At 61.3% G+C, this 136,943-nt stretch overlaps 2 protein-coding genes, 1 long non-coding RNA gene and 1 pseudogene across 7 annotated transcripts in view; 2 read left to right on the top strand and 2 right to left on the bottom strand.

The window, feature by feature from the left end:
* Positions 1–3,760, top strand: part of HDAC11 (histone deacetylase 11) — a 15,932-nt gene extending 12,172 nt beyond the window's left edge. For all 4 annotated transcript variants that reach the window (XM_008260301.4, XM_070049989.1, XM_070049990.1 and 1 more), the window contains 5 exons: positions 2–78; positions 504–566; positions 1,372–1,468; positions 2,072–2,250; positions 2,373–3,760. In XM_008260301.4, the coding sequence (XP_008258523.2) occupies positions 2–78; positions 504–566; positions 1,372–1,468; positions 2,072–2,250; positions 2,373–2,588 (632 nt within the window). In that variant the 3' untranslated portion in view covers positions 2,589–3,760. The remainder of the gene's footprint in view (position 1; positions 79–503; positions 567–1,371; positions 1,469–2,071; positions 2,251–2,372) is intronic.
* Positions 3,761–6,289: 2,529 nt separating this feature from the next.
* LOC138843984 (uncharacterized) lies at positions 6,290–10,418 on the bottom strand. The gene is made up of 4 exons (XR_011379274.1): positions 10,233–10,418; positions 9,815–10,030; positions 8,329–8,428; positions 6,290–6,412 (listed from the first exon to the last, which is right to left on the bottom strand). It is a non-coding gene; the product is annotated as an uncharacterized lncRNA (long non-coding RNA).
* Positions 10,419–34,620: 24,202 nt separating this feature from the next.
* FBLN2 (fibulin 2) lies at positions 34,621–100,545 on the top strand. 2 transcript variants are annotated; one of them, XM_008260298.4, is made up of 18 exons: positions 34,621–34,778; positions 52,936–54,207; positions 77,615–77,726; positions 78,389–78,518; positions 81,580–81,760; positions 82,331–82,540; positions 83,031–83,132; positions 83,579–83,680; positions 85,789–85,929; positions 89,341–89,475; positions 91,092–91,229; positions 92,181–92,324; positions 92,462–92,590; positions 92,953–93,078; positions 94,476–94,592; positions 94,736–94,864; positions 98,780–98,903; positions 99,747–100,545. In XM_008260298.4, exons 2-18 carry the CDS (start codon positions 52,950–52,952, stop codon positions 100,102–100,104), a joined length of 3,636 nt encoding a protein of 1,211 aa, XP_008258520.2. In that variant the 5' UTR covers positions 34,621–34,778; positions 52,936–52,949; the 3' UTR covers positions 100,105–100,545. The 2 variants fall into 2 exon arrangements, with proteins under 2 accessions (XP_008258520.2, XP_017199184.2); XM_017343695.3 differs by lacking the exons at positions 34,621–34,778; positions 85,789–85,929.
* A 1,127-nt stretch (positions 100,546–101,672) lies between these two features.
* LOC100355938 (cyclin-A2 pseudogene) lies at positions 101,673–104,387 on the bottom strand (annotated as a pseudogene).
* Positions 104,388–136,943: the final 32,556 nt, after the last annotated feature.

Below are 136,943 nucleotides of genomic sequence, written 5' to 3'. Positions count from 1 at the left end.
GGGGGTGGCTTCCACCACTGCTCCAGTGACCGGGGCGGAGGCTTCTGCGCCTACGCAGACATCACGCTGGCCATCAAGGTGCGCCCATGGCCCCCAGATCTCCCACCCCCTCACATCGACTGTGTTCACCCCACATTCTAGAGCAGGGAACCAAGGCTTGGAGCAGGGCGGGGGCTGGCACCAGCTCCGATCCTTTCTCTCCTTCCCTGTTGCTCAGAAGGGTTGCTTGTGGCCAGCGGGAGCGACGGCAGCCTCCACAGCGCCAGGAGGGCGCAGGGTGCAAAGCAGCAGAAGTCAGTTCCGGGAGGGAGGGCCTGGCTGCACAGGGTCGGGGGAGGCGATGATTACGGCTGTGGCATGCACACATGCCCTACATCCCCCTTTGGCTGTGTCCTGATGCTCCACAGGCGTGTGTGCCCTCAGCTGCGCCCTCACTGTGAGGCCGTGCCAGGGCCGGCCCCTCTGGCCTGTCCCCGCCCTCACGTGTCCTTCCTCCCTGGCAGTTCCTGTTTGACAGAGTGGAGGGCATCTCCAGGGCCACCATCATTGACCTTGATGCCCACCAGGTGAGCACCCGGCAGGGTGGGGCTCGCCCGGGCCCCGGAACCTCTCCGCATGTCCCCAGTGGCCTCTGTGTGCCACACCCCCCTGCACCGTGGGGCTCCCCTCCCTCTAGGGGTCTCCCAGAGCCAGGCCTGTGCCTCCCCCACCCCCATCAGGCCGGGCTCACAACTCCCCCGTGTCTCCAGCTGCAGACTTGTCCCCGTGCCCCGCTCAGCCCGGCCAGAGAGACAGTCCTCCCTCCCTCCTCCCACCTGCCCTTCCCGCAACCCCCTCCTGCCACTCGGCAGATGGCTGATCCTGAAACCCAGTCTGACAGTTCCACCCTCATGCCCCAGCCTTCGCCATGGCTCCCCGCGGCTCCCCCGGTCAGTCTGAGGCACAGCCAATGAGCACTCACGCATTCCAGGTTTCTCAGGGCCCCCGAGGCCACTGCCCACAGCTGGGGCTCCCGGGACTGGTGGCTGTGATCAGAGGCGTGCGGAGACCCCGCCCCACGGCTGTGTGGCCTCCTGCTAGTGGGGGTCCTGCTCCAGGTCCTGCTCTGGGTCCCACAGCATGGCCCCTCATGGAGGCCCCGCCCCACCCCCGGTCCCACCACACCCCACCTGACACCTGCCGCGCTCATGGACAAGGAAATGGGGCTGGGCCTTGCTTAGGGTCGTGGGGCCAAGTTTGAGGGTGAACCCCGGCCCCTGCGCCTCCGCAGCTGGCCCATGGGGGTTTGCTGGGGGTGGGCTGCGGTAGTCCTGGCCTTCCTGGGGAGGTGTATGCGCGCGGCCGTGAGCAGCTCCTGTGTGCTCGCCACAGGGCAACGGCCACGAGCGAGACTTCATGGAGGACAAGCGTGTGTACATCATGGACGTCTACAACCGCCACATCTACCCGGGGGACCGCTTTGCCAAGCGTGAGCCTCCTGTGCTTCCTGCCCCCCCGCCCCCCAGCCCCCCAGCCTTGCCCTCAAGCTGGGCCTAGCAGAGGCGTCCCCGCGTGCCCCGCATCCCTCCAGGTGGAGGTGTTCCCATTTCACGGAGGATGAAACTGAGGCCCCGCCCCATGGCCACGCTGTGGGTCCTTGTAGGAGGGGCAATCACACAGAAATCGAATCTTTTCCCAGGCGTGCGCCCCTAGCGTAGAAAACAGGAAGGGACTTTGAAAACAAAACGGTAAATAGGAAATGCAGAGTAAGGCAGCAGAGAGAAGTTCAGCTGGCACAGTGGTTAAAACCCACGCCCGTGGGCGGGACGTAACCAGCCAAAGCAGAGCCTGGCTGAGCGCGGTTGGAAGGCAGGAGGGGCCGGTGGCTGTGCGGTGGGTTAGGGACCGCCAGCGCGTCTGGGCGACTGTGGGGCCCCCAGGGGTCTCCACAGCCCGGCGCCAGCCCCCCCTCCCCTCGGGCTCCCTTTTTGGGCTTCTCCGCGGCTCTTTGCAGCTGGGTCTTGGGTGGACGGGGAGGCCTGGTTGGCGGCGTTGCCATGGCCCCCGACAGGAGCTCCCTGTCGCCCCCTAGAGGCCATCAGGCGCAAGGTGGAGCTGGAGTGGGGCACAGAGGACGAGGAGTACCTGGGGAAAGTGGAGCAGCACGTGGAGAAGGCCCTGCGGGAGTACCTGCCCGACGTCGTGGTCTACAACGCCGGCACCGACATCCTGGAGGGGGACCGCCTCGGGGGGCTGGCCATCAGCCCAGGGGTACGTCCTGGCCCGGGAGGCAGGGAGGAGGGGCCTTCGGAGGGGCTGGCGGCGGCAGCAGCGCGAAGCTGGGGTACTGCAGCGGGACTCCCTGACAGCGCGGCCTCCCCACCCCCACGCAGGGCATCGTGAAGCGGGACGAACTTGTGTTCCGGGTGGTCCGCGGCCACCAGGTGCCCATCCTCATGGTGACCTCGGGCGGCTACCAGAAGCGCACGGCCCGCATCATCGCCGACTCCATCCTGAACCTGCACAACCTGGGGCTCATCGGGCCCCCGTCCCGCGACGTCTCTGCCCAGAGCTCAGACTCACCGCTGCTGCCCCCCGCCGTGCCCTGACCTCTGCTGCCCCTCCAGCGGCTCGGGCCCACCTCCTGCGCCACTCCCCTTCTGCTTTGTGTTGCCTAACCTGGGGGGTGCTGGCGGCCACTGCCAGTGAGCTCGGAAGAGCAGGTGAGGCAGGGACCGTCCCTCGCTGGGCCGCCTCAGGGGCCTTGCGCTGGCAGCCCTGGGGTCTCCCTGCCTCCCAGGGCATGGTGGAAGACGGAGCCCAGGCCCCAGCCTCCGGAAGGGCCCCCAAGGGGTCCTGGGTGTGGCTTGGCTTGGGGAGGCTGGCAGAGGGACTTGTTAGTCCCTGTGAGCTAGCGGCAGAACCCTGGGTCGGGGTGTTCTGGGTTTTGGAGGTGTGGCTCCCCTCCTCCCTCTGGCCTCTTTTGTCCCTGGTGCCGGGGAGCCCTGGACGCTGTCAGAGCCAGGCCTCTGGCCTCTGATCACCGCCAGGGGTGGCTGTGAGCCTTAGAGAAGGGCTGCAAGGTAGAGGGCTTCTCCCATCTGGGATTCCCCTCAATAAAAGCAAGGTCTGCACCTGCTTTCCCGGAGCCCCTCTGTGGCCCGGGGCCCCCCAGCTCCCTCCTTGGGCAGTGGTCTTGCCGGCCCAGAGAAGAGCAGGTTTGGGGGCAGGGCTCCCATCTCCAGCCATGGGTCGGGGTAGGAGCGACTCAGCAGGTGGAGATCGGGGGGCAGGTAGCCAAGCTAGGTCCCTGCCCCAGCTCAGGGCCTCCTGGCGGGAGAGAGCAGAGGCACTGGCGAACAGGTGCCTGGCTGCAGCCTCTACTCACCTCAACCCAGGTGCTCGGAGCCCATTTCTCTCCCTGTCCAGGGACGCCAAGGTGGGCCTGCCTTGCAGAGAGCTGGCCACGGAGCAGGGAGGAAAAGTGGTCCAGCTGCGATGGCCCCGGCCCCGCCCAGCCCCACCTACGCTGTTCCTTCCTGGCCAGGGGGTGCCCCACGGTCTCCCCCACTCTCCCTCTGCTGGGGGCAGGGGTTTGGGGATCACCACAGGTCACAAGTGCTGCACTCATGGACCAGATGCCCAGGCACTAGCAATGCACTTGCCCTTGGTCTCCGATCACCTGAGATCAAACCAACTGAGGCCTCGGCCTTGGGGTCGGCGACGGACGGGTTTGTCACTGCGGCTTCTGTTCCCAAGAATCATAAAGGCTCTGAAGGGACTTGCTGCTGTGTGTTCTTGAGTCCCTGCCACCCCCATGGGAGTGGTCACCAGCAAACAGCAGCCTGCCACCATCAACCCCCAGGTACCCAAGAACCACCATCAACCCCCCTCCCCGCCCCGGGGCCCCAAAAACCGCCCAAAGCGCAAACATCCATGTTGGAGGTGGAGCCTGCCCCAGCGGTCGCATTCCTGAGCAGGGGTGGAGCCTGGAGCAGGTGGGGGGGGGGAGTGGCTTGGGCAGCAGCTCAGAGCACCAAGCAGCTGCTGTGTGGGTGCAGCCACCTTCCAGGAGACCACGCCTGGCCGGTGGGAAAAGACTGGTGTCTCCAGGCAGCTGTGTTCCCCAGGTGGGGCCGGCAGGGGACTACTCCCCCCTCCCCGCCCCATCAGCTTGGGTCCTGGTGGGCAGCAGAGGCAGAGGAGGAATGGGGGACCCACCCTACCGCTTTGAGTACAAACAGAGGCACTGCTGGCTGGGCCCCTCCCAGCGAGGGGGACACCCGGGCAGCTCTGCCTCTCCTGCTCCTCAGCCACATGTTTGGGGATTAGGGCCAGGAACTCCTCTAAGGGACCCCGCCCTTGAGTTGGTTTCATTCAGCACAGCCGGTGCTGGCAGGGGACACCTGGCTCCAGGCCCTGGGCCACCACGGGGAGGCTCCATGTCACCCTGGGAGTGAGGTGGCCATGTGATCGTTAGGGAGCTGGCAGTGTGCAGCGGTGGCCACTGGGCTCCCGCCCTCTCCAGCAGGGTTCAGGGGCCTGCCCCTCCCCTTGCTAGCTGGGTGATTGCCCAGCTCCATGCCTTAGTTTACCCACCTGGAGAATGGGGATAATGACACCTGCCCTGTAGGTGTCCTGAAACTTCAGTTGACTAATATTTATCAAGCGCTTAAGGCACAGAGAAGGCAGCCAAGCCAGCCGCCATGGCCTCTGAACAGGTGGGGAAGCAGAGGGGTGAAGGGGCATGCCCAAGGCCACACAGCAGGCAACAGAACCCAGTCCTCAGCCTCCGGCCTCCGTCTCGTGAAACCTCCTTCCAGGGAGTGGAGGGAGGGAGGGGGATGGCAGCCTGCACACTGAGCGTCCCCAGAGCCCCACCCCCACCCCCGCATGCCTTGTTCATCCTGAAGGCCTCCCTGGGCAAGACCTGGAGCTCCATTGTACAGATTGGCAAGCTGAGGCTCAGAGGGATCCACAGGCACTCACTCAAGGCCGCAAGTGAGAGTGGTGGGCATCTCTCTGAATTCCCTTGTCTTCACCAAGGCTGAGCCACTGCGGGTAGACTGAACAGAACTATGAGCTCTGCAGGGGCCTGGGTTCGAATCCTGCCTCTGCCACAGGCCTCCTGTGTGACCTCAGGCAGGAGGCTCCCCTTTCTGGGCCTCCTCAACTTCCTCCTCTGGAGGACTTGTGAGATGGGAGTGAGGCTGGCATGCGGCAGGTGCACAGTGCACGTGACCCTGGCCTTGGCTGTCCTCATCTCTTCTACTCAGAAACAGGGCAGATCTAGTTCCTGGGGTGGGATGAGGGGCTGCAGGGTGGGGCTTGCTAAGGAAATCCCCCAGGCTGAGCCTTGCTCTGTCTCCTGGCACTCACTGAGCTCAGGCCTGAGCCCCGCGCCTATAAGCCCCTGCTTCCAAGGGGTTGGCTACTGGCCTGGGAGTCCTCTGGATCCACTCTGCTGAACCTGGGCGGCTCAGCGGGGCCTGCGTCTGGGGTGCAGGGTCCACCAGGGAAGGGCTGGGTGGGGCATGGACTCAGAACAGCTGTATCCCCCAGGGAGCACAGCCTTGGGAGAGGAACAGGTCTGCGTTTGTGTGTGTGTGTGTGTGTGAATTGAGGCTCCCGGGGACTGTGCACAAAGGACTTCACAGCTTTGTGCCTCAGTTTCTCCTCTGCAGATGGGGCAGAGTTAAGGAAGCCAGGGAGTTGACCGGCTGGAACTGCCCAGAGCCCACAGGCCCTGAGATGCTGACCCCCTCTGGGAAGCAGGCTAGTGTGGCAGGTGTGTGTGCTTGTGGGGTCGTGCCTGCTCTGGGCACCAGGCCAGAGCCACTGTGTGTTTTCTTCATATGAAGACTGGGCATGGGGAGGGGCTCCCTGAGGGTCTCCCAGGTGGCATGGCAGAACCCTGGGCCCTTCCCGGACCTGCTCAAGCTGGCCAAACGCAGCTGACACCCAGAGGGGTTAGCCCAGGGGTTGACATGAGGGCCGTCTCCGCCTGCCTCCCATGGAGAGTCTGTCTAAGCCTCAGACGGGTCTCAGGACCCTGGAGAAGGGGTCATGTGTGAGGGGCTCCTGCTGGGACACAGAGGCTGGGCAGGTCCCAGCCAGAGGCGAACTCCCTCCTCAGAGCCCCCAGCGGTGCACCCAGCCCACGGTTGTCTCGGTAACCGATACCCAGGCGCAGACACAGTTTCTCGGGTGTGTGTCTGGAAGGCTATTTTGTCTAATGCGCCAAAGGCCTTTGGAGAGCCCTGCAGCCCATCTGGCCCTGGTTACGCCACAACGCTGCTGTCTCTTCGGCTCGCAGACAACAGAGAACTTTTATTTCTCCTTTCGGAGCTCAGGAATGTGCTCCGACACCCGGCGCCGCCAGCACACGCCCCTCGGGTTCACTGGGTCTGGATCACGTGTCGTGCCGTGGTCCCTGCAAAGGGGAGTCTCCCTCAGCCCCACACAGCCTGGCCCTCCTCCAGAGAGGGCTCGCGGGGCAGGGCAGTTTGGCTGGGAGGGGGCCCGCTGGCTCTGGGATGTGCCCGGCCCCCTGTGCTTCCTCGCCTGTGTCTTGCGGACAGGAGCTCCTGAGCGTGGAACACAGCGTGGCACCTGGGTGAGGAGAGTGGGTTTCCCAAGTGGCGCTAGGAATTTGCTCTCTCCCTGGAGCCAAGTGCCCGCAGCCTGCTCCGTAACCTGTGGCGTAGCAGGTAAAGCCACCGCCTGTAAAGCCAGTGTCCCATATGGGTGCCGGTTCAAGTCCCGGCTGCTCCACTTCCAATCCAGCTCTCTGCTATGGCCTGGGGAAGCGGTAGAAGACAGCCCAAGTGCTTGGGCCTCTTCACCCACAAGGGAGACCCAGAAGAGACTCCTGGCTCCTGGCTTCGGTATGGCCCAACCCTGGCTGTGATAACCATCCAGGGAGTGAACCAGCGGATGGAAGACCATTCTCTCTCTCGCTTTCTCTCTGTAACTATGCCTTTCAAATAAAAAAAAAAATCTTAGAAAAAAATAAGTCAGTGCATGTGGGGTGGGTGTGTGGCACAGCTGGTTACTTGGCCACTCAGGACACTCACATCCCATCTCCGAGTGCCGGTTTGAGTCCCACCGACTCTGAGCCTCCACCTTCCTGCTGTTGTGCCTGGGAGGCAGTGAACTGTGGCCCAAGCACTGGAGTTCCCGCCTCCCAGGTATCGTCCTGAGGAAGTGGAGCTGGCCTCTAAGCTGCACGCATTCACATTGCAAGCCAGCAGCCAGGCCACGTCAAAGCCCTGACCTTAATCTCTGAGTCCCTAGGGCCCTCTCCCTCCCCCCACCACCCTCCCCCCCCCCCCCGTCTCCCTCCCCCGCCCCAGCTTGGCCGGGGCTCAGCCGCGCTTCCTCCGTGGTGGCAAATTCCCTTGTCACCAAGCTCATCTCACAGCACAATCACTGACAGCTCGGTCGCCCAGAAGTTGTATCAGGCGGGTTTTTCACTGGCCAGAGGAAGCTCTAGATGCTTCTAGAGATAATAGCTCAGCAGTGGGAGTGGGAGTGGGAGTGGGAGTGGGAGAGGAGGCAGAGCCCCGCTGCAGGCAGGCCCAAGAGCAAGAGCAGCGAGAACGTAGCGGTTTACGGGAGCAGCCCGAGGGTGTGTGTGGCTCTCATTTTTTTTTTTAATATTTCTAAAATGTGTTTGAAAGGCAGAGTTAGAGAAAGAGGGAGAGAGAGAGAAAGAGATTTTCCATCTGTTGGTTCATTCCCCAGATGGCTGCAACAGCTAGGGCTAGGCCAGGCCGAAGCCAGGAGCTTCTTCTGGGTCTCCCACGTGGGTGCAGGGGCCCAAGCACCTGGGCCATCCTCCGACGCTTTCCCAGGCCATAGCAGGAAGCTGGATCAGAAGTGGAGCGGCTGGGACTTGAACCGGCGCCCATATGGGGTGCCAGAGCTACAGATGGTAGCTGGTTCCTATGGCTCTCTTTATAAAGCCACCGTAGGGCAGCCGGCCACGGGCTCACCCTAACTGCCTACTCCAACCTCATCACTTCCTCAAGGCAATGCTTCAAATCGGATCACGTAAAACGCCGGGATCCAAACCTTTGCCACATGACTCTTTGGAGAACATCCAACATCAAAACTAACATCCAAGCCGCAGCACAGCCTGGGCCCTGACCTCCAGGTGAGCTCGGCTCATTGAACAGCCCCCATTGCCACGATGCCGTCCTCCCTGGGGCCTTCGTCAGAGCCCAGCCATGGCCTCGAACCTGCAGAACTGCGGCTTCGAGGCAGCCAGAGACACGGGCTAACATGGGGACCATTTGTGTGCACGTGCTGTGGTTTGTGGCAGTATGGGGCATCCCCCAGACTCACCCAGCAGCCTTGTATTCATGACACATAGAGAGAGGAGAAACTGAACCCAGCCGTGGTGAGCCCTTTGGGGTCTGCAACGTGATGCAGTCGCGGGGACTTCCTAAGGAGAGATGGACAGACAGGTTCAAGCCCACCCTGCGCCCTCCAGGGGGCTCTGCCTGCAAGACCTTCTCCAGGGGACCAATCAGCGGGGCTTGGCTTCCATCCTGAATCTCAGGAACCCAGAGCCAAAGCAAACCTCTCTTTATAAAGGTAGCGGCCTCAGGCATTTTGTCACGGGGACTGAAAGCTGAGCAACGCGAGGGTGTTCTGGGAAGTTTGTGGAACGGTGGAATTTCAAACATGAGTTCACCTGGATGCAGACTTCTTTTGGTAATACATGGAAAATACACGTTATGAGAAACCTGTGCACGGATTTCAAAGAAGCTCGCAGCAAACTAAATTCATGTCGGCAAGTCCACTTCTCCACGGAAGTCACGGAGTGTGCTCGTGCTGGGCTGACACCCTCTCCTGCCTCCCTGACCTCTGAGCCAGCGAGGTCCCGGCTTTGCTGTGCTGTGGTTTAAAAATGGCTCAGCTCAGCGGCTTTTTTTTTTTTAACACAGAAAAGATATTGTGTAGACTTCGTTTCCTTTTAAAATAGTTAAATTATAACTGTGCCACTGCTTAAAAAGAAAGATGCAAATTCTCCGGAAAGTTGGCATACTGTGTGGCTCAAGCTAGAGACATAAGGGATCATTGTCTAAGGCAGGGACGGTGTCAGGTGAGCTCCGCCCCCGGCCGTCCCCAGTGCAGGAGGGAGGTGGCACCGCCAGCAGGATGAGCGCCGACCCCCACTCTGCCCTGCCCAGGGCAGCCCCTCCCGTGACTCTATCCGGAAGTTTCTAGAAAAAGTTTGGAGTAAGGCTATGAGGAGACAGTCCAGGCCAGGGCCTGGGCCTTTTCCAGCTAAGTGACCCTCGACGTGTGACTGCCCCTCAGAGCCTCAGTTATTGTGTCTCTAATATGGGAACGCTGATGTTAGGCAGGCGCGGAAGCAACCTGGCGCATAATAGGTGCTCAACAAGGAGTGGCTGGCGCGAGGGTGGTGAGCGGGGGCTCTGCCTCTGGGTGCCTCCCTGAGCGCCTGCAGCAGCTCACTCTGCCCCTTGGAAACTCTTCCCACCTGTCCCATGGAGACTCTTGGAGCACTAAGGGGGCAGGGACTGGGCCTGTACCCCCACCCCCCACACTGTCCCCAGAACAGGGCCTGTTGGCACTCAGCAGGTGCTTTGTGAATATCCCATCACACGAATGCAGGAAGCAGGCCCGGCCATGTTAGAGGGCAGGCCAGGCCCTAGCGTCCCCTCTAAACCCATGGGGACCCCATCCAGCTCCTGAGCACCCCCGCCCCACCCCATGTTTCGCAGTCAGGCTGCCTGGCACGGGGAAGGAGCTCCCAGGCCGCCCTGGCCGACCGGGGCCAAAACCACAATTGATTTTCCACCTGGAGCTTCCAAGGAGCAGCTGCGGCAGTCAGACTGGGGTCAGGGGCGAGGCCAGCAGGCGTGGGAGGGGCCCGCTCCAGCCTCTTCCTCCATGGGGGCCCAGTGCTCAGATGACTGGACATCGTGGCTCAGGGGGGCTTTGGGTGACCGACTCAACCTCCCTGGTCTCAACATCTTCATCAGTAGAACAGGCCGAGCGCTGCCTCTGGGGGTCACTGCGGGAATAGAACAGGCAGCCCAGGTGGGGCACGAACGGTCAAGGCTGGTTTTCAGTAAACGCTGCCGACACGAGGGTCACGGTGATCCCCAATAAATGCCGTCTTGGCCTCCGCGCTGTCTCACCCTGGACACCTGCAGCTGTACCGCTCAGCTCGGCCGCTGCCCGCCCCTGAGCCCCCCACACCCGTGTCACCCTACCTGACAACCCCACCCAGAGGCCAACAGGAAGGACAGGTGGGGACAGGTGCATGCACCCTCCCTCCCGTCTTCCAGCCCAAGAGGTGCCCCAGAGGCAGGGCTTGGGCCCCCTGACCTCCGGGGAGACCACCCGGCTGCATCAGACGCAGACACGGTGACCCGTTTCCAATGGCCCAGGCAGAAAACAAGCAGGGACGAGGCCAGCCTCGGTCACCCGATGCAGCTGGAGAGATGTCAGGCCCAGCTAGCCAAGGTGAGGTCAGGCCAGGCTCCCCTGGGCCCCGCCGAGGGAACAAGCTGTCCCGACACTCTGGCTGCTGGTCCTGGCCCTTGTGTGGAACGGGGAGCATCTGCCCAGCCCAGCAGCTCCACCCTCCCCTCAGTTCCATAGCCCCCGGGCCTGGGATGGCCCTGGCTGACCAAGGTCATGTGCTGGGGGCCCCGGGGTCGCCCTGGCCCTCTGTGGGCCTCCCTCCTTTATCCGCAGGAGTGGAAGCAGCTACTGCTCAGGTACTCAGGCCCCAGGGTCATTGCAAATCCAGGGCCCACCTGTGGATGGAAGGGAAGCTGCTGCCTGATCGTGTGAGGCCCAAGCAGGCAGATTGGTCCTGGGTTCCAATCGTGCCTGTGCCACTGCCTGGCTGGGTGACCTTGAGCAAGTCCCTCCTCTTCTCTGCTCTCCATCCACCATCAGCACAGAGCAGTAGTGGCACAACCAGGCTGTCACACCAGTGCCTGGGCCTCTGTCTTCCTCCACTCACCCTTCTCTGCCCGGAGGCCCTGAGGAAGCAGGCACTGGCAGCACTTGCTGCGAGTCCTCAGAAACCTCCAGGCCGGCCCTCGGCACCTCTGCCGAGTGATGCCAGCCCAGCATACACTCTGCCCTGCGGGTCTGCGGTGCAGAGGCTGGGGAGGAGACAGGGCAGCGTGCAGGCCCGGCCAGGGCTCTGCCAAGGCCTCTCGGGCACCACCTGCAGGGGTCATGCCAGGCCCAGAGTAAACAGGGCTCCTGCGCCCCCGGGGCCTGGCTGTGGAGGCCTGGGGAAGCCTGCGGGCGGTGAGGGAGCGAGCAGTTTCCCGAAGGATGCTTGGCACAGTCAGCTCCGGCGGCCCCTGGTGGTGGCTGCATTTACGAGCAGTGTGTGTGCCGGGGAGGCTGGGGCAGAGGGGATGTGACCAGGGCGTCCATCCAGGTTGGCAGTCGGAGGCTGGAGCCAGGGAGCTGTGCCAGGCACCCGGGCCTGAGGCCGAGGCTGTGCTGTAGGGCCCAGAGCTCCATCCGGGGAGGCTGACCTGAGTCATGAGTCATCCACGGGGCTGGTCCGCCCCTCCCGAGGCCAGCCCTGGAGAGGCAGTCTCCCGGGTGGGGAAGCTGGTCACAGGGCCTCAGCTGGCCTTGTCTCTGGTGACTTCAAGCCTCCTGCCATAGCTAGAGCTCCATTGAGGACAGTGCAGGGGGCTCTAGGGTGCTTCAGACATAGTGCCAGCCCAGGAAGGCTTCCTGGAGGAAGAGACATTTGAGCTAAGCCTTGAAGGGATGATAATAATGCATCCCTGTTGGGAGAAGGGCATTCTAGACAGAAGGAGGAGCATGTGCAAAAGTCAAAGGCGTGGTACTGTGTGGAATCAGCAGGTCCTCGGTGCTGGGGCACCTTGGTTTTCTGAGGACTTCTCCCTACTCGGTTTTCTTGCCTTTTGCTCCTCCAGGCCTCAAGTCCCTGCCTCTGATGGGCAGCAGAAAGGGTGTGGGCTGCCCTGTGGCCGTGAGGCTGTCCCTTCTGCTGTCTGCACTTGAGCCTGTCCCCGCCCACGGCTGCTGGGAGGGAAGTGACAGCTGACGCTTGGCTAACGTCTCTCAGGGTCTGGCACGGAGTCGGGGTTCAGACGGGGAAAAACAAAAATCAGACATCAAAACTGCGCGTTTCTTCCCCCCTCCACTTCCCATTGGAGCTTCCGTCCCCAGGAAACTGCATCCCAGGGCCAGGGATGAGCAAGGCCCTGGGGCCTCTCTGTGTGATCCCAAGAGCTTCCTGTCTCAGCCTCCATGTCCTCATCTGTAATATGGGCATTGCCGGGACAGAACAGGAGAGCACCGTCCCCACCCTCTCTGCCCCTCCTCTCAGCTGTGACAGGACAGCTCACAGGGGAGCGGGGAGGAGGTCCCAGCCACTCCTTTGCCGTGTGGTCCCGAACAAGTGCGCAGCTCCTGGGCCCACTGTCCCCGACCCTCGCTCACTCCCGGCTCTTCTTGGCACTGCTCACCGGAGCCAGAGGATCCCGAGGAGGGCGGGTGAGCCGAGGGAGGGCAGTGGGCCAGTGCCGCTGCCTCTGGCAGAGACGGCCTCTCTGGCGCCTCGGGAAGGCATCCATCCAGAGATAACACTGCTTAGTCTGAGGCCGACATCTTCTGGCAGCGTGCTCAGCAACATGTGGGCAGCTGCCCAGCTGGACAAGCACCCTAGCGGGGCTGGGTGCCAGCACCCCTTCAGGACAGCCCACGGGACGTGGGGCTCTCGGGCCGGAAGCCCCATTGCCTAGGGGAGCAGCCAGGGAGCTGCTGGGCCACGGCTGACTGGTCCCAGGCTGGGCTCTGTGCAGGCCTTGTGCGGGCACAGGTGGCAGGGCGAGGGGGGGGCACTGTGCCGTGCCCTCCACTTGCGCTGGAAACTTTGCATCTTAAGATCGTATCCGGAGACCGGCGCTATGGGGCATTAGATAAAGCTGCCGCCTGCAGTGCCGGCATCCTATATGGGCACCGGTTCGACTCCCAGCTGTTCCACTTCCGATCCAGCTCTGCTGTGGCCTGGGAAAGCAGTGGAAGATGGCCCAAGTCCTTGGGCCCCAGCATCCATGTGGGAGACCCAGAAGAAGCTCCTGGCTCCTGGCTTTGGATGGGAGCATCTCTGGCCATTGCGACCATCTGGGGAGTGAGCCAGTGGATGGAAGACCACTCTCTGTCTCCCTGCCTCTCCTTCTCTTTCTGTGTAACTCTGACTTTCAAGTAAATAAATAAATCTTTTAAAAAAAAAAAGTATCGGACGATTCAAGAACCCCAAGGCATTGCTGCTGCGGCATGAAACCTCCCGCCCGGGGCTGCAGTTCCTGGCTATTTGATTGACAGCTGTCGCGAAGGAGTCATCTGCCCACATGGGCATTGACGAGGCTTGCAGGATCCATGTGTGCCAGGAGGTGGAGCAGCCCGACATCCGTGGTCTGCAGAGTGCACGGGCAGGTGTGCCACGTCCGTGCAGCGCCGTAGTGCTCGGGGGTGGAGGGAAGCGGGGACACAGGCCGCCGAGCCTCCCGGGACCGGGCAGAGTGCGGAGGGCCAGACAAGGGTCAGGCCGCTGCTTGCCAGGCTGGCGTTCCACCTGGGTGCCGATCTGAGTCCTGGCTGCTCTCCTTCCGACCCAGTTTGCTGCCGTCCTGGGAAGGCAGCTGAAGATGGCGCCAGGACTCGGACCCTGCATCCATGTGGGAGACCCGGATGGAGTTGCTGGTTCCGGTGTGGTTCTGCCCGGGCTGTTGCAGGCACATGGTGGGTTACAAGCAGGCAGGCGATCTACGCCTGCCCCTCCCGCTCTGACTTTGTACCTCCAAAACAAAACAAAAACCAAGCACACACAGCAGTGACCGATGCGTCTGTTCTACTTCGGGCTTAGCGCTCCTGGAGACATCACTTCGCTGCCTCTCTCCTCTCCCTGGCACGGGCACGGGCTCCGCAGGGCCTCAGTCAGCGCCCAGCCCTTCGCCCGTGCCCCTGAGCTGTCTTCACTGTGCTAGATAAGAACTGGGGATTGCCCACTCGAGCCGGAAGCCGAGTGTTCCCGCCTCAGGGCCTTGGATTTCCTTTCCCTAAATATCCTCGTGGCTGGCGGGCACATTTTGTGTCTTTCCTGAAATGTCTCGGCCTCCTCAGCCACGCCTGACGGGACTCCCGTTTGCGGGGCGCCCTGTTCTCGGTTTCTGCTCTGCTGGCTCCTTGGCTGCTTCTCCCGCTCAGCTGCGGGCACCGTGGCGGTGGAGGAGCTGTGGGTCTTGTTGACCGCTGGGTCCCGGGACCTGGAGCAAGCCCGTGCAAATGAATGCTCTTTATTTCCTGGAGGGGCAGACACGTGCACTGACACCCACGGGGGAATCAGCTGGAAGCACACGCACCCCTTGCCCAGGCACTCTCGGAGCAGGTGTGAGATGTGGGGCTCTACAGGGCAGACCCTATGCCACACTCAGGTTCTCCGGGTATGGGCTGCGGTCTCCCGGCCATGCCAGGTGTCTCTCGGACAATTTGCAACTTCAAAGCTGTTGCCGTGGCGAGCCTACTTCAGTCTGCACCCTTCCTCTCCTTGCTGTTTGCATGAGTCGCGCCCAGGGCACCGGAGCTGTCATTGGAGACTTCATTGCCAGGCACTGGCGACATGTCCTTGCTAAAGCCTGAAAATTAGGAGTTGTGTTGCTCCCGACCCTTGAACGCACTCTTGAGTATTCCACACACATAAATCGTGCCCAAGTAGGATGGGCCTTCCAGGGAAAACACCTGTGTCGTTCGAGTCGCCAGCTCAACTAGCGAGCCGTGCCTCCTCGGCCTTGGTATTCACACACAGCAGCGAGGAAGGGAGGGAGGCATAAGATCCTGCAGTCATGTCCGTGCTGGCAGGGACACCGGCTTGTGTCGTGGAATGAGGTGAAAAGTTCATGGTCATGGAATGAGGTGAAAAGTTCATGCCAAGATGGCCACTGACAACAGAAACTGCCTGGCAACAGGCCGTGATTGGTTGGCTTCGGAAACCACATGACAACAGAGGAAACCACATGACAACAGAGCCTGACTGACGGCAGGCCGTGATTGGATGGTTTCAGAAACAGCCTGGCTACAAGAGCCTGATTGGCAACAGACTGTGATTGGATGGCTTTGGAAACTGCCTGGCAACAGGCTGTGATTGGTTGGGGCATAGACAGCCCCTTGACTGGACTGGCTGGTCTTGGCTATATAAGCTGTTGTACTAACTCAAATAAACGAGTCTGCGGGCTGCTGGCCTCAGGCCTGCTTTTACCTGACTCCTGGGGTCTGTGTGGTTACTCCTGCCTCCACCACACTCCTCCTCTCAGAAAAGAATCCACTGCAACATTGTTGAGAAATCAACTGCAACAGCTTGGACACATTTGATGGCAGCTGTGTCTCGCTCACCAGGAACACGATGGGGATTGCTGTCAGCGATTGAATTCCAGAGTTCAAGTGGAAATTTGAATGTTGCAAAGCTGGTATCAGCTCTGAGAGTCACTGTGTCACGGCTTTTCCAGTGAGATCAGCAGTGGTGTCCGTGCACGTGGCGTTCAGTTATTGAATACTGAAACGTGTGTTACGATGTTCCCGAAGTTGTATTTATGCAATGCATGCAAAGAAATTTTAAAAAATACAAAAATAAATGAAGTGTGTCAACATTTGGAAGATCGGTGAACAAATATTCTTCACATGACCAGTGCATGTTGTCATGCAATCTTGCATGCGTAGGTGAGCCAGTAAAGCACAGGACATCTAACTATGAATGAGAAGCTCATTCATATCTTTGCAGATGCCACCTAGCAACTCAAGTTTAAGAAATTAACCACTGGAGCCGCCGCTGTTGTGTAGCAGGTTAAGCCTCTGCCTTCGTTGTTGGCATCCCAATGGGTGCTGGTTTGTGTCCCAGCTGCTCCACTTCCGATCCAGCTCTCTGCTATGGCCTGGGAAAGCTGTGGATAATGGCCCAAGTGCTTGGGCCCTGCACCCACATGGGAGACCTGGAAGAAGCTCCTGGCTCCTGGCTTCAGATCAGCACAGCTCCAGCTGTTGCGGCCATTTGAGGAGTGAACCAGTGGGCGGAAGACCTCTCTCTCTGCCTCTCTCTCTCTAACTCTGCCTCTCAAATAAAGAAATAAACCTTACAAAAAATAAATTAACCACTTGTTGGGGAGACAGTTGGCAGTGAAGCCACCTTGGGATGCCGGCATCACCTATCAGAGGCCTGAGTTCGAGTCCTGATGCTGCTCTGCGTTCCAGCTTCCTGCTTACGTGCATCCTGGGAAGCAGCGATTAACGGCTTGAGTACTTGGGTCCCTGCCGCCCACGTGGGAGAATGGGTTGACTTCCCAATTTGGGAAATGAAGCAATGAATAGAACATCTCTGTCTCTGTCTCTCTTCTCTGCCTTCCAAAAATAAATTAATTAATTAATTAAGAAGGAAGAGAAGCATTGTTGGGTTTCAGTGTGATAGCAAAGAAAAACATTCATAATTACCTGAAAAAATTCCTAAAATGCTCCTACTTTTTTTTTTTAATTTATTTGACAGATAGAGTTAGACAGTGAGAGAGAGAGACAGAGAGAAAGGTCTTTCTTCCATTGGTTCACTCCCCAAGTGGCCGCAACAGCCGGCGCTGCACTGATCCGAAGGCAGGAGCCAGGTGCTTCCTCCTGGTCTCCCATGCGGGTGCAGGGCCCAAGCACCTGGGCCATCCTCCACTGCCTTCCCAGGCCACAGCAGAGAGCTGGACTGAAAGAGGGGCAACCGGGACAGAATCCAGCGCCCCGACCAGGACTAGAACCTGGGGTGCCGGCGCCGCAGGCGGAGGATTAGCCTAGTGAGCCGTAGCGCCGGCGGTCCCTTTTCTTTTTTTAAAAAAGATTTATTTATTTGAAAGTCAGAGTTACAGAGAGAGAAAGGAAGAGATCTTCCATTCACTGGTTCACTTCCTAGATGGCCACGACAGCTGGGGCTGGGCCAGCTGAAGCCAGGAGCTTCTTCCAGGTCTCCTACATGGTGGCAGGAGTCCAGTCACTTGCGCCACCCTCCACTGCCTTTCCAAGGTCATTGGCAGGGAGCTGGATCAGAAGTGGAGCAGCCAGGATGAAAACTGGCACCCATATGGGATGCTGGGATGCTGGCACTGCAGACACCGGCTTAACCCGTTGCACGGCAGAGCCGGCCCCTCTCTTCCCTTCTCTACCTAGCTGTGTGCGGCCAGATTCCCTGTACACAAGTCAACGAAGGCTACAGGTCTTTACAGAGCAGACGAAGCGGTGGTGAGGAAAACCCAGCTGTTTCCAATTAAGCCTGACACTAAAGAGATCTTCAAAGACGAAAAACAAAACCGCTCTCCTCCCTGAATTTTTTTTGTGGTTTTGAGAAAAAAGGAGCTGTTGTTTGTGAAAATGTGTTATCTATGTGGTCACGTCATGTCTAATATTTTAAAAAACAAGCTGGTAAATATGCAGCACTTTAGTTTCTAGCACGGTAAATATCAGAATTTTAACCCCAGGGAGCAAAGCTCAGTGAGGTTATCAACAGTGGGGAAGGCAGGCTTGCAGATGAAATACAAATGTATCCAGTGCAGTATTTGGGTGTACTTACACTGAGAACCGCGGGAGGGCGCTGTGGTGCGGTGGGTTAAACGGCAGCTGTGATGCTGGTATCCGCATTCGCTGGTGCTGGTTTGAGACCTCCGTGCTCCACTTTTGATCCAGCTCTCTGCTAATGAACCGTGGGAAGGCAGTGGAGGACAGCCAGAGTACCTGTGTCCCTACTATCCGTATGGGAGACCCGGATGGAGCTCCTGGCTTCAGCCTCGCTCAGACCTGGCTGTTGTAGCCATTTGGGGAGTGAACCAGGGGCTGCAAGAGCACTCTCTCTCTCTCTCTCTCTCTCTCGCTCTCGCTCTCACTCTCTCGCTCTCGCTCTCACTCTCTCGCTCTCTCCTCTCCCCCCTCCCCCACCCCAGCATTTTGCATGTTTATCTATGTACCAAATCTGGCAACTCCAGGGGAGAGACCCTGAGAGCAAAATATCTGAGATGGAGACATTTGTCTATGCTATCAGCTTGGGAGGAAAAGCAGATCAAGTTAAAGGGCAAGGGGTCTGCTCCTTTGCTCTGTGCCGCCAGAGCCATGGTGGTGTCAGAGGGAGCCACGCTGCACAGGGGGGCTTGGTGAGGCCCCTGGCGTCTGCAGTGGGCCTGGGGTATTGGAGAGATGGCAAGGACCACGCTTACATCTGTCTGGCATCTCCAGGTTTAGCAGGGGACTCCCAGAGGGACGGGAAGAAGCCCAGAGGGCTGCCGTGGGTGCGTGGCAGCAGCAGCCACCCCTGAACTTGACCCCAAAGCCCCGCCGGTCTCTTCTCAGCTGCGGGAGGGACACAGGCAGCCTGGCGCGGGCCTGGTAGGGTAGATGCTTAACAGGAAGCTTTCTTCCTCCTCCCGCTGGCGGGTGGCAGGGCAGAGAGCAGCAGAACAAAAGCCCTTTGTGGGGCCTTAGCTGCTGGGACACATCTCTGGGAGGCTCCCAGCCACCAGGTCCTCCTGGGTAAACAGGCGGAGCTAGAGAAGGCCTCCCCCTCCCCAGCTCCCTCCTGGGGCTGATCTAGGCTGGGGGACCAGGGCCGTGGGACAAAGTCTCCAGCCACAGCCACTGTCTGGCCATCCGAGGGCTAGGCCTGGGGCGGCAGGAGGGTCCCTTCCTCCCCCGTGATGGGATGGCAGGGCCATGGCAGTCTGAGGGTGGCAGGTGGCAAGGGTCAGTCCCCGAGGGGCTCACGGGCTGTACATGCTTTGAGTCTGGGCTGGACCCCCAAGCCAGACTGCTTTGTAGTAACACCATGCTTCCTAGAACGCAAAAAAGGGGTCAAGGATACACCACCTCTCCCCCAGCCACGCCGGCACCGTGGTTAAGTTTTGGTGACACATATGCACGCCTCGCGTTGGCGTCTTCTGAGGACTACGCTTCCATAAACATGTTTAACTGGAGGACACCCAGTTACGTGGGAGGCACCTGACGAATGCATATTCAACTATAGGCTTACAATAGAGGAGACAGAATGCTTAGAAAGTTCATGGAGGGGTAGGCAGTCAGCCCAGCAGCTAGGATCCCTGTGTCCCACAGTGGAAGGTCTGGGTTCGAGTACCAGCTCCGGCTCCTGACTCCAGCTTCCTGGTAATGAAGACCCTGGGAGGCTGCAGTGATGGGAGCAGTCACCACATTTCTCTCTGAGCAAGCGGCCCCCAGGCACAGTCAAGTTTTCTTTTCTTTTTCAAGATTTATTTTTATTTGTTGAAAGGCAGAGTTAGAGTTAGAGAGAGAGAGAGACAGAGAGAGACTGAGAGAGAGAGACTGACTTATCTTCCAATCGCAATGGTCAGGGCTGTGCTAGGCCAAAGCCAGGAGCCTGGAGCTTCTTCCTGGTCTCCCACGTGGGGGCAGGGGCCTAAGCACTTGGCCCACCCCCTGCTGCTTTCCTGGGAGCATCAGCAGGGAGCTGGATCAGAAGAGGAGACGCCAGATGTGGAACCTGAGCCCAGTTGGCATGCTGGTGTCACAGGTGATGGCTTAACTTGGTATACCATAGCACCAGCCCCCACAGTCAAGTTTTCACTCAGTCTGTTGTGTAGCCCAAGAGCCCTGGGTTCAAATCCTGGCATAGCTGCTTCCTGACCTCTCTGCCTTAATATCCTTGGCAGTAGGAGGGGGCGATTTTGCCGTCCCCAGCTGCTCCTAGGGGGCCAGGGAGGGAGGGAGCCTGAGCCTAGGGCACAGACGTCTGCAGAGAGCTGCAGACTACAGCAGACCCAGGTCCCGCGTCTCAATGACCCAGGCCAAACCAGAGCCCTTGACTTTTCAAGCCAGAAAAACAAGTTCTTGAACTGTCCTGAATTTTAAAATATTCTGGGCAAGTAAAATGCACTGAGGTCCGGATCTGGGTTGCTGCGAAGGTCACAAGGCCGTGTGTTAGCACAACGTCCCCTTCCTGTCCCCTCTGGGCTCGACCAGCCCCCTCAGCCACGCTCCTTGTCCTGAGAACAAGCCTCGGGCTTCGGCTGCCACTCTCTCGCCCTGATCCCAGCCTGAGCCAGGTGGCCAGGGGCCAGCGGTCCTCCGGTTGGAGGCTGTGTCTCTGCCTGCCCCATGGGACTGCAAGCAGCGACCAGAGCTTCGCCTCGCCCTCCCGCGTTCACGGCGGCGTTCCTCCCCACGGCCACACAGCGGGGGCAGCCCAGGTCCCCCAGGTGTGCACCGATGGCTAAAGGGGCAAACAATGGAGCATTACTCAGCCTTGAAACGAAGGGAAGCCTGGCCCACGCACCCACACGCACTGGCCTTGGGCACTCGGCGCTAATGGAACAAGCCCGTCACAAAGGCCACACGTACTGAATGCCTCACCTGGGCGAGGGCCCCGGTGCAGTTAGATTCTCAGAGATGCAGAGGAGGGGGTGGCTGCCAGGCACTGGGGGAGGGGGGCTGGTGTTTGCATCTGGAAGTGGAGAAAGTTCCTGAGATGGATGTGGTGAGCCGAGCTGCACCCTGGCCAATGGCTGGCCTGGTTTGGGCGAGGTTAGGAGCTTGCTCCCTACTGACATGACTGTGTGGCTTTGGCCTTCTATTTGCTGCTGGGAGGGGACGAACAGCTCGCCCTCTCAGGGCCAAGGCCAGCTCAGCTTCCTGCACAAGTCTCGCTCGCACACAAGCCAGCATCTCCTCCGAGCGGGCTGGGTTTGGTGCGTTCCTGTTTGTATAGTTTTGCCTCCGGGTCTCTGGGTGACGCTGGTCTTCCTTTTGCTCAATCACTCCCCCTGGCCCGGGTGCGCTCACCAGCTCAGCCGTCCAAGCTGGATGGGGCTGGGCCGGGACGCAGAGCACGCTGGGCCCTGGGCGAGCACGAGTTGGGGGGCTTTGGGGGAGGGAGAGTTGATGAGGCTCGCGGACACAGGCGATGCCCCTGAAGGGGTGGAGACTCCCACACATCTGGTTGGGCTGCCCTGGTTACATGGGCAGGGAGAAGCCACAGCCTAAAGCCCCGGTTCTGCTGACCACGCTGGTCCCCACCATCGTATCCGGGAGGTAGCAGACCCTCAGCTATGAAGAGCCTGGTTCAGGCCACTGTCACCTGCCACCCCCTCCCCGATCAAGGGTTGGGATCAACCTGTGGTGCTGGGGACAGGGAGGGGAGGGGTGAGCTGTCTTTCCTGGGCCAGGAGGGCAGGGCCAAGGCAAACTCACGCCGCAGGCTCCCTCTGTCTCTGCCGCCTGCCCTGCCCCACCTGCCCGCAAGTGGACACCTGCAATTTTCCCAAAAGCAGAGGGACCTGAGTTGGTGCATTTGACTGGAGTGAGGCTGACCCCACCAGCTCAGTTGCTGCGCCCATAGGGCCCCCCGCTGTGGCGGTGCCACCCCCTGGGGTCAGGTGTCCCTCCAGGGTGGGCAGCCCCCAAGGTAACCCAGGCCAAGCCCATGAGGCGACCACTCTTTCTTGCTCTGCTCTCCCCCCCGCGCAGACAGGGCCAGGGCTGCCGGGTCTGAGTTGGCCTCTCAGAAGAGGGGTGCCCCTCCCCCTCCTTGCAGGCCCATTCCATCTCCTGGACTTGGCTCTGGGGGCTTTTCTCTGACCTTTGTTAGTGGGGGGAGGGGAGCGCAGACTCTTGGCCCATAAGCAAGGGCTCCCAGCCCAGGAGGCGCGCCAGCCCCTTCTTGTCCCCTACGATGATGTATCTAGCTGGTGCCGTGGGGCGAGGAGTGGTTCCCGGGGTGACCAGGGTTGCGGGCTGGATGTGGCTCCCCATGCCTCTGGCTGTCTTTAGCATGTGGACTTTGGGATGCTTCTTTGTCCTGAGCTACGGGTCTTGGCCACGGATTCCTGCAGAAGAAGCCATAGGTGCCAGTGGCTCCGATGAGGCCTATGACTTACCCATGGCCTCAGACGCAGCCTGATGGCTATGGTCAGCGTGGGACTGGCCCAGCCCGGCCTCCTGATCCCCCAGTCATTCCGCCTGTGCCAGCATTCGGGGACCGCAAGGGAGGGTAAGGATGTGGGAGAGGTCGCTGAGCTGGAGGGAGGGGTCCCAGAGGGCACAGAGAGGGTGTGGGACAGAGTAAGGGGGAAGGCAGCAAAGGGGGCGTGCATGAGGTCCCCACCCAGGGCGCACCTCGCGGGAGCCAGCAGGGGGCCAGGGTGCAAGGGAGGGGTCCCCTGAGTCTCGTTGCCCAAGGGCTGCTCTCGGAGGTGTTAACTCCACGCAAGCACAGGTGCCAGGTGAACCCTTGCACCAGGGGTGTGGCTGAGACCCCAGCTGTGTGGGCCTGGGCCGGTCACTGGCTGGAGGGTGCCGGCAGGGGGCTTGTCTGCATTCGACCGCTCGCACCTCACTTTGGAGGCAGACAGTGAAAACAGACCTGGGAAGAGCATTCTGCAGCCCCGGCTTTCACCATCGCCCTCTGCCTGTATCACAAACCCCATCCCCACGGATCAGCGCCGCTGGAGCTCAGATCAAGGAACCAGCGCCCAGCCCCTGGCCCCCTTGTGCCTCCTTGCAGGCTCAGCACGGAGGGTGCCCACTCCTGACATCTAGTAGCATGGATGAGCCTGTTCTAGAACACTCTCAGCTGCGTTCACATCCGAGAGTGATGGCGAGCGACACCCGCGCCGGCGCCAGGTGGCTGCGGATGTATTTCACCACCACAGACGGATCCACGGTGGGTACCGATCCATCACCCCCTGCCCGTGGGAGCTGGGGCGTTCCAAGTGGGGCAGACCCTGGGCATCCTGGCGGCCACAGTGAGATTTCTGGGCCCGGCACACTCCGGCCGTCCTATGACACTCCCGCCAGCCCGACAGCTGGCCCCAGGCCCTTTGCTTCTGGGATCGTCTCGCCCGTCCGCCGTCCTAGCCTTGAGGCTGCATCGGCTCCACTTCGGCGGTTTGTTCTCTTCTTGCGCCTAGGCGCGCCGCAGAGAGGACGGCGGAGGCGCACAGAGGGAAGTCCCTTGACTCCTGTCCCTCAGCTGGTGGGCGGCAGGGCGGGGCCTTGAGCCAGGGTTCTCCCCAGGGGGCCTGCTGCTGGCGGGGCAGCAGAGGGAGCTGCGGGGGCGCTGGGCAGACCCCGGATGTGAATCTGGAGTGAGGCTGCGTTCCCCGGGGCCGTTGTCTCGCGGGCAGGATAATGGCAGCGGCCCGTGCCTGGTCTCTGACTCGCCCAGGGAAGCCACGCAGCCCCCAGTCTTCACAAGGGAACACCGAGGACTGGGTGGGGCGCACCGTGGGCCAGGACATGGCGCCTCCTAGCGGTGGGCGGAGCAGTGCAGTTGGGCTGCCCCTGTATGGCCCCGGCCCCGGAGACCTCCAAGCCTCCCTTTCGTCTCATCTGTAAAATGGGCCGGGTGGCAACGCCTGCAGGGAGGGCTGGTGTGAGCTCTGCAGGAGGCCGGAGGGGGCGATGCTGGGACTCAGCGAGGCCCTAGTGCCGGTTGGGCCCGGGGGTGGGATTGGGAAGGGAAGCTGCCCAGGGAGGCGCGTGGAATTCTGGGCGGGGGCCCAGACTCTGAGAGGGGCGCTGGGATGCTGCCCGCCACCCGCCTGCTCCTCCCCCACGTTGGCATCTGGTTTTGTTCAGCTGCAGCCAAGAGGCGGGGGGGAGACTCTGCCAAAGAGCTGGGGAACAAGGCCCCTTTTGTCTGGTCTGGGGTCTGCCTGTTCCCTGGGCCTGGAACTGGGGGTCAGAGCTCAGGCCGGCCGCGGCGGGGCACTCCCCGGGATGGGAAGGGGGCCCAGGGTGCTCTCTGATAGCTGAGGTGAGGCGGAGAGGACGCGGGACTTGGCAGGGAGCTGGGAGTGCCACCGGCAGAGGCAGGACAAGACCCCAGCTGCCTGCCTCCTCCACCCTGACGCCGGTTCCCCGGGGGTCCTGGTGCTCTCCCCCGGGGGCCGAGTCCCTGTGACCACTCTTTGACATCTCCACACTTCTCCCTCCTGCCTGCTCTTCCATGGACGGTCTTGGAGAGCTGGCTGCGTGTTGCCTGGCTCCCACAACCGGGAATACACACAAGAGCAAAACACCCACGGTCTGGCCTTCGGAAACTTGCTGCCCAGCGACACAGCCGGACGAGCCCACCGGCACTTAAGGCTCAGAGAAGGTGCCAAGAGCCAGGCCTGTGCTTAGACCATCTGGGAGGTGGAAGTAGACAGAAGCCAGGAGGGCTGCGTGGAGGAAGTGATGTTGTCGCCGAATCGGAAGGCTGAGAGAGAGGCAGCAAGGCAAGGGTGTGGGCCCCCGGGGGAGGGGAGGGGCTCCTGGCAGCTGGCAGGCACCGGCAGGAGCTGGAGCCTGCAGATAGCAGGGTGTGGGCACGTGGAGGAAGCCCTGCAGGGGAGGGAAGAATGTGTGAGGAAAGAGGCAGGAAACAGCTCCTATCGAGAACGGAGTCGCAGGCCCGAGCCAAACCACCGCAGGGCCTTACCGGCCAGGCTGCTGGGCGGCGGCTTTCCTCCAGGCCCGCGGGGAGGCCCGCGGCCAGACTGGGCTTGAGCAGCCAGCGGCTGCAAAAATGCAAACAATGTTTTCAGAAGCAAAGGACACGAGCAGAGACTTCCCCGCAGAGGCCGTGCCGACGGCTGTCACACAGATGGCGGGAGGCTGGAGCGTCGTCGTGACAGGGGCCGTGCAAATCGGAAGCACCCGAGACGCCACTTCACACCTGCTCCACGGGCAAGTGCTGGCGAGTGTCGTGCCTCGGAGGTGGGGTGCTGGGCAGCAGCCGGCAGGGTGCACGTGGGGCTGAATGCCCCGAACCGCCCATCTGGCATGAGCTGGTCAGCCTTCCTCATGACCCAGCACTTGCTCTCCTGGATACCCGGCCTTGTGTCACAGAGAGACTGGCACGGAGACAGCCGTGGTGATGTTATGTGGAACAAGTGAAAAGAGCCCCAGAGAACAAGCCGAATGCCCAGAGACACAAGACTGCTTCGCTGGGTGGGAGCTGGTTCCGGAGAGTGCTGGCCAGCCCAGAGAGGAAAGCCAGCTGTGGGCACCAAGGGGCCGGCGTCGCCTGTCATCAACGCCCTGAGAGGCACTTGGGGTGTGAGTCTCTTCATACCAAGTTCAACGACTTGGCCCCGGGAGCCCCTGGACCCCTGTCGCGCTGTCTCCTGCCGGCTAACATTTTTGCAATGGGTGTAACCTGCTTATTGTGTTATTAGTCACCGACCGCAGACAACTTTTTTCCCATCAGATGCAGGATGCTTCCACCGTGGTGTGCCTGGCTTCTGGTACCCGGCCTAGTGCGAGCCAATGACTGCGAGAGCTAGGAATCTCTGGGCTCTGATTGGTTGGATTAGCTGGAGCAGTGGAAGGGGGAGACCTTCTACGACTGACAGCCAATCACCGATGAGCTTGCTGAAGCACCCTGTGCCTGCTGGGGATTGTCAGAGAACATAGTTGAAGTAAGTATTTGACAGTGTCTGTGTTTAATGTAGGATTGACCTCAAACCCAAGGTTGCCAGTTCACCCGCCCTACAGAGACCATTCATGGATCCTCCTCCCCTCCCTGCCTCCCGCCCCCCCCCCCCCAATCTGGCAACAGTCCAGTTTCTGCATAGCGCCTCCTCCCATCCCCCTGGTTTGGGGGTGAGTCCATGGCCCGGGCTGAGCCAATCAGCACAGCCCACCCCTCCTCTGCCTGCAGTGATTGGCTCAGGCCCCGGCCCCTGACTTGAGGCCATCCAACTGGAGACAGCCTGAAGACCCATAGCTCATTGCTCTGATTCGCTGGACTTGAGGGTGTGGGCGGGGACTGTTGGACAGTTTTGGTCACCAGCAGAGATGGCCCTGGTGGAAAATGGAGCAGAGGGGAGTGAGCCTGAGGGAGAAGGCGGGAGAAACCCTCGCCGGCGTCCTGCAGTGCTTAAAGCCCACCCATCCACTTTCTTAGGACGGAAGTCTGTGTCTCCCTTCGTGGCTTCAGCCTGTTGGGGACAAAGCTGTGGTAACTCGCAGTGTGAAGTGCAGGCGGCGCCTTTTCCCAACTCCACAGCGATACCCCCTGAGCCGGGAATGGGGGTGGGAGATGGGGGAGGATGTGCCATCCCTGCCCCTACCCCCCGGCTCTCCACACCAGCCTAGGGGGTGTAAAATCTCCCTCCTCCACATGTCTCTGAGCCTACGGCTTCCCCAGGACCCCACGCCGTCCTAACACCACCGTCTCTCCCCAGAATTCTCCAATCGGCTTCCTCCTGAGGCTGCCGCTGCTTCAGAATCAACACGACACTTCCCAAGGGTGAGCACAGGTTCCCATGACGGCCTGGCCCCGCCACGGGCTCTCCTCCAGGGTTCCTCAGCTTCCTTCTCTCTTCCTGGGAGTCCAACTCCACTTGCTGTGAGCCCCTCCTGTGCACCAAGCCCTGCTGTTAGCTATGCAGCAGGAGATGAGGCTGTAGCTGCCCTGAGTGAGCCGTATCCCACAGCAGGGCGGTCTGGATCCAGCACCCCCCCCCCCCCACCAACAGCGCCTCTTCCTGTGTGTGCAAAGTGGTTGGATGGCTGTCTGTCTCCCCCTGCCCTCTGGGATGTGCAGGGCCCATACCTAGCAGGTGTCCAGGGAAGGTTCCCAGAGTGAGATCAGTGAGTGCTTATTGAGCACTTACTGCGTGCCAGCCGCTTTCTGAGTGCTTGCTACACACTGGCTCGCTTGGCCCTGAGAACAGCACTGGACAGGAAGTTCTTACATAGCTGGACACACGAGGCTGAGTTTCTGCAGGAGTCTGGGGCAGTGGGCGGGTGTGGGCCCAAGACGCCCGGAGGCCGGGGCTGGCTAGGCCCACCTCCACGGGGACTTCTCTGCTTCCAGGGGCCGCAGCCAGCATGGGCCAGAGGGTGTGGTTCCCCCCTCGCCTTGTGCTTTGTCACAGTCGTGTTGGGGAGAGCAGAAGGAGGAAGGGGCTGGAGCAGGGCTGCGAGGAGCAGGGCTGTGAGCACCCCAACCGTGAAAATGAATGGGGACTCAGCGAGGTCTTCCAGGTCATGGAAAACGCGTGCTTATGAGAAACCGTGTGGTTTCACAATGTTTGTACCCAAAGAAGCTCATCTTTGAATTACATTTTTCCCACAAGCTTTTTGAAATACCCTTGTGGTATGGTTTGTATAATAGTCTGGGTGTCCCCTAAAAGGCTACATAGGGGGACTTGGTCCCCAAAGTCAAGCCAGTGATGAATAGATGAATGCTAGTGGTTGATGGTCGAAGGGAGGAGAGTTGATTAATTCTGGCCTCCAGGAGGAGGGCCCAGTGGGTGGGGTTTTTGTGTTGGGTGTGTTCCCCAGAGGATGGGATGGCAGAGCTGGGTGTGGCCCAGCTTCTTCCTCTGCTGCCTGCCTGTCTTCGCATCCCTCCACCCACATTCGACCGTGGACTGTGAACCTCTGAAACTGTGGAAGCCGTCTTCCTGCCGCCGTTGTTTTAGGGATCGACATGGGCCAATCACCTGCAGTTCTCAGAAGACGTTCAAATGGCTGCCAGCTTCCTCCGTGAGGCCTCGCCTGCCCCTAACAGACTGACTGAAAGCCAGGGAGACGGATGAAACCCAGCGGGGTGAGTCTGCGAGGAGCCGGCCTCCTCAGTCACCTGTGGGAGGAAACGTGGACATCTTTCTGGGGGACCTTTGGCAACAGGTACCAGAGGTGTCTAAAAACCCACACGCAACTTCTTGGAGGTGGGCATGCGCCCCAAAATAGAGACTCAGGGTGCTTCTTAGAATCACTTTTTATAATAAAAAAATTCGGTGATGATCACAGAGGAAGAGATCGTAGACTGTGTTTCCAAGACGGTGGAATAAGATGTGGGTTGTTGATGCAGAAAAATGGCCACAGCGCACCACGTGGGAAAGTGGAGCAGGGGAAGGGCCCCTCGCAAGGTGACTGGGGACAGTCGTGCGGACATACGTTGAAACACACGTGCGTGCACACGCTCACACGTACGTGTTAGACAAATGGGGCTGGAAGAGACTCTCTTGGAAGACAGACTGGCTGGTGTTGAAGGCTGTTCTTTCTTTTAATGGTGGAAAAAGCCCGCGTTTAGACCTAGGCAGCGGGACTCGGCGAAGGAGAGCCCCGTTTTGTTGGCAGCATCCGGAGCGCGGTGCTCAGGAGCCAGCTGAACACCGCCGACTCTTTCCTTCGGGCCTGCTCGGGCTGCGCGCCTCGGCCTCGTGCGTGTCCCAGAGCCTCTTTGCAGCCTGCCGGGTCCGGAGCCGGTGAACATGAGTGCGGTATCATCTTCTGTTCTCTGCACAGCGGCTCTGGGGTTCTGGGAGGTGAGGACGGTGCCAAGGTCAAGCTTGTCCCCGCTGGGGGGCGCTCTTCTGAAGGGGCTGAGCTGCCTCTGGAGCCGCAGTGCCCGGAGCCGCCAGCAGGTGGCTGCAGACGCCTCTCCCGGCTGCCTTCTCTGCCTTCGGGGCCCTTGCTCTGGTTTGGGCTTTGGAAGGTACCATCTTGGTGCATCTTGAGTGCTTGATTTGTGTCTTCTAACTCATCTCTCGAAGTCAGAGCCAGTCCTTCCATTTCATGGGTGGGAAAACCAAGGCTCAGAACGGGCAACAGGCCTGCCAGGACCAGGCCTGCCCCTGGGTGGCCCCTTTTGGGTCCCTTGGGTTTTTACTGTGTGGCCTTAGGCAAGTCCCTTCCCTCTCCAGACTGCGTCCATGGAGAGGCAGCTCTGAGATCCTACTGCAGAACCTCCCAGCTCACAGAGGGAGGTCCCTGTCTCTGAGCTCAGCACTCCTGCCCCTGCCAGGAGAGCTGGCCCGAACAGCCAGGCTGGGCCAAGTCCCGTCCAGGGTGACCAGAACCTCTGAGAAGTGCCAGAAGTTTCATCACAGCAGGCAGAAGGCCGGGCCGGAGTGAGTCACAGTGAGCTGGCCCCAGGAGGTAGGGGCTGGCCATTCCCAGAGGGGAGGCGGCAGGCTGGGCAGCTTTCCTGGAATAAGCAGTGAGCTTGGGAAATTGTAGAGAAACCCAGAGTACGAGAGCAACTGGGCTGGCTCCCTCCACTCCTGGTCACCCTGGCAAGGGGTCCCGTGCTCACATACCCCTGGTGATGGGGAACCCACTGTCTCCCTGCAGTATTCATAGGCAAAAGGGTGCCGGCTCTGGAGTTGAGCTGCTCTGGGCGGGAGCCCTAGCTTTGCCACGGAGCCTCAGTTTATTCGCCTGTAAAATGGGGTAATAATATCTAGCACCTCCAGGACTGCTGAGAGCATTGGGTAAAGCCCTTTATGGGAAGCACTTTTTGTGTGGTTCACCGGATAGGAGTTTATTTTTCATCCCGAACGTTGTCCCCTGGTTCGAGGCCAACCACCCTCGGAGAGAGCCTGGACTTTGTAAAGTATGAGTCCCAAAATATGGGTGCTGAACTTGGTAGGTACTGTGGCCTCAGTGACACCAGGTCTGATAGCCTCGGGTCTCGGGTAACAGAATTTTAGTACAAGGAACTCCGGCTCCAGTGGGTTGAAGCTTCAGAGCACATTTAGTGCCCAAGCAGCTGCAGCACACAGGGGTGTGGTGGCTACAGGCTGAGCTGTGGTCAGACACTCTGGTGTTCTGCTCTCAGAACTCTCCCCTCCACCTCTCAGTCCCGCTCCCGTCCGAGCTGCTTTCCCTCAGCGGGTCCCCCCAGCAAGTGGTCCCTTGGCTTCAGGCTCCCCGCCAGGGCTGAGCGATGTGGCTCGCGGAGGGCCCCAGACGGGCGCAGTCTGTCTTGACTGCAGAGGCCCCTCGCCCGTGGAGCCACCGCCAGGGCTGGGGGCCGTGGGGGCGGGGGAGGGGAGCTATTCCAGTGGCCAGGTGCCCACCCAGGAATGGAGGATGTGCTCCATCTGAGTGACCCACAGGGACCCAGCAGAGAAGGGACTGGCGGCTGCAGCTGTGGACGGGGCTGGGCTGCAGGCTCTGAGCTGTCGTGGGACGCGGCGCTCGCTCAGTGGAGCACTTGAGCCTGCTGTTGGAGCAGGGGGGTGGCTTGTGAGGCAGAGGTTAGGCCCCGGCCCCCTGGTGATGGGAGGCGGCTGCTCCTCCCCCTCCTCCCCTAGCAGGAAGCGACAGGCAAGGGAGGGCTCCCGTATTCCTTCAGGGCAGCGCTGGACGTTTGGTGCATCCCTTCTGCTCCCGCCTACTGGGCCATGGTCAGGGTCCTCGCTAGGGGCCAGGGAGGCTGGCAAGGCGGCCTTTAGCTGGTCAGCCCACGTCTGGTGCAGTTCCCGTTGCTGTGGTCCACTTGGCTTCTCCCTGGCTGCAGTGCTGTCTGGGATGTGAGGGCGGGGTGGAGGCCTGAGAGGCAGCTGGGGTCCAGACCAGGCAGGGTCTGAACTTGGCCTCCAGGATGGACCGTGTGCCCTGCGGTCCATGCTCCATTCATGCCCCTGTCAGCAGCAGTGGCCCTAGGCCTCCCTTGGGCCTGCGGTATGGAGACTGGTGGTACAGCCCAGTCCAGGGACAAGGACAAAGGGAAGGGACTTGCTGAAGTCTCGGGGCTTGGGGCACAGCGTGTAGGGTGTCCTGGGCACTTGTCTGGAAGGGCCTGCGGGAGGCCCCAGCAGCTCCTGGTGAAACATCCCTTTGTTCTCATGCACTCCTCACCCCCCCCCCCCCACCACCACCACCAAAGCTCAGACAGAGGCCAGAGCGAGGCCTCCGAACTGTGTTTTTGAAGTTTGGTAGCCCGGCCCCCGTCTCTGGCGCCTGGGGTCTGATGACTCTGGAACCGAGTCGTCAAACTTGGTGTTCAAACAAGAGACGCCCCAGGTGGTTCTTACTCCCTGGGAGGTTCCGGAAGCCCCACTGTGCAGTGTGGGTCTGGAGTCTGGCTGCCATGGGGCTTGCGGGACAGGACAGCAGGCAGTGCCAGCCCCTGGGCAAGGTGGCCTGTGTCTGAAAGCCACTGGCTGTTCCCTCTGTTGTTCTTGGGCCCGTGGGATTCCCCGCTGGTTGTCTTGGTGCCTAGCTGTTGACTTTGCCCGTCTGCTTTGCAGCTAGGGGCAGGTGTTGGAAGGGTATCAAGAGAGATGATGGGGTGGGCCCAGCCCAGAAACCCACTGTTGGGGCAGGGGGTGACACACCAGCCTCGAGAGGTGACAGCAGCAGTTCGGTGGGGAGCCCCAGAGCCCCCTGCTACAGCACTCATGTGGTTGCCCCTCTAAGTTTGATTCCTGGAGACCCTCCCATCATTAATCCCTTTCCCTTTCCCAGTAGCTCAAGGTGGCTGAGGTTGTTTGCAACTAGCGATGCTGCACGGTGAATGGAGGACTTACCACACTGCTGCGGCCCGGGGTATCTTAACTTCAAGGCAACCCTAGGAGACAGGTGCGGCTTTGTAGACAGGGCCACCTGCTGAATGTCACATGCCGGGGACGCTCGGCCCCAGGCTCCTAAGCCTGTGTGCTTGCGAGGGGTCGTTATGAGTGTTGCTTTCATTTCGCCCATGGTACTAGGACTGAGGCTGGGAGAAGAGCAGCGGCCTCCCCAAGGCTCCCCAGGGAGACCGCAGCCCCACGAGGCCCAGCAGGCCTTCTCCTCCTGTCCAGCAGCCTGGTGGGGCAGGTGAGCCCGCGCTGCAGGCCCTGGCGCCTCCGTGCCCAAGGAGCTGGCGAGGTGGTTGCTGATACACACAGCGCCGCTGCCCACTGTGGCCATTCTCCCCCCGCCTTATCAGCCCGGAACTTCCTCCAACTGTGTCTGGGCCAGGCCCTGGGCCCGAAATTCCTGGTGGGTGATGCGCGCTCTGTGTGCGATAACGGCTTTGGCGGCGCTCCAGGGGGGAACTGCCGGCCGCCTTGGCTACACCTCCGGCTCAGATAACGGTGGGGCGGGAGACACATCTCCTCTGTATCTTGGGCTGCGGGCTGCAGGGTGAGCTTGAATCTCAGCTAGCTGCCCCTGGCCTGGGAAGCAGCCTGGGTGGAAAGTAGGGGACTGGCGGGCAGCTGGCACCTGCCGGGGCCCCAGCCACCTCCCTCCCTCAGACAGAAGGAAGGATCCAGTCCATTCTCACTCCTCAGACACACCGAGCGCTCCCTTTGGGTCAGGTTCATTCAGAGGACATATACATTTGAATTCATTTGATCTTGCCAACAACCCCACACCGTAGACCCTGATGTTGTTATGCATGTTTTACGGTGGAGGAAATAAGGCCCAGAGAGGGACAGTGACTTGCTTGGGGTCACACAGCTGGTGCACATGCCAGGCTCTCCTCCCTGGAGTCGGCTGTCAGTGAATTAAGAAAAGCCCGGGCCGGTGACCAGCACTCTAAGGAGAGGGCAGGGGAGTAACAGGGAGGATATGGGAGGGGCCGCCTCTGCTGGGGTCTCAAGGAGGAGAAGCTTCCTCGGGTGTGGCCGCATCTCAAGGCAGGGTCGGGCCAGCCATGGCCACCTGGGGAAGAACACCCTGGGCAGAGGGAACAGTGCCTGCCCGGTATGAGCTGGTGACCACTGGGCCGTCTGTCCCTGGACAGGGGAGGCAGGTGGTTCCGAGCCTCAGATCCTAGATAATGTGACACCAGACGGAGAGAGACAGAGAGGTGAGGAGATGCAGAGCCCGAGAGACAGAGTGAGACGGAGACCGACTGACGTTCAAGCAGAGATGAAGGGGCTGGCGTAGCGATGCACTGGGTTCAGCCGCTGCTTGCGACACTGGCATCCCATATTGGGGCGCGAGTTCGAGTCCCAGGTGCTCCACTTCTGGTCCAGTTTCCTGCTAGTGCACTTGGGAAGGCAGCAGATGATGGCCCAAGTGCTTGGGCCCCTGCACCCACATGGGAGACGCAGGTGGAGTTTCGGGCTCCTGGCTTCAGCTTGGCTCAGATCCGGGTGTTGTGGCATTCTGGGGAGTAAATCAGCAGATGGAAGATCTCTCTCTCTTTCTCTCTTGCTCTGCCTTTCAAAAAACAGATAAATCTTAAAAAAGAGTATTAGAGAACATTATTAAAAAATTGAGATGGAAAGACAGGGTGAGGGGAGAAAGAGAGACACCTTGAGAGAGAGGGAGAGAGAGAGGCAGGCATGGGTCATCTGAGACGTCAAAGGCTAGCGAGGTTGAGTGACAGACACAAAGCTGGAGTGACCAACGCTAAGAGAGCATTATGGACATTGTAAATCCCACTGCATCACACCCTTTCCGATGGTTAAAGCTCTCAATGTTATGCTATGTGGGTTTACTAGAGAGAGAGAGAGAGAGAAGCAGAGAGACAGACACACATGGAAAGCGGAATTCCGGAACCTTTCTGAGCCTGGCCGCACTTTGGGACACTAAGTGGGTACTGGGAAAGGACTGGGGTTGCTACTTCCTGTGCTGGAGTCCAGGCTGCAGCCCCGGGGCTCTGGGTCAGCCCTCTGGAATCCAGGCTGCAGCCTGGGGGGCTCTGGGTCAGGCCTCTGGAATCCAGGCTGCACCCCCAGGGGCTCTGGGTCAGCCCCCTGGAGTCCAGGCTGCAGCCCGGGGGGCTCTGGGTCAGCACCCTGGAATCCAGGCTGCACCCCTGGGGGCTCTGGGTCAGCCCCCTGGAGTCCAGGCTGCAGCCCGGGGGCTCTGGGTCAGCCCTCTGGAGTCCAGGCTGCAGCCTGGGGGCTCTGGGTCAGCCCCCTGGAATCCAGGCTGCACCCCCGGGGGCTCTGGGTCAGCCCCCTGGAGTCCAGGCTGCAGCCCCGGGGGCTCTGGGTCAGCCCTCTGGAGTCCAGGCTTCAGCCTAGGGGCTCTGGGTCAGCCCTCTGGAGTCCAGATTGCAGCCCTGGGGGCTCTGGGTCAGCCCCCTGGAGTCCAGGCTGCACCCGGGGGCTCTGGGTCACCCTCCTGCCACCTGGCTGTTCTCCCCTGGCACTGCCTGGAGTTTGCTTGTGTGGGTTTTGGGGGTAGGGTTTGGAGTCCTGGACTAGGAGGGAGGACCTGGGAGGTAGCTCCGTTTCTTAGGGGCCTCTCACCATACTTAGTCTGGGGGGGGGGTCTGCAGATGGTGGCAGTAGGGAGTGGGGGTAGGGGTGCTGACAGCCGATGGTGGGGGCCAGGCCCCATGATCAGCTTCTGAGTCCACAGCTTGCAGAGCGCTCAGGGCCTGTTGATGCTGTGCTGGCCGCAGGACTGGGCACCCGGTATCTGCCCATCAATGGGTTAACCCATTCCAGAGAGAGACTGGCCTCAGAGAGAGGTCCGGGCCGGCGGATACCACACGGGGCCACAGGCAGCAGAGCTGGGCAGAGAAAAGGCCGAACCTAGGCTGCCCCAAAGCTGGGTCCTAGGACCATCTACCCAACGCATGGCAGTGAACGGGACTGGAGGCAGCCGGGGTCGGGGCGCGGGGGCTGAGCCTCCAGCTGGCCCAAGGCTTCTAAGTCCATCTTCCGTTCCGGGTGGGGACACTGAGGCTCAGGCCGGCTGAGGGCCAGATCCAGAACTCCGAGCTCAGCGCGCCTGCGGGCAGGAGCCCTGGAGCACCGGGGCTCAGCAGAGAACTCCGGGCGCTGCCTGGGGGTCCCAGGTGCAGGGAGCGAGCAGCGCGCGCGCGCGCAGGGTCCCCTCCCAGGCAGGCGGGCGAGACCCCGCCCCGGAGGCGGAGGCAGGGGAGGGGGCCCGGGCCGGCTCGTCCCGCCCCCGCGCCTGCGCCCCGCCCCGCGCCGCACACAGCCGAGGGGCGCCAGCACTCTCGACGCGCCGACGGCGGGGTGAGCGGACGGACCGGCGGACGGGCGGACGGACGCCGGGCACGGCTCCCCGCGGTGAGTGCGCGCGGGCCCCTCGCGCGGGGGCTCCACCTCCCCGGCCTGCACCGCTTAAGGCGCGGGGCCTCTCGGACGCCCGACGGCTCCGCGGAGCAGGGGTCGCGCCCCGCGGGCTGCGCACGCCGCCCGCAGCGCCGCCAGCCGGCCCGGGCCTCACGCTTTGCGTCAGAGCGCGGCGAATGGGACCCCATTGTACAGATGCACGCACTGAGGCCGGCGCGGGATTAGGGCTCCGGGGTTAGTGGCCCACGCTGCTCGGCCTTGGCCGGCTGGTCCCCCTGAGGCACCCTCCCACAGAGTAGGAATGGCGGGCTCCAGCGTCCGGCGCCGCTCCTGGCCCCCTCCCCGCAGGCACATCGACCCTTGGAAGTTCCTGAACAGTGAGTTGGCGCGGCCATGCCCCTCACCCCATCCCCAGCCTGCAGCCCAGCCCCAGGCAACTTCCCCCCATCTCTTCCACAAGCTGGGGGCTCCCCATCCTTGTCCGTTCCTGTCTGCGCGCGCAGGCTGCGTGTGCACGTGCCGGGCACACGGGTGTCGCTCAAACGCGCCTGCTCCACCAGCAGGCAGCTGTGTCTAATTTATGTGCTGCGTATACGCCTGTGCACGAGGGTATCTGTTCCACGCGTGTCCATCACGTGTGCCACAGGAGGCTCTCGCATACCCCAAGTGGCAGGCTCCAGGTGCCTCCCACACACGCACACCGCCACACCTGGGAAGAGCTCCCCAGGGGACACAGCCCTCACTACCCTGGTGCAGTGGGAGCCCAGCCCCGGGTGACGGAGACAGCCGGTGAGGGGACCTGGTGGTGAGTTTGAGAGGCTTAGCTGGCAGGCGGTGGGGGTGGGGTGGGGTGGTCCTGACTCCTCCCCAGCCACTGTGCATCCCCCCCCCCCGGCCTAGTCTTCTAGGTAGGGGTGCCCCCTCTCTCTCTGCTTTGCCATCACAGGTCTTGCCCCAACTCAGCTTTGTGGGGGCCTCTGGGGTTTTCTGGGATGGACGGGGCCAGCAGGTGTCCTGTGGCAGGCCAGAGAAGGAGAAGGGAAGGTGGGCGGTGTGGGGATTCCTGGTGGCCCAGGGCCCCTGAGAAAGGGTGCCGGGGTTGGGGACCCTGCCAGAGGGAGCCCCAATGAGTCTGGTGGCAGCCAGGGAAGTGGTTCCTCGCCCTGACACCGAGTGGGGTCCTGGTGTGTTCGCAGCTGAACTGTTGGGGGCTCTGAGTATCGCTTCCCCCATGTGCAAAGTGGGGTTGAGATCCCCCCAGGAGGGAGGGGTGGCTAGCGGTCCCTTGCCCTCAGGTGCTCCCTTGATCGCTTGCATCCAGCGCTGTACCACGGGGAGGGGTGGGCTGGGATGAAGTCAGAGAATCTTATCCGGAGGCACAAAGCTGCCAGCCCCGGCTGCGGCCGGCCCTGCGTGTTTGGTTTGGCTCTCACCGTGTTATTATTATTTTTTAAAATTTAATTAGCTGCCAGCATTTACAAATTGGCGGGTTTCGCGTTCAAGTCTGGATTTCCGTCTTTTCTGGAAGAGTCACCGGGTCTGGCGGTGCAGGGTCTGTTGGGGCATCCGCTGGGTGGTGCTGTCCGCCTGCCGCCCCTGGGGATGGGGCGGGACAGCTGTGCGGCCGCAGTCCCCGCTTGGCCCTCTTGCTCTTTCTGGACTCCTGCCTGGCCCTGCACGCTGGGCCCGGTTCTGGCCGTGGCTGCCGCTGATTTTGCGGTGTCGTGCGGTTCACAGGCAGTCCCGACAGCCGTGCTGAGAAGCCATCGTGAGCCTCACCCCAGTGGTTGGGGCGGCGAGGGCTGTCCAGGGCTGGACCCCTGGGCCGCTCTGCCAGGCCGTGTGGGCGGTGGCCTGGGGTCCGCGTGGGGAGGCGGCAGGGACTCGTGCCAGGCATGCTTGAACTCTGCTTTCCCTCCGCATCCTGTTCTGCTCACCCCTGTGACAGATGGGGAAAGGCGCGAGAGCAGGAATTCAGCCCAGGCCTTTGTGACCCTGCCCCGCGAGGGCCCACTTGTTCCTGCGAGGGCCCACTTGTTCCTGCTGCTGAGGCACATGTCCTGGGCCCGGGTCACACCTGACACACAATAGGTGCTTAATAGCTGCTGCTGGCAGAACTGAGATAACGCGGTACAGAGCCAGTGTGGAGGGACGTTGGGGGCCCGCGGTGAGGTTGGCGAGGCTCGCACGATGTGTCAGGATCACGTCCCGACACTGCTGGGTGTGTCGCGTGCGTTTTCTGCCGCACCGGCTGTGGTGCTGCATGGCGTTTAGGGGCCATGGGGTACACACATGCTGTCTCTCTCCCTGGACCCTGCGTTGGCCTTGACCCAGAGGTGGCTGCTGCCCGGGTGCTGCCCTGGTGCCGGTGACCTGCCCTGTGGTTTGCCGGCTGTGAGTGGCGGAGTTCTACTTGTCCCGGGGTGCGTGGCGTGACTGGGGAGCAGGCCTGCGCACAGGATGTAGGATGCCCGGTGGTGGCCAGCCCTGACCTCTTCCTGGTGCCTCCTGCAGGGGGCAGTGCTAGCTGCTCTGCTTGCTTTCCTGCAAGGGGACGGAGCCGTGTGGCCTGGGCCTGGGCTGCTGGGGGCTGTGCGCCCCTGGGCCTGCACCTCCCTCTCTGGCCTCAGCCTTCTGTGATGCTGTGCCTCTGATGGCTTCCCAGTGCCTGAGGTCCTGCTGTGGAATTTGGCGGGGAGCAGCGGGTCCAGTGTGCCTCGCTGGCTTCCTGCACGCCAAGGGCCTTTCCCAGCCTGGGACAGGATCATCGGGCACGTGCTCCATGAGGGACTCCTGGTGGCTCTGCTGGGCTGCAGTGGGGAAGGGGGGAGTCACTTGCCTGTCCTGGACCAGCCACAGTGCAGGTGGGTAGCTTTTGGAGTCCCACGCGGATGCCGTGTTGGCTCCCATGCGGGTTCTGTTCTGTGAGTGAGGGAGACAACGGATAATGGAGGGAGATGCATTCAGACGGCGGCGGCTGATGCTACCGGAGAGAGAGGGTGGGCCCCCTTTGAAGAGCAGATTTCTGAGCTGAGCTGGGAGTGGTCCGGGGCCACAGCTAGTGCAGAGGACCTGGGTGGGGCCCCACTTGGCATGGGTGAGGGACAGGGGAGCAAGGGAGGGGGCGAGCAGGGCTGGAGGCAGAGAGGGTGGGGCAGGGAGTTTAAAATGTACTGAGAAGCTTAGAGCCAGGGAGCGAGGAGATCCAATTTCCGTTTCCAGACACCCTGCTCGCTGTAGGAGCAGGAGGCTCTCTAGCTCTGGGAGAGGATGTTGGCAGATGCCACAAAGCGTGACAAAGACACCATGCTGGGGGACCCCCGGGGCAGGTGGGCGCGGGGCGCCTGCTGGTTACAGGACCCTGAGGAATTTCCCCACGGACATGCGCCCCGTGTGAAATAAGAACACGAACTCACCTTGGCTCGCAGGCGCATGGAGTAAGCTGAGTGCGAGCAGCAGGAGCCGGGCTGAGGGGCCAGGAGGGCCGGAGACCTGCCGCTGTGCGTCTCGCTGCGTGTTCCGGGTCTCGAACCCTGCCACTCCGGGCTGTGTTCAGAACACCGAGTGAAGCCGTTGGTGGGTGGGTGGGTGTTCACGTGCAAGGCTGGCGTGGCAGTCTTCAGGGTGAGTCTTTGAAGTCCCTGTGTGACCCTCGTCGTGGGGCGAGCCGGCGTGCCGTGTGGAACTTTCCCCTGTGATGGTCACGGCCTCCACACAGCCTGGCTAATGGACAGGTGCAGGCTCCCTTCCCGGTTTTCCGCGGGTGTTCTTCCTCCTGGGGATTTTTTTTAGTGATTTTTTTTTTTTTGACAGGCAGAGTGGACAGTGAGAGAGAGAGACAGAGAGAAAGGTCTTCCTTTGCCGTTGGTTCACCCTCCAATGGCCACCACGGCCGGCGCGCAGCGGCTGGCTCACTGCGCTGATCCAAGGCGGAGCCAGGTGCTTCTCCTGGTCTCCCATGGGGTGCAGGGCCCAAGTACTTGGGCCATCCTCCACTGCACTCCTGGGCCACAGCAGAGAGCTGGCCTGGAAGAGGGGCAACCAGGACAGAATCTGGTGCCCCGACCGGGACTAGAACCTGGTGTGCCGGCGCTGCAAGGCAGAGGATTAGCCTAGTGAGCCACGGCACTGGCCCCCTCCTGGGGATTTGACTGCAACCTCTTCCTGGGTGTCCTTGCTCTGCCCCACTGGACCCCAGCTTGGAGACAGCGCCGGGCCAGGAGCAGCCAGACGCAGGGGAGGCCCCACCTGGGCGTCCTGTGAGGCTCACAGCCGCTCCTTGGGGACCCTCAGTTTCCGTCCTGTAGAATGGGTGTGTGCAGCTCTCAGGGCTGTTGGAAGCAGGAGATGAGGGTGTTTATTCCTTCACGCGGCAGGTGTCTATTGCATACCTCTGGGGGTACAGCAGTGACTGAGATGTCACCCCCTTGCCCTCCAGAGCACACTCCTGGTAGGAGACACAGAGGGAGGGACATCTGTGTACACCGTGGGGGTTCTGGGCTGGCCATGTGCAGGAGGAAGGAGGGGGAGGCTGAGCCAGGACAGGGACTGGGGCTGAGGCTGTTTTTGGTGGAACATCTGTGGGCATAGGGACTCAGCCTTGGGCGTGGCAGGGAGGGACCATTAAGACAGAAGGCACAGCAGGGGCAGCTGTGACAGCAAGCAGCTGGAGGACAGGACCCACCAGGGGTGAGGCTGGGAGGCGGAGCGTGAGACGAGGGGCTACCGGAGGACCCCGGCCCTGGGAGGGGGAGAGCTGGTGGAGAGCTCTAAAAGCCGCCCTGGCTGCTGAGGGGCGGAGGAAGGTGGCAGCAGGCGCCCGGGCCGCTGCTGCAGTGGGTGTTTGCATGGTGGGGGTGGTCGTGCTGCAGACTGCAAGGTCAGGTTCTGGTTTGTTTTAACGGATCTGTTTGTTTGAAAGGCAGAGACAGAGAGAGAAGGAGACGCGGTGGACGGTGGGTTCATTCCCCAAATGACCGCCGCAGTCAGGGCAGAAGCCAGCAGCCTGGCGCTCCATCCTGGTTTCCTGCCTGGGTGCAGGGGTCCAAGCACTGGGGCCGTCTTCCGCTGCTCTCCCAGGCGCACCAGCAGGGAGCTGGCTGGGAAGCTGAGCAGCCGGGGCTGCAGCCTGTGCTCCATAATGGGATGTGGGTGTTCTGAGCTGCAGCTCCAGCCCTGCCTGCCTTTCTTGGTGGATTGAAAGTGGAGGGAGAGAAAGCAAGGCAGGGGGGTGGGGTGGCCGCATGTCGTGGCCCTGACACCTCATGTCACTTCTGGCCCCCGCAGCCCTCCACGATCCCTTTCCTCCTCCCCAGAGGCTGGGGCCGAGTGGCTGTGGGCAGCTCCGCCTCTCCGGGCTCATCTGTCCCCTGGTAAACCCCTGTTAGTTCAGCTGATCTGACCCTGGCAGAGACGGATTCGGGGGCCGCAGGCAGGGTGAGGATGGGAGCAGGGGGTCTGTGGCTTCATTCTGGAGAGCAGGGAGCCTGGGTTTGGTGTTTTGTGGGAGAAGCCAGGAGTTGGGGTTCCTGGGTTGGCAGCACCCTGACCTTCTGTGCCAGGAAGCGTGCCCAGGGCCTTCCTTTACCACAAAGCCTGCGGTAGCCTCTGGTGTGGACCCAGGAGCTGCCCCGAGGGCCCGAGGTGTCTCCATGGGCACTTCTGCCTGTGCTGTGGTTGAGACATCCAGCTGGGCCTGCTGTAGCCAGGGAGGGCTTCCTGGCAGAGGTGATGCTGGCTCTGTGATGGGGGCAGGGGGAAGCCTGGCTGGTCTTGGTAGGGGGCCTGTAGGAGAGGTGGGAGGTGACACTGGGCGGTGGACAGGACCCTGAAGACGGAGGACGCCCGTCCTGGCCTAGGTGGCGCCCAGCTGTGGGCGAGGGGCGAGGAGCAGGTGGCAGGGCAGGGAACGGGAGGGCCAGAGAAGTGCCTGCCTGCAGTCTGCCAGCGAGCGAGGGCCGAGAGCTGAGCTGGGGCCAGCCCCGGCTACCTCCAGGGCCTGCCCGGCTGGGGCTCGCCCGTGCCACCATTCACCTCCTCCGGGCGCGTCCTTCCCTGGGCCCCTCGGGGGGTCAAGCCGTGCGTCACGTTGCACCATTGTCCTTAATGTTACTGGAATTTGGAAACGTTGCAAAAATGCCTCTCTGTTCTCATATATGGAGATTGTTGGGAAGAAAGGGCTGCCTTGGGAAAGGTTATTTCCTTCCTCAGGGTGGGGAGCAGGCTGTTGTGAGAGGGGCTGTATCGTTGGCAGACGCAGCGTCCTGCCCGGGGCTCCGTGCTGGCGAGGAAGTGGCTGGGTCGGGGAAGGCGGGAACCTCAGCCAGGCTGAGCTGGACGGCGGCCAGCAAGCACCTGGGTGCTGCAGCCGCTCCATGCCTGTGCCCGAGGTCATCTCGTCTCATCAGGCCTCAGTTTCCCCATGTGTGAATCAGATCAGCCCTCCTGGTTCTGCTGGCCCAGGGATGGCCTGAATGTGGGGCGCGGCTTCTGCGGCGTGGCAAGGCCATCGAGGTGTGGGAGGCACCCACCCGGCACATGGAGCAGAGCCACGGGACCCTGGAGAGCAGAGGTTTTAGTTTCTGCAAAATGGGCCTGGGTGGTGTGCAGCCTGAGGATGGAGGGTGAGTAGGCAGCACAGCTGGTTCTGTGAACGTGGTGTCCCTTTCTCATCTCACTCCCCCACCATCAGATCCTGAGACACCACCGTCTGGTGCTGTGGTTGCAGTGCTGGGGTTTCATAAGCCCCCCGGAATTCTTCCCTCCTCAGCCCGAGACCCCTGTCCTAGCCCTGAGTCCCCAGCCCTGTCCTTGGGCTCTGGTGAGCTGGCTTCCAGGCCATCCAGAAAGTTCTGTTCTTAGAGTCTGCAGCAGAGAACTCGGGGGACCTGGGAGCAACCGCCCGCCCCTGGGGGCGTGGCCTGTGCCTGAGCGATGGGGGTGGAGGGTGTGAGCCTGGGGCCCTGCAGCCTGGAGGGGAGGCTGTGCTGGGCCTCCCCAGCATGGGGCCTCCAGGATGGGGGTCTGGACGGTGCTGACCCCTCAGAGGCACAGCCTCGGTGCTCTCATTTGGCTTGTGACTCCCCCCACCCCAACTTGACAAACACAGAGAGAGACAGAGACACAGACACAGAAAGACACACACAGTCACACACATATAGAGACACACTCAGACACAGACACAGAGACAGAGATACAGGTACACAGACACATAGACACAGAGATATAGACACATACATACACAGACACACACAGGGGTACGTACAAACACAGAGACGCAGACACACACAGACATGGAGACACACAGATACAGACACACACACGGTCACTGGGATACAGTGACACACAGACACACACAGATGCACAGGTAGACAGACACACAGACATGGAGACACACAGACACACAGATACAGAGATACGCAGACACACACACACAGATACACATGGAGATGTGGAGACACACAGATACAGACACACACACAGACACAAGGTTACAGAGATGCACAGACACACAGGAAGACAGACACACAGACATACGTAGACACACACAGGCATGGAGACACACAGACAGTCACAGGGATACAATGACACACAGACACACAGGGAGACAGACACACACAGACATGGAGACACACAGATACAGACACACAGACAGATACAGGGATACAGAGACATACAGACACAGATACACATGGAGACAGACACACAGACAGACACAGATACAGAGATACACAGACACACACAGATATACATGGAGACGCAGATACATACAGACATGGAGACACACAGATACAGACACACACACAGACACAAGGATACAGAGATACACAGACACACAGGGAGACAGACACACAGACATACATAGACACACACAGACATGGAGACACAGACAGTCACAGGGATACAATGACACACAGACACAAAGGGAGACAGACACACACAGACATGGAGACACACACACAGGCATGGAGACACACAGATACAGACACACAGACAGACACAGGGATACAGAGACATACAGACACAGATACACATGGAGACAGACACACAGACACAGATATAGAGATACGCAGACACACACACAGATACACGTGGAGACGCAGATACACACAGACATGGAGACACACAGATACAGACACACACACAGACACAGGGATACAGTGACACACAGACACACACAGATGCACAGGGAGACAGACACACAGACACACACAGATACACATGGAGACACAGATGCATACAGACATACAGACACACAGATACAGAGACACAAACTGGAGACCCCTCTCGTCACTGCGTGTCCTAGTCCATGACCCTGGTCACTGCGGGAGAGATGGGGGCTGCCCTCGGGGTGGGTGGGGAGCGGGCATCTCGGGGTGTTCCCCTGTGTGTCATTCCACGCCCGTGTCTTTTTTTTTTTTTTTTTTTTGACAGGCAGAGTGGACAGTGAGAGAGAGAGACAGAGGGAAAGGTCTTCCTTTTTGCCGTTGGTTCACCCTCCAATGGCCGCCGCGGCCAGCGCGCTGCGGCCGGCGCACCGCGCTGATCCGATGGCAGGAGCCAGGAGCCAGGTGCTTTTCCTGGTCTCCCATGGGATGCAGGGCCCAAGCACCCGGGCCATCCTCCACTGCACTCCCTGGCCACAGCAGAGGGCTGGCCTGGAAGAGGGGCAACCGGGACAGAATCCGGCGCCCCGACTGGGACTAGAACCCGGTGTGCCGGCGCCGCTAGGTGGAGGATTAGCCTAGTGAGCCGCGGCGCCGGCCCACGCCCGTGTCTTGACCTGCACCCCTCCTGGTGAGGAAACTGTGGGTGTGGGCTTCCCCCTCCTTTGATCGCCTCGCCATCACGTTTCGGGCCGTGTCCCTCCTAGCTCTGCCTTAACCTTACACTTCATATATTTAAAAAGTCCTTCCTCTGTTGCGGGTACGCCTACTTGGAAAGGAAACCTTTGATCACAACTGCGGATAGGAGTCGGGTTGCTTGCCCGAGACGCACATTGCTCCTGAAGACTAAGGCCGCGGAGCAAGGCGGGACCTGCCGTCCCCGCCACTTCCCTCCCCGGGTGCGCGAGCCCTGCTCTGTCTGCGCTCGCAGGGCTGCTGGCCGGCTCTGGGACGTGGAAGGCACTGCAGGGCTGCATGGAGATGCCCACTAGTGTTCCCGTGAGTCAGATGAACTTGGAGAGGGAGATCACCGCTCACTGCAGGAGCGCCGCTGTGCCTGGTGCCCGGCCTCGAGGTCAGACAGACATGGTCACCTCGGTCCTGGCTGTTTTCTGGGGTCTCCTGCGCACCCCCAGGAGAGGGGGCCCCAGTGCCTCCAGCAGGGGTGACCCAGGCAGGTGCTGGAGCTTTGGCGTGGGCCTGTGAGCCGGGTCATGCGGTTGTCCCTAGCACTTACCTTGGTGGGGAGGGAGACCTGTCACGGCTGTCCAGCGGCCCAGGGACACTGAGGGTTGAGTCGAGGGTGGAGACCAGGTGCTTTTAGCAAGTTGAGGCGTGGGGCTACCCATCAGAAGCCAGCACATTCGTTTTGTGTCCCACAGGGGACGGGATATTGAGCTGGATCTTCAGGGATGCACAGGAGTTTGCTAAGGGGGAGGAAAGGTGTGTGTGGCAGGGGAACCATCCCTGCAATGGAGCGGGCAGGCTGCGGAGCTGGGAGAGGGGTCAGCACAGGCACAGCCAGGAGGTTTGTATATCAAGCATTTATTGAGTGTTTGTTGTTTGCGAGGCACGGTGCTGGGATCTTGACGTGGTCTCCGCGTGCAGCAGAGGCCCGGTTTGCAGATGGAAGCCCAGGGCTCAGGTGTTTCCAGCAGGGGTTGAGTGCGGGTGGGTTGCAGCCTCCCCTGGGGGAGTACAGAGCATGGTCGCGCTTACTTCCCCCCCTTTAATGTTACTGTCTCGGGGCAGGGGGAGCTTCCTGGGCCTGACGGTCCCACTACAGCCTGGCCAGCCCCTGCCGTGTGCTGCACACGAGCTGCCTGCCTGGAAGCCCTGAGAAATTCCACGTGAATCGGGCGCTGGCACAGCCAGGGCCCCAGGGAGTCGAGGGGAGGCCAGGCCGCCTGCTCCCCTGCTGGCGCCTCCTCCCAGAGGCTGCGGCGGCGGCCCAGGGGCCCCGTGCACTGTGGGACAGCACCACCTGTGTGTCTCCAGCTCTGTCTGTCTGTCTGCTGGGCTTTCGGTGCGGCCTCTGTGTCTCTCTTACTGTCTTCTGCCTGTCTTTGTCGGTGTCAGACTCTGTGTCTCTGTCTCCGTCCGTCCTTGTCTGTCTGTCCCTGGGCCCGCATCCCTCAGCCTTCCAGGCTAAAAGGAAGACACAGGGTGCTTCTGGATAGAGAGTGGCCATGCACCTTGTTGCACGGCATAAGGCTCCCTGCCGAGCCAGCGGCCTGCCAGGTGGCCTGCCTGAGCCCTCCTGGGGTGTGTAACTCAGCACATGCCCTGGGCCAGCACTGGTTATCAGCTCCTCTGTCTCCACTCACCCACTCACCAGCCCACCCACACTCACCATCCATCCGTCCAAAAATCCATTCACCCCTCTGTGTACCCACCCCTGCATCCCCACCTACAAGCTCATCACCCACCCGCCCACCCACTCATCTATACACACATCCACCTGTCCATCCATCAGTCCGTCCGTCCATCCCTCCATCCACCTTTTTTTTTCTGACAGGCAGAGTGGACAGTGTGAGAGAGAGAGACAGAGAGAAAGGGCTTCCTTTTGCTGTTGGTTCACCCTCCAATGGCTGCCGCAGCTGGCGCACCACGCTGATCCGATGGCAGGAGCCAGGTACTTATCCTGGTCTCCCATGGGGTGCAGGGCCCAAGCACTTGGGCCATCCTCCACTGCACTCCCGGGCCACAGCAGAGAGCTGGCCTGGAAGAGGGGCAACCGGGACAGAATCCGGCGCCCCGACTGGGACTAGAACCCGGTGTTCCGGCGCCGCAAGGCGGAGGATTAGCCTATTGAGTCACAGCACCGGCTGGCCTTCATTTTATTATTTATTTTTTGGGCTGTCTCCAGCCTCAGTGTCCACCTGAGGACAAGAGGGCCTCAAGGCCCTGACGTTCAGTCTCCTTGTCTCCCGCTGTGGGGAACAGAGAGGCCGTGCACCTGGGATCTCAGAGGAGTAGGGTTTTGTGGGCTCCAGCTGGCCTGGCGGCTGTCCCCGAGTCGAGCAGGCTGCGAGGGGCATGGAGGCGCTGACTGGAGTGGGGGATGCAGGCCGCGGACTCCTGTGTGCAGAGCGGGTGACTGTGACCCGGGAGGCAGGCAACTGCCCGCCTCGCCCGGAGCTGTGCTGCCGGTCTCTGTCTTTTGGTGGCGGCGGGGGTGAAATGTTTGCTGCTTTCCTCCGATCCACAAAAGAGTGGCCGGGGTGGGGAGGGAAGGCTCCAGGCTTCAGCTTCAGAACAGGCGGGGAGGGGGCGTTAGGCAGAGCCATAGGTAGGGTGTGGGGCAGCTGATGGGATGGGAGGTGGGGGCATGCGGGACCAGGTGAGGAGGGGGGAGCGTGGTGGGAGGGTTTCCTCTCGCCAGAGGGGTGACTCGCGGGAAGGAAAATACCAGCTCCCTCCAGTGCCAAGAGCAACATTTTCTTTTCCTAGAGGTTGATTGAGAGGCACGGACATTAATCTTTGTAATTTCTCACCTGCTGATGTGGGTAATGAGATCAGCGGGCAGAGCTGGGGTCAGCTCTCGCCCGAGAGGGGAGGAGCTTCTTGTTCTTGACTTTTTCAGGGGGCGAGGGGTTATTTTCCCATGAGTGCGCCCCACTGAAGGAAGGCCACGGGGCTCCCTGCACCCTGAGTCTCACCTGGGGCTGCTCCTTGGTCCCAACTTTGAACCCAGGGCCTGCTCGGGCCCGATGCTGCTCTTCTCCATGGGGATCTCAGCGACCCGCCTGTGCCTGCAGCCTGGCCCGCCCCGGCCTGTGCCAGCAGCCCTGTGTTCCCTGGCTTTGGCAGCTCGAGTCGTCCGCCCACAGGGGATGAAGGGCGTGGGGGCCGCACCTGGCCGATCGCGCGCCCTCCTCGCCGGCTTTCGTTCGCCTGTGGACTCCTGCAGTCAGCCCTTATTGCTTCCCTGTGAAACGTCTCTTCTATGGTGGAAAAGCACCCGTGCAAAAATGTCCCTACAAGTGCACGTGCAGAGGCAGACCTCGCCCTGGGGCCACCGCCACCCTGCTCCCTGCTGGTGCCCCCCGCCCTCCCCCAGGTCCCTCGCCCCAGGGCTGCAGCCCTGCTCCTGTCCTGGGCTTCCTGCTTCTGCCCGGAGTGATGCTTTCTAGCTTGAGGGGCTGGAGCCTGACTTCCCGAGAGGGCACCTGCGGGAATTCCCAGCATGCTCTGGTCTTGCCGCGGCCCCTGGAACCACACTGTTGGAGCAGCGGCTGTGGAATGCACCTGTGGTTTCCCAGGGTTCCCTGGGCCCTTGGGCTCTCTCCTTCCGGGATGTTCTCCTGCTTCCCAGCCAGTGCGCTGCTCGCTGTCACTGCCCCGCGGTCCCTGTCTGCCTCTCACCCTGCATGCCCACCGCCACCTGCCGGGCTAGCTCAGGTCCTCGCACATCTGGGTGCCCTGCCTGGGATGCCATTCCCCTGGCACGTGTTTAACCGCCTCCTAGGCCTGCCCTGACCACCGCTGCCGAGGGGTGTCCCGCCCATCTCTGTCACAGCGCCCGCCCTGCCCGTCCCTTCCTGATGCTGGAGTGTTGGCCGCCACGGGGGAGGGCTTTGGTTGGTCTTGTTGGGTGGAGATCCCAGCCCCTGTAAAGGCCTGGCAGGCCGCTGGTGCTGAAGGACCCTGGCTGTCCTGTGTGGATCAGACAGACTGGGTTCAAATCCTGCTGCCACCTTTTACTGACGATGTGAGGTTGGCTGGGCCTCAGTTTCCCCTGTAGAGCATTGGTCGGGTAAAGTAAACATCGCTGGAAACGCGCAGTGCAGGGTTTGACGCGGTGTCGGTGCTGAGGAAGTGATAAACACAGGCCTGCATGGCTCAGACCCCGCTCGTGCTGGTGCCCAGAGCACGTTTATTTTTCCTGGTGAACTAGATGACTTCCTCCTATCAGGCGAGGAGCACCGGGTCACCCTCTAATTTCCTTTTGGCGTCGGCTGCCGGGGAAGCTTATACTGAGGGGTGGCTCAGGAGCAACCCTCGCTTCCCGACTTCCTGTCAGCTCTTCAGTGCCGCTCTTTCTTCCCCCTCCTCTCTCTGCAGTTTGATTTTCACTTTTGAAATGCAGAGAGAGAGAGAGACAGATGCAGAGAGATCTTCCATCCGCTGGTTCACTCTCCAGGTCCAGCCATCCAGGGCCAAGGGCCAGGGCAGGCTGAAGCCAGGAGCCAGGAAGTCAGCCCGGGTCTCCCTTGTGGGTAGCAGGGATCCACGTAGTTGAGCCATCACTGGCTGTACATTAGCAGGAAGTGGAATCAGAAGCAGCGTAGCCAGAGTTCGAACCAGGCACTCTGACAAGGGATATGGGTGTGTTGGGTAAGTTAAACCCAATACGCAACTCCCACCCCCCGCCTCTAGCCCCTGCTAGCCACCATTCCACTTCTTGTCTCTATGAATTAGATTATTCTGGGTATCGCTTGTAAGTGGCAGGTAGAGTTACAGGCAGTTAGAGTTACAGACAGTGAGAGGACGAGACAGAGAGAGAGGTCTTCCATCCAATGGTTCACTCCCTAAACGGCAGCAATGGCTGGAGTTGTGCTGATCCAAAGCCAGGAGCCAGGAGCTTCCTCCAGGTCTACCATGAGGGTGCAGAGGCCTAAGGACTTGGGCTATGTTCTACTGCTTTTCCAGGCCATCAGCAGAGAGCTGGATCAGAAGAGGAGCAGCTGGGACTAGAACCGGTGCCCATATGGGATGCTGGCGCCGCAGGTGGAGGATTAACCTCCTGCGCCACAGCGCCAGCCCCTGACATTCGCGGCTTTGTGCCTGGCTGATTTCACATAGCATGGTGTCCTTGAGGCTCATCATCTGTAGCATGTGTCGGGGTCCCCGCCTGGCCCAGGCTGATGACATTTCCTGGAGTGGAGGGGTCACATCTTATTGTCCACCTATGCGCTGATGTCCACCTGCGTGCCTTCCCCTTTGTCTGTTGTGAACGTGGGTGCCTGACTCCAGCTTTCAGTGTGTGACTTTGTTCCCTTTCAGAGCCCTGGGTGGTGCCAGGCCGGGTGATAAATGAAAGGTAGCATTTCAGACGGTCTCTAGGGCCAAGGCGTTGTGCCTGCTCTTGCCTGGGTCTGTGCCTGTGTGTCTGTGAGTCTGTGTGGTCCCTCAGTGCCCCGTCCAGTTCCTTCTCACCTGGAGCGCCACGTGTCTCACAGCTGCTGCAGGTGTGCACTGCCAATGACTCACACCTGGGGCTTCTCCGGCTCTGCCCCAGGCTGCAGGTGTGCGCCCCGTGTTGTCTGGAGGTAGTCCACCTGGTCCTTGGCCAGTGTCTGACTAAGGAGCCTGGGGGTGGGCTGCGTCCTGGGTTGGCCCTCTGCCTACAGAGCCCCTGGGGGCCAGGCCGACGCTGGGCTGAAGCCGAGAGCCCGGCTTTCCCCAGCTCGGCCCTTCCTCTGCTTGCTGCCTTTTCCCCCTGCTCCTAGAAGCCCCTGTACCTTACTAAACCACCTGTACCCCAGCCTTGTGGCAGGCTCTGCTTCTGGGGAGGCCTGTCACAGGTGTTGTGAACTTGCCTACGAGGGGACATCGGCATGTTCGTGGGAAAATGGGATTAAAAATAAGTTTATTTCAGTGCCTTGCGGTGTTTTCATAATACACATTTTCCATGAACTTTGTGAAGGCTCATCTTTGCGTGGATGTGGTCTCAGATAAAACTGTCTTTTGTTCCCTTTTTTGCTATTTGAGAGGCAGAGAGAGAGAAAGACAGAGACAGACAGAGCTTCTATCTGCTAGTTCATTTCTCAAATGCTGGCATTGGCTGGGGCTGGGCTGGGCCAAAGCTGGGAGCCAAGAATGCAATCCAAGTCTCCCATGCAGGTGGCAGGAAACAGCCGCTGGAGCCACCCCTGTTGCCTCCCTGGGCTTGTATGAGCCGGAAGCAGGAGACAGAGGCTGGAGCCAGGAATCACAGCCAGCCACTCCGCCATGGGATGCAGGCATCTGAGCTGGCATCGTACCCACTCAGCCTCATGTTCTCTTCCATGAACTCGATCGAGTACCCTTAGAGTCCTCCTGCCGTGGTGGGTCTTGCTAAGCCGGGGTGTTGGGTTGAGTTCTGATGCGGTGGCATCCCGAGGCTGCAAGGGGTCTCCTGGGAAGGGGGTAGGCGTCCCCAGGGTCTTCCACGGGCAGACATGGCAGGTGCTAACCTGGGACACCAGGCTGGGGTGGGAGAGCTGTACCTTCCCCCTCATCCGGGCCTCTGCCCCCTGGGTGTGCACTGCCAACAGACGGAGTATGTCCTGGGTGTGGGTGGGCTTGGTGGCTGCCCCCTGGCTGGGCCCGGCGGGCCAGGTGGATGCGACTCCCTGAGGTGTGGCTGGCAGGTCTGTGTGTCCCTTTCCTGGCTGTCTTCCCCAGCTGTTTGCAAGTCCTAGTGTTTGGTGGCAGCTGCCAGTTGTTTAAAAGACTGAACCCCTGTGAGTCTTTGGAACGTTCTGAGGCCATCCCAGCGCCAGCCTGAGACTTCGTTCTCGTCTCAGCTTGCCTGGTCAGGCTGCCCAGTGCAGTTGGGGTTCCAGATATGCCTCCAATAGGTGTGTCCCAGACCCCCGCGTCTTGTTTCAGTGCGTGGGCTCGCGTCCTGGCCCTGCATTCGCTTCCGGCTTCCTGCTAACACACACGCTGAGAGGCAGCAGGCGTCCACTCGAGTAGCTGGCGGCTGTCACACAGGTGGGACACCTGAACGGAGCTCTGGGCGCCTGGCTCAGCCCGACAAGACTCCGGCCATTGCGGCCATCTGGGGAATAAGCCAGTCGATGGAAGATCTCTGTCTCTCTTTCTCTGTCTGCCCTAAAAATAAATTTTGGAAAATTATTTATTGAAAAATCACAAGGTCACCTTGTAGCTCATAGATACGTCCAGCTGTAATTTGTCAATATACAATAATAACAGCTCCCAGGGAGGTGCCAGGCTACTGGGCCTGAAGGGGCAGGAGCAGGAGCACCCCCCACCGTGCTCACGTCCGCACGGCTGCTCCAGATGTGGTGGGGGGGGCAGGGGAGGGCAGTGGTCTCAGCTGCACCAGGGAAACCTCCCTCCAAGTCTTGGAAAGAGAGAGCGAGCTCCTGTACCTGGAGAGACCGAAGCGGGCCTGGGGACGCTTGTGCAGGCGAGAAGTGGGACGCTGGCTTTGCATCCCTGGGTCACAGATTCATACGGGCCCCTCTGGGGGCTCCAGCTGCCTTTTCCCAGAGCCCCTGTGGCAGGTGCCTCCTACATGTCTGCTTCTGCAGACAGCAGCCCCCCCGCCCCATCACCTGGACAGAGGAGGCCCTCAGTGAGGAAAACAGGAAGGGGGCCTGGCCCATGGGCTGGGGGAGCCGCAGCAGCCTGGACCCACACACAGAGCACTGACTGGCACAAAGCAGTGACTGGCTTGAGGGCGGGAGCGCGAGCTGCCGGGCTGCAGCGCACTGCGCTGAGTGAGACCCCTGCCTCTCCACGGAGGGACCGGAACCAGGAAAATGCAGAGTAAAGCACCCCAGGTCCCCCTGTTGCACCCCTTGGAAAGGAGGCCATCTGGGGCTAACGTGCGGGTCCTGTTAAATCAGCAGCATTGGTTTCAGTCCCAGCTGCTCTGCTTCCCATCCAGCTCCCCACTAAGGCACCTGGGAAAGCAGTGGAGGATGGGCCAAGTGTTTGAGCCCCTGCATCCACGTGGGAGACCTGGAAGAAGCTCCGGGCTTTGGCCTGGCCCGGCCCTGGCCCTTGTGGCCATTTGGGGAGTGAACCAGCAGATGGAGGACCTCCCTTTCCTCTCTCTCCCTCACTCCCTCCCTCTCTGTAACTCTGCTTTTCACATAAATCTCAAAAAGGAAGGCAGTACGGACAGCAGGCAGGCAGACGTCTGAGTGACAGGAAGACGCGGTGGGACAAGCTCAGGGGTCACCGAATCACTGCCCCCTGGGCTCAGGCCATGCACGGGGTTCCAGGTGGGCGGCCTACGGCGGCTGGCTCTGCATCATGTCTTCCCTTTGGCAGACGCTTCTGAAAAATGTCTCTTTTTTTAAGCTTGACATACCCAGCACTTCAAGTACTAAAGATGTCACTTCATTGTCCCTTTTTAATGACAGTTTAGCAAGGTCACTGCCAGCATTAATGCTGTGTCAGGGCTGGGAGTGGGTGAGGCGCCCTTGGCTGTGACTTCAGGGTGAGCAGGTGGCCTGGGCCTGGCCATGAGCCCTGGGGGGGGGGGGCTGTGGGACCTTGACTCTTGGGGGGGGGTGTGGACTGGTGAGAAGGTGGCATTTGAGTGGCTTTTGGAGGCTGATGAGCAGGGGTGGGGAGAGGAGAGCCCTGGGAGTGTTCAGGCCCCTGGGAGGGTCTGTGGAGGTGACTTCTACCGGGCCAGGGGTCAGGCCTAGTGAGGCTCCCCTTCCTGAGCCGGCTACTCTCCGATCCTGCTGGGGTCCCAGGGAAAGAGGAGGGCAGGACGGGGGGAGAGGGCAGAACTTGGGGTGTGTGTTGGGGCTCAGGAACAATGAGGCAGCCACGATGCATTTGCTGGTGCTGCGGGGGCTGAGTGTACGGCTTCCTCTGGGGCTCAGTTGCAGTTCCGGGGTCTCCGGGGTGTCCTGAGCCTCCTGGGATCCGAGTGGTGGGCTGCAGCATGGGCTCGTTCCTGCCCAACATGCCCACTCACCATGGCCTCTGGGCCTCTGGGCCTCGGGAGAACAGTCGGGTCGCTGGGTGTGTGCAGGTGTGGATGTGGGTGTGGGGGAGACTGTGTGTATGTGTATGGGGGGGCTGTGCACAGAGGACTGTGGGACATTGTGTGAGATGCCAAGCACCTAGCTCACTGGACGCGGGCTCCTGTGAGTGACAGAGTCAGGATGCAGTGGCGTGTGTGTGTGGGTACCAGGGCCCCACCCGGAGGGCCTGTGTCAGGATACAGAGGGCCTGGGTCCCGTGGGCGTTCCTGGCACTGATGGGCCTCTTTTCTCGTTCCCCAGGACCTTGCAGGACCATGGCGCTGCTCTGGGAGCCCGCAGGAGCCTGGCTGGCTCTGGCCTTGACACTCGCCCTGGGCCCGGGCCAAGGAGGGGCGGTCCCATGGCAGGACTGCACGGGGGTCGAGTGCCCGCCACTGGAGAACTGCATTGAGGAGGCGCTGGAGCCGGGCGCCTGCTGTGCCACGTGCGTGCAGCAGGGCTGTGCCTGCGAGGGCTACCAGTACTACGACTGCGTGCAGGGCGGCTTCATGGACGGCCGGGTACCTGCCGGCCGGTCCTACTTCGTGGACTTCGGCAGCACCGAGTGCTCCTGCCCGCCGGGGGGCGGCAAGATCAGCTGCCAGTTCATGCTGTGCCCTGAGCTGCCGCCCAACTGCATTGAGGCTGTGGTGGCGGCTGACAGCTGCCCACAGTGCGGCCAGGTGGGCTGCGTGCACGCGGGCCGCAAGTACACCGCCGGCCACACCGTGCACCTGCCGCCCTGCGGGGCCTGCCACTGCCCGGATGCTGGTGGCGAGCTCATCTGCTACCAGCTCCCAGGTTGCCAGGGCAACGTGTCCGATGCGGAGGAGGGTGACCCTGAGCGGCACTACGAAGACCCCTACAGCTACGATCAGGAGGTGGCAGAGGCAGAAGCAGCAGTGGCCCTGGGCGGTGAGGTCCAGGCAGGGCCAGGGGGCCCCCCGGCTGCTCTGGGAGGCGGGAGTCAACCGCTGTCCACCATGCAGGCCCCGCCTTGGCCAGCCGCCCTCCCCAGGCCCACAGCAGCCGCTGCCCTGGGGCCCCCGGCCCCTGTGCAGGCCAAAGCCAGGAGAGTGATAGAGGACAGCAAGGAAGATGAGGAGGAACTGGCCGTCACGGAGGAGCAGCCGGCGGCGGGTGGAGAGCAGGAACTGGATGTGCTGCCTACCACAGCCCCAGCAGAACCCCGTCTCCCGGACCGGGAGGAGGCGGCAGAAGCCAGGGCGGGGCCTGAAGAGAACCTCATCCCAGAGGCCGAGGCCACCCCGCACAGTGCCAGGCCCCAGGGTGCTGCGTCCCTGCCCGCTTCCAGCACGGCCGAACGTGTCCCCTCACTGGCCGAGCCCAGCTCTCCCGGGGACCCAGTGCAGCCCAGCAGCCACCCTGTGCCGTCCACGACACCAGCTGGCGCAGCCCAGGTGCCCCCCACCCCGGAGGTGCGCAGGCCCGTGCAGGGTCTGCCCCGTTCCCGGGCCATGGAGGACACAGACCCCAACTCGGTGCATTCTGTCCCAAGAGGCGGCCCTGAAGGTAAGCCTTGTCCCCCAGCTCGGTCGCCAGGGCTGCAGACCCGGGCTGGGGGCCAGCGGGGGAGGCTCCTGTGGTGGGGGGCGCTCTTCCTCGGAGCTCGCGAGGTTGCAGACTTGGTGCCTCCAGGCACGGCTGCACGCTTGCCTCTCGGGTGGCGGCAGACGGGGGTGCATTCCCTCCCGAGAGCCTTGTGCCAGCTCTGCCACTCTCTGCAGCCAAGGATCTGCTAACACACCCGGCAGTCCTTGCCAGCCACCACTCAGCACCCTCCTGTGGCTGCCAGCTCCCAGCAGAGGCCAGAGACCACCTGGCGGCCGTGGGCCCCGCACGGCCTGTCCTGTGACTTCCTGCAGCTCTCCTGCCGCACACCCTCTCCTTCCTGCCCCAGGGCTTTTGCACTTGCCTAGGTGCCCCTGTGGCTCATTCTTCCCCTCCACTCAGCTCTCTGCTCAAGCCACCTCCCCGTGGTCCCTAAATCCCACCCCCTTTCCTCTGATGCTTTAGTTTCTCTTAGCTGTACGTAACCGTGTAGTACATAGTCGCCGTGTCCTCGTCACCGTCCTCTCCAGTGGGACATCCGTGCCGTGCAGGCAGCGACTGCTCCTGGCAGAGTCTCTGCTGAGTCCGAGGGCGTCGTGCAAGGCCTGCACACAGAACCCTGTGCACGCTGGGCGACTCAGTGGGGCTCTCTGCCCCCCAGAACACTGCATATTGGGTGACTCAGTGCGGTCTCTTACGCGCCCCCCATTGTCCCTTCTGCCCCTCATTTCCTGTCTTCTTCTGGGCACCCCACACCATGTCCTCTCTGTTCCAAGTGTTCGGTCACACTGCTCGGGGCACCTCCTCCAGGAGCTCCACCCTGAATCCTTTGTGTCTTGTCACAGGCGCCCCCCCCACCCCTGTTTTCTCCCTGCCTCCCATCTGAGGCGCCCTGGGGCCTGGAGCTGATCCCCCACAGCCTGGAGCCTGCGTCTTGTCCGGTCCCACGTCACTCAGCCTGCTGACCTTTGTCAGGTGTCACCTGTGAGCCCTGGGATGGCGGGGACGGGCTAATGGGTCTGCACCCGGTCCTCAGGCCAGGGGCCATGAGAGAGGCTATCTGGGAAGGCTTCCTGGAAGTGAGGCCTTCCACGTTGTGCCCAGCTTCCCGTCCTGCTGCCTGTGGCTCGGTGGCCTCGGGCAGCTCCCTTAACCAGTCCTGGCTCCGACAGCACTTGCTGGGCGTGGCCTGTGTGTGCATCCTGTAGACGTGCAATGAGGGTGAACCCTGGGGGCTGGGTGGCTCCCTCAGACCCACAGGCCCCCACTTGCTGCCCACTGCGCCCAGCAGCGCAGGGTCTGAGGGGCGTGACCGCTGACTTGGGGGCACGTGGCAAGAGGCGGCTGCCCCGCCCCTCCTGCCCTGTGTAATGAGAAGCACGTGTGCAGGGGTGGGGGCGGGGGGCTGCAGCCTGGCTGGGGAGCGTGCGCCTGCTGGTGGTTTCCAAAACAGGCGCAGCCCCTGCCCTCGCCCCCGCCCCTTGCTGCCAGAGGCCGCGCTGGGGTTCGGGGCCTTGGAATCCTGGGGACTTCTTTGTTCTTGGGGACTCTGGTCTCTCTTATTTTCTCTGCCCTGAGCTTTCTCAGGTTTCAGGGTGTGGCTTTGGGTAAAGGCTGCTGGGGGCTGGTGCCACCCCTCTCCCCATCGAGTGCCTCCTGCCTCAGAGCCCCTCACCCCATCCAAGGGCTGTCCTGTCCGGGGTACGGCACAGGCAAAGGCTCAGAGACCTGAATTCACAGGGCGCGGCAAGACAGTTGTAGCTTTTGGTGTGCCGAGAATGGAGGGTAGGGGTGGGCTCAAAGGGGACCCTGGAGCAGGGCCTGGCCAGGTAAACACCCACTGCTCAGCGGCTGCCGTCACCCACCGCTGCATGGGCTCTGGGCTCATGACTCGTGCGCCTGGGGCCGTTACTGTTTTGTGCCTCAGTTTCTCCATCTGCCAGCAGCAGGAAGTCGCTGCTCCCTGGGGCCGTGGTGAGGATTCCGTGAGCCCCTCTGTGTCGGATGCTGGGCCTGAGCTGGGCGCTTGCTCGGTGGTGGCGAGGGTCAGTGGTGACCGTCCCCTTGCCCTGCAGCCTACTGCTCTCTTCTTCACCAGTTCGCAAGGGGCCCGTCTGTGCCCATGAACATGGTGGCACGGCGCTGCCCTGCTGGGGTCTGCGGGGAGAGGGGCGCTAACCGGGGGATGCACGCAGGGATCTGGGCCCTCATGGCCGAGGGCTGGTGAGCGAGGTGTTAGGGTGAAGGGTTGCACGTCCCAGAGGAAGTGGGATTTGGGCCCTGAGCCACTTGGCTGCTGTTCTTGGGGGAGGCCTGGGGAGACCCTAGTGTTGCAGGGGCCTTTGGTGGGGAGAAGCCAGAGAGGCCACTTTGCCCAGCTCAGCCCCCGCATCCTGCTGAGACACAGGCGATGGGCCTGGAGATGCCCCCCTTCCCACCCCCGCCCTCGCGGTGCTGTGGCAACCTGGAGCCTGGACCAGGAGGATTCCAGCGCCATCGCCCCAGTCTCGGCCGAGGCGGCGGTCCTGTCTTGGAGCCGGAGCTGTGCCAGGGATCCAGGCTGCCTCGGCTGGGCCCTCCCTGCCTCTGAGCACGTCCAGATGTGGCCTAATGGAAGCCACATGCCCGGCTCCCTGGGCCGGGGGGAGGGGCTGGGCGTCTGTTGTGGCTCAGGGGCTCTGCAGGGGCGGCTTTTCCCCTGGGCTGGCGCTGGAGCGGAGGGGACGCTGGGGCGGGGCAGCTCCTGGGGGCTTGGGGGTTCCTGGAGAAGCTGGAGGCAGGTCCTGACCAGGGGGAGGCCCCGCCACAACCCCTGCGGGTCCCAGGAATGCGTGGAGGAAAGGGGCCCCGTGCTCGGGATGTCACGTGGCAGACCCCATGGGGCAGGGGTCTCTGACGCCGAGGCATTCAGCTGATGGGGGAGCTCATTAAAACTGAATGTCCCTTGCCAACGCCGCACTTGTGACTTGTGCCGGGCGCTGCTGTAAGTGTGCTTCCATCTGAACAAAGCCCCCAGTGGCCAGTGTGTGCCTGGCTGGGGCAGAGGCTGGGCGAACTGGAGCAAAACCGTGCCCAGACCCCACCCTGGGGGACCAGGAGCTTGGTGGGACAGGTAAGCCGGTCAGTCGTTGCACAGGCGTGAACTGCCTAGCTGTCTGTGGACTGAGAAGTGCATGATCCCTGGGGATCAGGGAGGGCTTCCTGGAGGAGGTGATGTGGAGCTACAGTGTGCAGGATGAGACAGTGGGTGGGAGTGGAGAGAAGAGGGTGCTGCAGGCCAGGGCACTGGCAGGTACAAAGGTCCTGCATCTAGAGGGGATTGGGTTGGAGTGAAAGGAGAGGTGTAGGGCAGGGTCCAGACCCAGGGTGATGGATGAGCCTCTGTGCTAGGGGCAGTGGGGAGCCAGTGAAGGCCCCAGGCAGGGGGTGGCACGATGTGGTTTGTTTTGGAGGTGCAGGAGCAGAGCCCTGCCCCCTCCCCTGTGGTCCCAGGAGCCAGCACTGGAGACAGGGGCCCTCCAGGCTCTGTCTCCAGGGAGCAGCGGTGAGTGACAGGTGGAGACCCGCCCTGCTTCCCAGAAGCCTCCTGGCCACCGTCCTCTCTGGTCTGGGCCGCCCCGTGGGAGAGTCCTAGGAGTCCTCCAGGCCAGCCCAGGATCCTGGACACCTGTGGGCTGTGTTACAGAGTCGCCTGGGGCAGGTGCTCCAGGCCGCTGGAGTGAGCCAGGGAGGGCTCCCTGGGGGGCTTCACCCCCAGCCCGCGGGGCCTGCGGAGGGGCCGTCTGCCTGCCGGGACAGAGCGTCTGTGGGTGGTCGCCACCTCTGCGCATGTCTGGGCGGGTCAGGTGGCTCTGAGGGCACCGCTGGCCCTCGCTGGCCCAGGGCTTCCCTTGCGCAGATGTTGCCAGCCGGTGATTGACAGGAGCCAGGGAAGGCGGTTGCTTCATTTTTCCTTGAGTCACCGCCTGGCAGCTGCTTCCCAGGTGCGGTGCGGGCTTGTGGGCGCTGGGGACGAGTAGCTCCCACGCTGGTCCATAGCAGGGGCTTGAGTATCCCTGGACGTGGGCTCCTGCAGAGGGCAGGGCTGCTGAGAATACAGGGGACAGCCATGTGACCTGGGGCCTGCAGTGCCACCCCCTGCCTCCTGGGGGACGCAGCATCGTGGGAGCGCAGGGGCTGCGGTGAGCACTGCTGGGTGCCGCCCCCCCAGGCCGGGGCAGGCCTCGCGCTGGGAGGTGTGGGTTGTGCCACAGGCGCTGGGAGGTGGGGCGACCTCCCGAGGAGTGTCCCCAGGGCTGGCATTGGGTGAGGGGTGGGCAGATGCGGCCACCCCAGGAGCTCGGAGCTGCCCTCAGGCTGATGGGCGCAGTGTGCCTGCAGCCCGCCCCTCGGGTCAGCGCCCCTGGGTTTCACCGCTGGCCTGACTCCACTTGGCAGCCGGGCACAGGTCCTGGAACCCCGAGGGAGGCTTGAGTTGTGAAAACATCAAACCCTCGTTTAAGAAAACTCCATCACGCCAAAAAGAAACCTTGTGCCTCTGTTGCAGCCGTCTACTGCCCCCTCCTCTCCAGCAGCCGGGAATCTGCTGCAGAGTCTGGACTGAGTCTGGACTGGGGGGCCCGGCTGCTCCTGGGACAGCTGGGAGCCGCACCGGGGGCCCCTTGTACGTGACTGCCTTCTCTCACCCCGCGTGGCTTTCTCCAGGCGTGGCCGTGCCGCAGTGTGTGTCTGCACTCGGTCCCTTCCCGTGGCTGCGTACTGTTTCCACGTGCCCACACCATGCTCTTCAATCTACGCATCCGCAGATGGACGCTGGGTTGGAGTGACATTGGCATCATGTGCACTTTGTGCTGTGGACGGTGGGACCCCCGTTTTCATCTCTCCTGGCAGCGAGAGCAGTTCCAGAGCAGAATCGTGGGGTGCTGTGGAGACTCAGTGTAGCTGTCAGATGACCGCCACACTGCCCTGCAGGTGCAGCACGGTTGGGCTAAGTCCCTGCCAGCAGTGCACGTGGGCTCCGCCGCCTCCACTTCCCGGCCAGCACCCGTGTCACCGCCCCGCCCGTGAGGGTGAGCTAGGGGCTCGTTGTGGTTTTGGTGCACGTCTCCCTGACAGCTGACCCCGCCAAGCATGTTTTTGGGAGATCACTTTAGAAAATTCTAGAAAACACAACATCCAGCACGTGTTCCTATCCAAGTGGTGATGCCATCACGGTGTCGCGTAGTCCCGGAGAACTGGGAGGAGGTGTGAAGAAGGCAGCCAGGGTCTCCGTGTCTCCGCGAGCATCGTTTAGACCTTGTGGGCTCCTCAGAGGGTCTTGGGGACCCGCTAGGGCGGGAGCACTCCTGAGGGCCACCAGCTGCCACCGCTGCGGGCGCGCACCTAGGTGCACTCTGTTCTGCTGTGGGATTTTGTCGGTTACCTGTCACTACGTGGCAGGTGTCTGTCCTGCCCACTTCCTGGAGCAGTGCTAGGTTAGAAGTGTGTTTTGGCTCAGGGTTCTTGCTGCAGAGTCCCAGGTGGTGCAGGGCCACCTTCATGCCCTGCTCCTGTGTGGGGCCATGGGCTCATGGTTTGCGTGCAGCACCCGCCCACCCACCGGCACCTCCTCCAGGCTGGACCCAGCTTGCATAGCCTCTGAGTGCTCTGTCCGGCAGCATCTGGGCTTCCAGGGAGGCTTCTGGCTAGCTGGGGTCAGCGCCGCCTGGGCTGGGCTCTGCTGGGCCCTCCTCCCCCTGGTTGGCCCCCAGGGCTCCATGATGGGAAGCCGGGCTCAGCCCAGTCCTCCGAGGATGCAGTCTTGCCTCTGCTGCCCCCGCTGTGTGACCTCAGGCGAGCGACTCGCCTTCTCTAAGCCCCTGTCTCTGCCTCTGTGTGGTGGGGGTGGGGGGTGGGGCGGCCCTCTCAGGCTTGCTGAGAGAGCAGGTGAGGGTGACAGATGGCTGCCCCGGACTGTGAGTCCCCCTCCTTCCCCTGCTCCGGGACGGGGACGGGGAGTGAACTTGGGTCGTTTGTTTAGGTGAACAGATCGGTGTCTTTTGGTTGGCCAGAAGCTGTCCCCTCCGTGGAATGAGCCAAGGGCCAGGCCTGCTGGGGCTGGGTGGGGGTGTTCAGCTGCTCACTTCCTGCCCCCCACCCACATGTTTGTCATCCAGCTGCCTCCAGATGTGCAGCCCAGCACTCCTTGCTGCCTGTTCCCGCCCCCGGCTGCACTGAGTCGGCACAGCCTGGCTGTGAGGCCCACACCCCAGAAACAAGCCCAGGGCCCGCTCGGCCACCGAGGCTGTAGGCCAGCCCTGCCTGTCCATCACCTGTGTGAGGTTAGCTGGTGTGCGTGGAGAGAGTGCTTGTCCTGAGCGTGCACCAGCCCACTAAGCTTCATGACACCCCGGGGAGGGTGCGTGGTGTGCTGTCATTATGTCCATTTGACAGATGAGGCTGCCGAGGCCTGTCCAAGTTAAGCGCATTGTCCAAGCACCCCGAAGCTGATGAAGCAGAGGTTTGCAAACCACTGCCTGGGCCCTTTGTTGCAGGCGCTTCCCAGGCCCTGCCCGCCGCATCCCTGAGTTTGCCCTGCTGCCCTGTGCAGGCAAATGCGTCCCTGTTGCGCAGACCGAGGCTCCGGGACTGTTCTGATTGCTGGCCCTTGAAGGTCAGAGCAGGGCTTGGGGCAGGGCTGGCAGCCACAGGTCCTGCACCTGTCCCCTGCCCGAGGCCTCCTGCCTGCAGTGTGGGGGCGGCTGGGCAGGCTCTGGCCCCAGGGAGCAGGAGGGGTAGGAGTGCCCTGCTTGCCTCCAGTTCCAGCCCCTTTGAGGGCAGCACACTCTAACCAGGCTCTGCTGGCAACCAGAGAGGCCATGCCCCCTGGCTGGGGATGCACACGGCTAGGAGAGTGAACATGACCGAGTACACAGCCTGGGTCGCTGGAAGTGGTGGGAGCCGGAGGCCGGTGCCTGAAACCCAGGGGCAGCTGCTGCCCAGCCCAGGTGCCACAGATGCCCTGCGTGGCCCACGGCTTCAGGTCTTTTAACAGGAGCCTGGAACACGGGGAAGCCCCTGCTTAGCAACTATTGGCAATTCAATCAAATGTTTTAAAGCACCAACCAAGTGTGTGGTGCCTTTACACCACACCCTGGGCTCACAGATTGGTGATTCCTGCCTGTGGGGATGCGATCAGGAACCCCATAGAGGCTCGGGACTGGGAGAGGACCTCAGAGGCTTGATGCGCTCAGAGATGGGGCCCAGAAGCCCTGATGCCCAGCCCGGCGCTCTCCACGCCGACCTCCCGTTTTGGAATGGGGTGGTATCTCGAAGGGCTTCATACACTGGGACGGGCACAGTGTGGTGCATGGGCCGGCAGCGTCTGAGCCTGGGGAAAGCTTGGTGAAGTGTGGGGAGGTGTGGCAGGTGCATCCTGAGACGGCAGCCTCAGGCCTGGGGCGGGGCCCTGGCAGCTCTCACACTGGAAGTGTCAGAGTGAGCGGCTTGTGCCACATCAGCCCTGGGGAAAACGAGCCTGGGGCTCAGGGCACGGGCCAGGGCCAGTGGTGGAAACCAATCAGAGGTCCACTGTGTGGCCGCCCCTTCCTCACCAAGCTGGCAACTTCCCGTTTGCAAGGGAAAGGTGTTGGGAGTTTGGTTTGGGAAGAACACGCTGGGGACGCAGCCCTAGCCCCCAGACTCACCCCCAAGACCCCTCGCTGGTGCGGCCCTGGCCCTTGGGTCTGGACAGGGGTCTGACTCAACACCTCCCTGGCCAGCGCGCTCACCTGGCACTTTATAGAAAGCTGTGCTGGACAGCGTGGGTGCCCACTTCCTGTCTGCCCAAGAGGAGAAAGCTCTTTTTTCCACGTGCTGTCTGAAGTCCCCTCGTGTTAAGCTGTCTGCAGGCAGGAGGAATTAGGAATTGCGTTGCACCAGAAAGAGTAATGAATAGAATTAAGTCATTTGCAAGATTCATCTATATTTTTTTGTTTGTTTGTTTGTTTGTTTGTTTTTGACAGGCAGAGTGGACAGTGAGAGAGAGAGACAGAGAGAAAGGTCTTCCTTTGCCGTTGGTTCACCCTCCAATGGCCGCCGCGGCCGGCGCACTGCGCTGATCCGATGGCAGGAGCCAGGAGCCAGGTGCTTTTCCTGGTCTCCCATGGGGTGCAGGGCCCAAGCACCTGGGGCCATCCTCCACTGCACTCCCAGGCCATAGCAGAGAGCTGGCCTGGAAGAGGGGCAACCGGGACAGAATCCGGCGCCCCGACTGGGACTAGAACCCGGTGTGCCGGCGCCGCTAGGCGGAGGATTAGCCTAGTGAGCCGCGGCGCCGGCCCAAGATTCATCTATAAATAGCTCTTCCACTCTCTCAAGATCCGGGGTCCAGCAGGCTTCCGTGTGAGCAGGACCGCAGGCAGCAGGGAGCAATGGCTCCGAGTAACGCGGGAGAGAGCGTTCGCAGTTCTCCTGGGAGAGGGAACCTGGCTGCCCCGCGTGGCTGCCCCGCGCGTCTGGCCAGCCCTGCGCAATCCTTTGAGGTGGGGCTCAGCTCACGACAATTTCTGACCTCTTCCTAATCGCGACTTTTAGAACTTCCTGTTTGGTGTACTGTGTGGCCAGGAAGACACAGGTGCCTTAGAACAGCTTCGTGAGTCTGTGCCCGCAACACCAAGTTGTCTACCCCAACACCAGGCGCTCACCACCAAGATAGAAGGCATTCCCAGCTCTCCGGAATGTGCTTGGTGCCTCTTCCCAGATTCTTTTTTTAAAGGTTTATTTATTTATTTGAGAGGCCAAGTTCAGACATAGAGAGGGAGAGACAGAAAGAGAGAGACAGAGAGGTCTTCCATCCACTGGTTCATTCTCCAAATGGCTGCAATGGCCAGAGCTGCGCCGATCCAAAGCCAGGAGCCAGGAGCTTCTTCCGGTTTCCCACATGGATACAGGGGCCCAAGCACTTGGGCCAACATACACTGCTTTCCCAGGCCATCAGCCAGGGGCTGGATTGGAAGAGAAGCAGCTGGGACTTGAACCTGTGCCCCCGTGGGGTGCTGGCGCCGCAGGTGGAGGTTTAGCCGGCTGCACCACAGCTCTGGCCCCTCTTGGCCTGTTCTGGAGGTTGTCTTGGGTCACGGGGACCGTACATCGTGATCTTGCTTGTGCTTGGCTTCTGTAGCACAGGATAAGCGCTGGGGGCTCAACCTGTCGTCTTGTGCCCGTGGTCCATCCAGAACCGTCGCTCTTTTTTTTTTTATTCCATTGACAGAAGCAGTCATGGTTTGCTCCACTCTTCTGGAGTTGATGGACATCTGGTGGTTCTGGGGCGTGATGTGTGCAGTGGCTGTGAGCGGTGCTCATGTCTGTGGGGACAGGATCACCGTAAAGTGGGGGTGGGCATTGTGGTGCAGTGGGTTGAGCTACTGCCTGTGACACCCGCATCCCCGGCTGCTGCACTTCTGATCCAGCTCCCAGCTAATGCGCCAGGGCAGTCTTCAGAGGATGGCTGGAGTGCCTGGGCCCCTGCACCCACGTGGGAGACCTGGATAAAGCTCCTGGCTCCTACCTTTGCTGTGGCCCAGCCTGGACTCTCTTTCTCCATCTGTTACTCTGCCTTTCAAGTAAGTAAATATACTTTTTTTTTTTTAACAGGCGGTGGTGTTGGCTGATGCCCGCTCATGGTTTTCCAGAGCACGTGGCCAGGTCAGCTGCCCGCTGCCCTTCCTCGCCAGCGCTGGCTGTCGCCCTCTGGGCTTGCGGCCAGTGTGCTGCGTGGGTCCAGGTGTCTGGAGGTGGCTTTCACTCCTGTTCCCTCCGCAGCTGTCATGGTGGGCAGCTTTGTCTCACTGTGGGCTGTCTTGTTGCTGTCCGCCTGGGTCTGAAGTGCCTTTCTTTGTCCTGATTGGTCCCTTACACGGCTCGTCCCACCCGGTGACCTGCCCCTTCCTCTCCCTAGTGATGTTTTCTGTGTCGAGGGGCGCGGGTCCCGTCCCTGGGATGCTCCTTGCTTTTGTGTCCCGAGTAATCTGTGTCTGCCCCGACGACGTAAAGACCCTGTCCCTTGTCACATCCTAGATGTCTCATTGTCCGGCGTTTCACGTTCAGGTCCCCCTGGGATCTGTTTCTGCCTGCGCTGCAGGCACTGCTGGCGTTCGGTGGCCGACCCGGCGCGGGGGCCCGGGAGCGCTCCCTGCCCATCTGTGGCCCCTCGCTGGCTGTCTAGGGACACGCCGAGCACCTCGCCTGGCTCTGCTCCGTCCCACCGCCCCCTGTCTTCACACCAGTGCCACTCTCTTGCTCCCTGCAGCCCTAGAGGGACTCTGAGGATCTGCTAATGCGAGTGCGCCAGCTTTCTTCTTTCCCCAAGTTTATTTTGTCTACCCCAAGTCTTCTGCATTTCCAAATAAATCTAAAATCAGCTTGCTAATATCCTTTCCTTTTTTTTTTTTTTTTAAATTTTAAGATGTTTATTTTTTCTTATTTGAAGGGCCAGGATATGGGGTGGAGGGAGGGATATCTTTCATATCTTTCCACTGGTTCACTCTCAAAATGCCAAGACTGGACCAGGCTGAAATGAGGAGGCTGGGACGCCATCCTGGTCTCCCATGTGGGTGGCAGGGACCCAAGTCCTTGAGCCCTCACCCGCTGCCTCCCAGGTGCATCAGCAGGGAGCTGGAATGGGGAGTGGAGCCCGGTCTGGAGTGCAGGCACGCCAGCACGGGACCACTGCACCAGACGCCTTCCCTCAGCCCATCAGTTTCTATTTTTAAAAAGCTGCTAGCAGGGCTGGCCTTGTGGGGTAGCAGGGAAAGCCACCACTGGTTCGTGTCCCAGCAGTTCTACTGATCCAGCTCTGTGTCGGTGGCCTCAGGAAGCAGCAGAAGGCAAGCACGTGGGTCCCTGCACCCATTTGGAAGACCTGGCGTAAACTGGCTTTTTCACGCAATCTGGGGAGTGAACCAGCAGATGGAAGACCTCTTTCTCTGTCTCTCCCTCTCTCTTTCTGTATAACTCCTGCAAATGAAGAAAGAAATCTTTAAAAAAAAAAAAAATCCTGCGGGGATTTTGATTGTTGCTGTGTAGAATCCAGAGCTCAGTTGTGAGGGCACTGACAGGTGAACAGCACTGTTTTTTGATCTCATGAATGTGATCCATTCCTCCACTTATTTACATCGCTCTTGTTTATTTCCTAAAAAGATGTATTTATTTATTTTGAAAGGCAGTTACAGAGAGAAGAGAGAGAGAAATCTTCCATCTACTTCTTCCTTTCCCAAATGGCTGCAACAGCCAGGCCGAAGCCAGGAGCCAGGACCTTCATCCCGGTCTCCCACGAGGGTGGCAGGGTACTAAATACTCGGGTCATCTTCCGCTGCTTTCCCAGGGACAGTATCAGGGGGCTGGATCGGAAGTGGAACAGCCAGGACTTGAACCTGCGCCCATATGGGATGTCAGTGTCACAGCAGCGGCTTAACCCATCACACCACAGTGCTGGCTCGGGCTCTCTTCTCTCACAGCATTGTTTTGTGGTTTTTCTGTAGTCTTAGATGTCTTTACTTAGATCCATTCCTAACTAGCTGATGGTTGATACTGTGTCAGTTGTGTTGCTCTTAACCTTTTGAGGGCCATAATAAGTAGTATTAGTTACCTTTTCCATCCCCGTATTTGGGTCACGATCCTGTGGACTCTGCTGACGTGGGCCCGGCGTGGCTGATGTCTGTGGTTGGCCAGTGGCCAGCCTGGCGTCTGGCTGGTCTAATAGGGCCTCTGCTGGGGTGGTGGTCTCTCGTCCATGGACCCAACTCATTCACATGGCGCATGGCAGGGCTCCAGGAGAGAGGGCAGATGCTGCTCTGTGGCCTCTCCAGGTTGTATATGTACCACGTCGTGATGTCCACAGTAGCAAGGTGGGAGAACAGACGCCCCCTCTCCAAGAATGGGGCAGGGTGGGGAGGGGCTGCACAGAACTCTGACTGTTCTGGGATGTCACTGATGGAATGGAAATATTCAAATTGAATTCAGCAGCTGCTGGGCTGTGTTGGATTCTCCTTAAAGTCCTGCGGATGTTAAGGGTCCATGGGTTAGCGTCAGCCTGCACGCTCACCGTGGGATCCAGAACACGAGTCAGCATCTTTGGGCCTCGGGGCCAGGCAGAGCTGCCTTCTGATCTTGGTTCCATGCTGAACTCATCTTCCAGAACAAAATCATTCTCCCTGACACCAGACTTGTCGGGAGCATCACTCAGAAGTCCCAGGGAGGACTGGCTGGTGTGGCCCTTCCCCTCTCGCCATCCCCACCCCGCCACGAAAGCAGCCCCAGCTTCAAAGCAGCTGCCCCAGGACCTGTGCTGTGGCTCCAGTCCCGGCTGCTCCACTTCCCATCCAGCTCTCTGCTCCTGTGCCCGGGGACCTGGGCCCCTGCCACCCATGTGGGAGACCCAGGTGGAGTTCCAGGCTCATGGTCTTGGCCTGGCCCAGCCCTGGGTGTCGTAGCAGTTTGGGGAGTGACCCAGCGGATGGAAGATCTTTGTCTCTCCCTCTCTGTCACTCTGCCTTTCAAATCAATTGGTCACTCGATCAGTCATTTTCTGAAGCAACTCTGCCCCCACCTCCCATCATTGCCAAGTTCTTGGTGCCCAGGTTCCTTCGGTGCTGAACTGGGCTGCGCTGGACCGGGGAGGTGGGGCTGGGGAATCTCTTGTGACATCTGTAGATCTTAAGTGAACGTCTTTGTGTTTCTATTTGGTGGCTTCTTTTTGGTGTTTGGAGCTGTGCTGTTTTCCCCCTGAGACCGCCACAAACATGTTTGGAGACCCTTGGGAAAGTCTTGGGCTCCAGGTGGGTGTGTGGGAGGCTGGAGATGGCTGTTAAGCCACGCCCCATAGGTGTTCAGATGCTGTGGTTGGAGGCCTCTGCTGCCCAGGGCTCCTGGGGCCTGGCGGGCATCTCGTCCACCCCGTGGTGTGCTTGTGTCTGCTCAGAACCTTTGCTCACCGCTCCTGGGCGCAGCAGCAGCCCTGCCACCCAGAGGCCCCTGGGCTGAGGGCCGCCTCACAAATGACCATGGCCACCCCATAGCCTTGGGCGTGGCTCTCTGCTCCTCTGGGCCCGGGTTCTGCCAGCTGGGGTGGTGGTTCTGCAGGTTCTTTGGGAAGAGCGGTCCACAGCTGGGCCAGGAAACAGCTGGGCAGCTCCACCTGGCAGAGCCGGGTGGGCAGGTTTGGCTCCAGGCGGCCTTCGTGGAGGAGGCAGGGGGCCCAGAGCTTGGCCCCTGACTCCCAGCCCCGTGCAGATGGAGTGATGGCTGAGAGCCCATGCTGGGGGTGGGCCTGGCCAGGACGGCTGTGACCTCCCCTGACCTCCATCCTGCCTTCCTCTCTCCTCATTTCATTCCTTCAAGCTCTGTCCAAGAGCTGCTGGCTGGAGCCACAGCCTGAGTTCGAATCCCGTGGCTGCCCTCGGCTTGGGTGTGTGGTCTGGGGCAAGCTGTGTCTCCTTTCTCAGCTATGGAGTGGGTGTGGGGTACAGTTAGGGCCCCACAGGAGCATGCCCACTCCTCCCCGGGCCGGGCTGCAGTGGACGGCAGGTGCAGTGGACGAGGTGGCCACTGTGTATGGGGTGCAGGCTGTCCACGCCCTGCCCAAGAGCATGGTGTTTGGGAGGTGCCAGCAGGAGCTGTGGGCACGTGGGAGCAGGTGAGGGAGTGTGGGTGCAGCTGCCCAGCCAGTGTGGTCCAGGGCGCATCTCTCAGGCCAGATTCACGGGGTACAGGCGGAGCCCTCTGCCCAGCGGCTCCTGTTGGCTTCAGCCTTGCCCTGCCGTTTCTGTGGTCTTGGGCACTGGAAGACAGAGAGGAGCTTGTGAACCCTTTTTGCTTGTCCACTTTGCAGACTCATAAAAAGACTCAAGGCATTGAGGGTGGTCAGGAAAGACCTTCCCAGGGCCCGCAGGGGTAGCCCCTGCCCCCACCCACAGAGCAGCCAGGCTGCTGAGAGCAAGGGGCGGCCCGGTCCGCCCTGCGCTGTTTGCACAGGCCCCGCAAACATCCTGTCCACACAGGTGGCCCCCGCACCCCCCGCCAGGTGAAGACCTTTCTCTGTAGCATTTCCCAAGCCAGAATTCTTGAGGGCTTTAAAGGCGGGGAGAGGGGCCTGTCCAGAGGGGTCGTGACCTCTGCCCTGGGTTGTTCTGGGCACCCATTGTGCTGGCGATCAAAGGAAGTACAGGATGTGTGAGTCCCCACAATCTGAATCCTTTTCTCACAGAAGTTTCTGGAACGTGTGGGACCTGGCTAGGATCACAATCAAATGCCACACATCCGTTTCTCTCCTCTCCGGCTTGGGGTCTCCCCAGGACCGCCCCCACTCTTGCCAGCCAGTGTCTTGGGGCTTCTTTCAAAAAGACTCCCTGTAAAACGGCAGATGGTGGCACAGTCAGCTTTGACTCTTGACACTGCTATTCAGAGACATTCAGAGATTGTTCTGGATCCCCGCATGCAGATCTGAGTCTGGTGAACACCTGCAGAGGGATGTGTGGATGGGGCATCAGCGGCTTCATCACAGGGACGAGCGTTGTTTCCCGAAGGTTTGCTGCCGCTGTGCACCTGCGGCGAGCGTCTCCCCCCACCCCCTTGTTCAAGGGGGCGCCTGGCTGCAGGTGAGATTCCCAGAGGGCAAGTGCTGGGGCCCCGTGTTCTCGCACTGCAGTGCGTTGATCACGGAGCAGGACTTTCCCAGTCTCTGAGTGTGCAGCTCGGTGGCATTAAGCTGTCTGTCTCTAGAACGCTCTCATCTTCCTAAACTGAAACTCTGTCCCCAGGAAACAGCAGCTCCCCACCCCCCTCCCCAGCCCCCAGCGCCCGCCCTCCTGCCTTCTGTCCCTGGGAATCTGAGCTCCCTGGGGCTCTCACGCCAGTGGGATCACAGTGTTTGTCCTCGTGGGTCTGGCGCAGGGCACTGAGCTGGCTCCTGCGTTTCAGGCTCGAGTCTTTAGCTTATCTTAGTCTCAGAATCCTCCTGCCTTCCCCAGCGAGGCTTCTCGTGGGGGGCTGGGCGAGCCGGTGCTGTGGTGCCGCACGCAGCAGGCTGAGGGCCGGGAATCGCATTCCCTCCCCACCCCACTGTCACCAGTTTCCTCTGACTTTTGCCACCAGAACAGCCTTGCCTGGCTTTGTCCAACCTTGGCCCTCAGGTGCACAGTCGTGTGCTGGTGTGTGGGTGCGGCAAGTCCTTGGATCCCGTGGCCCCGCCCCCATGTACAGGACCCCTGTCTCTCAGCAGGAAGTCGCAGGACTGGGGTCTGCACATCTTCCATGACCGGGAGCAGGTGGTGGCTTCCCAGGAGGGGCTGCTGCCTGGGTCTTCGTCACGCCGTCCTGGCTGCCCTGGCTGTCCGTCCCTGGAGCCCCAATGCTGGGCACTGAGCGTGGCCGGGTGCTGGCCACACCGCTGGGAGTCCCGAGTGGCCGGGGTGTGCTGTCACATCAGGACATTGCCCGCACGCCTCCCCAGGCTGCTTGGGGACCACATCCTGCAGGGCAGGACCACATCCTGCAGGGCAGCCTGGTGGTGGCAGCCGTGGCTGGGGGTGGGGGCACTGAGCAAAGTCCAGGAAGGCAGGAAAGGCAGGGTGGGCGCTGCTGCTGTTGTCCACATTTGCGGCGCTTTTGTGAGTGAGCTGATTCATCCAGAAAAGAGTCACAGGCACCCTGTGTCGGGGGCCTGGGCGGCTGCCTTACCTGAGGCCTGGCTTTGTGGAGGGCCGGCGGGGAGGGGCAGTCTGCCCATTTCACAGGTGAGGAAGTAGCGGCTCAGTGGATGGGCGAGTAGTGGGCCCAGCTGGACACCTGTGCGTGCAGGGTGGCAGTAGCACACCTGTCCTCAGCTTGGTGACCCGAGATGGAAACTTCCTGTGTGGAGGCGAGGCGGCAGGTGAAGCCTTGAATTCTTGCTGGTTACTTCCGAAGCCGCGGGCTGTGTGCCGTAAACCCGCGGTGTGTGGGGAAGGGAGGAGGCCGCTGGCGTCGTGTTGTTGGTGGGATGGTGCACACACAGTGCACAGTGGCCTGTGCCGCTCCATGCAGCCCACATCTGCCCCGGCCCGCGCCTCTGCCACACCCCCAGCGGGCGCTTGGAACCCTGCGGTGTCTCAGCCTGATACTTGGCCTGTTTGCCCTCCCTCTGGTGGCTGGGGCAAGCGTGTCCCCTGGTGGCGACATCTGGTGTGACTGTGAGGGAACCCCGGAGGGGGCTGCTGGCTGGAGCCCAGCAGACAGGGAGGCGGGGTCAGCCTGGCACGGTGGCCCAGGGGTTAAGCTGTTGCTCACCACATGGTTCCAGTGCCTGCTAAGACACTGGGAAATCAGTGGAAGGTGGCCCGAGTGCTTGGATCCCTGCACCCATGCGGGAGGCCCAGATGGAGTTCCAGGCTCCTGGCTTCAGCTTGGCCCAGCCCTGGCTGTTGTGGGCATTTGGGGAGTAAACCAGTGTATGGAAGAGCCCTATCTCTTCCTCTCTCTATCATTCTGCCTTTCAAATAAGTGCATCTTAAAAAGGGCAGGGACCACATCTCTGTGGGTTCTTGAGGGATGTGTAGTTGGACAGGGTAGAGGGAGGGTGGCCCCAATGTGGCACAGCCTGTCTGTGTAGCAGGGAAAGGTGTGTGTGGCTGGGTGCAAGGGGAGAGCGGGGGCGTGCTGCATGGACCCTGGCTGTCACGCCAGGGAGACGCGCTTTGTCCTGAGGGCAGCAGTTCTCCAGCGGGTGGCATAGCAAGTGAAAAGGTCCCAGGGCGAGCATGAGCCTGAGACCGAGTGAGAAGGGTCAGAGAAGGGGGCTCGGGAGTTTGTGAGCCATCAATCAGTGGGGCGCCATCTGCAAGATGAGGCAGAGGTGGGCGCAGGGAGGAGGTGGGGTGGAGCCAGGGGAGAGGTGGTCCTCGGGCGATGGGTTGGAAAGGGAAGGGAAGGGAACACCCACCCTTCATTGATAAGGGAAGACCTGGGGAGCGTGGAGACCCCAGGAAGAGGGCAGTTGCGCACCCATGTGGGAGGGGACAAGGTGGGGGTGGAGGGGGTGGAGCTGACCTCGAGGCTGGACCTCAGGAGCTTGCAAAACAGCAAGGGTGGACGCTAGGGACAGGGAGGGGACTGGGGTGGGGCAGGGGCCCCGGGGCTTGACCCCTGCTCCAAGTGGGTGGCCCTCCCAGTGTGGAGCTCTCAGCCTCAAGTTCCTTTGTTTGCGAGGGAGGGAAGCCAGGGTGAGGAAGGCAGCAGAGAAGGGCAGAGGGCCAGGCACAGGCTGAACCTGGCCACAGCCACGGAGCGGCAGGGGATGGCACTCTGTCCCCAGGAAGGTTGGGCTGCCCTTGGGCTGCTGCAGGTTGGAGGCAGAGGGGGCCTGCAGGGTGGGCTGTATCCAGTCGCCTGTGGGTGCACATGGGGCGGCCAAGTGTTCACAAGCCGGGGCTGGGCCTGGCTGGTGGCCGGCGCTCATCTGTCGGAGCTGTCACTGTTCTCCCCGGCGCACGCCCATCTCCAGTCCTCTGGCCAAGACCCAGGATCTGTTGCAATCTCCTAATCCGTGTAAGGCCATCTTGGAAAAGGCCTAAGGAGGAAGGAGTCCGTCCCATAACAGAAGGAATGTTGTGAGTTTGAGCTGTGCAGACAAGGGACAGGCTGTGGGGAGAGTGAGCTCCCTGTTGCCAGAAGTATTCAAGCAAAGGGAGACTCCTGCATGGGCAGACGGTAACGAGAGGGGCTGAAGCAGTGGGCGGTGCTGTGCTTCTCGGCGGCTGCACGGTCTTGACCTTGTCTGTGGCCTTGGAGCAGGTGGCTGCAGGGCCCTACCTGGCCCCCAGGCTGCCTGAGTCCTGGGCCTGGGCTGTGCTTTGTGCACACGGTCAGCGCCGCCCCTGCCCTGCGACGCAGTGGCTCCCGTCTGCTCGGGGGTCTGATCCGTTCCACCAGGTGCTGTGCCAGGGGCTGGGATGTGCCCTGGACAGACTGATAAGAGCCACTTGGAGCCGGCCCTGCTGCAGCGGGGGAATGACGGGGAAAGGAAACTCGAGGGTCCCCGGGAGGCAGAGCGGTAAAGGCGGAGGGCAGAGGCAGGGCAGGGCAGGGCATCCAGGCGCCCGCGCTGTTGGGGCTCCCTGTGTGCTTTTGGGTTTTGTTTCTGAAGAAGGAGCTCTTGACCCTGACATCGTTTTCTAACCCTGTCTTGTTAGATTGGGAGCAGGAGCCTCCCCCCGAGGCGTGTGTGAGGTGTGCTGAGTTCGGATCCCGCCTTCGTGGGAGCCCAGATTCCTGTGGGCCCGCCCTCCTTCCTGCACTGGGCTCTGTCCTCCTCTCCTCGCCTGTCTGTTTTGCATTTTGGAACTTTGAAGTGAATTCTGACTCTGGCCAAGCGAAGCCTTTTTTCTTCTTCTTCTTCTTCTTCTTTTTTTTTTTTTTTTTTTGCCTTCTTTTTCAGAAAAATCCTTGGGTATCTCTAAGCATTTCTTTTTAGATAAGTTTTCACATCAGCTTGACAGATTTGGTGCCAGTTGGAGTGGGACGTCGGGCTTCCATTGAGGGAGATTGTATCTTTTTTTTTTTTTTAAAGGATTTTATTTATTTATTTGAGAGGTAGAGTTACAGACAGTGAGAGAGAGAGAGAGAGAGAGAGAGAGAGAGAGAGAGAGAGGTCTTCCATCCGCTGGTTCACTCCCCAGATGGCCGCAATGGCTGGAGCTGAGCTGATCTGAAGCTAGGAGCCAGGAGCTTCCTCCTGGTCTTCCATGTGGGTGCAGGGGCCCAAGGACTTGGCCATCTTCCACTGCTTTCCCAGGCCACAGCAGAGAGCTGGACTGGAAGAGGAACAGCCGGGACTAGAACCGGCACCAATATGGGATGCTGGCGCCGCAGGCGGAGGATTAACCTACTGCGCCATGGTGCTGGCCCCAGGAGATTGTATCTTAAAAAAGATTTATTTGGCCGGCGCCGCGACTCACTAGGCTAATCCCCCACCTTGCGGCGCCGGCACCCGGGTTCTAGTCCTGGTTGGGGCGCCGGATTCTGTCCCGGTTGGCCCTCTTCCAGGCCAGCTCTCTGCTGTGGCCAGGGAGTGCAGTGGAGGATGGCCCAATACTTGGGCCCTGCACCCCATGGGAGACCAGGAGAAGCACCTGGCTCCTGCCATCGCATCAGCGTGGTGCGCCGGCCGCAGCGCGCCGGCCGTGGCGGCCATTGGAGGGTGAACCAACGGCAAAGGAAGACCTTTCTCTCTGTCTCTCTCACTGTCCACTCTGCCTGTCAAAAAAAAAAAAAAAAAAGATTTATTTTATGTAATTGGAAAGCAGAGTGAGAGAGAAAGCGAGACAAAGAAAGAGATCTTCATCGGCTGGTTCACTCCCCAGGTGGCCGCAATGGCTGGAGCTGGGCTGATCTGAAGCCAGGGGCCGGGAGCTCCTTCCAGGTCTCCCACGTGGGTGGCAGGAGTCTGAGGAATGGGGCCATCCTCTGCTGCTTTTCCAAGTGCATTAGCAGGGAGCTGGATCAGAAGAAGAGCAGCCGGACTGGAAGGGGCGCTCACAGGGGATACTGGAGCCACCGGCGGTGGCTCATCCCGCTGAGGAAGTAGAAAAGTACTGACATCCTAAGGTGCTGACTGAGTAGAGCCCTGTGCTGCCTCCACCCGCCCACACTTTCTTGCCTCATTAGCCTGTGCCCGCTGCCGAGTCATCGAGTCATTGCTAGTTTGTTTCTCTTTTCTGTGTCCTGGTGCTAACACAGTCACTAATGGGAGTATGTGGATTTTGTGTTTGGCCACGTTATCATAAAAATCAGTGTTGATTAGTGTTTTTTCCTTTTCTTTTTTTTTTTTTTTAACAATTTATGTATTTATTTGAGAGGCAGAGTTACAGACGAGAGAGGGAGAGACAGACAGTGAGGTCCTCCATCCACTGGTTCACCTCCAAATGGCTGCAACAGCTGGAGCTGGGCTGATCTGAAGCCAGAGCTGGTTTCCTCTGTGGCTGCAGGGGCCCAAGCATTTGGGCCGTCTTCCACTGTGTTCCCAGGCCACAGCAGGAGGCTGGATCAGAGAGGAGCACCTGGGACCTGAACTGGAGCCCCTGCGGGATTCCGTTGCTGCAGGTGGATGCTAAAGTCTACGCCACAGCGCAGGCCCCTGATTACTGTTTGTCTACTGCTTTGTGAGTTGTGTTTGCTGTGGATTTTCTGGGAAGGCGAAACAGCATCTGCAAGTGATGACGCGGTCCCCGGTGTGATTCCTGTGCCCTTTTCACACTTCCGTGTTATTTCAGACCTTTGCTATTTAAGAACTTCATTAACAGGTGCGCGCAGTTCACTTTTTTTTTTTTTTGGGGGGGAAATTAAGTTGTAACATTTTCTTACAGATTAGAAGTGACATGCTTGAACATTTCCACTTGGTCAACTTGGAGTGGTTTTCAGTATCAAGGAAAACCAGGCTTTGAAGCAGAGCAGGTGTCCTGACCGAAAAGACACATCTTGGGGTAAAAATGATACAATACTGGCCAGTGCCGCGGCTCACTAGGCTAATCCTCCGCCTTGCGGCGCCGGCACAGCGGGTTCTAGTCCCGGTCGGGGCGCCGGATTCTGTCCCGGTTGGCCCTCTTCCAGTCCAGCTCTCTGCTGTGGCCAGGGAGTGCAGTGGAGGATGGCCCAAGTGCTTGGGCCCTGCACCCCATGTGAGACCAGGAGAAGCACCTGGCTCCTGCCTTCAGATCAGCGTGATGCGCCGGCCACAGCACGCTGGCAGCAGTGGCCATTGGAGGGTGAACCAACGGCAAAAGGAAGACCTTTCTCTCTCTCTCTCTCTCTCACTGTCCACTCTGCCTGTCAAAAAAAAAAAAAAAAAAAAAAAAAAAGATACAATCCTGTGCAGCCACGGGTAATGTGGGTGGATCGGGTTGTGGTCGCAAGGCAGAAAGCAGGCTCTTAGAGTCATCCTGTCGTTTCGTTTCTTTTCTCTCTCTCTCTCTCTCTCTTTTAAAGATATATTTATTTGAGAGGCAGAGTTACAGATGGAGAGAGGGAGAGACAAAGAGAGAGGTCTTCCATCTGCTGGTTCACTCCCCCAGTGGCTGCAACACCCAGAGCTGCACCAACCTGAGGCCAGGAGTCAGGAGCTTCTTCCGGGTCTCCCACGCAGGTGCAGGGGCCCAAGCACTTGGCTTATCTTCTACTGGTTTCCCAGGCCATAGCAGAGAGCTGGATCGGAAGTGGAGCAGCCGGGACTTAAACCAGTACCCACATGGGATGCTGGCGCTGCTGATGGCAGCTTAGCCCACTGTTCCACAGCGCCAGCCCCTCCAGTTTCTTACTGCTGTTTGCATCTGGCTGCTGGGATGTCCAAGCTCATTTCTTCCTGGACGGCTGAGCCTGAGCGTGGTGCAGTCAGCCCCGCCCTGTGCATCCCCGGGCACAAGCACTCTGAGCAGGTGCAGCGGCCGCCGCTGGCTCTGCCTCTGGTCCGGGGGCTTCTGGGCATCCATAGGGGATTGACGTTGCCTTCATCTCTCGTCTCCTGGGCTTGCCTCTTCTCTTCCTCGCCTCGTTCTTGGCTGTCTCTGGCGAGGAGGGGTTGTGGAATCACGGTCTGGACCCTGGGCTCTCTGTATCTTGCGTCTGGCTGGTCCTCCTGCACCCTGACTGTCAGTGCCCCTGTCACTTAGCCCACTCTGGAGGGCTGGAGCGCTGGGCTGGGCACCCTGGGATCCCTCCCCGGCCATGGGGCTGGCATGGTCGGGCCTGGCCTGTACGAGCACTCGCTATTCCTTGTCCCCACCCTCTGACTGTCCTGGGGTCTCTGGTCACTGCGTGGAGAGCCCTGAAATGTGGAGACTCGCCTGCTGTGTCTCCTGCTGGCACGGGAGCCCCACCCGGGCCTGTGATGTCAGGGGCCCCTGCACCTTTTCTGCCTGGGGGTCTTCTTGGGGGCTGCCCGGCCCACATCCGTCTGCCTCAGTGTCCTTCCTGCGGGTAAAACCATCTCCCTTCCTCACACTGAGCCACTTGACTGTCCCCAAACCCTCCACACGATGGCTTTCTTGTCCCTGCTGGCAAGTACCTCCTGGCCACCGCTCCCTGCCGCTGCCCGTGGAGCTGAGCTTGGTGTCCTGAGGGCGGGGCAGTGAGCTGGGGTGGGCCGCTGCTGGGTCTCAGCCTCGCTGCGCCGGGTCAAGGTGGCGGTGACTGGGGCCGGCTGGGGCAGCTGGAGCTCCTCCTGGTGGCTGCAGCGGGCCTCTGCGGACACGCCGAGGTCTGCCATCTGCCCCTGTGACTGATTTCTTTCCTGCTTTACTGCGTTGCTGGTATTGCTGTCGGTGGCAGTTCCGTCACAGCACCGACTTCGGGGGGTGGGGTGGGGTGTGGGGGGGTGCTCGGTATGGAGTTTGTGGCCCGTCTCAGACGGACTTCGGTGATGAGGGGCTCTAGTGGAGCAGTCGCGGTTGCCGGTGAGGCTCTTTGTCCCCGTGTTACTGAGGGGGCTGGAAGCCCGGGTCGGTGCAGAGACTCGCTGTGTGGCCGAGCAGACAGGCGGATGGCGCGGGGGCGGGCCCTCGCTCTCGCCGCTGCCTTTCCCTGGGCACCTGTTCCTCCGCCTCTCGGACTGTGTGGAGCCTCCGCACCTGTGTGGCTGTGCCGTCCCCACACGCGGGACGCTGAGTCCTTAGGGGGAACGGTCCCCGTGGGCAGTGCTGGAATGGACCCTGCCCATACAGCTCGGAGGGACTGGGTGCATTCCTGTTGTCCCTCCCCGTGTGTTCCACCTGAGCCTGGCCCACGTGTCACTGCTGTCGGCCCCCAGGGCCGGCTGCCGTGTCCTCCTTTCCCAACAACCCCTCCTCGTCTTATCTCTGTGTGTGTGATTCCCTTTGATCCAGCTCCCTCCATCCACCCCCACAGCCCCACCACGGGTGACAGCACCTGTGTGTTGTTCTCAGGACTTCGGCGTAGTGTGCGTGGTTGGCTTGGGCTCAGTGTTTCTAATCTGTCTTCTGGTACATCTCCAGTTTCTCCCCTGCGGTGTGGTGTTCTGTGTCCCGTGTCCTTGCTGGGTGCCCCTCGGGTCTGTTGCTCGTGGTTACAGGGTCCTCCACGTGGGACCTCCCCGAGTTTCACTCATGCACTCTGCCCCTGCGAGGGACAGCCAGGCTGCTCCGACCCCTCCCTCAAATAGCGCGGTGTGGGCCTGGAGGAGGACTTCCAAGGAGCGCCTGCCCGGAGCAGACTCTGAACGTACCTGCCAGGGTGGGCCGCGCCTATCACCCCTCCCACCTCAGGCACCAGTGTCCCCGCTGCATGGGCCCTGGCAGCACCTGCCATACCTGGTGGCCCCCACCGCCTCGCTGTGTCACCCCCGCAGGCTCCACCAAGGACCTGATTGAGACGTGCTGTGCGGCTGGACAGCAGTGGGCCATCGACAATGACGAGTGCCTGGACATCCCGGAGGGCGGCCTGGAGGGTGACGTCTGCAGGTAGGGAGCCCACGCCCGGTCACCTGCTCCGCGTCCCTGCCCGCCTTGGACCCCCCGCTTCCAGGTGTGCAAGGGTGGGGGTGGGGGTGCTGCGGCCACAGTGGGCCACCCGGCCAGGCGCTCGGCAGGCATGGAGAGCTGAGACTGGTCCTCTGCTGGGCCCTGGGGGGCTCTTGGCAGCCATTGCTGTGATACCACCTCTGCTAGATGAGAGGGGCGAGGGTGCGAATGAGGGCGGGATTCACCCCCGGGCTCGGAGCTCGCTGGCGGCCTGGCCTCCGGAGGGCCTCGTGGTGTCTGGCATCCGGCCTCTGCTGTCTCCTTTGGAGCACGTGGCGCTCAAACTGTGTCCCTCTCCATTCCCCGCTGCTGTCCCCATGTGCACCATGCAGGGCCCTGGAGTGCGCTTGTCTACCTCTCGGGATGGGGAACTCACCCCTTCCTGTGGGCTGCTCTCCCCAGGGTGCCCCTCCCCCCAGCCTTCCTGGGATGGGGTCTCCTTGTCCTTCTTGGTGGGGGTCTCTCAGTGCCATCGCCTCTTCCTCGGTGGTCAGGGACCCACAGCCATGAGGGCCCCAGGACTGGGGCTGGCCCTGGCTTCCTGCAGGCTTGGCCGGGTGCCTGTCCTCTCTGGGCGTGGCTTAGCATCCCCTGTGTTGCAGGACAGCCCAGAAGCACTGCTGTGTCTCCTACCTCAAGGAGAAGAGCTGTGTGGCTGGCGTCATGGCGGCCAAGGAAGGCGCAGCATGCGGGGCCGAGGACAGCGACACCTGCGGCGTGGTCCTCTACAAGGCAAGCCTGGCCCGGGGTCCACTGGGTGGCACAGGGACCTCACGCCTGGGGTAGGGGCTCTTTGTGTACACAGGAAACAGAGTGATGATTCTAACAGTTAATGGCCATAGCCACCCACGTGGGCTGGGCCTGTTGCAGGCCAAGGGTGCGGCCATGAGTAACAGTGGCAGTCGCTTCCCCCTTGCTTTCCGGTCAGAGGGATGGAGACAGAGATGAGCACATTCCTGCGTGGTGTGTTAGGAGGTGCAGGGACAAGCACGGGGCTGGGGACGGCCCCACTGGGAGGGGGCCATTTGCAGAAACCCTGGAGGAGGAGCGGAGTGAGCCATTGGGGTATCTGCAGGTTTTTTTCCACACAGTAGGAAGCACTAGTGCAAACGCCCTGGGGCAGGAGCCTGGCTAGCCGGTCCCTGGAGGGTGGGTCGGCCTGCATGGCTGGAGCAGAGCCAGTGGGGAGGTCACAGGACAGGTCGCAGCCTGTCTGTCATCAAAAAGCCTCCGGTTTTACCTGAGTGAGCTGAGTGCCATGGGTGGACTTGAAGGCTGGATCCTGGGTCCTCTCTGGCAGTTGTGGGGACTGGGCATGGAGGGAGGGTGTCCCAGGTGGACAGTGGTGCTGGGGTGGGCAGTGGGGCAGAGACAAGGGGCAGGCACCTTGGCCAGAGGGAACAGCGTGAGCTGAGGCCCGGAGGCAGGAAAGTGCAGGAGGCAGGCGGGCGGCCCAGCGGCTCTCGCTGCAGGAGAGACAGGCTGCTCGGAGCTCTCGGGCTGGGGCCTCAAGGGGACGGTCCCGGGGCTCTGGGAGGGTTTGTAGGAGGAGCTCATCGTGTCTCAGAGCCCACGCTGGCCCTGGGTGGCAGGGCCTGCCCATCTGTTTGGCTCCAAGTAATGGAGAGCTCCTGACAGCACTGGTTTCTGTCGCACATGCTGGGACAGGGCTGAGCAGAGGAGCAAGTGGCTCTGGTCATCGGGCACAGGAACGCAGGCGCCTGCCATCCGTGGCTCTGCCAGCGTCACCCTTCGGCCTTGTGGTCTGGGGTGGCTGCTCAGACTCCAGACAGAGGCAGGAGGAGGGGGCAAGTGGCCTGCTTCTTTCAGTTCATTTATATTATTACCATTTTTAAAAAAAGATTTTATTAATTTAAGAGGCCGGGTTACAGAGAGAGAGAGGGAGAGATAGAAAGAGAGGTCTTCCATCCACTGGTTCACTCCCCAAATGGCCATAACGGCCGGAGCCGGGATGATCTGAAGCCAGGAGCCAGGAGCTTCCTCCAGGTCTCCCTCGCGGGTGCAGGGGCCCAAGCACTTGGGTCATCTTCTGCTGCTTTCCCAGGAGCATTAGCAGAGAGCTGGGTTGGAAGAGGAGCCTCTGGGACACGAACCGGCGCCCATATGGGATGCCGGTGGTGCAGGCAGAGGCTTAGCCTACTATGCCACAGCACTGGCCCCTATTATTACTATTTTAAATTTTATTTATTTATTTATTATTTATTTGAAAGGCAGAGTGACAGAGAGAGGAATAAAGAGAGCGACAGAGAGAGCGAGAGATCGTCCAGCCCCGAATAGCTTAGGCGGGGCCAGCTGAAGCCAGGAGTCAGAGCTCCATCCAAGTCTCCCACGTGGGTGGCAGGGGCCCAAGCACTGAGGCTGTCTTGTGCAGCCTTTCCCAAGTGCGTTAACAGGGAGCTGGATTGTAAGTGGCACAGCCAGGACTTGAACCGGCGCTCCCAAGTGGGATGCTGGCGTAAAGAGCAGAGGCTTAACCTGCTGTGCCGCCGCGTCAGCCCCCAGGTTGTTTTGGATTGTGGTGAGCTGCGGGTAGAGTGGACCACGTCGGCCACCTCAGTGCCTGCAGTGCCGCGGCATTGAGCGTGCTCACTGTGTCGCAGCCACGACACGCCCTGCCCTCTCAGCCTTTGTCACCCTCCCCCACTGCCCCCCCCCCAGCCCCTCTCCCTGACTGTGACGCCACCCCTCTGGGGGCCTCATCGAGGTGGAGCCAGGCAGCGTGTCTTTGTGCCTGGTTTACTTGACTTCACGTAACGCCCTAGGTTCCTCCACGTAGTAGCTGGCATCGGGATTTCCCTGTTCGAGGCTGATCTCGTTTTTCCGCACACGTTCACCCACGCGTCGAAGGAAGCTCCAGTGGCTCCTGCCGCTGGGTGTTGTGAGTGAGGCTGCCAGGGCGCTGCGTGGAAGAGGACTCTTTACTGCGGGCAGGCACCCCGCGGGCTGGAACTCAGTCCCCGGGCCACACCCAGCTGCAAGGGAGGCTGGGAAATGTAGTCTGTACTCTGAGGCGGTCGGGTGCTACGCTGAAGATGAACAAGAAGGGAAGACAGATGCTGGGGAGGGGGAGCCGGCCGACTGAGGGTGAGGGCGAATCGAGCAGTGGGGCGGTCCTGGGAGGCATCACGGATGGGGCCCCATGCTGACCGGGAGAGGAGGGCACGGGTTACAAAGACTTGGTATCCGAATCTTGGTGGTGGTGAGAGAGGTCTCTCGGGGAGGGCAGCACTCCAGAGTGTTTGGTCGTCCTTGGCTTGTCGCCTCCATCTTCAAGGTCATTGCATGTCCCAACGTGGCTGCCCGATCTCCAGCCATCTTGTATTTGTCCTGTAAAAGAGGAGAGGGGAGAGCAAAAAGGATGCACTTTCAAGTGGAGTCAGCCTCAGTTAAAAGCATGCTCGAGCTCCACCTAGTGGAGATGTCTCTCCCTACAAGAGCCCCTGGGAGGCACTATCTTCGAGCTGGCCTGCGTAGACCTGGGGTCTGTTGGTCAAGATGGGGGGACTGAGAGTGGATCTCAGTTCTTCCCACAAAAGGATGTTTTTGTTTATTTATTTACACAAGCTCGCACCAGCCCTGTCCTGTGGCAGACCTGGGCAGTGGAGGCAGGGGCACCTCCGTCCTGCAAGACGGCTGGGGGTGCCAAAGATGGTGCTCATCCGTTCCCCGGCACCCGGCTCTGGGCTGTGTCCTGGGGCCCTGTGTGGACAGTCTGGGCTGCTGGGCTGCGAGGGCCCGGGCCAGGCAGTGAGGGCCGTGCCTCCCCCTGCAGCAATGCTGCGACTGCTGTGGCCTGGGACTGCGCGTGCGGGCCGAGGGCGAGGCTTGCGAGTCCAACCCCAACCTGGGCTACCCCTGCAACCACGTCATGCTGTCCTGCTGCGAGGGCGAGGACCCGCTCATGGTGCCTGAGGTCCGCCGGCCCCCGGAGCCCGCAGTGGCACCACGGAGAGGTGGGTGCCGCCCTGCCCTGGCTGGGGCGCCGGGGCATTTGGGCGAGGAGGGGGAGAGAACTGTGGGGCCTTCGGTGGGCACGCACGGTCCCTCATGAGCTGGGATGGGAGGCGCACCTCGCTGTTCTGCACAGGGTCCTTGGTCCTGCACCTGCTGCCCTTTTGTTTCTCCGATGGCCTTCTTTCTGTTCTGTGTGCTGCCCACTGCCCTGGCTATCGCCAGCTTCCACCAGTGCCTTCCACTGTCCTCTCCCCGCCTTCCCAGCTCTCTGCTCATCTGCACACCTGTCCATCTGCCTCCCCATGCAGTCAGCAGCCCATGCTTACCCATCCACCCACCTACACACCTGCCCATCCTCTCACCCAGCCCCCACCCAATCCCCCATTCTCATCCCTCACCCCTCCCTCCACCCGTTGTCCATCTGTCCATCTGTTCATCCATCCACTGCCTCATTCGTCCCGCCCGCTGGCACACGCAGGTCCTCCTGAGGACCTGGACACGGTTCCCGGGGCCCGTGTTCTCAGCCGCACGTGCAGGCCAGGCTGCCTGAGTGCTGCTTCCCGCTGCAGTGTCGGAGGCGGAGGTGGCAAGCCGGGAGGCCCTTTCGCTGGGCACAGAGGCGGAGCTGCCCAACAGCCTGCCAGGCGATGACCAGGACGAGTGCCTGCTGCTCCCTGGGGAGCTGTGCCAGCACCTGTGCATCAACACCGTGGGCTCCTACCGCTGTGCCTGCTTTCCCGGCTTCTCGCTGCAGGATGACGGCCGCACCTGTCGCCCAGGTGAGAGACTGGGCAGGGGGCTGGAGTTCCTGGGTTGGGGCCCTGGGGTACCTTGTTCCCACCACCGCACACGTAGGTTCAGCAGGAGCAATGGGGGAAGACAGAGACTTCCCTGCAGGGCTGGGCCCAGAGCCGCGACCCGGGTTCAAGCTCAGGGGCCAGCTCAGGTGGGCTCTCAGCAAACCCCGCTGTGTCCCCAGCACTGGCCTGGTGCACAGCTGGGTGCAGATGGCTCTCTGCCCACCAGCCGCCCAGGGCTGGACTGGGTTCCCGTCCTGGTGCCTGTTCCCTCCCCCCGAGCTGGCCCGAGGTGCTCCTGCACCCAGAGCAACCCCAGTTTCCTCTCCTGTGAGACAGGGACGCGAGATAAAGATAAGAGGTGGTTGGTCGGGGTCTGTGTGGTGCCCGGGCAGAGGGGCTGGTGCCTGCTGGTCCTTGAGGCCTGGGAAAGACCTGAGCCTCCTGCTTCCTCCTGCTCTGCCTGGGACAGACGGTGATGCCCTGCGGCCGGAGTCTGCGCTGAAGACAGAGTCTGCCCAAGAGGCCCCTAACACCATCCCGCTGCCCCTGCCGCAGCCCAACACCTGCAAAGGTGAGCACAGGGGCCATGGGGGGCCACGGCCACGTGCTGGGGGGGGTGCATGGCCACAGGGGCCGCACGGCCATGTGCTGGAGGTGGGTGCATGGCCACAGGGGCCCACGGCCATGTGCTGGGGGTGGGTGCATGGCCACAGGGGCCACGGCCATGTGCTGGGAGTGGGTGTATGACCACAGGGGGCCATGGCCATGTGCTGGGGGTGGGTGTATGACCACAGGGGGCGCACAGCCACGTGCTGGGGGTGGGCGGTGGCCCTCGTCGAAGGCTTTCCCTGTGTTTTGTTCCCCTTCCTTTCTCTGGTCTCTCTGCCTTATGAATCCACTGCCGTCCCCTCCCCCCTCCTCTCCCCTTCTGCCAGCCCAGGCCTGTGTTTCTGCCAGGGGTGGGGAGGGCCAGGGCCCCCGCCGGCCGGCCGCTGATGTCTGTTCTGTTTGCTGCAGACAATGGGCCCTGCAGGCAGGTGTGCCGCGTCGTCGGCGGCTCAGCCATGTGCTCCTGCTTCCCCGGCTATGCCATCATGGCGGACGGCGTCTCCTGTGAGGGTGAGTAGCCGAGCCATCCCTGCCGGTGAACACCCAATGGGTGTGATGGGGTGGGGCCTCGCTGTGCTCCTGAGGACACAGATTTGGCTGCTGGGACAAAGAGTCCCCCTAGAGCAGCCACGCCAGCCCCCGTCTGCTGTCGCCGAGCAGAGCCTAGTGCACTCCAGGCGGCAGAGACCTGTGTCCTCTGGCACCTGTGGCCTCCAAGCTCACATGCATGGTTTACATCCTGGCTGCCCTGCCCCCAGGGTTTCTGGATCTGGCTGGATTGAGCCAGCCCCCTGCTCCCTCCCCCGAGGGATGCTGAGAACAGCCACAGTGCTCCAAGGCCAGGTGCCTCGCTCCGTCCTCCCGCGGCTCTGCCATCTCCGGGAGCAGTGCTCTCTCCAGGAATCCTGATGAGCCGGCCCGGGGCGGGGCCTGAGGATTTGTGTCTGTAACAAGGGTCTGGGGAAGCGGATGCCGCAGGTCTAGAGGCCCCATGTCCACCTGCCCTGGGCTTGTGAGTGGGCCTTGTGTGCGTGGCTGACGTCGGTCTGTGGTCCCCAAGTCTGGGTGATGCCCATTGTTTTAAGGGTGGCCCGAAGAAGCAGCTTCCCCACACCTCCCCCACATTCCTCCAGCGGGCAGTGGGGCGGGGCGGGGGCGGGAGTCCCTGGCCAGGCTCCACTGCTGCAGCCGAGGAGGGGGAAGTGGACGCGGATGACGGGGCTCTGCCATCCCAGTGGGGCTGGAAGTGCCCCGGGGCCCATTGCTGTCCCCCAGCAGTGCCACTGGGCTCCGTGGTGGGCTCCGTTTGGCTCCGTGTGCCTCTGTGGGCCAGGACCTCCCAGTTGGATGGTGAGGGCACGGGACCCAGCGCCTGCACCTTCAGTTTCCACAGTCCCTGTGTCCGGCCTGAGAGGTCTTTTTTTTTTTTTTTTTAAAGATTTATTTATTTATTTGAAAGTCAGAGTTACAGAGAGAAGGAGAGGCAGAGAGAGAAAGAGAGAGAGAGAGAAAGGGAGGGAGGGACAGGTCTTCCATCCACTGATTCACTCTCCAAATGGCTGCAACGGCCAGAGCTGTGCCGATCCAAAGCCAGGAGCCAAGAGCTTCTTCCGGGTCTCCCACGTGGGTGCAGGGGCCCAAGGACTTGGGCCATCTTCTACTGCTTTCCCGGGACATAGCAAAGAGCTGGATCGGAAGTGGAGCAACTGGGACTTGAACCAGCACCCCTATGGGATGCGGGCACTGCAGGCGGCTTTACCCGCTACCCCACAGTGCCGGCCCCAGCCTGAGAGATCGTGAGGGCCCAGCAGGACAGATGTGGAGCCACAGCCCAGGGAATGTGTTGGTTCAGGTTCAGGAGATGCAGCCAGTGGGCGTCCGGGCATAGCAGAGTCAAGTCAGTCCCGGAAGATACCTACTGCCTTTCCTGTGGTGCAAGTCCCACACCCAGCCCGAGCCGAGACATTCTGATGGGGACAGCAGTGGTCCTGGGGGCCCAGCCAGGGCAGCAGACTTGCTCTGCAGCCCCCGCCCCAACCCCATCCCCTGCAGGGTCTCTGGCAGTAAAAGCCACAGGGTCCAGGCCAGAAGCTGCAGCGTGCACTCTGTGGGTGCGCACAGCCTGCGCCAGGGCGCGGTCCCACTCGGCTCCCCTCCATGGAACACATGCCCCAAGTAACCAGCCGGGGCCCACGCTGCAGCTCCCGAACCACTTCCAGGTCTGGGGGTGCTCTTGGAAGTTGCTGAACTCTGCCCAGAAGGGGTCCATGGAGCTGCCCCTGGCCTCCCCAGCCCTCGAGTCTGCAGCCCTTCTGCTGGGTGCTCCTTGTGGACGTGGGGTGGGTCCAGATCCTGGGTGGGAGGCAGTGTGGGGCACCGGCCTGCTGTGTTCCAGTGGGCAGGCTGCTCACCCTCTCTGCGTCTCATCTCCCTCTGCTCTCCCTGGACCAGACTGAGCCGTGGACCCAAGGCCCAGCCGGACCACAAGCAGCTGGGGAGGCCCTGGCGGCTCCCTGCCTATCTTGGGGTCTCGGTTTTCCTGGCTGCCACTGGAGGCACTGGGTCGGGCCAGGCCCCTCTAACGGCCCCTTCTGTTTTCCTCCCGCGGCGGCCGCCAGACCAAGACGAGTGCTTGCTGGGTGCTCACGATTGTAGCCGGCGACAGTTCTGTGTGAACACCCTGGGATCCTTCTACTGTGTCAACCACACAGTGCTCTGTGCCGAGGGCTTTATCCTCAACGCGCACAGGAAGTGCGTGGGTAAGCGAGGGCCCCGCCCGCCGCCCACCGCCATGGCCTCTGCTCCACGCCAGCCCGCGCCACCGCGGCCACGTGCAAAGGGTCTGCCCTTTGCATGGCAGCTTCCACACGGCCGGCTCCCTGTGCTGCCTCCGTGTCACGCCCTGTCGTCCTGGTGTCCTGTCCCGCTTGTCCGCCCGCTCCAGTGGGGGCTGCTTCCCCCAGGGACGGGCGTGCGAGTCACATGTGTGTCCTGCAGGGCAGTGTGCTGGGGTCTGGGGTCTGCAGGCAGGGAGGCCTGGGTTCCCACCAGGATGACGGTAGCCCTGTGGCCTTGGCAAACAAGTCGCCTTGCGCCGGCCAGGGTGTCTGCACCTGTCAGTCTCCTGTGACGGTTATGGGGCTCGTGCAGAGGGTGGCACAGACCTGGGGCCTGGTGAGCTATATTACAGCATCCACCTGCATAGGTTCTCCTTGGATGGGTCCGGAGTTGAAGGGACAGTTGCTGGGGGCCAGTGGACCCGGCACTGCTCCCTGGGGGCCTGGCATTCCTCTGCCACGTGCCCCCAAATGCAGAGCTATCCTTTTGAGTCCCCCCGCCCCGATTCCTCCCCTCTAATCACGGGGCTGGGGGACTGAGCGAGCCCTCCTGCCCTGCACGTGGCTGGGGTCAGGGCTGGTTAACGGCTCTTCCCTCCAGGGACTGGGGCAGCCGGGAGGGCGTCTGGGCCATCTCCTGTTTGCAGAGAGGAGACATCGGCCCTTGCCCTTGTTTCAAGGTCATGAGTAGAGATAGACCTGAGGTCTCAGGCACTGGGGCAGACGGTGGTGGCTGCAGGAACAGAGCCGGGCCCGGGAGAGGTCTTCCCCGCTGGGGGCACTTGGGCGCACTTGGTGGAGAACGTGTAGCTGGCACCAGTTTCTGAGTCAGGGAGGGCACGCGGTGGGTGCAGCACCAGGAATAGCACAGCGGGTGCCCAGGGCGTGTTTGTCATCTCTGTGGTCTAGTACTATGTCCAGCCTGGCCACGTGCCCTCCTTCACGCTCTCCTGGCTGCGTGGGCGGGCCTGTGGCATTGGGGCGCGCAACCCCCACTCACCTGTTGCACCAGGCGCAGCACGTGGTGCCTCCCACACCTGCTTGCCCACGTCTGGGCAGCACACGCTGTCTGGGTTGGGTCCCCATAGTGTCTTGGAGAGAAGCCCGTGTGCGGAAGGAAGCGGGAGGCTGGTTCTGGGAAGGAAAAAGCCAGGGTCTGTTGCATTCAGCGAGATGTAGGAGCCCACACCCACAGTCTGCCTGCCCCTGCCCCTGGCCTGCACCACCCCCTGGCGCCTCCCCTTGGTCCTGCTCTGTGTCTTCCATGTTCCCTTCCCGCTCCTGCTCCTCCTCCTGCCCCTCTGCCTTCCCCTGCCATCCCGAGGGCATCTGGCCATGCTGCTGGCCTCTCCTCTGGTTCCTTGGTTTGCTTCACACGTGTTTATGCACCCATGCAGGTGACAGGGTGAAGCGTGTGATGTCACAGCCGCATGGTGGCTGTGCCACGTGCTAGTCCCCAGGACTCGGCTGGGTCAGGCAGCCCTTGGGAGCCCCCTTTGCTCGTCTGTGGGTGAGGAGGTAGCAGGCAGCTCAGGGGGCCGCTGTGTGGGTGGGGTGAGTGGGTGCCTGGGGAGGACTCACTTAGGTCATTCCCATTCCACGAGTATGTTTTACTGATGCAGCCTGCAGAGGGAGTGAGCTCCCCGTGACTGGGGGTATGTAAACCTGAGTGGGGCAGCATGGGGCCTGACCTCTGCCAGGGACTCCCCAGTGCTTTACCATTTGCAGGAAAAGTTCCCCAGGTGGACTGGGCTGTGGGGGGATGGGAGGGGAGCCGCCGCTCCCCAGGGCCGACCCTGCAGCAGGGATTGTACGGTGGCTCAAGGGCACGGCTTGGGGCCCAGCGCTCTGCCTTCTGTTCTTGCTGTTGCCACGTGCAGGCCACGGGACTGTGGTCCCGAAACCTCACTTCTGGGAGACCTGCTTTCTCATCCGGGCCCTAGGGAGCCTCAGTGAGGGTGGCTCTGAGTATTCCCACAATTCCTGCAGGCTGTGGGAGGCGTCGGGCATGGGGGTGGTGGTGGCTCTGGGAACGCGTCTCCCTCTGCCCACCCAGCCGATAAGCCAGACACCTAATCTTGCCCTGCCAAGTCTGCCTTGGCAGCCGCTGGCCTGGAACTCTCCATTTCCTGCCCCCTCCCATCTCCATTGGACTCCACCTGCTGGGCCTGTGCTCTGTTAGGTCCTCCTGGGTAGGACCACAGGCCTCAGCCGTGCCCCTGACTGCTCCACAGGGTTCCCTAGCTGTCCCAGGAGCCGTCTCCACCGCTGAGAAGCAACTGGGGTTCAGGACGAGAGCGGGCCGTGCCCTGGGACCGTGTATTCCTCACCCAGGGTCTCCGCTGCCCATCCTGTCTACTGCTGGACTGGCCAGGCTTTGAGGGCTGGGGCCGACACACCTGGCTGGCTGCGGGGGACAGGTGCTAGCATGTGTCCAGGGACTGGATGGATGAGCAGATGGGGCTGCTCCCCTGCCAGGTGCAGCGAGCCGGAGGCAGGAAGCGGGACCTTCCTGTGGCACCCTTGGTCCCGCCCGGCCCTGCGGGTGGCCTCTGTGGTTCACTTCGGTCTCCCTGGTGCTTTCGGTCTCCTTTGCTGGCCTGGCCCCTCCCCAGATGCTTATCCTTGGAGCGTCCCAAGAGTCGGTCCCTGGCCTCTTCTCTCTGACCTCAGCCACGTGGTTCCCCGCTGGACTCTGCCCGTGAGCTTGGACATGCGTCTTGGCTGCTTCTAGGCTCAGACTCTGCCTGATATGTCCTGTGCTCAGCCGAGGACCGCGTCACCTCTCAGCTCCTGCTTTCTCCCTTCATCTCATCCACTGGTGGCTCCCTTGGGTTCTGCCTTCCCTATCTTTCCAGAATCCCACTGCCTCTGTCTGCTTCCACGAAAGGCCCGCCTGGACCCTTCTGACAGCCTCCGTCTCACCCCAGCTGGGGCGCCGGAGCCCTCTGGCCCACCTTCTTCCATCTCCCCGCCTGTAGCCGCACCCGCCTCCTGGCTGTCCCTCTGGTGGCTCTTTCTGTGTCAGAGCCACTCTTAGCCTTCCTCCTCGCAACACAGCCCCGCCCCGCCCCCATCACGGTGTCTGTCTCGTGTCTCCGCTCCTGAGTGTGGCTCTGCAGGGCCAGCCGCTCCTGTTCTGGGCACCGGTGCACAGCGTGCTCAGCCTTTGTTGAACAGGGGATGCATGGGTAAGGGGACCTGACTTGCTTGCAGTCCCTGGATGGTGAGTTCTTGGAGGGCAGGGCCCGGCTCTCCCTCCTTCCTGCTGGCCGCCCTCCACCACCATCCTGGAGCACCCGGCAGCCTCTGACAGCCTTGTTCTCCCTGCAGACATCAACGAGTGCGTGACAGAGCTGCACACGTGCAGCCGGGGCGAGCACTGCGTGAACACGGTGGGCTCCTTCCGCTGCTACAAGGCGCTCACCTGTGAGCCAGGCTACGTGCTGGAGGACGGCGAGTGTGTGGGTGAGAGGGGCAGCCGGAAGCCCTACCCCTACCCCCACCCCTGCCCCTGGCCTGGCCCCGCCCCTGGCCTTCCCCTCACCTGCCTTCTTGCCAGCTCCAGCCCCTATGTGTGCTGCCTCTGGGGAGACCCCACTCATGATGTTTGTGGTAGAGGGAGCGGGCTGAGGCTGGGGTGGGGCTGGGGGTGGCAGAAACAGGGTACGATGCTGGCGTTGCTGCTGCTTGCCGCTGTGAGGTGCCCGATACTCCCCCCACGCCCCCCCCCCCCCGGCTGTATTTTGTGCTGGAGACCTGTGGAAGGATCAGTTCTGTCCCATGTACTGGGAAGTTCTGGCTTTCTAAGACAGGGAGAATTTTTGTCTAGTCTTCTTTTTAACAACCACAAATAATTCCCTTATGCAGCCCTTATATTCTGGGTGCCGGGGTGCAGGTGAGGTTCAAGGTTCCAGGTGAGGTTCAGAGATACAGGTGGAGACACAGGGGTGCAGGTGAGGTTCAGGAGTCCAGGGGAGGTACAGGAGTACAGGGGCCCAGGTGGAGATGCTGACTGGGTGACGGTGGCGGGGACAGGGTGCACACGAGCTCCCGGGGAGATGGCAGAGGCTGTGGGCAGGTGCTGCCTCAGGCAGAATCCAAGGAGGCCCTAGTGGCGCTGATGCTGTAGCCGGGGCTGGAGTGTTCCCGGGAAGGAGCAGCCAGTGCTGCCGCCCTAGGGTGTGTTCAGCAAACAGCCTCAGGGTCTGGAGCCTTTGTGCCATCGCCACACCTCCTACAGAGTGTGGACCCCCGACCTGTGCCCCTGGTGCCACCTCCCACAAGGTGTGGATCCCCGACCCGTGCCCCTGGTGCCACCTCCCACAAGGTGTGGGTTCCCGACCTGTGCCTCTGGTGCCACCTCCCACAAAGTGTGGACCCCCGACCCGTGCCCCTGGTGCCACCTCCCACAAGGTGTGGACCCCCGACCTGTGCCCCTGGTGCCACCTCCCACAAGGTGTGGGTTCCCGACCTGTGCCTCTGGTGCCACCTCCCACAAAGTGTGGACCCCCGACCCGTGCCCCTGGTGCCACCTCCCACAAGGTGTGGACCCCCGACCCGTGCCCCTGGTGCCTCCTCCCACAAAGTGTGGACCCCCGACCCGTGCCCCTGCTGCTACCTCCCACTAAGTGCAGCCACCGGGCTTAGGATGCAGCGTTTGTCCCCACTCCTGTCACCCCCAGCAGGTGTGGGGCAGTGGCTAAGGGCACAGGCTGAGAACCATCTCCCAGGGTCCTGGTCCCACCCAAGACTCCCTCGCTGTGGAACCTCATCCCTCTTTGGGAGATGGGGCTGATCTCAGTGCCCGGTTCCTAGCGCTGTTAGCACTTCACAGTTTCCTGGAAGCCGGCGTGTGCTTCGACATCCATGCGTGTTTTCTTATTTCACAACATGCAGTTTCCAGGAACTTCTTGAAGACCTCGTGTGCTACATGGTGGTGGGGGGGGGATGGGGAGGGACAGGCCTCTCTGGCTTCTGGGGGATGCAAACGGGCCTCATGGCGCCCTGAGGCTGAGGGTGTGTGGGCAGGTGGCCGGGTGTGAGGGCTCAGCTGGCCCTGACGCCTGGCCTCTGTGTGGTAGACGTGGACGAGTGTGCAAGGGGCACACACACCTGCCAGGCGGGCTTCTCGTGCCAGAACACCAAGGGCTCCTTCTACTGCCAGGCCCGGCAGCGCTGCATGCAGGGCTTCCTACAGGACCCCGAGGGCAACTGTGTGGGTGAGCAGGGGCTGGGGGGGGGGGCGGGGTGCCCCACCCACGGGCTCCCCGAGACGTCCTGGCAGCTTCCCGGGCCCCACCGAGCTGCCCTTTCCTTCTCCCAGCCTCAGTGTCCCTGCCTGCGAGTGGGCGGGGTCGTGTGCCCGGCCCCAGAAGGCCCTTGCAAGATGGTAGCCTCTGTCTTCGCCCTGAGCTGTGTCCCGTGGCCTCAGTTTGCACATGCGTGTGTGGTGGGGCTGGGTGGGGCTGGATGGATGTGCACTAAAACACATGCAATCCAGCCAACAGCAAGAGCTGTGTGTTGGTGACAGCTGGAGCTGGGACCCACAAGGGCCCTTCAGAAAGATCATGGGAAATGCAATTCAATGATAAGTTTATTTTGGAGCGGAAAATGTTGAAAACCACATATGCGTATCCAGAGACAACTGGGGCACGCATTTCCCAAAACAGTTTGCCAAGGCGTGGAAAATTCATGCCAGTTTCCTTTTTGAGAGGCTGCTACTGAGGCCTTCTAGAATGATCCATGCTGTGCCTCCGGGCAGAGGCCTGCACATTGACTGAGGTGGGCCTGGTGGTTGTCTCCGAGGGTCCCCTCCAGGGGCACAGCTGAAAAGCAGGAAGAAACCCCCTCTTCAGAGGCTCCAATCCCAACCCACCTCAAGGCAGGGCCCTGGCAGCCCCGGCAGGGGTTGGGACACGGACGCATGAGGTCCTTGGGGGTGGACCATGCAGAGGGAGAGGCGGAAGAGCCGGTCTGTGTGAGGCCACGCAGTAGGGGTGGATAGGATGAGGGATGCTGGGATACAATGCCAGCTTCCGGGGGGGGTGGGTACAGGAGGGGACAGGTCTGGCCCTGACACCCTTCCCGGGGCTTGCCTGAGGCCAGCACTGGCCACCTGCCAGTCTGGCCTGGGCACAGGGAGGGGCTGTCACTCACACCCGCCTCTGCAGACATCAACGAGTGCACCTCACTCCCGGAGCCCTGCCGGCCCGGCTTCAGCTGCATCAACACCGTGGGCTCCTACACGTGCCAGAGGAACCCGCTGGTGTGCGGCCGTGGCTACCACGCCAGCGAGGATGGGACCAAGTGTGTGGGTAAGGCTGGCTGTCTCCTGGCCCATCTTCCCCCCAACCGTGGTCGGCCTACATGCCCGTGCCTGAGGCTGGGAGGGCCCTGTGGAGTGAGTTCCCCAGGCCTCAGGGTGCCCTGCTCCCCCCCCCCCACCACACAGATGTGAACGAGTGTGAGACGGGCGTGCACCGCTGTGGCGAGGGCCAGCTGTGCCACAACCTCCCAGGCTCCTACCGCTGTGACTGCAAAGCCGGCTTCCAGCGCGACGCCTTTGGCCGGGCCTGCATCGGTGGGTGGGGCTGGGGCCTGGACCCACAGCGAGGCCTGGTTCCAGCATCCACACTGCATGGGCGATGCCCGCCTGCCCCACACCCCTTCCCCTCCCCGCCCAGGCTCTTGCCCTCCCTCCTGCCTCTCTCCATCTCCGTCTCTGTCCCCCCCTTTTCTTGCCTTTCTGTCCCCCTGTCCTCCAGGCCTGCCTCTCGTCTCCCTCCCAGTCTTGCTGTCTCTACCACTCCCGCCCATCTTCCCTTGTGGGCCCCCCTCCTACCCAGCCCTCTCTTCTGCCCTGGGTGGTCCCCTGGGTTGGGGGGCGGGGGCTGGCTCCCCTGTGCGCCACCCACCCCGTGCCTGCCACCCACGCGCCCGCAGACGTGAACGAGTGCTGGGCCTCCCCTGGCCGCCTGTGCCAGCACACGTGCGAGAACACGGCCGGCTCCTACCGCTGCTCCTGCGCCTCCGGCTTCCTGCTGGCGGCCGACGGCAAGCATTGCGAAGGTACCACTGGCCCCGACACTGGCCCCAGTGAGGGTACCGCTGGCCCCGACCCTGGCCTTGAGTGCCCGCAGCCTGGCCCCCGCCGCGGGCAGCCAGCATAGGACGCATCCACAGGGATGGGGACCACATGGAACCCATGGGCAGCTGCCACCACACACGCAGGGTGGTCCCATCTTGGCTTTCCTGAAGCCACAAATCTTTGGTGCAAAATCTGCTGGCTTCCACCCGCTTCTGGTGTGTCTGAATTCTGAATGAGCACAGGTTCTGTTCAGTGAGGCCGACGTGCAGGCTGTGTGGGAGGTCTGTGCCCAGCTGTGTGGGGCGTAGGTCCTCCCAGGGCTGTTGGAGGGGCCATCATGCTGTCCCCACTCGTTTTGGTTGTGTGGCCAGGCCAGGCTGGCAGGGACCAATGTGGAGGGAGGCCACAGGACTGCCCAGTGAGGGGCGAGGGCCGAACCAGGGGACCTGGGGGTCTTTGGCCCCATTTATCAGGCACTGTGGCCCTGCCTCCCTCCCCAGCCAGGAGGCCCTTTCTCACTGCCTGCTGATGAGGTGGGCTCTGTTCAGCCCCTTGGGGAGGCCGGGGGCTCTTCCTGGTCACCTGAGGCCCCCTGGGTCAGGGCCAGTCCAGGCCCGGCTGTGACGTCATCAGTGCCACCTGCTCTGGCTATGTGGCTGCGGCTCCGCCCTTGGGCCTCATGTAGTCAGAGGTCACTCTCACCTCCCGGCCTTTAGCTGGCTGCATGTCAGGGGCTCTGGAGCCGCACAATATCCCGGAGCACAGCCATGCACACATGTATGTGTTCAGTGCAGCATCCCACGTGGATGCATGCCCTGTGGGGTGCGAGGCCCTGGGGGTCAGACAGGGTCCCCCCACGAGATGTGAGCTCACCTCTTCTCACCCTCGCTTCACTCCGTCTGCCTTGGATCACACCAGGGACCTCCTTGCTGGTCTTTGAGTGCACCAAACACACTCTGACCTCAGGGCCTTAGCATGTGCTGTGCCTTCCACTTTGCACACCCTTCCCCCCAGCTGTTCACCTGGCCCCATCCCGCTTAGCAGTTTGTTCCCTGGTAATTCTCTTCAGAACTGCAGCTGGCACTCGCACCCCCCCATGCTATTCTCTGCGTGCTTTTCCTTTGGAGCATGTGCGCCCTTTTGATGTCCTGTGTCTCGGTCCCTGCTTCTCCACGCGCATGTCAGCCCCCTCTCCCTGCCCCCGAGGAGCTCCGTCATGTTCACAGCCATGTCCCCGGGCCTGGCCTAGGGGATGAGAGGCGAGCCCTGCCCCTGCCTGTTTCTGGGCCCCCAAGGGTGGCTGGAATGAGTGGTCTCTCAGGACAGGGCTCCGGGGAGCCGGAGACCCTGCCATGACCCCCCGCCACTGTCCCTGCAGACGTGAACGAGTGCGAGGCCCAGCGCTGCAGCCAGGAGTGTGCCAACATCTACGGCTCCTACCAGTGCTACTGTCGCCAGGGCTACCAGCTGGCCGAGGACGGGCACACCTGCATAGGTGAGGCACCGGTGCCCTGCCCAGGGCCCCCTCCGGAGAAGCATCCTCCTTTGTCAAGAGGGCCCCAAAGCTGGCCGAGATGCCCCCGCGGCTGGGCCCTGCGGGCGGCCGGGGCTCACAGGGACCCACCCTGTCTCTCATAGACATTGATGAGTGTGCCCAGGGCGCCGGCATCCTCTGCACCTTCCGCTGCCTCAACGTGCCGGGAAGCTACCAGTGCGCGTGCCCGGAGCGCGGCTATACCATGACCGCCAATGGGAGGTCCTGCAAGGGTGAGTGCAGGGGCCCCACCCCGCCGGCACCTCGGAAGGGCCTCCCACTGCCCGTACGTGGCACGCTCTGACAGCTGGTGCACCAGTGGCTGAATTGACTGAGGCCCGTGTCTGGGGTGAGGAAGGTGATGGTCTTTCCTTGGTCTGCTCCCACTTAGACTCGCTCAGCTCTGACCCTGCTCCAGGAATGCAGTAGGGATGCGGGGGGTGGGGTGGCAGGGAGACTCCTAAGGTGATGGGAGATCTGCCCCGTGGGGACACAGGCGGAGCAGTCATGGGGGTCCCAGTGGCTGTGCCTCCTCTCTGCAGTGCTCTCCAGGGACCTGGGGGCAGGAAGTCGGGGTGTGGACCAGAGGGCAGGGTGGGACCCAGGAGCAGGGATGGGAGTCACGGGGGGCTGAACCCAAGGCAGTGCAGAAGGACGTGCTGTCCATCATAGCCGTGCAGGATGGATAAGGGCAGCCCGGGCTGGGGTGGAGGGCTCACTGCTGGGACATGCAAGCCGGGGTGGGCCAGTCACCTGTCCAGTTTGCAGTAGGGGGGACCCTACCCCGGCTGGGACCAGCGTCCCTTCCAAGATCCGTGTCATTGACTGCCACATTCTGGGCCTGGTTAAAACAGGGTGTGTGCTGTCGGCAATGTCCTCATTTGTCAGGAGCGTCCTCTGGGCTCTTCAGGAACCCTCAGCTCTCTTCTGGGGACTGCCTTACATAGTGTTCCTCTCTGTGTGTTTTATTCACTTTGAGAGACGAGAGAGAGTGCCAATATGAGGGTTCACTCCCCAAAGGCCCACAAACAGCCAGGGCTGGGCCAGGTCAAAGTCAGGAACTGGGAGCTCCATCTGGGTCCCGCCTGGGTGGCAGGAGCCCAACTGCCTGAGCCATCCCTGCCTCCCAGCGCAAAGCTGGATCGAGAGCAGAGCTGCGATGGGGCACACGGGTGCCCCACCTGGGCTTGGCCACTGCAGCCAGTGCCCATGCCCGCTCACCACAGCAAGTGCCCACGCCCACCTGGGCTTAGCCACCGCAGCCAGTGCCCATGCCCGCTCACCACAGCAAGTGCCCACGCCCACCTGGGCTTGGCCACCGCAGCCAGTGCCCATGCCCGCTCACCACAGCAAGTGCCCACGCCCACCTGGGCTTGGCCACCGCAGCCAGTGCCCATGCCCGCTCACCACAGCAAGTGCCCACGCCCACCTGGGCTTAGCCACCGCAGCCAGTGCCCATGCCCGCTCACCACAGCAAGTGCCCACGCCCACCTGGGCTTGGCCACCGCAGCCAATGCCCACCCTGCCTCTGTTGGTCGTTTCATCCTCCACCTCTGCACAGTCGAGCGGCGGCTCACGCCTGTCACTGCTGTGGTTCTGGTGACCACTCGGGTCCTGCCCCCTCACTGGCCTGGGCTCCACAGGAGAGGCTGCTGGGCCACCAGGGCCCGGCGGGCCCCTGGCCCTCGTACAATTTCCTGGGAGCTCAGTGAGGCCAGGCTGCAGCAGTGGGGGGGCCTCGTGGCCTCCCCCACCCACTGCTGGGCAACCTCCGTTCCCCGCCGCCCTGCCCCGCACTTTGAGGCCAGCAGCATGGGCGGCCCGGGGCATGGATCACATTACGAGTGGTCAGCAGAGCCCAGCCTGGCCCCACCCTGTTCTGGTGCGGGTCATGTTTTCCCCAGTCTGCCTCTGTCCCAGCCCCACCCCCCCCACCCAGGGAAGGTGCCATCCTGCCCCATTTTATAGATGAGGAAAGTGAGGCCTGGAGAGTGAATGGCTGTGACCTGGTCCCTGTGCAAGAGCCTGTGGCCACATGCCCGAGGCTGAAGCAGGCCCTGGGTGGGGGTGTGGTACCAAGCCCTCGCCCTGTCCTGTGTGGCTGTGGGGCCACGGGCACATCTGTGGATTTTGGGGGCCATTAGTGCCAGCTTCTAGGGGTCTTGTGAGTGCAGATACCTGAGCAGTGTAGGGGTGTCAGCTGGCAAACTCGGCGTGCAGGTTGGTTATGTGACTGCTATTATTACTATTATTACTGTTTCATTGTTGTGAGGGGCCAGCTTGGTGGCCAATCCTGAAATTTTTTTTAAAGATTTGTTTATTTATTAGAAAGGCAGAGTTAGAGACAGAGAGAGGTCTTTCATCTGTTGGTTCACTCCCCAAATGGCAGCAACAGCCAGAGCTGGGCCAATCCAAAGCTAGGACCCAGCAGCTTCTTCCAGGTCTCCTACGCAGGTGCAGGGGCCCAAGCACTTGGGCCGTCTTCCGCTGCTTTCCCAGGCACATTAGCAGAGAGCTGGATCAGAAGTGGAGCAGCCAGGACTTGAACCAGTGCTGGCATCACAGTGCTGGACCCTGGGTCCCTAATTTCTTAAAAAAAAAAAAAAGTATTTGTTCATTTTATTTGAATGGCAAAGATGGAAGGGGGGGCGGAATCTTCATCTACTGGTTCACTCCCGGATGTCCCTAACAGCAAGGTAGGGCCAGGCTGGAGTCAGGAACTAGAACTGCATGGAGGTCTCCCACTGGAGTGGCAGGAACCCAAGTGCTCGGGCCATCAACTCTGCCTCCCACAGTGTGCGTCAGCAGGGAGCTGGGCTGCCAGTGTGGGATCCAGGATCAGACCAGGCACTCTGATACGGGGTGTGGTGTCTCAGGAGGCCACGGAACAATCCCAGGTCCCAAATTCTGGCTTCGAGCAGACCTGGCTTCCCTGCTGAGCGGTGTGTGACCTTGAGCGAAGCTGGGCCCTTCTGTGAGTCTCTGTTCTCTCATCGCGGGCGGTCAGGGGTGCTCACGTCCCAGGGCGCAGGATGCAGTGAGGAGAAGCCCCTCGCTGTCGAGGATGGGAAAGCAAAAACTGAAGCCCTCCAGGGGTGTCCCCCAAAGACCCCCTGCACAGCCCCCGAGGCCTCCGGAGGCTGCCTTCTCTGAGCAGAGAGCTGCTCCCTCTACAAAGGGTCCCTGGACCCACTCATTTCCCATTTGTCTTACAGGTCCCGTGGGTCTGTCTGTCTGTCTGACACACTGTCTCTCTCTCTCTCTCTCTCTCTCTCTCACACACACACACACACACACACACACACACACACCTGGACCCACAGGCCTGCTTCTCTGAGCTTTTGTCAGGGGTGTCTGTCCATGTGTCTCTCCACACGTGTGTGTATGTGTGTGTGTGTGTGTGTGTGTGTGTGTCTCCTGGCCCTGAGCAGGTCCTGCATGTGTTTCTGTGCTTGTGTGTGCGGCCTGCGGGAGGTTGCACCCACGTTTCCGTGATGGAGTGTACCGGAAGCGTGAACACGTCCTTGTAGCTCTCAGGGGGCCTGTGCGCTGCGCACCTGGGCGGGAAGAGGTTTGCGAGCGCTGGCTCTTGCATTGCCATGCATGATACAGCACATTGACACCCGCTCTGGGCAGGTGCCCTGCTGGGTGCCGGGCACCCTAAGGGAGAGAGACCAGCAAACCCCTGTCCTCCTGGAGCCCATGGTGAGGAGCAGGACATGGGAATGGAACAGCGGCACAAAAGCAGCGGAGGATGCTAAGAGGGGCTGGGATGGAGGGTAAAGAGGGAGAGGGACCACTGTGGTGGTCAGAGAGGCCATCCTGGAGGAGGTGACCCAGGCAGGACCTGCAAGAGGAGAGAAAGCTGGCCGCGGAAAGGTTCGGGGCAAGTGTTCCTGTGGTGACAGTGGGCCTGGCGTGGGCTGGGGTCAGGCTGTGGGGGCAGCCCATGTGGAAGGGGAGGGGCTCAGGGAGGGACTTGGGAGAAGCTCTCAGAGGCCGGGAGGCGTTAAAGCAAGGCTCCTGCTGCTGGGCAGAGCAGGCAGGGGGGCCTGTGCAGCGGGGGTGGCCCGGGGGCTGTGTTCTCGCGGGCAGGCCCAGGCCTCCAGCGCAGGCTCCCACTGCCCTCTCCCCTCCCCACCCCCCAGACCTGGACGAGTGTGCGCTGGGCACGCACAACTGCTCCGAGACCGAGACCTGCCACAACATCCAGGGCAGCTTCCGGTGCCTGCGCTTCCAGTGCCCTCCCAACTATGTCCGCGTCTCCGAAACGTGAGTGCCCGCCCCAGCCGTGGCCCCTGCCCGCCCTCACGCCCCCGACTGCTGGATCTGGGGGTGCATGGACTGAAGGCTGTCAAAGCACCGTACTGAAAGCTCAGTGTGGAGAATGAAGCAGGAAGACAGGCAGGCTCCCCCTCCCTGCCCTGTCCTCCACTGCGGGCAGAGATGGGATCTGAGTCGCCCGCTGGGTGGCCAGTTGCCCCAGCATTTGCCACCCTGGTCCAGTGAGCTGTGAATCTCACACCCTGTCCAGGGTCTCAGGAGCCCGGGGGCAGCTTAGCTGGGTGTTCCTGGCCCAGGGTCTCTGCAGGCGGCTTGGGCTGTGTCACCCAGGGGCTCAACCGGGCCTACAGGATCCACCTGCTCTTGTCCTCACGGGGCCTCTCCTTGGGGCTGCTTGTGGTCAGCAGGAGTGAGTGACAGTCCTTTAGCTCAACCTGGGAGGGGACAGCCCAGCACCACAGCTGGCAGGAGCGGGTGCCCCAGGAGGGGAATGGGCAAGGTGTGGCTGCACAGAGAGAGGGAGGAAGGACTGAGTGGGGGAGAGATAGTGAGGGAGGTGGTGGCAGGGAGGGGCGTGTGGGTGAGTAGGAGCCCAGCCAGGCTCTGCGAACCACAGCCTGGTTCATAAACTCACCCCGTGCCCCGCCCCCCACGAAGCCATGAGGCTGTTACCAGCCCCATTGCACAGATGAGCAAACAGAGACCTGGAGATGGATGGGAGCTCCCCACTGGGGCTGCTCGGCTCCTCTGGGTCAGCCGCCTGCCGCCACGCCCTGCATGGGTGGGAGCGAGCCCCGGCCCCGCTGACCGTGTGCCCCCGCTGCCCGGCAGGAAATGTGAGCGCACCACGTGCCACGACTTCATGGAGTGCCAGAACTCGCCGGCGCGCATCACGCACTACCGGCTCAACTTCCAGACGGGGCTGCTGGTGCCCGCCCACATCTTCCGCATCGGCCCGGCGCCGGCCTTCACGGGGGACACCATCTCCCTGACCATCGTCAAGGGCAATGAGGAGGGCTTCTTCGGCACGAGCAGGCTGAACGCCTACACGGGCGTGGTGTCCCTGCAGCGCGCCGTGCTGGAGCCCCGGGACTTCGCTCTGGACGTGGAGATGAAGCTGTGGCGGCAGGGCTCCGTCACCACCTTCCTGGCCAAGATGCACATCTTCTTCACCGCCTTTGCCCTCTGAGCCCGCTCCGCCCGCCCGGCAGGTGCACCTCGTGTGCGTGGGGCCGGCTTTCTCACTCTCACTCTGTAAATTAACTTAATTTCCCTGACTTGACTCTCCTGGACCCTGGGGGAGGGAGGCTGGCGGCAGGGGGTGGGGGTCTGTTCTTCCATGGGCACCGGGTGGGAGCTTCCGGGGCACCTCGAGGTGGCTGTGGGTGCCTGCAGGGGAGGAACCAGGACTGGAGCCATGGCGCCCACGTTGCTTGGGGCTTTTGGACTCTCCTGATGACCCGTCCCTGAAGCCGACGTTCCGTTTCCTGTTCCACTGTGATCAGTTCCTCACTTTTTTTTTTAAATCATTTTTTACATTTTTTTAATTAAAAGTAGTCCATGTATGTTGTATAAAAAAAAAGTTTCAAGTCGTCCAGAAAGGGCTATGAAATTAAAAACATAAAACACAGCCTGGTCCCTTCCATTTTGTGGCGTGTCTGAGTTTGGCAGTCGCGTCTGCGTGTCTCGGGTAGGCTGGGGGCTGTCATTGGTCCCTGGCTCTTCTAAGCTGGGGCACAGGTGCCAGGGAGACTGAGGCCCTGAGAGGCGGGGTGAGGCTGAGGTCCGCTGTGGGGGGTCAGCAGGCCACATGCACACGCACCCATCTGCCGTGGCCTCCTTGAGCCGCCACGTTCCTTCAGTGCTCGGTGACTGTGGGTCGGGGGCTCAGTGTGGGAGATGACACAGGACAGAAGGACAGGGTCCACGGCTGGGCCACCAGCAGCAGCAGTGTGTGAGTGTACACATACGTGTGTTCACGTGTCTGTGTGTGTTCACATGTGTGTGTACCCACTCGTGGGCTCACCAGTCCAGCTAACACCATGGAGGTCGGTGGCCTGTTGGGGCCTGTGGCCGGGGCCCCATCATCTCTGCCGTCCGGGTGCCCAGCCTCCACGCCAGTGCGTGGAGCAGTTTGCTTCTTCAGAGCTCACAACCTTAGAAATATCTATTATTTATTTGAAAAGCAAAGCAACAAAGAGAGAGATTCTATTGTTCATTCTTCAGAGGGCCACAACAGCTTGGCCTGAGCCAGGCCCAAGCCAGGAGCTTCATGTGGGCCTCCCTTGTGGGTGCAGGGGCCCAAGCACTTGGGCCGTCCTCCGCTGCTTTCCCAGGCGTGGTAGCAGGGAGCTGGGTCAGAAGTGGAGCAGCCGGGACTCTAAGCACATTCCGGCATGTGATGCCTGCACAGCAAACGGGCTGAACCTGCTGCACCCCGGTGCCAGCTCTCATCAGAGCTTTTAATTTTTATTTTTTTATTTTTAAAATTTCCAAATAAATGTATTAATTCTTAATATCCTGACAGCTGGTATCATTAATACTTTTAACAAAACCACTTAAAATTAGCCAAATATCTATGATAGCTACATTTGCAAAAGATATACAAATTAAAACCACTGAAAGAGTAAGAGATACCATAATTTGTTCTTGTCTGTAACTTCTGTATTCAGAAATGATTGTAACATTCAACACCCAAGATAAAAGCAGCACACAATATACTGAGTGATTTACACCTTAGAAAACAAGCACAGTCTTTCACTGTTGGACATTTCGTGTCTCTGCTGGGTTGAGGAGGGAAGCACCATGCTGCTTTGGATTTTTGTGCTTTTACTGATTGTTGTGCGTGCTGTGGTGCGTTGAGGTAGGTCTGGTGAAGGTCCATGAGACAAGGCTTGAGAGCCTGCAGAGTGCATCCAGTCTTTCGTACTGGTGACTCAGGCCAGCTTTGTCCCATGACTGTGCAGTGCTAACTGAAATGCAGCTCCGGCTATAGCTGACGGCAGATACTTTAGGTATGGGCCAGCATCCGTCAGACTTAATTCTCCCAAAAACGTTGCTAAACTTTCGACTTTGCAGTTTGCAGGCTGCTGATGCAGAAAGCATTGGGTAAGAAACTGATTTACCATTGGTGCAGCTAGGTGGACAGCAAAGACTTTCACAAGTAGAGGCGCCGTTCTCAGAACTTGTTTCTTTGTATAGGGATCATCTGGAGTGTATCCAAACTGCTACTTCTGGCGGGTTCATCCTTCAGGTTTGAGGCCAGCGCATGGCAGCAGTGCCCACAAGCTGAAGCTTTCCTCTCTGTGAACACAGACACTGAAGAAAGGAACCTATCAGTCTAGTTCACTGCCAAGTGCAGAGGCTCATGCTGTCGTTCATATTCCTCTCCTTCTTCAAGTAACCAGTCCACGAGGACAGCCCTCATACTGTTAGTGATGTCAGGCTTCGTGTGACCCACTTGAGGTTCACATGTAACCTCCATTTCCCTAAGATACGTGTGAATATCCTCGTGGTAGTCTGGGACTTCATTAACACTCCCTGGCTTTTCATCTTCTAATACAGTTGACATGTCCATAGGACGTGGTGACTCGAAGCTACCATCCATTTGATAATCTAGAGGTACCGGTGGTTTTCTGTGTCCAGATAGAGTGATAGCTGAATTGAAAGCCAGGACATCTTCAGGCTCATCTTTTTAGATTCAGTGGGCCTCTTGGGAGGCTCTTCTGCTTCACCCACATGAATGGTGAGTGCAGGCTGTTTGCTGTTTACTGTTTGCTGTGCAGGGAGGAAAAGAGACCTGCTCATCATTTGTAGGAAGATTTTTTTTTTTTTTTGACAGAGTTATAGACAGTGAGAGAGAGAGAGAGAGAGAGAGAAAGGTCTTCCTTCCATTGGTTCACTCCCCAAATGGCAGCTATGGCCGGCGCTGCGCTGATCTGAAGCCAGGAGCCAGGTGCTTCTTCCTGGTCTCCCTTGCGGGTGCAGGGCCCAAGCACCTGGGCCATCCTCCACTGCCTTCCCGGGCCACAGCAGAGAGGTGGCCTGGAAGAGGGGCAACTGGGACTAGAACCCGGTGCCCATATGGGATGCCGGCACTGCAGGTGGAGGATTAACCAAGTGAGCCACGGCGCCGGGCCCTACAGGAAGATCCTTAAGAGGTGCAACCCGTCGCGTCTTGGGCCTCTGTTGTGGAACTGGACCCCGGGAGTTCCCAGCCTTCAGTTCCGCCAGAGCGGCTTGGGCCACCGCTGCTGGCGTGCACCGCCTTCTCCGGGTTGATGATCTCCTGGTCCTCTAGGAGTGCCATCGACTGCAATGTTAGCAGCACCGAGCCCTGCGTGGGCCGTGCACTTCAGCACACTGTTGCCCAACATCATTGCTCCAGGGGGTGGGCGGCGGGATCAGTCTGCCGAGCCAAGCAGTGTGCTGGGCTGTGCCCAGTCGACCAGCAAACAGCGGAGGAATGCTCCAGCCATAGCCCCCCCACCGCAGCCCGGGCCAGTCTGCCAGCCCCTCCCACTCGCTCCCGTGTCTCCGGACCCCATAGGATCCAGGAGGTTGTGAGAGGTGGAGGCAAACACCATCAGAGCTTTCTAAAAGCACGCACAAGTCTGTCCTCAGCTGCGGTGGGCGGCCACTGTCTGGGGCGTTTATCCACTCCCCGTGCGTCACACTGTTTTGTCCCCAAGAATGTGTGGCAGGAGCCAGGAGGTGTGGCAGGAGCCAGGACGTGTGGCAGGAGCCAGAAGGTGTGGCAGGAGCCCAATGCTCCCCAGTCCTGCTTCTCTGCTTTTCAGGAAAACTGGGGCTGGTGACGGTTGTGCAGGCTGCTGCCAGCCCCCGTGGGACAGCGAGGGACCTTCCTTCAGGGTGGACGCTGCGGGAGGGGACACGCAGCTCCCGTCCCTGCTCCTGCAAAGTCCGGGGCCTCCCTCAGTTCCTGTGTCACTGGGCAGGTGACTTCTTCCCGGCCTTCATTCGCGTCCTTCCTGTCCAGGGCTGCACACAGACCGCCAGTGGGTGCCTGGCACACCCCATGTTCTTGGCCAACGACCGTTCTCCCCTGACCTTGGACTTCCCAAGGCCCCGTGGGTCTGATTCCACACCTGCAAGGTACATGACTTCCCCAAACCTGCCCTCCTGTCCAACCACCTGGCTATAAATTTGGGGGCTCCTGTCCGCCCGGTGACAGGAAGGCACCGTCCTTAACAGCTTCATTGGGGTGACAGCAGTGATAGGACATAAATCAAAATCAAGGACAATGATGCACTGGGCAGAGCCCTGGAGGGGCCAAAGGCAGAGCTTCCAGGTCCTGGGGATGCGGGAGCCCATGGTGTGAACGTGGCCTGGATGGGTGACTTTCCAGGCAGAGTGCCAGCAGCCAGGGGCCTTCCAGTCAAGCGTCTGTCGGAGCCTGACCTTGGTGTGCAGCCCCTCCTGGAGGTTGGAGCCCATGGGACGCACCCCCATGCCCCCAGGGATGCCGCTGTATTTTGCACAGTGTCGTGAGCATTTGTACATACCGCCTGCTCCACCAAGCCCGGTCCAGAGCCAGGGTGTGCCCCTGCCAGGGCTTGCTTTGGCATCCTGGGATCCATGTCCAGTGCCTGTCGCCAACCAAGGGCAGGGCCTTCCCCGGTCGGGGAGGAGGGCGAGTCCAGCTCCAGTCATGCGCAGATCATCTCTCGCTAGCAGCCGCAACAGCTCTGGTCGACCTTCGTGCTCCCCAGGGTGCAGGAGGAGGACGAGGCGCAGCTGCGCTTTTGCCTTGCTGAGCCCCTCTGGGGCCATGCGTTTCATGGCCCCAGGTGGGCATCCCAAGCGAGCACGCCAAGGTCCCCACTGCAGGTCCCAGTCTTCTGATAAGCACTCCCAGCTGACTTTACGCAGCTCTCACCCTCCCAGGGTGACTTCCACAGGCTGTGTCCATCCCTGTAATAAACCTGGAGTCCATCGTCCGTCTGCCCCACCGTGTGGCCAGTGCGGAGCGTTCATGGCACAGGGCGCTGGGCTCTGGCTGCTCCTCGGGTGGGTAGCAGGTGGGCCTGGGGCACGGTTACCCTGCTGGTGAGTGCTCTGAGCACCACGGTGTGTTCCCGGGAAGCGTGTTCCTGCACGGCCACCTCCGCTGGAGTGTTGCTTCCATGTCGCCCGCAACGCTCTGTCTTTCACATCTCTGCACTGTTCTGCAGCCTGCGGTCACCAAAGTGCTCTCAGCGGAAGTCCAAAGATGCTTTCTGGGCCTAGATGCTGGGGTTCACCCCTTGGTGGTACCAACAGGCTTTTGAGAGGAAGGTGGGGCTCCCGGGGAGTAGCCGTGTGGGCAGGAGCCGGCGGTGTGCCCAGCCGTGCAAGAGGGGCTCCCAGAATCTAAGCTGAGCAGGGGCAGGCATCGGTGTGCCAAAATTCCATCAGAGGAAAGGCGACGAGACCGCTTCAGGGGAGCGCTGTGGGAAATTTTGGGCACTGGAATTAAAAAGTGTTCGTTTTAATGCTGGCACTGTGGTGTAGCAGGTTAAGCCACCACCTGCAGTGCCAGCATCCCATATGGGCTCTGGTTCAAGTCCCAGCTGCTCCATTTCCAATCTAGCTCTCTGCTCATGTGCCTGGGAGAGCAGTAGAAAACAGCCCAAGAAGCTCCTGGCTCCTGGCTTTGGCCTGACACAGTCCCTGTAGTTTGAGGCCATTTGGGGAGAGAACCAGTGGATGGAAGACCTCTCTCTCTCTTCTCCTTTCTCTCTCTCTAACTCTGACTTTCAAATAAGTAAATACATATTTTTAAAAAGGGGTTTATTTTGGTGCCAAACTAAAAGGAATTCCACACAATTTTTTCACAATATGCATTTTCTGTAAATTTTTTAAAGACTCTGAAGATTTTCTGTTTTTCTAGTTCCTTTGCATTTCCCGGCACCCCAGGGAGCAGCCCCTAGGAGCCCGAGGCGTCCTTTCTAAACCCCGTTGGTGACGTTTACCTCCAGAATCCCACTGCGGCATGGTGCTGACCTGCCTGGGGCTGCCCCCAGCCAGTGGGACTCAGACACCCCGCCCCTCCCCTCCCTCCCCTCCCCTCCTCTCCCCTCCTTTCCCCCTCCCAGACCGTGTGCTCAGGGCCTCAGGGTTGGTGCCTTGGGGCACACAGAGGGCTGTCCAGGGGCACTCTGTTGGGTTGGACTGGGGGGCATTGGGCCTGCCCTCCTCCACACCCTGTCCCTGGGGGCTCCCCCAGGTGCCATCCTAGCTTCTGTATTTGTCTCTGCACACAGAGGGGCTTCAGGAAGCTGGGGATTGTGGTTGGTATGTGTGTATTTACTTTTATTTATTTGAAGGGCAGAAAGAGACAGAAGGGAGAGACCATGACGCAGACAGACACACAATCTTCCATCCTGTTTCACTCCCCAGATGCCCACAAATGGGGCTGGGCCAGGCTGAAGCCAGGATTCCGGAACTCAATCCAGGTCTCCCACAGGGTGGCGGGGACCCAGGTGTTTCAGCCATTACCACTGCTTCCGAGGCACGAGGCTGGGTTGGAGGCGGGGCCGGGACCTGAACCCATGCACACTGCAGTGTGGGTTACAGGCGTCTGAACGGCTGCACCAGAACGCACCACACGGGGCCCTTGGCGGCGGCTGAGCTCTGCCTGGTCAGGCCTCTCTCCGGGCTGCAGTGCGCGTATTTGCGGTTGTGTTCGTGGCTGTGTCGTGCCCGCGCTGCTCTGTGGTGCGTGTATGCGTGGTGTGCGTGTGTGTGGTGTGTGTGCACGTGCGTGCATATGTGCAGTGTGTGCATGTGTGTATGTGTGTGTGTGGTGTGTGTGCACGTGCGTGCTTATGTGCGGTGTGTGCGTGTGTGTGGTGTGTGCGTGCATGTGTGTGCACGTGCGTGTGTGCGCGCGCGTGTGTGTGCAATGTGCATGTGTGTGTGTTTAGGCTGCTGCTGTTACAGCTGCGGCGTCCTGCCCAGCACCCCACCCCCACTCTTGGTCTTTGCCGTGACCCCCAGGCTGCCCCCAGGCTCCCACAGACTCTGCTGCAGGGAACGGACTTGCGGGAGGCTCTGTCCAGACACGCAGGAGGGGACTGCTGGGCACGGGGCGTCTGCACCCTATTCTGACCACACTTCTCAGGCTGTCGCCCGAGAGGCAGTGATCGCCCTGCGTGACCTCACTTCACAGTGTGTGCACAGTGCTTGCTAGCTGTGGGCCCATGTGCAGGGGGTGGTGCCTGACCCATGGAGGGTAACTAGTTGGCTACAAATGTAGGCCAGCTGGCTCTCTTGTACTTGGCAAAGAGGGGGTGCTGTCTCTTTAACTGCTGGGTTGCCACGCCCACCTTCCCAGGATGCACCTGGCGCATGGCTGCGCATGCTCAGACCGCACTCTGGCTGTGTATCCCATTGGGGCTTGTAGGTACCCCTTTCCTTAGAAACTCAGGTGGTGGCCGGGAAGGCGCGTGCTTTCTCTCCACCGTAGGCCGTGCCGGCAGGTGTGACTGGGTGCACTCTGCCCTGGACCGGAGTTGCTCCGAGGTAACGTTTTCCGTCCTCTCCCTCACAGTTATGGCAGCCATTTGGCCGACCGACGCCGGCCGTGTGGGGCGGCCCGCCTCCCACCTGCGTGTTTATTCCCTCACTGCTAAGTTCGGTTCTGGCTCTGCCTAGTCTTTTTTTTTTTAAGCTATATTTATTTGAAAGAGAGAGAGAGAGAGAGGTCTTCCATCTGCTGGTTCACTCCCCGATGGCCACAAGGCCCAGGTTGGGAACCCCGCCCGGGGTCCTGCGTGGGGAGCTGGGCCCAGGCACTCGAGCGGTCGTCTCCCTCCCAGGTGCATAGGCAGGGAGCTGCGTGAGAAGTGGAGCAGCAGGGACTCAGACTGGTGCTCGCTGGGCGTGCGGGTGTCGAGCCTGAGCTGCCCCGCCTCCCCGTGCAGTGGCCCCGCGGCTTGCCCGGCACGGTATCTGGAACGTTTTGAGCCGGTGTGTGAGCATCGGGAAATGTCACATAAACGTTGACACACTGAGTTTTCCTAGAAACCCCCCCCCCCCAAAGGCACTCTCTCTGTCTCGGGTTCCCTCGGTGAGGCTGTCTGAAACGCTGCAGTGGGGAAGCTCCCGGGGCCCCTCAGGCTGTGGCGTCCATAGGACAGGCTCAGACCTTTGCAAAAACTCTACTCCTGCAGGCAGAGCTGCCCGGTCGTGAGGGTGGGCTTCCCGGCTGGAGGCGGTGTCGAGCTGGGAGATGGCCTGGGCCGCCTTGGCCAGGTCCTGTGACGTGGGAGACAGGAGGGTGCCATACAAACACCGGGAACGGACGTGTCGGGGTGCTCTGGCACAGCTGTGGGGCAATGCTGCATCCCGGTCGTGGGGTGGGCATCCCGGCTGGAGGCGGTGTCGAGCTGGGAGATGGCCTGGGCCGCCTTGGCCAGGTCCTGTGATGTGGGAGACAGGAGGGTGCCATACAAGCCCCGGGAACGGACGTGTTGGGGTGCTCTGGCACAGCTGTGGGGCAATGCTGCATCCCGGTCGTGGGGTGGGCACCCCGGCTGGAGGCGGTGTCGAGCTGGGAGATGGCCTGGGCCGCCTTGGCCAGGTCCTGTGACTGTGGGAGACAGGAGGGTGCCATACAAGCCCCGGGGTCATGCAAGCACGGGGATGGCCATGCCGGGGGTGCTCTGGCGCACCTGTGGGGCAATGCCGCCCCCTGGTGGCCGCAGTACCCGCCTGCAGCTCTGCCTGGGACTGATGGAGAAGGGGGTGGTCACGGAGAGGTGGGCACGGGGAGGGGGAGGAATCTGAGGGCAGGGGGCTGTGTCAGGGTCTCACAGGGCGGAGCAGAGACCCTGCGCATGGCCCTGTGATGGGGGAAGGGGCATGGAGGCAGCAGAGGCCCTGTGTGAGTGGGGAGGGGCACTTGGACCTGGGGGACAACTGATTTTGGCAGTGGCCAATCCTCCCTTGACCACCCATCCGGGGACCCAGGAATCTCCCTGGCAGATTTGCTTACCTGCGGTGGGCGGGCCGCCGGTGGGCGGGACCCTTGGTGATGGCCAGGTGTGCTCACCGCTCACCACCAACAGACATGCGGGCCCCACCGCGTTCGAGGCTCGCTGCGGAGGGCCCCCCATGTGGCTGAGATTTCGCTTCGTCCACCCAGGGAGGGCTTCCAGGCCTGCTTTGCAGAGGTGGACGCGAGCTCAGCGTGGGCAGGCGGCGCGGCTCGGGTCACGCGAGCGTTCAGACTCCACGCGGGACTACGAGCGCTCCTGCACGGAGAACGAGAAAGGCCCATCTACAGACACCGCTCAGGTGGAACTTTGAACAGGGAAACGAGTAACAGTGCGGCGATGACCTGAGCAGACCCAGAGGTGCACAGAGGGCTGCGAAGCGGGGTGCTAGCCCACCCACACCTGCCACGGCGGCCGCCCGCGGAACTCCTGTGGGAGGCCGTGTGGCCGGGTCTCGCTACCGAGCCCAGCGCTCTCATTCATGCAAATGCGTGGAAAGCTCGCGTGCACCCAGGAACTCGGGGCCGCTTCGTCCACGATGCTCATAGCGCGGAAGCAGCCAAGCCGCCCTCCAGCAGGTGAGTGCGCAGAGGACTTGTGGCCCAGGTGTGCTCGCTGCTGAGAAGATGGGGGGTGGGGGAGGGGCCTGGAGTGCTTCCGGGCGAGGGAAAGGTGCGCACAGTGCGCCTCGCCTTCGCGGCCCACCGGAAAAGGCCCAATTAGGGAGCCGGGGCGGGGGCGGCGCCGCCCACTGTGGCCCTGGACCCAGACCCCGACGTAGTGCAGCACTGACCCCGGGGTGCGCTGTGGCCTTGGCCGCCGACGCCAGCGAGGTGCCGTGGTCGTCACAGGTGTCCCCCTCTGGCAGGTGCGCGTGTGGGGTGGAGGGGCACAGGGCTGTGGAATTTTCCAGACGTTGCTTAATTTTGCTCTGCACCTGGGACTGCGTTCACACAGTCGTGAGTGAACTGGGCAGAAACGGCCGGCAGCAGGGGCTTTCTGGAGCTGGGGTTACTGCGTGACTGGCCACCGGGGCGACAGGGCGGGCGTGCGTCCTAGGCCAGTGCAGAGCCGCGCACTAGGGTTTCAGGATCTGGGCTGGGGCCGACGGCCCCCGGCCACGAGTGTGCGCAGCGACGCCTGGTGGTGGCGCGTGGGACTTCCCCGGGCCGCGCAGGCGCAGACCGCGGGTACGCGGCCCTGGCCGGGGCGGGACTCGGGCTGCAGCTGGGTCAGGTGCCGGGGGTGGGGCTTGCAGGAGCTGGAGAGCAGGCTGGGTCTGGGTCGGGGCTGTGGCGGCTTGGAGTGGCCTCTCTTCCCGGCCTGTAGTGCTGGACGCGGCGGTGACCCAGGGCAGCTTTGGCCCCTGGAGCTCGCTGTGATTCCTCAATGCCTGGAGATTCCCATGGGTGTCACACCCGCCGCTCGGCCGTGTCACTTCTTGCTCCGAGAGGCCCACGTAATGCCACATGCCCGGCTCACTGAGGCTTTGATAACTGTAATTTCAGTCTCACTGGAGTTTAAGAACCTAGATGTGCCCGGACTGCCACAGGCATCTCTGCCACCCACATGGGCACACACACAGTCGGGCACCAGCCTATGCACGATGCACTCACACACGAAAACGTGCACACGGCGGTGCAGCAGGAGTGTGCCTGATCCTGCGGGTCAGTCATCATGGCGATCTGGTCATGGGGGTGAGAACAGGACACTTGTGAGAGTTAGGCTGGGCCCATGGTTCTGCCCAAGCACACGAGGACCAGGCTGCCCCCACTCGAGGCCTGCAGGACAGCGTTGTGGGCAAGTGGATGTGAGTGTGGGGGAGGCTGGTGGGCTGCTGGTGTGTGTGTGTGGGGGGCCTCGACATTCAGCCTGCTCCTTCTGGCCCTCAGAGGAGGCCTTGGCCAGCTTGGGGACAGGTATGGGAGACAGGTGCATACCCCGTGTAGCCTTCTTGCCTCCCAAACCCTCCTTCCCACTGTCCCACAATCATCCCTACTTCACAGATGCAGGAACTAAGGCCCAGAGAGAGTGAATGGCTTGCCCGGGGCCCTGCAGGGGCTGGGCCTTGGGTGCGACAGGGCACCTGGCCTTTCTGAGCCTCACAACTTCATGTGCTGTGTCAGGAGGTGAGAGGAGGGGTCTGGGGCTGAGCTAGCAGAGGAGACCCTCAGGTTTGGCCTCTCCCCTAGAGAAACCCCACCCCGACTGCATTGCCTGAGCGTCGGATGTGCATTGCCCAGGCTAGCATTCTGGCCTCTCTCCCCTCCAGCCTCCTGCCTGGATCCGTTTCTGGAACTCCGTCACGCTGGCCACTGTCCTCTCCCACCAAGGCTCTCTGCCTACTCTCCGACCTTTCTCTCGGGCTGCCTGGCCCGTTGCTCCTCTCTCGCAGCCACTAGCTCTGCCAGCCTGCTCCAGGTCCCTCCTGCCCCTGCAGGGCTGCCTTTCCCGGAAGGTGTGCAGATGAGTAGGGTGCAGGGTGCAAGCGCTGCACAGAGCAGGCACCAGGGCACATAGAGGCCTCTGAGCAACCCCTGCCCCCTGCCTGGGGCTCAGCCCTCTGGCTCCCCGCCTCCTGGCCCTGAAGTTCCGGGCGGGGCCAGGCCGCATCCTCCTCTCTGTCCATTTATCAGGTCGGAAGCTCAAGGCTGGTCCTGCCGGGCTGGCCAAGGTTTATGTGCGTGTCCTCTCTGCCCCAGCCGTGCTGACCCTGTGGAATGCCAGGAAGGGTGGGGACAGGAAGGGGACAGTGGGGCCTCTGTGCCGGCCCCGGGCACTGTCAGCTGCGTCAGGATCTATGCCTCCATGCTCCCACCCCGAGACCTGGTCGCCAGGCCGCCAACGCCCTTTGGCCTGGCTGAGCCAGCCCTGTAGGGGGCCCTGGCAGGCCTGACACCAGGAGCTGGCCACAGCGTGGGGGACAGGCAGGAGAGGGTGATGGTGTTCAGAGACCCCAGCATCGCTGCAGGCTGATCCAAAGGGAACGTAGTCACCCGTCACTTCTGGGGGACAGGAGCTCCCCCAGGGCATCCGCCATCACCCATGGGGAGGCGGTAGGTGCTGTGCCAAGCTCCTCCCCGGTGTGCATAGTCTGTGCTGGAAGCTCCCTCGCACACGGGCACGCAGGTCCCCCTGGCACAGGGATGGAGAAGCAGCCTCCCCAGCAGGGCACCTGAGGAGTGAGCTGGGCTTGGGTGGGCAAGGGAAGGGCAGTGGGGGGTTAGGGGCTTGGCTGGCAGCAAACTGAGTCTAGGAGCAGGGGTGAGGGGACGAGCCCTAGCTGGGTGGGGTCGGGTTGCGGGGCTGATGGCACTGGCATCCCCCCTACTCTGTTAGGAACCTGGAGCAGCCTGACCCCTCCCTCTCACCGCCCACGTCCACCCTCACCCTCCTGGGGAGGCCTGCATAGTCTACAGGACCAGAGCAACCCCTTCCCCGGTTCTGCTGCTGCTAGCTGGTGCCTGCTGCCCGCCTACTTCACTGGCATTGCTGCTGTTGGCCTGCAGTGGCCCCTGGACTCTCAGCCTCCCTGTGACCACCGCTGGCCTTGCAACAGCTCATCTCATTGCCCCCTGGGGTGGCCCATCATGCCCAGGACACATGTGAGCCCCAGTCCCTGCCTGCCTCCCTGACCATGTCTCCTTCCTTTTTTCCTTAACTGCATTTATGGCAGTGCCCCAGGGCCTTTGGACGTGCCGCCCCCTCTGCCCAGAGTGACATCCCTCCCTCCCTTGCTGCATTCGGGTCTTCTCTCAGATGTCGCCACTCAGAGGGTTCTTCCAGACCACCCGCCCCACTCCCCAGGCTCTCCGGAGCCTGTTCACCTGAGGCTGTGGTTTGGTTGTGCCGTTGTCATCTGGGATCCCAATGGAGCCGATCTTGTCGGTGATGAGTGCTGTGATGGGGAAGCCACGTGCCCCGTGGCCTGTCCCCTAATGCCTGGGCTGTCCCCGCCCTGCGCAAGTGGCGCCAGTGATGCTGAGACTGCTTGGTGCTGGCAGGCTGGTCGCTGTTGAGATGAGGGCAGCACCCACCTGCTTTGAGCTGCAGGACCTCCTGCACCCCTGCTGGGTCCCTGCGTGGTTGGGGGCCCACCCCCTGGGGTCCTGCAGTTGGTGAGGCAGGAGATGAAAGGGTTTACCGGGCAGGGTGCAGTCAAGGGCATCTGGACCCAGGGGACCTGGCCCTAGGCTTCTCTGCAGCCCCTCCCAGCCGCTGTGAATGCTGTCCCCCCACTTCCCAGGTCCTCAGAAGCCAGGCTGGTGTCCAGCCTCGTCCCCACGTGGCCCCTGGGGTAAGGTGAGGCAGGCCACCCGGGGAGCTAAGCTTGCTGCCTTGCCCTGGAGCCTGGCCACGAAGGCCGGGCCTGCGGGAGTAGGTGATGTGGCCCAGCCCATTGGGGCGCCGCTGCCGCCCCACCGCCTTCCGCTCGCCTGGAAACTGCTTCTGGCCTGGCCTCGGGTTCCTCTGGCTCTTCCAGGGCGCGCCCCTGCGTGCTGGCTGCTTGGGGCCTGGCCCGCGTGCAAGGCTGAAGCCGCCAGGGGGCACCGCTGCTCTGGGGGTCTCCCAGCCGCCAGGGAGGTGGCTCCTGGGAAATGGTGACTTTGGGGCAGTGGTGCCTGGAGAGCCGTGCTCCTGGATGTGGCCGGAGGGAGGGGGATCACCGTCTCCGGGAGTTTGGGGCGGCCTGTGCCCCGATTCCCGTGCAGCTGGGCGATCCTGGCCGGCATCCTGACTTCTCCACCCGGGCTTCCGCCGCTGCGAGACCTCGCTGGACCAGAGCCAGGGCGAGCGCCTGGGCAGCAGGCACTGTGGGCTGGCGCAGGAGGCTCCGTGGGCCGCGTGGGGGCAGCAGAGGACGTGGCCTGGGCACGGGAACCCCTCCCTCCCTCCCTGGAGGGGTGTTTGAACCTTGATATTCACATATATGCAGGCCCCATGGCAGGTGCTCAGGAGCATCCCTTGCTGTGGGCCTGGGGTGGGCTGTGTGGCTTTGGGCAGCTCGCTTAGGGTCTTTGAGCCTCAGTTTCCCTATCTGGAGAGTGGGGGTGTTGCTGGGACAGTGTCCCTTAGTGAGGGCTTGGTGCTCACTGCTGACGGCAGCAATCTGCTTCTGACTTGGGGGTGGGAGGAGCTGGCCCGGCATGTGACCGCCAGGACTCTGTGCAGGTCCCAGCTGGGGGCCTGAGGCCCAGCGGCCGATGGCAGGCCGGGAGCAGCACGTGCACGGCCTGCGTCCTGGGGCCGGCCTTTCTGGGACAGGTGGCTTTTCTGCCCCCTGCACCCCTGTGCCAGCTGCGTTCCTGGAAGCCTGATCCCTTCCGGTCTTTGGCGGGCTGGTGCTTCCCCCTCGGAGCTGGGCTTGGCTTCCAGCGGCATCCGAGGGGGTGCCCCTGGCCTTTGGCATCCCTCTGGGGGTGTGGGTAGGCGGGAACTAGAGGCAGAGAGGGAGGGAGCGGGATTCAAAGGCAGCCTCGGCTCCCCGGGCCATGCCCTCTGCCCCCAGCTCCTGGGGAGACCCCTGGAGCCTTCCTGGAAGCATTGGCCCAAAAACCCTCAAGTACCTGCCGTCTCTCTTGCGGTAAAGGTGGTATTTATAGTGAAAACAGCCACGGGAGCGCATTGCAGGGCTCATGCCGGCGTTTCTACTTGTGACACACACGGGGAGGCAGGCGGTTTCATGCTTCTGCAGTAATTACTATTTGAGATAATTACGAAGAAGAATTTAAATACTTGAGGCATGCACGGGGGGCCGCGACAACTTTCTTTCACCTTCTTCTTAATTCCTTCTGCCAGGTGGAGTCTTGTCTCCTCCAGGATGCGACCCCATTGAGGCGCGTGGAGGGCCGCGGGGGACGGCCCGGGGGTCAGGGCTCAGGGTGGGGTCCAGCAGGATGGCACGGCGTTTGCCTGGCTGAATCTTCATCTGTTAGCCGAGCAACCCTGGATGCCTATCTCTGCACCTCAGTTTCCTTGTCTGTGAAACGGGCTCAGTGCTGGGCGGACCTGGGATTGTCGTCATGGAAACGAAAGCAGATGCTGTAGGCGGGGCCCTGGGCGCTGGCTGCACATGCAGGGTCCCTTCTTAGATAAAGCTCCGAGCTCAGAGTGGCTCAGAGTGGCTGCTCCTTCCCGGGCTGCAGCGCGCACGGGCGGCCTCAGGCAGTCCTGGTCTCTCTGCCTGGGTGTGCTTGGGCTGAGGCGGCAGGCTGATCCCAGCTCCCCGTGCAGCAGCTGGGGACCCGGGTTGGGCGGGGCTATCATTGAGGAGGAAGTGTTCTTGCTGTTGTGTGCAGTGCTGCACTTGGGGACCGTCGCCAGGGACAGGGCTGGGCTGGTGACCCCTGAGAACCCAGGAAGCCTGCGTCCCAGGGAAAGCTTCTGAAGGGAGACTGGTGTCGGGGCCGATGGGCCCTGCCAGGCTCACGCGGGAGGCCCGGGTGCTTCCATCCAGGGCTGCCAGTAGGGCCATCAGAGGTGGGACTGAGACGGGCTGGCCAGGGTAGTCTTGGGGGAAGGGGGCCTTGTGACCCATTAGAACAAGACAGGGCGGGGGCTTCAGTTCTGCTCTGGCTCTACCCCAACTCATGTAGCCTCCTCACGCAGGTGAGGTCTGGCCCTGGCCTCTTGGGCACCATCTGTGTAATGGGGGTGGGGGTGGAAAAGTGCACAGGCTCCAAGGAGAGAGAGAGAAGGCTTCTGTCTCTCGTCTTCAGGTGGGTGGTGCAGGTCTGTCATGGTGACTGATCTCCTTCCTGCTCCCAGCTCTGCCACACCAAGGCGGACAGCTGGACTGTGTGGTGCAGACTAGCTGCCAGAGTTCCAGCCATCACATCTGGGTTTTAAGCAGTGGGACAGAGGGTGGGCATCAGTTGTCTTTTAAGAAAAGCCCCCAGGCCGGTGCCGCGGCTCACTAGGCTAATCCTCCGCTTTGTGGCGCCTGCACACCGGGTTCTAGTCCTGGTCGGGGCGCCAGATTCTGTCCCGGTTGCCCCTCTTCCAGGCCAGCTCTCTGCTGTGGCCAGGGAGTGCAGTGGAGGATGGCCCAAGTGCTTGGGCCCTGCACCCCGTGGGAGACCAGGATAAGTACCTGGCTCCTGCCATCGGATCAGCGCGGCGCACCGGCCGTGGCGGCCATTGGAGGGTGAACCAACGGCAAAGGAAGACCTTTCTCTCTGTCTCTCTCTCACTGTTCACTCTGCCTGTAAAAAAAAAAAAAAAAAAAAAAAAAAAAAGAAAAACCAACTCCTGGGAGCTAGTGTGGGACACTTTGCTTCTATCTCAGGAGTTATGACTTAGTCACACGGCCACGCTTGTGTGCTAGCAAGTGTGGGAGGGAGCTTTTCATTCTGGGAGTCCAGCTGAAAACCAGGGACGGGGCGGCTGGTTCTGCGATCTCCCAGCCGCCTGTACTTCAGACCATCTCCTGGGCCCTTTCGGCTTGGACGCTTCAGGGGCTGTGGCCCAGGCTCTTCTGAACAGGGTGTGGGCTGCATCGAAATCAGCAAGTTTTCACAATTCTGGGGCTCTGAGAGCATGCATGTGTGTACACACGTGTGTGCCTGTGGCGTGCATGTGCCGAGGAGCAGGGCCCGGCACAGCTACAGACCTGGGGCTTCCCCGGCACGGGCTGACGGTGCCCCTCGGTGGGCAGCATCTCCGTGCCCGCAGGCTGCTCCTCAGCTCCTGGAATCCACTCGTGCCGGCCTGTCTGCACACGTGCCTGCCTGTGTGCGCCGTGGCCCGGGGCGGGGGCGGGGCCTGGGCCGGGGAAATGCCTGCTCCTTTCCCAGCCGAGCTGTCTGTGTAGACTCCAGAGGTCTGACTGGGATGGCGGGGGGCACCCCAGAGCCAGGCCCCGGGTTGGGGAAAGTGGGGAGGCAGTGGTGCCCAGGCGGGGAGCTCAGCTTCCACCTGGGGGCCTCCTGGTGCCGACTCGGGTGTGCGATTTGTAGCCACTGTGGAAGACACTGTGTCCTCAGCTGGCCTGGGAGCCCCCCGGATGAATGAGACCAGTGGGCATGCAGTGGCCCGAGATACGCGCTGGGGAGCAAAACCATGCAGGAGAGGCCGTGGCGGTGATGTCAGGGGCACACTCCATCACGAGGGGGGCCAAGGACTCCCTGGAAAGGGGACAGGTAGGGCACAGGCTTGCGAGGAGGGAGGAGTGAAGCAAGAGGGGGTGCCTGGCAGAGGGCACAGCCCAAGCAACGGCCTTGGGTCAGGAATGTGAGTTACAGGGCTGGGTCGCTGAGGGGGAGGTGCTGTGAGGTTCCAGGCCAGACGGTTCAGGGCTGGAACCCCAGCCAGGATGCTGTTACTTTGGCTTGTGCTGAGGCGGGGCCGGGCAGTGGGTGGCACGGAGATTCTGAACAGTGGAGAGGAACCATCTGCCCTAGGTTTTTATGGGTGCACCTGCTGCTGTGGGGGGATAGGGATGAGGCAGGCAGGGGTTAGTGGCGGCTGAGTTTTCTCAGGGGGGCATGAAAGTCTCCATTGCCCAGCACCCTGGAGCCCCAGGTCCCTGTTCCTTCTTCGGAGTCTCCCTCCTTCAGGCCTCTCTGTTTTCTCTACAGCCCTGTTCCAGCCCAGTCCTCACCCTCTCTCCCTGAGGATCCCCTTGCTTCTGTTTCCTTTTCTGGGGGGAGGGGTAGCTTCCTTAAGATCACAAAGTGGCTGCAGCGCTCAGTTGCAGATTTTCCAGCAAAGCCTACGGAGGTTCTGGCCTTTGCCACAGGTGTGGCCGTTTTTGTGCCATTTCCTGGGAGAGTGCCACGCTCTGCACGGCCTTGTGCTTTATAGGGACCAGTCGTTGAGGTCACAGGCCAGCTTTGGGGATTCTCCCAGCCAGCGTGCGTGTCCCCATCGCCGTGCTCCTGCGGCTGGAGTGGTGTCCTTGGGAGGCTGCCTGCAGCTCCCCGACTTCTGCTGTCACTCAGCCCCGGCTCCAGCTGCTCCTGTCCCGCAGCCCCTCCGAGCTGCGTGCCGTCGGGATTGCTTCCTGTCGAGGCTGTAACAGATGGCCACAAATACAGCGCACACCCATTCTCAAGTCCACAGTGGGTCCTCCAGGGCCAGTGGCATGGTGTCAGCTGAGGGCTTCGCCTTCTGGCCAGGCCAGCTGCTGGGTGCCCGCGTTCCCCATCCAAAGTTGGCAGCACAGCCAGCACACCTGTCTTCGATGCTGATCTTCCCACTTCCCTCCTCTGCCTGGGGGGACCCCTGCGGTGGCCCTGGGCCCAGCTGGACAGTCCAGGGTGCTCTCCCCACCTCAACGCTCTCAATTGGAGCACACCTGCAAGGCTGCTTTTGCCAGGGAAGACGGCGCTCCCTGACCCCAGAGATGAGGACGTGGACATTCTGGGGGTGTGGATGGGACATTCCCTGCACACTGCAGTGGCCACACCCTCTCTAGGCAGCCCCGCCCCCCTCACCTGCCCCCATGAGCCCAGGCAGCTCCAAGGGCAGCCCCGTCCGGTGCAGTGCATGGCTGGGACCTGGCTGCATTCTGGGAGAGAAAAGGGAGGTGTTGGTCAAGACTCCAAGAGTGGCCTCAAACTTGCAGCCCCCACTGCACCTCCAGGGCCACGCGTGACAGTTGTCATGTGCCTCGGGTGCTGGGGTGAGGGTCCTTGCTCCACAGGTCTACTCTCCTGCCCTGCAGAGGGCAAGGCTAGGCTGCCTAGAGGTCTGAGAAAGCCCATGGGGAACCTGGCTCCGTTGCCCTGCCAGCGAGGGGTCCATGCACCCACTTTACAGAGCAGGAAACTGAGGCTCCCCACTGTGGCTGGCCTGCCTTCCTCCTGTGCTGCCCACTGTGGCTCCTCAGCTGCCCTGGTCTCTGTGTAGGGGCCTCCTTCTGCCTGAGGGTGGGGCGGGGGACTCTGGGTGAAGCTCAGTGTTTTAAGTGATTCTGAGAGTTTATAGAAAAATCCACTGTTGTTGCTTTTTTCCCCCCAGATAACAGCACCAGCATCCGGAGGCCCTACAGCCAGCATGGCCCTGAGCAGCTCTCCCCTGGCCCTCTGTCTTACTTATTTGAAAGACAGCGTGTCAGGGAGAGAGACAGACAGATGGACAGACCTCCCCAGATGTCTGCAGCAGCCAGGGCTGGGCCAGGCTGAAGCCAGGAGCTCCATCCGGGTCTCCCACGTGGGTACAGGGGCCCAAGCCCTTGAGCCATTGCTGCTACATCCCAGGATGTGCGTCAACAGGAAGCTGGATGGGAAGCAGAGCCAGGACTCGAATGCAGGTCCCCTGGTGTGGGATGCAGGGGTCCCAAGGAGCCCTCAACTACTGCGCCACAACGCCTGCCCCCTCGGCCCCACCTTTGACAGTGTCTCCTCCTGCAGCTCTGTGGCTTTCTAAGCCCTCGGCATCCTGGCGTGGGAGATCAGTCCCTTGGGGGCGCAGGGTGAGCTCTCTGTGATGCCCGGGACCATCCTTTCACTGTGTCTCCCGGGTCTTGGGCCTCAGACACTGCTGGTCCCCGCTGGCCTGGAGCAGACACCAGCCCTGCTCGGTATTCTCTGTGCCTTTCAGCCTCTGCTTGGCCAGGAGTTTGTGCCGGGACAGGTGCATGGGTAATGACGTGTTCCCCAAGAGGCCTCCGGCCCAGGCAGTCCTTACAAAGTGCTGGCTTTGAAGCCTGTTTTGCTGTTCCCCTCCCCAGCCTCCACTTTCCCCTCTGTGAAGTGGAGCTGCTAGTCATGTGTAGTTGCTGTCAGCCACATCGGCAGCCCTCAAGATGCCTGTTAAGCACTCAGACTAAAGGAAGGTGAGGCTCTGCATTTAGTAAGTGCCTGCTGTTTGTCAGGCACTGTGTTCCACCGTGGAGCCTCAGTCGAGGCTCAAGGTGGCGAGGGAGCAGCCCCTGGTTGGATGGGAAGTGTGGGCAGGCTCCCTCTCACCCACAGCGAGTGCCACGCAGGCCAGCTGCTGGGGACTAGGGATTGGGGACCCGCAGCCCAGGGTGCTCCTAGGAGATGTCGGTGCCCGCTTGCAGCTCTGACCTGCTGTCTGTGAGCGGGAGGCTGGCTGGTGGGCATGGTGCTGGGCAGGGCCGTGGGGGCGGCCAGGAGGACGAGCGCGTTGGGTGCTGCCAGGAGTATTGATTCGAGGCGGCGGGCGCTGTGCTGGGGCCCAGCCAAGAGATGAGGTCATGAAGGACGGCGACGGTGACTCCCGGGCCACGGTGTCCCGGCCGATGACGTGATGGCCAGGCGGGAGGAAGCTGCCTGGAAGCTGCTGCTCCTCTCCTTCCTTCTCCTTGGCCACCCCTCACCCCAGCCCCTCCTTGTGCGGGGGGAGGGCAGCCTGGGATCTGCCTTGCTGCTGACTCTGTGTGGCCTAGGGCAAGTCACTGGCCCTCTCTGGGTGCACCTGCAATGCTCAGTCTACACCAAGGCCCTCAGCGCCCTGCCACTACCCGTGGCTGCCTCAGTTTCCCTGCTACCTCCTTAGGAGCAGGAGTCGGCTCTCTTACCAGCTGTGCCACTGCAAGGCTTCAGGTGTGAGCGTTGCTGCCTTCCCGTGGGCCCACCCCACGGGGCTGTACGTTGGCATGCTTGTCTGTGAGGACGCGGCCTCTGCGTTCCAAGGGGATTCGGGCGGGGTCCCAGGGTATGGCGATGCTGAGCTGTGAGACCTTGGGTCACAGGCCAGCTTCCTGGGACCTCCGTTGCCCCATCTGTGAAATGAGGTGCATGTTGTCCCCCTGGGGTTGGGTTGCCAAGAAGGGAGGTGATGTGGGCAAAATTGACAGGAGGCTTGGCCCCTCCCAGGCCACCGCCCCCACAGTGCCAGCCCTGCCCTCACATAAATGCTCTGCTCTTGCTCCGGTCAGGGTGGCATAGGGCCCTCTCCACAGCCCCAAGCATGTGGGTACTGCGTCACCCAACTGCCATGAGTAACTTGAACCACGTAAGTGGCCAGAACTACACCCAGCACCTGTGAGCCCTGGGCCTCAGCAAGCCGGGTGCTTCCTTAGACTGGAGGAGGAGACCCCGGCATGAGGAGGAAGACCAGGCCGCCCGCCCTCAATTCCTCCATTCCTCCGGCAGACAGGCCCTTGGCACTCCCCATCGCCTGGGCTCCACTGCGTGGAGAGTGACGACCTGCTGTCTGCACCTGGGCAGTGCGCGGCCCTCGGTGAGGTGGAGCCCACCTCTGTCGTCTTGCGTAGCCACGTGCTAGCCCATGGGCTCGCCAGAGTACTGCCTGCCACTGCGTCCTCGACCCCTGCAGGAACGCATCCCTTCCTCAGGGCTGGGCCGTGAAGTGAAACGGCCCCTTCAAAGGCGTGCGTCTGGCAATGCTGGATTCACAGTCCCGGCAGCTGTGCCCTGGGTTCTCTGCAGAATGTTCTGGGCTTAAAAGTGATGTGGACTGTGTGTGTTGGGGGGTTCCTTAAACACACCCCCATGTCGTCCCTCCATGACTCTGGAGGGGCTGCTACTGGCCGGGGAGCCAGGCTGAGCTCTGGGTTTAAGGCAGCCCCGTCCCTTCCCCCGCCTGCCTTGCCTGCTCTTCTTATAGTGGAATTCTTAGATTTTCAAGTTATCCTCAAGAATGCAGCCCGCAGTTCTTTATTTTATTTATTGAAGATTAATTTATTTGAAAAGCAGAGTTAGAGGGAGAGACAGACAGAGATCTATGTGCGGGGTCACTCCTCAGGTAGCCACAACAGCTGGGGCTGGGCCGGGCTGAAGGCAGGAGCAGGAGCTGCTTCTGGGACTAAAAATCAGTGTGGCCCGAGTCACTGGGGGACCGTGTAAATAAAGCCAGACCTGGAAAGCACAAGCCACCTGTTCGTCCTGCCCTTAGTAATTCTGGGAGGGAAGTTAGGGTGGAGTTTGGGAAGCTTCTGGGCAGGAGGGCCGGGGAGGGGTCAGGGGTTGACTCGGGCACCTGCCTGGTGGACGTTCTGCTGCCCTCACGTCTCCAGTGAGGGTAGAGTGAGAGCTTCCTTCCTTGTGGCTGACTTGGGACCCCAAATGTTCTGGTCCCGCGGGCAGGCATCGTGCAAAGTGAGCTGCTCCTTGCCCTCAGTGTGGTTTAGAGAAGCAGGTGTGCTCCCAGGCCACAGAGCCTGCGAGGAGGGAGGGGATCCATGCTGCTGCCCATCCTCCCCAGAAGCCCTCTGGGCTGTGGCTGGGCTCCTCTGAACAGGAGCAGCTCTGGCAGGCTGTGTCCCCAGGGCAGCCAGGCTGGGGGGCTACATCATGAGGAGCTAGTGGAGGGGCTGGCACCCTGAGCTGGGGGAGGTGGCTCCTGCCTCCCCCGCGGTGAGCAGGGCTGCCCCCAGGTGCCTGGGAGTGCGAGGAGGCAGGAGAGCCTATGGGATAGGGCCCTCTCTGTGTGTGTCTGCTCCTGCTGGAGGCCCCGTCTAAGAGTCAGTGCTTTCTCCCCATCCTAGTTTCTGGGAAAGCTGGACTACCTTGGAAGATAAGTGATCCATTTGTGCTTCTGACCATCCATCTGCCCACTCCATCTGTCCATCCAGCCATCTGCCCACCCACCCATTAGTCCATCCATCCACCTGCCTGCCCACCCGTCAGTTCATCCAACCAACCATCCATCCATCCATCCATCCATCTATCCATCCATCCATCCACCCACCTACTCGCCAAACCACTCTCCCACTTATCTACCCACCCATCCACCAATCTAGCCATCCACCTGTCCAATATTGATGGAGACCTTTTGCTGTAGGTTGAGCGCAGTGGCGGATACAGGCATCATTGCGGCTCTTGGCACGCCTGGGAGCTGGCACAAAGACTCAACAAGCAGTGGTGACTGGTGGCTGAGTGCTGAGTGAGCATAGCCCCCCACCCCCAGGAGGCAGGGTGGAGTGGCGGCTGCTGCTTCCCCAGGAGACAGGGGCAGGGTGGGGTGTCTGTCGACAGGCAGCGGTGGGTCAGAGCCATGCCTCTGCCTGCAGGCTGTTGTGGTTGTGTAGACCCCCCCTTGTTTGAGGACGGGGTTGCATGTCTTAAATGTACTGGGGACCCTGCTCTCTTTCCGGGGGTGTCTGTGGACTTGGCCTGGCTGGTATGCAGTTTGCTCTCATAAGGAGGATTTCTTTAGTGTCTTCGGGGCCATCATGGCTGGGAGGGCAGTGGCTTCTCCAGCCAGGCCTCAGAGCCAGTCCATGTGTCTGGATTGTGCACAGGGCCTGGGAGCCCAAAGTGGTCATGTTGGTCACATGACGTAGGATCGGCTCATAGGCTCCAGCCCTGAGAATCTTTCTTCTGTGGCCGCTAGGACAGCGGCCTCCTTGCTTTCCCCCAGGGCCTGGAGTTGTGGGGGCAAGGCCACGGGGGTGAGACCAGGGCTGCACAGAGAAAGGAGGCAGGGTCAGGCGACGTCTTCGGGGGCTTTACTCCACTCTTGCCCAGATCTGGAGCCAGTGCTAAGCTTCTTGCCAACTTGTGTCAGTTTTCGAAGCCAGCTGAGTTGGATGCCCTTTTGCTACTAGAAGCCTGAGGTGCATGGACTCACAGAGGAGACAGCCCCAGAGCGGGCCCGTGCTTGCCTAAAGTTTCTCTGCAAGCTGCCAGCAGGTGCAGGCGCTGACCAGACCTCCCAGGGCTGCCCCTGCTCTGCCCTGGCTTCTGCAGAGGCCCCTGCGTGGGGACCTCTTCCAGCCCCCAGGGGGCTCTGTGGGGAGTAGGTGGGCTCAGAGGCATGTGTCCTGCTCAGCACAGTGGGAACTGTGTCCTGTGGCCTAGGCTGGCCATCGCCACGACAGAACCCAGGCAGCCACACCGGGAGTCTTCAGATTCAACTCAAGCCCCAGGTTTCGATCACTTTTCACGGAGCCCCAGAGTTGCTGGGTTCCAGGAAATCCATGGCAGGTGGGCTTGGGGGAGAATAATGGCCAACTTTTTTCATTTTTGACTGTTGTGTTTTTAATATTTTGTTTGAAAAATCCCCAGGGAATTCAGTCCCTGGAAAATGTAGAGCACGGAGCTCCTGTCCACGGCCACTGCCCCCCCGGGAGGCGGCTGCCTCCCACAGCCCTGGGCCGGCTCTGGGCCTGTCCAGGGGAGCGCTCCGGTTTCCCGCTCCGCGTCCCCCGTCCGCCCCCCCCCCCCCCCCCCCCCGCCTGCTGGGCTCTGCTGTCCTTCAGCGACGACGACGTTACAGAAAGGACGGGTGACTCAGAAAAGGGGCAGGCGCGGTCCCTGGCCAGCTTCCTCATTCCTCTGTGCCTTGAATGAGATTCCTCCTCCTCAGTCCGTGCCTTTCAGAAATAAATAAATAAATAAATAAACCAAACCCAAACCCAGCCAGGACGTGAGCAGGAGGCGCTGCCCCTGGTGATAGCGCGAGTTTGTTTCTGAGCTGCTTCGCGAGCTGTCAGGGCTGGAAGACTGTCAGTCATAAATAAGGCGCCGCGCGCCGGGGACTGGGATGCCTCGTGGGGGCGGGGCCTCGGTGGCAGCATGTCAGAGCACCGGCTGCGGAGCTGGGGCAGGTGCAGGTCTTCACGGTCCGTTGGGAGCCCCCCCACCCCCCCCACCCCCCGCCAGGAATGCTTTGGACCCAAGGAAATGGGCCTGGAGTGGAAACACCTTCTCACCCCACGTTGAGAGTCCATTGTTCCCCAGTGTCACCCTGACTCTAATTGAAAGTTGCTAACGCCCACCCTCCCCTGAACCCACAGACTCACCCCCACCCCCCGGGGAGTCTGCTGTGAGTGATGGCGGTTTAGTGTTGGAGAGGGGGGATGGGGCCTTGCCGTGGACGACCTTTAAGGCGCTGTAACCTGAAATACCCCTCTGAGGACGCAGAGCCGCCTCTGCTGTGTTTCTGCTGTGTGCTGTCAGGTGAGATGCTGGGCGTCTCTGGCTGCGCCTCCTGCCGAGCCCAGTGGCCCCCGTGCTTTGTGGTTCTCTGAGGTCCCGGGCAGAGGCCGCCTCCTCCTGTGGACGATGGGAACGATGAGGCTCAGCTTCGTACCAGCGCTGGGTTCCTTTCCAAGCCCAAGGACTGCTGAGGCCCACATGGTGCCGAGCCCTGGTTTGGAAGACGGAGTGCTTGCTTGCTTCGTCTCCCCTGTGTGCCTGCTCCTCTGTCCTGCACAGGAGCAGATCCTGGAGGACGCAGATGAGCATGGTGGCTACTGCTATTGGCCTAGGCTCTTCCCAGTAATGGATTCCAGCTTTGTTCAGAGCTGTCCTATGCCCAGGCAAAGATCTGTATTTTTCAGCTGCGTGTGGGACTAGGAGTGGCTATGGGGTCTCGAGGTGGCCTGTGAGTCCTCAGTGGAAGTTGCTGGGAAGGGCTCCTGAGAAACTGACTTTGTTGTATGTCCTCTGGCAGTTGTTTTCCTTTCTCTTTGGGCTGTGGATATGATGACTGGACCTCTGCAGCCACCTTGTGAGCGTGAAGACAAGGTGCACACCTGGAGGAGGGTAGAGAAGAGTGTAACTCCCCGAGGATAGTGTGGAGTAGCTCTTGGTCTGTATCCCCCCCCCCCCCCGCTTCTAGTTCCAAGTGAGAAGAACGAGCCACTGTCGTGCTTAGGCCACTATTATTTAGGTTTCTTATGCGTTAGTCCTACAAAGCAAACCTAATGGCAACCAAACACTTCAGGGCAAGGAAAAGTAAAAATCTAACAAAGATCCAGTCTTGGAAGGAAGAATGCACGTGCACGAGCCACAGGATTATGCGGTTTTAGAGGTTAATCTGCAGATTTGGCTTTGAGCTTCCTGGTAGCCTGGCAGAGGAGGAAACCCCCACGGAGACAGGAGCCTCAGCCTGAAGAGCAGGCGCTGGGAAGGCGTCTGGGTTGTCCTGAGGCCGTCTCGGCTGGGCAGGTCACAAACCGAAGTGCGCCCGGAGCCCGGCGTTCCGCTGTGGGGAGGAGAAGCGAGGCCTCAGGCCTCGTCCTTGGGCGCCTTCCTTGGCAGGATGTACCCCAGGGGCCCGCGGCAAGGGCATGGAGGACAGAAAGAAACGACGAGTGTAGATTCCTGCCACACAATTGCATTTCATGAAGAGAAGAATATGCGTTTCCCCGGGCTCTCTGAACCCCCTCCTCTTTCAGGGGAGCAGTGGCGAGAAGACGGCCCTGCGCCCTCAGCCCCTGCCTGTCCCCTCCCCCGCCCGGCAGCCGCGGGCTCTGCGCTGGGGCTCGGGATCCATCCCCCCGGCCCTGTTCTCGGGCGCCTCTCCCAGCCCCGCCCTCACGTGGGTCTTGGAACCCCCTCTCTCCGGGGGTGGGGTGGTCGTCGGCCTCCAGTGCGCAGCACAGCTTAGACAGCCGGCACCTGAGAAGCTTCCTCCCTGGACCCCATTTCTTTTCCCCATCCATCAAGTTCTTCTGGAACTTGCCGCCTGCACCTGCTGTTCCTCCCGCTGCCGCAGTCCCCGGTCCTTCATTCACTCGGTCTGTAGGTGTTGCTGACCACTGACTTCAGGTCATCGACCCTTGTGGGTGGCGGGGGGGGGGGCACCCCAGTGAGCGGCATGCACACAACCCCTGCCCTCCCAGAGTGGGCTTGAGCTGGCACTTTGCACGTGAGACTTGTGCTGCTGTGCAGCAGAATAGGTACATCCTGTCAAGGCTGACGCTCATGGAAGGTGCCCAACGACAAGGCTGCTCCAGCAGCAGCAGGTGCCCGAGGACAACCCAGACGCCTTCCCAGCGCCTGCTCTTCAGGCTGAGGCTCCTGTCTCCGTGGGGGTTTCCTCCTCTGCGAGGCTACCAGGAAGCTCAAAGCCAAATCTGCAGATTAAGCTCTGGGGGAAACCAACTCTGGGCAGGGTGGCATGGCATGCAGCAGGACGGCTAATTCTGTGAGGGAACCTGGGAGGCCTCCCTGGAGGAGGTGAGCACTGGAGCTTTGCAAAAACCTTGCATACTTTTTTGTACATTAAGTGCGAAGTCCCTGAGGCATGGGCTGTTCCAGGACTGGTGAGGAGGCTGGAGTGGCTGAGCACCAGCGGCATGGGCTGAGGCTGGAGGGGTGGGATGGTGGGGAGCAGGTCTTCAGTGCACCGTGAGGGCTGGGAGGGCTTTAGGTCTTATTTGAGGGAGGTGGGAGCCACAGGAAGCTGTGGAGCAGGGTGGAGGGGGTCTCAGGCTCCCCCTGGCTGCTGTGTGGAGGGCCAAGGGGTAGGGGTCAGGTGCCCACCCCTCCTGCCAGAAGCCCCCTTGGCCTTTACCTCCTCGGTTTCCTCCTGCTGTCCCTCAGCTCCCCCAGTCTTGATCAGGTGTCCCCATGCCCCGCCCTCTGTTCCTTCTCTGTCCTTGGCCGTTCCCCCCTCTCCTCAGCCGTGCAGTTGCCCACCCTGTCTGCTCCTCCCCTGCCCAGCTGCCCTCCTCAGCAGCCTTAGGGTCAGCCCCACGCTGGCCTCTCCTGCCGAGCCGTCCCCACCAACAGCTCCACTGTGACTCCAAGCCACACCGGGAAGCCCCACAGTGCTCCCCATGCCGCTGCCCACCCCCATCCACTGCCCCCCACTGCCCCATCCACCTGCAGCCTTGCCCACCTGCTTTGCTCCCGTACATTCGTGCTGGGTGTTCAGCACCTGAATTTTCTTAAATCATTACATTTTGATGCAAAAGATATTTTTAAAAAAAGATTTGGGAGACAGAATTACATAGAAGGAGAGAGAGAGAGAGAGAGAGAGAGAGAGAGAGTGAGAGAGTGAGAGAGTCCCGCAGGACTTGGGAGGACATTTCAAGACCCAGACTTCTGGCCTGGAACTTGGATCTGTGCCCTCTGGGGCTGCCCAAAGACAGGGAGGGACTGCCTTCTGCTGCCTGCTGGGGATGGGCGGCACCTCTGCCAGGAAGCCCCCGAGTGGGAGGGAGAGGGTACAAAGGGCATCTGGGGACAGTGGTGGTGGTGGTGGTAGGGACTGGGTATGTGGCCAACAGTGGCAGCCCCCTTGACCCTCTTCCTCCACTGCCCATGCGCCCTCTGCCCCAGGCGTCCCTGGGTCTGTGCTCTGAGCGCCTCCCGCTTCTGGGCTTTTCCAGGGCTCCCTGTCTTCTCTTCTCTTTGTAGGGGTGCAAGCACCTGGAGTTGTTCTGTGCCAAAGCGTCTGTGACTGAAAACTGGAAGGCAGGGAGGGAGGATACTCCCTGGAGCAGTGCAGGCCATGGCTCCCCAGAGGAGGCACTGTGTCTCCATCTGGCTTCCTCTCCTTCTTCCCCAGGAGTGGAGCCCGGGGCAGGGATTGGAGGAACCGAAAGGAAGGGGGAGGTGGAAGCAGGGTGAGGTGGGGAAGAACTCTAGCTGGGGGGGGGGGGGCGGTTGCCCTCTTTGCTACAGGTGCCCCTGGGCTGTGGGCAGGACAGAGCAGATGTCCCCAGTCCAGGTTGGCTGTGAGCTGAGAGTGGGACCCTCACAGTGGCTTGGGGATGGGTGTGCTGCCTGGCAAGGGGGAAGAGACTGGGCTTGGCACCAACAGCCTTTAGCATCCCAGCTGCCGCCACACTCCTGGATCCTTGGCTGTGTGCAGGTGTGCACTCCCTGGATGTCTGAACTGGTGCTGTGTGTGCAGCCTGCAGGAGCCTGGGGCAGCCCCCCCCCCCCCCCCCCCCCCGCCGAGAGCAGAAGCTGCTCTCCAGTTCCCCACTGCTCCCATCCCCCTCATTTTTGGCCCCTGTTGAGCCCCTGGGTGCCTCTGAGTTTTGTTCCCCTTTTGGGGTGTGTGTTTCTTCATCACGCACCTGCTGCATGTGACGCCCCTGCCTGCTGCTCTGTGTGCAGAGTGGAGGCGACACTCAGCCTCTTCTTTAAGAAGCTTCCAGTCTGCCAGGATGGGCGGCAGGGGAAGAGGGTGCAGATTGGGAGACCTCACACCCAGAGACCCCGGGAGCTATGCCTGCTACCCAGACCCCTCCCCAAACCCCAGACTTGGGCATCCAGCTGCGTCCTTGCATCTTCCCTGGGCTGTGTCATGCACACCCCAGACCCTGCTCTTCTGAGCAGGCTGAGGTCAAAGAGCTGATCCCCATCCTTCCCTGGCCAGCAGCGGGGAGCAGGGGTTCCCAGAGCCCAGCCTGGGTAGGGGTGTGAGTGTGGCTCGCAGGGTGCCTGGGGAGCTGACTGCAGGAAACAGAGGCAGCTTGGGTGAGGAGTGCATAAGGGGCTCCCATTGCGGGGGCCATTGTCAAAGATTCAGGCACTGTGTTGGGAGCCAGCTATCTGGGAGCCGGGGCTGGTGGCTGCAGATATGGATCCAAGAAGCAAAAAGACAGTGGCAAGAGCATGATACTAAGTGCCTGCTCCCTCTTCCTGAGCCCTGGCTGAGCCAGCCTGAAGCCACGGAGCACAGGGAACCCCGGGTGCCCTAGACAGGGTGCGGGAGGGGACTGAAGGGCGGGAGAGGGACTTGGCAGGGCCTGATTTGGGTGCCATTGACATGAGAGGCAGTGGGCGGACTCCATGTGGCCATAGTGCAGGGTTGTGGCTGGACGGGGGCTCAGCGCCAAGCAGCTTTCCTGGGGAGCCAGCCCCATCCTGGCTGGACTCTTGGGCCCTCACCACCCTGGACTGGAAACGGCACTGAGCACTGCCCTCCGGGTGGCCGACCCTCACTCCTGTGTGCTGTGGACTCCAGCAGAGCAGGAGCCAGGCCTGGTCAAGCGCTGGTCCCTGTCTCCTCCTGGGCCCACAGGGAGGGGGCTGAGCAGCTGCTCAGAGTCCTGGGGATGAGTGGGTGGGAGGGCTCCGGCCAGCTACTCTCCTCCTGAGACTGGAGAAACCTGTCTTGTCCTTCTCGAAGCTTCGTGACACTGGCTCACTTTTTCAGGCTGGTATGTGTGTGCATGTGTGCAGGTGCAAGCCCACGGGGAGTGTGCCACAGGGCAGGACACGCAGGAGAGCAGGAAGGAGCAGTTGTGTGGTACAGGTGCACGATGATGGTGGCTTGAGTGGGGTTGCCCTGGAGATGGAGAACTGGCCGGGCGGAGTGTTGGGTCTGGATGGGGCCTTGGGGTCCAGGCTCCCAGGCAGCTGAGCAGGGGAAAGGTCCTGGAGGTCGCAGGGCCTCCCCGACTTTCCCCGAGGCTGGCTGGCTCTGCTTGGCCCTGCAGGGAAGAGCCGTGGCTTGGGCCCAGGCAGGCACAGTGGCTGGCCCAGCATCACTCAGTCGGGTCTCCAGGTCCCAACAGTGAGTGCTCCGCACTGTGGTGCCTCCCCTGGCCAGGAGCCCTGGGAGCCCTGGCAGGTCAAGGGCCAGCCCTGCCCTCTGTCCTCGGAGGCTCTGGCGGTCCCTGAGGCCAAGAGGCATGGGCGGGAGAGGCTGCGTCCTCCCCAGCCCAGTGCTTCTCTGCCGCTGCGCCCCTTTCACTTAGACCCCCCTGAGCTGAGCCAGGGGCTGTCCCAGCCTGTGGCCCTCACCTGGCCTCCCTGTCGCAGGTGCCCCACTCTTGTCTCACAGCTCTCCCACGCTCACACTTCCCCCTTCTGCCGTTCTCACCCATGTGCCTCCTACATGTTCACTTCCTCCCTTGGCACCCCTGTGTCCCCCAGGTCCCTACACACCCACTGGCCTCCCCGTCCACAGTCTGTGAGGCTGCTCGTGGCGCTGGACCCACCCACGGAAGCCCACCCCACCCCTGTGCACCTCATCCTTGATCTCTGGCGGCTGGGACTCTTGGCCTCCCTAGGTAGGTCTGAGATGCCAAGAGCCCCCTGAGAATGTCACAGTTGTCCCCCATCTCTGCAGGGCCCGCTTGGGGTAGGGGTGCCCAGTGCTCAGGGCCGGCTCACAGGAAAGACCCATGGACAGGAGAGCTGGGCTGGCCACATATGAAAATGAGCTCTCCACCTCAGGAGGTATGCAAGCACAGCTAACCTCTCCTTGGGAGAGGAGGTGCGGCAGAGCCTCCAGGCTTAGAGGGAGCTGGGGGTAGAGGAAGAGTCCTGTGGGGACCCCAGTCGGCCGTGTGGGTGCCAAGGGTGGCAGGGGGTGGGAGAGCTGGCTGGGGCAGGAGGGGCAGGTGAGGGTGGGGCTGGCTGCCCCAGAGGGTGAGGGCTGTCTCGCCGTGGCCACCATAACTCAGCGGGATGGACAGTTTCCTTTCTCCTATCTGATTTACTGCCTGCTCTGGAGGGGCGAGGCCCATTCTTTGAACTTCAAAGGGGGCAGAGTGAGGCTGCAGCTGTGGTGACCCAGGGCTGAGCCCAGGGCCTGTCCCCGATCGGTCCGAGGGGCCACTGGGCCCAGGCCTGTAGGCTACTCACCAGGCCGTAGCCCTCCCACCTGTAAGGTGCGGTCCCAGCCAGCAGCCCTGAGAGGCTGCTGTGAGGCCGGTCTCCTGGCATGTGTCCAGTGTCGAGGGCAGCAGCACCCAGGAGGCCAGTAAGCTCTCTTCTGTCACCTCTGCTGGTTCAGGAGCATTTCTTTATTTTAACCTATCGCTCCTTTATCATCTGCAGACTAACACAAGGGGAGGCACTTTGATATTTTTCTTTCCCCACTTTGTACTTGGTAAACTGAGGCCCAGAGCTGCATCTGCTTCCTTCCTGGGCACCCCTGAGTCTGCCCCTTGGCTGGTGCACCTGGGGTTGGGAGCCTGGCTGCGTCTGCTTGCTGAGTTCCCCGTCCCTTTCGCCAAATGAGCAGCTCTGCCATGCAGCCCTGAGCCAGGCCGGCTGTCCTCCCGCCTCGGGGCCTCGGCATCCTCATCTGCAGGGTAGTCGTCCCCTTGTGCCCTGAACTCCTGTTTGGGAGGACCCACGTGGGCAGCCTGCGTGCTCAGCTCAGACCTGCAGGTGGGTTTCTCTGCTGCGAGCCGAGTCACTTAAAACGCACGGCAGGTGGAGAGTCACCTGAGCTGCTCTCAGTTCCCACCACTGACTGCCGACTGGAACTGAGAGCAGCTCCCCAGGCCCCAGCCCCCACACCCCCACCCCGCCTGTTCATGCCCTCTCAGTGCGGCTCTCCCTGCTCTGTAGTTGCGCTTAGCCTCTGAGCCGCAGGTTCCCGGCGGGCTCCACGCAGGCCGCCTGGGCATTTTGTCTGTGTCTAGGAGACCCTGTGGCTGGTGGGGCCAGAAGAAGAGCTCGGGGCCTTGACCTGTGCAGGGTGCAGGTGGAGGTAGCTGACTTCCAAAGCTGCTGGAGCTGGGAAGCCACAGGGACCTAGCGTGAGCCTTGGTGCTGGCACTTTCCAGCTGTGTGACGTGGGGGAAGTCACTTAACCTCTCTGGTTCCTGTTTTCTGTGGCTGCTGCTCCCTTGTGGAGATTTAAGGAGGGGTTCCTGTGGGGTCACACAGCTGGTGTTACGGGACCCCAAAGAGGCATCGGTGAGGGAGGGCCAGGCACCCAGAGGGCTGCCTGGAAGCCAGGAGGAGGACAGCTTGGGCAGGACCTTGTCTGAAGGGAGACTGCAGTAGGAGGTCAGACTGCAGCTGGTCTGGGAGGCAGCAGCGGGCAGGGGCTGACAGGAGGCAGAGGAGGCCAGACCATGGCCGTGGGGAGCACGGAGGCTCTTGAGCGAGGGGCGTGTCTCTCTCTGAGGTCAGCTGTGATGCGAAGGGAAGCACTTCCCCTAGTGTCCTTGTGGCATTGATAGCGATACGCTTTTCAAAGGTACTTGCTCGGGTGGCTGGGTGGCCGGTGCTGTGGCGCATTGGATGGGTAAGCGGCTATTGGCAGCGACAGCAGCATTCCATATCGGAGCACTGGTTTGAGTGCCAGCAACTCTGCTTCCTTCCGATCCGTCTCCCCTGCTAATGCTCCTGGGAATGCAGCAAAAATAGTCCAAGTGTTTGGGCCCCAGCACTCATGTGGGAGATAAGGAGGAAGCTCCTGCTTCGGCTGGCCCAGCCCTGGCTATTGTGGCCATTTGGGGAGTGAACCAGCAGATGGATGGAAGGTCTCCCCCTCCCCCACCCCCACCCCCACCCAAATCCATTCCTCTGCCTCTGAAATACATAAATAAATCTTTTTTATTTTTCAAGGATACTCTCTGGATAGACCAGGGACAGTGGAAGTTGGGCCCTGGCCTTTTTTTTTTTAAGGTTTTATTTATTAATTTAAAGGGCAGAGTTACAAAGGTAGAGGCAGGGGGGTGGGAAAGGAGGGAGGGAGAGAGAGAGAGAGGTATCTTCCATCTACTGTTTCACTCCTCAAATGGCAGCAATGGCTGGAGCTGAACTGATATGAAGATAGGAGCCAGGAGTTTCTTCCAGGTCTCCCACGTGGGTGCAGGGGCCCAAGGACTTAGGTCATCTTCCCCTGCTTTCCCAGGCCATAGCAGAGAACTGGATTGGAAGTGAAGCAACCAGGACTTGAACTAGCGCCCCTATGACTAGAATTTTTGCACCCACATTAATATGTGAAATTAAATGAAATATCCATTTCTTGTTTGTCCCTGATATTAAGATTTTAAAAAGATTTTATTTATTTGAAAGGCAAAGATACAGAGGTAGAGGCACACATACACACACACACACACACACGGGGGGGGGGGGTAGGTAGGTAGGTCTTCCATCTGCTGGCTCACTCCCAAATGGGTGCAAAGGCTGGAGCAAGGCCAGTCCAAAGCCAGGGGCCAGGAGCTTCTTTCTGATATCCCATGCTGGTACAGGGGCCCAGACGCTTGGACCATCTTCTGCTGCTTTCCCAGGCCATAGCAGAGAGCTGCATCGTCAGTGGAGCAGCTGGGACTTGAACCTCCACCCGTATGGGATGCTGGCACTGCAGGTGGGGGCTTTACCTGCTACATCACAGCTTTGGCTCAGGCCTCTGCTTAAAACTTGAATGCTGCGTGCAGCCCTGGCTTGCCCTGGATGGGAAGCGGAATCTGAACTCCTGCTGGGGTGACGGAGCCAGAACTTGAGATTCTGGCAGACAGGGATCAAATCCCGGCTCCGCGCCCATGGACAGATTTGCTTGCAGCAGCTGAGCCTCAGTTTCTGCATGTGTAGACCTTGGTGCGGAACTACTTAGTCTAGAAATTTCCTTTTGCTGTAGGCGTGTCCTGGCTCCCAGTCTTCAAGGGTGAACCTGTTTCTCAGGTGTCAGGGCCACTGCCCCCACCCCCTGCCCTGTGAGTGGGCAGCTTGGCCCAAGGTTCTCCCTGTGTGGCTGCTGGGGACATCTAGACCCCCAGGTGTCTGCTGGTGCTGCCACGAGGCGGCAATACACAAAAACATCATGGGCAGGTCCCTGCCTGGAGCAGATGCCTCAGTTAGAAACAGGGAGCCTATACCCCAGAGGTGGCCCCACGGGCCCCCTGCGCTTGCTGGGGGAGAGTAACTGGTTGCCCAGCAGGGGACCCTTGCCCGGAATGTGCGCTGTCTCCGAGCGATGATTTGGGGGCCATAAATTTTCTGTGGCACAGCAATCCTGAGAGTTTTCATAACGTGGAAGAGTTGGGACTTGTCTCGAGGCCTAACAGCTTCCCCGGGGACTGCACCAGCTCCAGCTCTTTGTTATTGCAAAGCGTGATTTTTTTTTCCCCCTTAAGGTGGAATCCTCAGATTTCATGCTTTGCTGTAACATGCTTTATCTCACCCGGAACACAAACAAAATCAGCCTGCGCGATGGAGGGACGGGTCAACCTCAGCGATTTTTCCTTTCCTCCTGGTGGGCAGAATGTTGGTTGAGCACTTACTATGTGCTCGCCGTGTCCTGAGCCCCAAGGTCCCTGACCTTGGTAGCCATGTCCAGGTCCAGGCGGCAGGTCTGGGTCCACGCAGCTTGGTCAGTCCTCATGGTTCAGCCCTTTCACAGATGGGTCAAGGAGACCAGGGAGGGGTCGGGCAGCTCCCTGCTCTGTCTCTGGCTGGACTGGGCGTTTTGGGAGTTGGGACTTAAACGTAGGTCTGTGTGACTTTCAATTAGGTGAGTCTCAGCACCCCCAGTCTGAGGCTTATCCCCAGGGCTGAGAGCCCTCTCTGTGTGGCTGTAGTGGTAATCTGCAGTGAGAAGCAGACAGCCGGCAGGCCGGCACAGGATGTTTGGCATAGTTGGTTCCGGGCTGGTTTGAAGTCTCCTTAAGCACCAGCAAGGCCCCGTTTCCATGCCGACAGTTGCCGTGCCACTCACAGGCATTTTGCTCTGTTAGCTAAAGCAGCCCCTCAGTGGATGCCAGAGGGGATGCTTCCTGCTTAGAAGGGGCTCATTTGCATTATATTTGCATATCCAACCATCTTTGGGGGCTCTGCTCAAGCAGGCCCCTGGGGTCTCAAGATCCAGCCGTGTGCTGGCAGAACTGAGGTTTGAGGCTGCCTGGGGCTGAGCCTGTGTCAACACAGGCTGGCCCTGGGGTGGCCCTGAGGGCCTGGACACTGGGCTGGGTGACACGAGGCAGGGTAAGGGCTGGCCAGGAAGGGCAGATACCAGCTCCCTCAGCTCAAGTGTTCTGTGAGCGGAGCTGCTGAGATGGGCTCTTCATTGCCTCCAATCTGCAACCTTGATCAGCCTCATGGGGGCTTCCCAGGTTATAGCTCATGTTCAGAGAGGGACTCAGGGGAGGTCACACAGCCCACGGCCAGGCAGTAAGCAGAAAGGGGCTCCTGGTATGGAGTGCACTGACTCCTGGGGCAAGGCGGGAGCGTGAGCTGGGGAAGGCATTCCAGCCTAGGCCTGGGTGAGGCGGCCATGCTCCTTTGCTGGGGCCGAAGTCACACACGCCGACAGGGGCCTTGGATACTGGAAGCTGCTCCACTCATTCCAGAGGCTGGAGGGTCATTTCTTCCACGCCCACCCGTGTCTTCATTCACACGGTACTCCCCTGTGTGTGTCGGGGTCCTGATTTCTTCTTGCCTTGAGGACGCCAGAAGTACTGGGTTAGGGTGTACCTGTAGCAGCCATTTCAACTTTGCCACCCTTCTCAAGGCCCTGTCTGCCGATACTGGTGCATTCTGAGGTCCTGGGGGTTCCACATAGGAACCTGGCAGAGGGGACACAGCACAGCCCCTAATGTAGAAGTTGTCCTTGGGGTGTTGGTCAGCGAGCTGGGGAGAGCCTGAGCCTGGGAGCCTTGAATGCTGAGCTGAGCGCATGGTCCTCCTTGCTTAGTGACAGACACATGCCACAGGTCCCAAAGCGGGGATTGTCAGGATGGAAGGGATGTTGTGGCCAGGTAGGTTGGTGTGGGCGCTGGGGCACAGCCAGCCTCTTTGGGGGCAGTGATATGTCTCTAGAGAAGGGCTCTCTGTACTCAGGTCAGTTTTTGGTGGGGCTTCCAAACCTCCCAGTCCTGGAAAAGTCATCTGGTCTCCTAGCCCGGGTTTCCCCCAGAAAAGCAGAGCCTGAGCAAGGGTTTGGCCCCTGGCAGTTTCTGGGGGCCCGATGTCCAGGAGCCAGGGCGACGAGGAAGGGAGCAGACTGGTGCAGGGGCTTGTGCGGCTCATGGGTTGAAGTCCCCTAGAAATGATGCGTGACACCCCTCCGGACACTGCCTGGTTTCTTCCCTGTCTTTGTGGTTCTGGAGCCCTGCGTGTCCCATGTGGGGCCCCAGAGAGCCCAGGAGAGAGTGTCGGGCCCGCAGATCCATGCTCTGGCTCCCACCTGTGCAGAGCTGGTTCTTACGGCCACTGCCAGAGCGAAGTTGTAGCTCTGAGCCCGCAGGGTGGGGACGAGTCGGACCCGATACCTCTCCTAAGGTGGCGTGGAGTAAAACTAACGGGACCCCGGCTTCCCAGAGCTGCTGTTCCTTCTTTGGGAGGCACAGAAGGGCACTCCTCTGGCCTGTTGGGCTCCTCTGTGTTGTGCCAGGTGCTGGCCATGAGTTCGATGTTGCTGCCACTCTGGGAGCTCGAGGAAACACCTAGTGGGCAGCGGCCGTCCTCAGCGAGGAGCGGTGGGAGAGGCTGGAATCACCCCCAGGGCAGGTGCTGAACGGGATCTTGCGGATTCTGCTCAGAGGGGTGAGGGGTCGCAGAATGGATCAGAGCCCTCAAGGCCAGTTCTCCTTGGAACGTTCCAGGCACAGGGATGTGGACTGAGGTCTTTGGGGGTTCCCGTGGGAACACTGGAATTCCCTCCCAGGCACACTGACAAGTGCTCCCCTTCAGGCAGTAGTGAGTGGCTGAGTGGT

Source organism: Oryctolagus cuniculus, chromosome 10 (genome assembly GCF_964237555.1).
Source record: "Oryctolagus cuniculus chromosome 10, mOryCun1.1, whole genome shotgun sequence".
In the NCBI taxonomy this organism is placed as follows: Eukaryota; Metazoa; Chordata; class Mammalia; order Lagomorpha; family Leporidae; genus Oryctolagus; species Oryctolagus cuniculus.
This window is presented reverse-complemented; position numbering and strand designations above follow the sequence as displayed.

Excerpts from the sequence above, each read along its gene's own strand:
- FBLN2 (XM_008260298.4), top strand. The coding sequence starts at position 52,950 with ATGGCGCTGCTCTGGGAGCCCGCAGGAGCCTGGCTGGCTCTGGCCTTG. Across the intron at positions 83,681-85,788 it reads GGACGGCGTCTCCTGTGAGG|ACCAAGACGAGTGCTTGCTG; the intron begins GTGAGTAGCCGA and ends GGCGGCCGCCAG. Across the intron at positions 92,325-92,461 it reads GGATGGGACCAAGTGTGTGG|ATGTGAACGAGTGTGAGACG; the intron begins GTAAGGCTGGCT and ends CCCACCACACAG.